Below are 144,179 nucleotides of genomic sequence, written 5' to 3'. Positions count from 1 at the left end.
AAACATATCATTTGTTTAGAAAGGGGTATGTGGGCAGGTTCATGCAGGTGGGGATCCTTTATTGTTAGTAGCTATTAGGCACATTGTTTGGAGAGAGGAATGTGTTAATGTAGTTGTAGTAGGTTCTGTAAGGTTTTTAGGTTGCCAAGTGCATAATTAGAAGAGAGGTATGAATAACCTAAACCAAGCAGAGTCCCAGGGTACTGAACTATTCCCTATGTTTCCCTGTTTCATATCTTGTATTTTATAGTTATAAAACATATTTTAAATAGGATAGATATTATATAGAAACAAAGACAAAGTAAAACAGTATAAAATATTTTCCAGTAAATTATCATTAGGATAGATTATTGCTGTCAGTTCTCATATTAAATAATACAGAATTCAAGAATAGTTAATAATATGAAAAATAACACTTAAAATTAACTGTGCTATGTACTGAAACAACTAAGTATACGCTAGAAGAAATTAAATTGTTTCCTTTTGTCATCTATAAAAATAAAATGTAATGTATTCATAACAAATGTACTGAATATCTAAGAAATAAAGAATATATTGAAAATATATGTATTCTAAAACACTGGGAAATTTTTTTAAAAATGACAAATTCCTAGGTACATATGCTCTACCAAAACTAAACCAGAAACTTATGTTAGAGAAGATCCACAAAGACCAGTAAGATTGAATCATTATTCTATCAAACTATTAAAGAAGAACCAATACAAGTTACACATGATAGAAAAAGAAAGAACACTACAAAACTCATTCTATGAAGCTAATTTCTGCTCTCAAAAAAAAAAAAAACCCAAAAACAAAGTAACAAAAAAAAACCAAAAACAGGACAAGGACACAACAACAATGAACTATAGACCAATTTCCCTGATGCACACAGCTATAAAAACTCTCAACAAAGTATTTGCAAAGTGAATTCTAGAACACACAGAGAAGATCATACATCAGGATCAAGTTGGTTTATTTTAGAAATCAAAAGATAGATCAATATACAAAGATCAATAAATGCATTATAATATTCCACTGTCTTAGTTAGAGTTTCTATTGAAACTCAGATGCCACGAACACAGCAACTCTTATAAAGTAAATTTAATTGAGGTGGCAGCTTACAGTTTCAGAGGTTACATCCATTATCATTATGGTGGGACATGGCAGCATGCAGGCAAACATGGCGCTGGAGAGGTAGCTGAGAGTCATGCAGCATGCAGGCAACAAGAAGTGGACTGCATGTCACACTGAGTGAAACTTTGGCAAAAGAGACCTCAAAGCCCACTCCCACAGTGACACACTTCGTCTAACAAGGCCACACCTACTTCAACAAGGCCATACCTCCTAATAGTGCCACTCCCTTTGAGGGCCATTTTATTTCAAACCACCACACATACATATAGGCTTAAGAACATAAAACCATGTAATCATTTCAATAGGGAAAATGGCATTTGACAAAGTTGAAGTAATCATAAAAGTACTGAAAAAACTAAGACTAGAAGAAACACCAACAGAGTAAAGGCTAGATACAACAAGCTTATAACCAAGATTATACTTTGAGAAAAACTCAAAGCATTTCCTCAAAAATGTGGAAGGAGAAAACAGTGCACATCTTATGGTGATATTTTATTTGTGCTGAAATGTGATTTTATTTGTATGTTAATAAATAAAGTTGCCTAGGGGGTCAGAACTAATAGCAAGCCATTTAGCAGAAGTCTGGCAGTGGTAGCACACGCCCTTAAATGACAGGCAGAATCTCTGTGAGTTCAAAGCCACACTGGAAACAGCCAGGCATGGTGACTCACGCCTTTAATTCCAGGAAGTGATGGCAGAAAGGTATATAAGGCATGAGGACCAGGAACTAGAGTGGTTAAGCTTTTAGGCTTTTAGCAGTAGTCAGCTGAGATCCATTTGGATGAGAACTCAGAGGCTTCCAGTCTGAGGAAATAGGATCAGCTGAGGAATTGGCAGGCGAGGAAGCTGTGGCTTGTTCTGCTTCTCTGATCTTCCAGCGTTCACCCCAATACCTGGCTCCAGGTTTGTTTTTATTAATAAGACCTTTTAAGATTCATGCTACACACTCTTTCCACTCATTCATTTCAGTGACTCGGTTTAGATTCCTTTCATAAACATACACAAACACACAGAAGTGGGGAAGGGAGAGAGAGGGAGGAAGAGGAAGAGAGGGGAGGGAGGGGAGAGAGAGAGAGAGAGAGAGAGAGAGAGAGAGAGAGAGAGAGAGAGAGAGAGAGAGAGAGAGAGAGAGAGAGAGAGAAGAGAGGTTTTTCAGTTTCTACAATAGTAGGTTTCCATATATTTTCTCAAATGTCCTTTGGTATTAATTGTCCCTCCCATATTCCTTCCTTTATCAGTTTTTCCTATCTCTTCTCCATTTAATTCTCCTATTCTAGTTTTTCTTTCATTTCTCAATTACTATATTCTATTTTTCCATCTTTGGGACACCCTCTCTTTCCCCCAGTCTCTTACTAGATACCTAACCTCTGTGGTTATTCAGATTGTATCACATATGATGAAAGCTCAAAAGCCACCATCCACATATAAGACAAAACATGCAATATTTTTTCTCTTGGGTCTGGGTTAATTTACTCAGGATGTTTTTCAGAGCTCCATCCATGTACCTGCAAACTTCATAATTACATTTTTCTTAATAGCTATACAATATTTTATGGTATAAATATGATACATTTTCATTATCCATTCATCATTTAATGGACATCTAGGCTGTTTTTTGATTTCTGGCTATTCTGATTAAAGAAGCAATGAATATGGATAAGTAAATATCTCTGCTGTATGATGTAGAGTTCTTTGAGTATATGCCCAAGAGTGGTATAGCTGGATCTTATGGTAGATTGATTTTCAGCTTCCAGAGGAGCCACAGCATTGATTTCCATCGTGGCTGTACAAGGTTTCATACCCATGAACAATGAATAAGTGTTCCCCTTTCCATTTTAGTCAACATGTACTATCATTTGTTGTATTCAGTTGATCACAGAAATTTTGAATAGAGTAAGATGAAATTTCAAAGCAGTTTTAATTCGCACTTCCATGATGGCAAAGGATTTTGAATATTTCTTTAAAAAGCTTTCAGTCATTTGTGTTTCATCTTCTGAGGATTTTGATTAGTCTGTATGTATTCTTTTTTTTTTTTTTTTTTTTTTTTTGGTTTTTCGAGACAGGGTTTCTCTGTGTAGCTTTGCGCCTTTCCTGGAGCTCACTTGGTAGCCCAGGCTGGCCTCGAACTCACAGAGATCCGCCTGACTCTGCCTCCCAAGTGCTGGGATTAAAGGCGTGCGCCACCAACGCCCGGCTATGTATTCTTTTTTAATTGGACTATTGTTTTTCTACATGGTCAATTTTTTTTAGTTATGTATTCCAGATTTTAATCCTCTATCAATAAAATGTGCAATTGGTAAATATCTTTTCTCATTCTGTAATCTGCCTCTTTATCCAAATGATGGTGTCATTTTCCATGCAGAAGCTTTGATAAGGTTAGTTTGATAAGGTCCTATTAATAAAGTGTTGATCTTAGTGTCTATGCTTTGGTGTCCTGTTTAGAAAGACCTTTCCTAGACTAGTGAGTTCAAGGCTATTCTCCATTTTTTTTCTTCTATAAGATTCCAGATAGCAAGTCTTATGTTGAGGTACTAGACATAGCTGAGGATGACTGTCGTGCTATGGATGTATTTTCATTATTCTACATGCAGTAAATAATCCATTCTGACCAACACCAAATGTTAAAGATTCTATCATTACCTCAGTTTGTATTTTTGGTTTCTTTGTCAAAAATCAGGTGTCCATAGGTGTGAGGAATATCTTGCAGATCTTCATTTTGATTCCATTGGTCAATGTGTTTATTTTTTATGTTAGTATCTTAAATTCTTAATACATGGAAGTTTTTAAAATCAGTGAGCAAAACCCAAAGCACTTGCAAAGAAAGTGTGGTTAAAGTATTACTAAAATAAAATATCTATAATATTCTAAACTGAAAAATTTTATTTTCCATCTGGAAATATACACAATAGGCAATATGCATTGATTTTCAGCTTCCTGAGGACATCCATTATTTATAACACTTAAAAGTTCATAAAATCAAGTGTATATTTTACAGTTCCTTTATTCAGTGACTTATTAATGTTTTATTAATAAGTCAATTAAAAAGAATGAAGTTGGTATGTCAACACTCAGAGATCTCTTATAATATTAGAAAACTGAAATTATACATTGAGATAAACATTTACATAATAAAATTTTAAATCATTTAGATTCATTTATTTTATGTGTATGAGTGCTTTTCCTGCGTGTGTGTGTGTGTGTGTGTGTGTGTGTGTGTTCACTGCAAACATGCTTAGTGTTCAAAGAGGTCAGAAGGCATCAGATTCCATGGAACTTGAGTTATGGATGATTGTGAGCACCATGCAAGTGCTGGGAACCAAACCTGGGTCCACTACAAAAGCATCTTTTATCTGGTGAGCCACCTCTCCAGCCCCAATACAATATTTTTAAATACAAATTCATACTTTTTTATGCCCTTACCCCTTCCCTAAAAATGTAATACAAACGCCATTAAGTGAGATGGAACAAGAATGGGATTTGTTTATCACTAGGAAAGAAATTTATAACAAAGATGATTTAGCCTATACATTCTGCTTTCTCCTGTTCAGGCATCACTATTTTCCCATGAATCCTTATATCACTTTCTTTTTCTAATGTGGGTCCCTTTCTTATTCTATACCACTTAATGGGGAGGGGTAAGGGCATAAAAGTATAAATTGGTATTTAAAAATATTTTATTGGGGCTGGAGAGGTGGCTCAGCAATTAAAAGATGCTCTTATAGTGGACACACGTTTGTTTCCTAGCATGCACATGGCAACTCATGTGTTATTATTCCTTAAATAATGCTTATCAATTACAAACAGATAAAAATGTAACATCACATTGCAGTTACAAGACGTAGAAAATATCACCATAATGAAACAGTTAGGGTGAATATGATGTCATGGTAAGTATGCCAACCAGATAGGATGCAGCAGCCACACACTCATTTGTCTCATGTTCTCGCCAGTCAATCCAGTGTATAGGTTAATCATGGGGTCAAGGCAGGAGGGTTGGATCTAAGTATTTGGTGAGGACTCTTCAAAAGTGCTAAGGTTATAAAAGAAAGAAAAAGAAATCAAGTAAACTTTAGAACCAAACTAGTTCTTTTTCCATAAAGAACAGTGAAGCAACTGTTGAACTGTGGATGGTGTCCCAGATTACATAGCGTGATAGTTAGCTTTATGCGTCAACTTGACTGGGCTATGGAATGCCCACAATTTGGTTAAACATTTTTATGCTTTGATTTTGATAGTTTGCCTCCAGCAAATTTATGTGTTGGGAGCTCAGTGCCTAGGACTGTGCCAGTGGGAAGTGGTGATAGAAACTTTAATAGAGAAGGCCTGGTGGGAGGCTGTCAGGCAATAGGGACATATACTTAAAAGGAATTTAGTTATTTCTTATGGGATCCTGGTTATTTCTCCAGTGGGTTGTTATAGAAACCTCAATATACCTTTACCCAGTCTGTCTGGTGATGTGATCATATGCTGTCCCAAGTGTTCCTGCCAGTGCCCTGTGGCATAAGTGCATGGTACAGTGAGCCCTCACCAGACAGGAGATGTCTGGCTCAGGTGCCTTGAATACCTCAAACCATAAGCTAGCTGGACCTTACTTCAGGTATTTTGTTAAGACAATGAAACCCCACTTGATGCATTTTGTGTGTCTAGGAGGGTGCTTTCAGAACTGGAGGACTGAAGGAAGCAGATGGCCTCCCCCAAGTAGGTAGGATTCACCAATCTGTTAAGGACCTAAATGGAACAGAAAGAATGCAGAATTTATTTTATAGCTGACTGCTTGCACTAGAGTATTGATCTTCTGTTCTTTGTTCTGTTGATTCTAGGCCTTCCAACTCAAATTAAAATAGAGGAGAGCACATCAACAGCTCTCCAGTTCCAACAATCAGGTATCCGAATTATGCTACTTGCTTTCCTCAGTTTCCAGCTTGTAGACAACAATTGGCCACAATAATCTTAGATGATATTGTATAAAAACTTTATGTACATGTATAAAATATTGATCCTATATCTATGACTTAATACAGATAACCTTAGTAATTGGTTTTGATTACCTGATTTAGATGATTCTGTTGGATGACATGTCTGAATGTAGGAAAATCACAATGTCTTAGCTAGAGTTCTATTGCTGAGAACAAACACCAAGACTATGGCAATTCTGATAAAAGAAAGCCTTTAATTGGAGCTAATTTACAGTTCAGAGGTTTAGAGCATCATCATCATGGCAGGGAGCATGGCAGCATACAGACATACATGTTGCTGAAGAGTAGCTGAGAACTCTACCTCCAGATCTGCAGGCAGCATGTAGAGAGGCACCCTGGGCCTAGCTTGAGCGTTTGTAACTCTGAAGTCCACCCCCAGTGACACACTTTCTCCAGTATGGCCATACCTACTCCAGCAAGCCCATACCTCCTAATCTCTGTCAAGTAGCACCATTCCCTAATGACCAAGCATTCAAATCTATGAGCCTATGGGAGCCATCCCTATTGAAAGCACCATATTCACTAAAGTATTCAGGGTTATAGAGTATTAGGCTAGTAACTTACTCTTAAACAGTTCAGGAAATAAAGTGCTTTGTGTTGCAAACTCCTCAGAGGTTGAGGATTTCAAAAAGTATTCTAATGACAACTATGTAAAAATATATATATAGTGTATTTCAATTATAAATTTAGAAAACATAATTTTGCATGTTCATATGTGTATATGAAAACATATTTTTTTTTGAGACTGGGTTTCTCTGTGTAGTTTTGGTACCTGTCCTGGATCTTGCTCTGTAGACTAGGCTGGCCCCGAACTCACAGAGATCCACCTGGATCTGCTTCCTGAGTGCTGGGATTAAAGGTGTGTACCACCACTGCTCGGCTGAAAACATGAAATTTAAACTTTAAAAATACTTCTTTTTTTTCAGATAAGAAGTTATTTATTAATGAGTATGTTTCTGCTTACAAGTATATGCTATATCCAGTGGAGATTCTGAGGGCGGTGACGAGTGCCTCTGAATTGTTCACTAAGCCATTTTCTTTTTCTCTTTTTTGTGTATGCATGTGCACACAAATGTTCACATTTATGTGGGGGTATCTGTGCATGTGTTTGTGTATGTGTGTGGAGGCCAGGAGTTAATGTCAGATGTCTTCCTCAGTTACCTCCATTTTTTGAGATAGGGTCTCTCCTTGAACCTGTAGCTCATCATTGGGGCTGCACTTGTTGGCCAGCAAGCTCCCATGATCCTCCTTCTTTCTCTGCCTCAGCAGAGCTGGGATTACAGATGTGCACCATTGGGCCTGCTTTCCAGTTGATCACTCTCAGGTCCTCATGCTTATGTGGCAAGCCCATTCCCCAGGAACATGACACTGGTAATTTGTGATTCTGTTTATCATTTACACGTAACCATACTCAATTGTTTTGTATTTTGTCATTAATGTTAAGCATTTCTTTTAGTATTTGTTATTATGTATCATGTCTTATATAGATTAGCATTTAGAGAATAGCTTCAAAATTGTTTTTCTCCCATGGCCCCTTTTTAGTTCTCTCTCTCTCTCTCTCTCTCTCTCTCTCTCTCTCTCTCTCTCTCTCTCTCTCTCTCTCTCTCTCTTACACACACACACACACACACACACACACACACACACACACACACACAGTTTTTTTCATATGAGAGAAAACAGGTAGCATTTGTTTTGCTGAGTGTACATTTTAAGAAAGTTATGTCTTTAAAAATTTAGGCTTGCTAATTTTATGAGCCCTAGGAAAAGCTCCCCTCTGGGGCAAGGGTGAGCTAAGAAAAAAAGAGGAGACCCCTATTCTCCAGTCTTTTTCTTTCTGCTCATTTAGTAAGTAACACAACTGTTAAGAGATTTCTGAAGCTTGTATACTGAGCTACTTGGGAGACAGTTGACATGGAGAGTTCTTATAGGAAGCTTAGGAAGCCCAGAGTAAACCAATCCAGAATGAGTGAGCATTTTGGCATGGGCATGACCTTGTTGAGGATTCCCAAAGCCTCTGACCTATTGGGATAATTGGCAAAGCCATTACCTATATGTCCACAAGGATTCCCCTAACCTCCGACCTATTTGGACAACTGGCAAAGCCATTTCCTGTATGGCCACATTCAAGAGAAATGGCAAAGCTTTTTTTGGAAGTCTGAGTATGAGTGTTTATACACAGTTGATCGGTGTATACATGTATTAGCAAAGTCCACCTTTTGTATGTCTATAGCCTGAGACTGCTTGCCTACAGAGCCTTCCTACTGAGACCAGCTAACCCCTCTCCTTAAATTGACAAATATGTAAAATTACATATGTTAATGTCTACCACATAATAGCATAAAACACACACACACACAGACACACACACACAGACACACACATACACCATGTTTAAATTGAGCACAACGTATTTTACATACATATAAAGTTTTTCAGAAAGGCAATGCCATGTGTCCTCTCTTGTATGTAGGCCATAACTCTGAATTTTTAAATTTGTATGTTTAAAAATTTCAATAGACTCCAGGAACCTAGAAAAGGGCTATGGGGGTTAAGGCATTACCATGGGTTGAGAGGATAGTAGAAACCACATGTGACATGAAAGTACAGGCAGAGGATCCTGGTAAAGGCTTAATTTAAGTGGGAAGGATGGTCACTGAGTATAAGGTCAACTAAAATTAAGAGACACATAAAACATTGTATGGAAATCTACTCCTGTGAGAGTAAGTTATATAAAATTTAAAAAAGAAATAAGAGCATTCGAATGAAAGTATTATGCATGCTAGATTTTATGTCAACTTGACATCGGCTGGAGTCATTTGGGAAGAGAACCTCAACTGAGCTTATTACATGAAAATCCAGGTGGTAGATGTGGAAAACTTCCCATTGAGTTATTCATCAGGGGGAGCCAAGTCTTCCAAAACAATAGAAGCTGCTGCCTCTGCTCTTGAAAATATAAAGTTTTAGATAATCAGTAGTTGCTTTTTGGAAAGATGAGTAATGAAATTGGGAATCTTGTTTATGATTCAAAACATATATATATGGCATATATAAAAAGGAAATTAGATAAAACTAGTATATTTAACACTAAGAAAAAAACAAATAGTTCTTTTTAAAATGTATTTATTGAGTAAATTTTCAAGAATTTAAATGTAACATATTTCTCTATGAATGCCTACAATATTAATATTTAATATATCTTTATATTTTTATTTTTTGGTTGTGAACCTAGCCGTTAATGGCTGAGCCATTTCTCCAGCCCCCATTTTCATTTTTTAATCTCAGAAATAATTTAGGTAGATTTCTGATTTTTATAACATCAATGAGATATTTTAGGTTTATTTTGCATTTGTAGAGAGGGAAAGAGAGATAGGGTGATATGGAGAAAGAGAGAAAAGGGGAGAGAGAGGGAAAGAAGATAGAGAAATATTAAGGTAAAATAAAGAATAAGAAAAAATATCATTAACTCATACACTTTTCTTTTGGTAACTCAAGATTCTATGTCCTCCATGCCCATATTGCTTGCAGGAAAGAGGAAGGTTTGGGAGATCTTAGGCTCATTTGAAAAAGAACGTTATTAAGCTCAAAGTTTCCCCAAGGCTTTGGCCAACATCTGCTCTAGGATACAACTGATCCATTATGGTAAATTAACTGTCATACTTGGTATCAAATGCAAAAAAGTGAATTTCAGAGCTGTCCCATCTGAGCAATGACTCATTCATATTTTGGCAATTGGTAGTATGCTCACAGCTTTGCTAGGAAGGAGTTCATGTCCTTTCCCTAAAAACTATTCTACCTTACTTCACTGCCAGGGACTGCCTACAGGTTTAACTAGACTTATCAGGAAAAAAGCAACTAAATGAAAAGCAAACACTTGAATAAGAAAATAAATTAGAACACATTATTTCTTGATTATAATGCAAGTTCTCTCAAATTTAGAAGATTTTGTGTTTGCAGCTTTTCTGATGGCAGTGTTGGCTGACTGAGAGCAAATTTTCCTATATGCAATGTATTCTTGTATGGATGCTAGCTAGGGTAGCAATCCTCAGATCTATTTGTTCATTCAAAATTCACATCCTCATGAAGTTATGAGGTTATCGACATTTGTAAAGATGAGCCAGTTAGCTAAGAGTATAAGTGATCTGCCCCATTACATGGGTGGTGAGCAGTGAAGGGGCCAGAGACAGCGACACTGGCTTCACACAGCTATAATTCAATCTCTGGTGAAAGCAGAAAAATACAGCTGCTCGAGCCCACCCACGACCTACTCAAAAGGCTTCGAGTACCATTTAGTACTCATTTAGTATCTACCAGATTCCTCTAGTCACTGCTGAGTAATTCCTCTACCGAACTCAAAGCTGGCATTTTACAGAGTGTTATGCTCAAGACTTTGCTCTGTGGTCCCATTATATTCTAAGCTTGTTTAGATTACTAACATATTGTCAAGAACACTAGAGTTAAGAAAGCAGAGGAATGATGCTGACATTCAGGATTTTCTATAGATACTGTCAAAGCTGTTTTAGGCTTTTCAGAGAACAGAAAGAGAGCACATCTTTGAAAGTCTACAAATATCTTTTTAGGGGTTAAATCTTCCTTCAGGGGAAAAATGAAAGGAATTTCAGATAAAATAAACTAAAATACAAAATATCAGGATGAAAGTATGAATATGAAAACAAAAATAACTAAAAGAGAATTGATAAACATTTTAAAACAGCAGCTACACTCGTTTTCACCGCTGCTGGTTTGGGTGAATTGTCTGATTGTTTCCATTTTACTCACATGCTGACTCCTGCCTTGGCTTCCTGCCAGCAAACACAACCCATTATGTACTCTAATTAATTCTCTCTTGTTAAAATTCACCACAGTACCCATCTCTCCCACCTAAGACAATCATCTAACTTACTGACTACCGTCCAGACATGTGTACTGAGGACTCTTACACCAACTATTAGCCTGGCTTATCTGTACTCTGATTTTCTTCTAATGGGAATATTGTCGCTAACTTTTGTTTGTTTGTTTCTCAGAATAATATGTGTACATAAAATGAAAAGGTAGAAGTAAAATTAGCAAGAGTTGTCTCTACTTTATTGACACCTTCTACTTGTCACATGCAAGCCCTACAGAGCTTCGTATCTTTTCTCCACCAAGAATTCATCTCTCTCTTTTTAAACTCCAAACATCTGACACGGCTAGTTCATGGTTTTTATTAAAGACTTTTAGTTATTTATTTAGTGTTTGAAACTTTCTAATTTTCCATTAAAAAAGGTTAAAATATGAAAACATGATTTTTGGTTATGATGCTATCTATTCACTGTCTATATTAATATGTTCTGACTACATTTTCTTTGAGTTTAACCTTTGTGGGTCCCTGGGGTTAGAAAAAGTTTTGCTAAATATTTGCTCAATTTTCCACTTATCAATCATTAATTCATTCACAAACTCTCTGCCGGAGCACCCTCAATTTCCAATAGCCCCTCAGCTGGGGGTAGGATTTTATGCCTACCTTCCTTCACTACACTGAGATTTTTGTCTCATTTGAGCTAGACTAGTTCTTGTGGATGCTTTCACAATTACTCTGATGTCATATGTGCAATTTCCCTGCTGTGTCTGTAAAACACTGTTTCCTTGTAGGTGTGGCCCTTGGTAGATCAACAAAGCTCCAGTGTATGGCCATACACTAAAGAGTACATGGGCGGCACATATTGGACTTGGCTTTTTCATAAATGAAGACACAAAATTGAGCTGGTTGAGGGTGGATCTAGGAGGAGTTGGGGGAAGGGTAAATTTTACCAAAATGCACAGAGGACAGGGGAATCTGTGGCTGATATGTAAAATTAAATCAAATTATAAAATTAAAAAAAATAGTATGAACAAATTAAAACACATTGATAATTACATAATGCAGTATATGTAAGACATTCACAGTGTAAACACATAATTAAAATTTGAACTTGGCAGAATTTTAAAAAGTTTTATATATATATGCACAATTTAGAAAAGAGTCAGTTTACATATAATAACACTAATCACTTGAAAGTGAATGGTGGGAAAATGTGCACTGTATTACTATAAGATTGTGAAAGTTAATATAGGGCCTGATGTGGTGGTGCATGCCTGTAATATCATCACTTGGGAAGTAGAGGCAGGAGGATGGAGAGTTTCAGGATTGCTGGGGCTACATGGAGAGTTCAGGGCCAAATGAATTACATAGTGAGACTCTGACTTAAAGAAACAAAATAAATAAAATTTAAAAATAGCACAGCATAATTTTTTTTTTTTTTTTTTTTTTTTGGTTTTTCGAGGCAGGGTTTCTCTGTGTAGCTTTGCGCCTTTTCCTGGAACTCACTTGGTAGCCCAGGCTGGCCTCAAACTCACAGAGATCCACCTGGCTCTGCCTCCCGAGTGCTGGGATTAAAGGCGTGCGCCACCACCGCCCGGCTAGCACAGCATAATTTTTAAAGGCTGTTGTCATTTTATTAATATACTGAGAAAATAAGTCATTCCTATGTTGTTTTCATAATGTTAACAGAAAAACCTGATAGAGTATAAAGCAAAAACAAAACCTTACAGACAAAACTTACTACTGATTATCAATGGAATGGTTTAAAATAGCACTCAGTACCCAGAAATGGACCACAACAACATATCATCTCATAGGCTTTATTCCATGTTGGAAAGATTAATTTAAACATGAGACTCTATCAATACCATTTATTTACTTCATTGAAAAATATATAAACATGTTAATAGATGTTAAGAAGGTATCTGACAACATTGAGCTGTCAAAAAATATAAGCACAACAGCTATATGGTAAGATTATTTAAATATGATAAGGTCTGTTTTCTGAAAGTGAATATCAAACATAATTCAAAATCTGCTGACATTTTCAATTTAAATAAGAAACTATACAGGTCACTAGTATTCAACTTTGTTTAGTAATACCTGTGTACGAGCAAACAAACAACACAAGAAAACTGGACATAAATGTGGTAAGATGAGAAGCTTTCCTCAACAGCTCAGCAAGTATTTAAAAATGATTGCTCCCATCCAAGTGCACAAAACTTAAGTCCAAGTGGATCAAAGACCTCAACATAAATCCAGCTACTCTGAACCTGATAGAAGAGAAAGTAGGAAGTACTCTTGAACGTACTGGCATAGGAGATAACTTCCTAAATATAACACCAGTAGCACAGTCACTGAGAGAAACAATCAATCAGTGGGACCTCTTGAAACTAAGAAGCTTTTGTAGAGCAAAGGATACAGTCAACAAGGCAAAGCAACAGCCTACAGAATGGGAAAAGGTCTTCACCAACCCCACATCTGACAGAGGGCTGATATCCAGAATATATAAAGAACTCAAGAAATTAGACATCAAACTGTCCAACAGTCCAATTAAGAAATGGGCTATAGAACTAAACAGAGAATTCTCAACAGAGGAAACACAGGCTGAAAAACATTTAAGGAATTGCTCATCATCAGGGAAATGCAAATCAGAACGACTCTGAGATACCACCTTACACCTGTCAGAATGGCTAAGATCAAAAACACTGAAGACACCTTATGCTGGAGAGGATGTGGAGCTAGGGGAACTCTCCTCCACTGCTGGTGGGAATGCAAGCTTGTATAACCACTTTGGAAATCAATATGGCGCTTTCTTAGAAAATTGGGAATCAATCTCCCCCAAGATCCAGGTATACCACTCTTGGGCATATACCCAAGGAATGCTCAATCATATCACAAGGCCACTTGCCCAGCTATGTTCATATCATCATTGTTTGTAATAGCCAGAACCTGGAAACAACCTAGATGCCCTTCAACTGAAGAATGGATAAATAAAATGTGGTACATATACACAATGGAATATTACTCAGCAGAGAAAAACAATGACATCATGAGGTTAGCAGGCAAATGGATGGATCTAGAAAAAAATCATCCTGAGTGAGGTAACCCAGACTCAGAAAGACAAACATAGTATGCACTCACTCATAGGAGGATACTAGATATAAAACAAAGATGACTAGACTGCTACTCACAATTTTAGGGAGGCTACCTAGAAAACAGGACCCCAAGAAAGACACAGGGATTGCCCAATGACAGAGAAATGGATGAGATCTAAATGAACAACCTGGTTGTGAGTGGAGGTAATGAAGGGCAAGGGTCGAGGGAAAGAGAGCTTAGGGGATCCCAGCTGGATCAAGAACAGAGAAAGAGAGAACAAGGAATAAGAGACCATGATAAATAAAGACCACATGAGAATAGGGAGAAGCAAAGTGCTAGAGAGGTCCACAGAAATCCACAAAGATACCTCCACATTAGACTACTGGCAATGGTCGAGAGACAGCCCGAACTGACATACTCTGGTGATAGGATGGCCAAACACCCTAATTGTCATGCTAGAAACCTCATCCAATGACTGAGGGAACCGGATGCAGAGATCCATGGCCAGGCCCCAGGTGGAGCTCCAGGAGTCCAATTGGCCAGAAATTGGTTTGTATGAACAAGAATTATTGAGACCAAGGTTGGAAAAAGCACAGGGACAAATAGCCAAACAAATGGAAACACATGAACTATGAACCAATAGCTGAGGAGCCCCCAACTGGATCAGGCCCTCTGGATAAGTGAGACAGTTGATTAGCTTGATCTGTTTGGGAGGCATCCAGGCAGTGGGACTGGGACCTGTCCTCAGCGCATGAGCTGGCTGTTTGGAACCTGGGGCTTATACAGGGACACTTGGCTCAGCCTGGGAGGAGGGGACTGGACCTGCCTGGACTCAATCTACCAAGTTGAACTCAATCCTCAGTGGAGTCTTTGCCCTGGAGGAGATGGGAATGGGGGGTGGGCTGGGGGGAAGATGGGGGGGGCGGTGGGAGGGAGGAGAACAAGGGAATCCATGGCTGATATGTAAAATTAAATTAAATTATAAAATAAAATTTTAAAAAAATGATTCCTCAGCATCAGCAGTGTCATGGGCATGGGAGAGTTGGGATCCCAGCAAAGGGCAGGGCTGACCAACTCAGCTACCTCCCAGGCCCAGATCCAGATCCGGGGCTTTGAGTTGACCCTTCCCAACATCTATCCCATCTATGACCTGCAGGAGCCTGTGAAGGGGCCATTCCAGTGAAACCATAGGTGCAGGATCTCCATGACACTGGGCAACAGCAGGATATCTGAGAGGAGTTTTGGTGAGGGTCCAGTATTTACAGTGTAGCAGAAGCCAGAGGCCTCAAACAAAACCAATGACTCACTGCAATGAACATTTGCAAGTAAAGGTATTTGGGCAAAGGGGTGGGGGGTACTGGGGGACACACTGCAGCCTCCAATGCCACTATGACTAATGGAGAAGTGAGAAAGACAGGAGTCGAGTGGTCCATGCACCATGGAACTGGAGACAAGCCCGCGGTGAGTGGTATTAAGAGAAGGCTGCAGCTGATAGTGAAGCAGGCTGTTGCCCAGAGAGGTTGGTAAGATGTGTTTTCTTTATTGGTTGATTTTAATTTTAATTATTTATTTTCTTTTGTGGGGGAGGTTACAAGTGTTGGGGACAGACATGGAAGGGCAGGGAAATGAGTGAGATTGGGATACAAGATGTTAAATTCCCAAAGATTCAATAAAAAATATTATGTTGAGAAAGAAATCTCAAAATGTGTTAACAGGAATAAAAAGGAATATTCTTATGTAAAATCAACTCAGCTGAAAAACATTGAAGCTCTCAGTGTGTATATGTCTAATAAAAGAGCATAAACACTAGCTGAACTGAAAGTAGAATTAAGCAAATGCATCATTATAAATGGTGAAGTTAATATCCCTCTCTTCTAGCATCTGAGTTTGTAAAAGTCAGTCAAATATGAGCGGCAATACAGAGAACTAAATTGCTTTATTAACCAAGCTGACCAAAGAAATTCATTTACAGAATTGTATGCAAGACAACTGAAGAATATACATTCTATTCAATATATGCAAGAACATACTCAATTCAACTATATTTGATTGATAAAATAAATGTCAGATCAATGGCCAGAGTATATCATCTGGCTACAACAGAATTAATTAAAATTTAAAAATATAAAATTCAAGTGACTTGGAAATCAAGATAAAACATTTCTAAATAACTCACTGGCAAGATAATACACAGAGAAATTAGAAAATGGTTAAAAAAGTAAAATGCAATGTAAAATAATTAAAAAGTTCTAAACACTTTTAGACAAACAAGATAGCTTTAAAAAACTGTATCAGAAAGTACAGAGGTTTAAAATGTCTTACATTAAGAAGCTAGACAAATAATAGTAAAATAAATCCACAGTAACTAAAATATAAAATGGACATGTTGAAAATCAAAAAAATAGAAACTTCATGTAAAGACAAAATTCAAAAGATTTAAAAACTGCAATTGAACTTCTGACATTACAGCTGGTGTTTTTAGTGCAGTAAAGTGATTAATACCAATATCAAGGATAAAAAAGGCCCATCCTTGTGCATCCATACAGCTCTGAAGAGATTCAATGCAATAGCATGAAACTTTGGTCAGTAAATCTGTTAATATACAGGATGTTAACTAGAAACCAGCTTCCTAAAACTCATTCGTTTAGAAATGTGGCAAATTCAAATAATAATTTTTAACGGAGGATTAATTAACATTTCATAAATTGTGCCATGATTCTAGATTATGCATAATACCAAAACCTAATATGGCGATTACTGAACTCATACACTTCCTTCTAATCCATAATCCAGCAATAAAGAGAAAGAGTAATAGCTCATTATCAAGTTGGGTTTACTTCAGAAATGCAAGAATGTAAAGCTATATTAAAATTAATTTAATTCATAGTAAAAGAAAAACTGAAAAATATATGGTAATTTCAATAAATAAAAAAACATTTAACTAAATTCAATGCCTACACATGAGAAAACTCAGGTTAGCAGGAGAAGAAGGGAGCATCCAGGATGTGCTAACATCCCACAGCAGTAACACAGTAATTCTGTCCGTCATTCAGAAGCAGGGAGTGACACCCACTCCACCACTTCTGTTCAACACTGCAGTGAAGGCGCGGAAAACGAAATAAGCACAACCAACACCATCATAAAAATCTTACAGAAACCAATAAAAATCGCTCAATAATAACTCAATATTTTAGTCCCGATTCCTCAGGAAAAAGACATAGACTAAGACTGAATTAGAAAACAGAATCCATCTTTTTGCTACATCCAAAAAAAATCTTCACCACCAAGACCAGACAAAACCTTAGGATAAAAGAATGGAAAAATGGTATTTCAAGCAAATGGAATGAAGAAGCAATCAGGTTAGGATAATTTCATATTTTAATCAAGTTAAATCAGAAAAGATTGGGAAAAGCACTACACGGGTATTAAAAGAAAAATATAAGAGTTTATAAAAATATTAAAAATATATAAACATCTATGTACCAAACACAAGAGCACCCAACTTCATTTAAAACAAATAGTACCACAGTTACAATTACCTATTAAACTTAAAAAACGTGATAGTAGGTGGCTTTAGTACCCTACCACAACTACACAGAGAAACCTTGTATTGAAAAACAATAGTAAATAAATAGAAAAAAATAAACTGTCACAATCCCTAACAAAATAGTTATCCTTATTATCCTTATCCCATTTTAAATAGTTATCTTTATACCCAAAAGTAAGTGTGATCCTTAACACTTGTCAAAAAATTCTGTTTGCAATAGATTGAGGCCATTACAAAATACTACAATTGGTCAAAATGTGGAGCCCAGTGCCAAATGGTATATCTACAACACAGAACTGCTGTACATTAGGCTTTTTAGTGTTTGGGTAAAAAGTCTTTTCTTCTTTCTTTGATTTACTTTATTATTATTATTATTATCATCATCATTATTATTATTTGGTGTCTGGGTCTCCCTCACTCCATATGACTTTTTCCAATTCCATACATCTCTGCAAATTTCATAATTTCATTTTCCTTTATAGTAGACCAGTATTTCAGTGTATATACACTACATTTCATTTTCAATTCATGAGTTTAAGATAGTAAGGGTGTTTCTATTTCCTAAGTATTATGAATAGAAAAGCATGTTTGCTCTATGAATATAGTTGACCTAGTAGGATTTACAGTCCATTGGGCTATGCCAAGGAATGGTATAGATGAGTCATATAGTAGGTGTTTTGTTGTTGTTGGTATTGTTTTAAAAGCATTTGAGGATTCTCCACACTTAATTCCAGAGTGGCTAGAACAGTCTATAACCCTAAGAATGACTGAGGGTCCCTTCTTCCACACATTCTCTCTAGCATTTGTTGTTGGGTGTTTTTGTTGTTTTAATGATCTTTGCAATTCTGACTGGAGTATGACTAAATCTTCAAGTTATTTTGATTGCCACTCCTTCATTGCTAGGGATGATGGACAATTTCCTTTTTTTTTTTTTTTTAACATTTTTAAGCCATTTTTATTTCTTTTTTTTAACTTCTTGTTCAGATAAGAAGTACATTTTAAGGGTTGTTTCTTTGACTCTGAGCTTTGAGTTCTTTATATATTCAAGATATTAATCTTGTGTCAGATGTATAGCTGGAAAAGATTCTCTCCCATTCTGTGGGCTTCTTTTTCACCCAGTTGTTTGTTTAGCTGTATAGAAACACTGAGTTTCTGGAGGTCCTACTTGTCCATTGTAGTCCTCAATTTCTAGGCAAATGGAATCCTATTCAGAAGTCTTTTTCTAAAACTATGTTCTGTATTGTATCAACTCGACTCTTAATTTCTTATATCAGTTTCTGTGTTTTGGATTTCACATTTAGGTCTTTGATCCATTTATACTTAATTTTGTACAAGGTAATAGAGGTCTACTTTCATTCTTCTGCATGTATACATAGTTTTCCCAGAATCATTTGATGAAGATGCTGTTTTTTTCTCCAGCATATATGTTTACACACACACACACACACACACACACACACACACACACACACACACACACACACACACATACACACACACACACATGAATAGTTTAAGGAATAGGTATAGACCTTTGAAAGTCTGGTAATATTCTACTGTGAATTCATCTAACCTTGAATTTTTTTTTTAAGTTGGAAGACCTTTTATTACTATTTCAATCTCCACATTTGTTATGAGTATATTTAAATTGTTTACCTTTTCTTGGATTAATTTTGGTGGCTTAGATAAATCTAGAAACTCAACTTATTTTTCTTTGAGGTTTTCAACTTAATGGAGTATAGGTTTTTAAAGTATTTCCTTATAGTCTCAATTTCTTTTTTGTCCATTGTACTGCTTACCTGTTCATTTCTGATTCTGGTAATTTGGGTCCTCTTTTTCTTTCTTTTGAATAGCTGGGCTAAGGATCTGTCAATTTTGGTTCTTGTCAAAGAACCAGCTCTTTGATTTTTAAAAATTATTTTTGTTTTCCTTGTCTCTGTTTCACTAATTTCTACTTTGATTGTTTTTATTATTTTTTTATGTAGACTGGGTTGAATTATGTTTACTCTTGCCTTTCCAAAGTTTTGAGTTGCATCTATAAGTCATTTATTTTTGCTCTGATTTTTTTTAATGTGTCTCAGAGGTTTGGGGGAATGTATATATTTACTCTCATTTAGAAAATATATTTACTCTCATTCTAGAAAATGTTTGTTTATCCATAATTTCTTCTTTGACCCATTCATCATTCAATAAGAGATTCCTTAATATCCATGAGCTTAAATATTTAGTGGAGATTTTTGTTGTTGTCAATTTTAAGTTTCAATGCGTTATTGCCTGGTAGAAGACAGAGTTGTTTCAATCTGATTTGTAAAGATGTGTTTGTGACCTCAGATTGTGGTCTATTTAAAAGGTATTTGTGAACAGCTGAGCAGAAGATATATTACTTGATGTTTGGGTGGAATATTCTCTACATATCTATTAAGTCCACTTGATGTATGATGTCATTTAATCTTGACGTTTCTCTGCTTATTTGTTGGTACACTCATGTGTAATATAGTAATGCCTTCTTGGTTAACTGATAACTTGCTTAGAAAGAAAGGTCCTACTTTCTCTTTTCTGATTAGTTTTAGTTTGCAGTCAGTTTTGTCAGATATTAGGACAGTGGCACCTGTTCTCTTCCTAGTCCCATTTGATTGGAATAATTTTGTTCATCCTTTTAGTCTAAGGAAGTGCCTATCTTTAAAGGTAAGATGTGCTGCTGGGAAAAGACAGATTTGTTTCTTGATCCATTCAGCCAGTCTGTCTTCTGACTGGAGAGTTGAGGCAATTGATGTTTAAAGTTATTATTGAGAGGTGTATGTTGACTGCAGTCATTGTTAATTTTGAGGGTGTTGTATACTCAGTGGTACTTGGTGCTCTGGTAATTTTAGTTTCATATTTATTTTTAAATTTTGTCTATGCTCATTCCTCTCTTCATCCCAACATAGACAAGGAAAATGGAGTAATAAGAATTCATGGTAAAATAGCGATGCCTAAACAGAAGTTAGAAAGTACAGACTACCCTCAGGAAAACTGATCAACAACTAAACATACTAAGGATAATGGGATTCAAGTTTATCACTAGGAAAGGAAACCATAACAAAGATGAATATGTTTTTAAAATGCTGTTTATATTGTGGAAAGTTTTTTTTCTCCTCCAATTATGGCAGATATTTTTTTCTGGGTATATTTGGATGTTGGTTATTCTGGTCATTTAGTACTTGGAATGCTTTGGTTCAGGCTCTTCTGGTTTTCAAAACTCCCATTGAGAATCATCTATTATTATGAAGGGTTTTCTTCTATATGTGACTTTTGGTTTTTCTTTTGCAGCTTTGAATACTTTTCCTATGATGTGCCATGGGGGTTTTCTTTTCTGGTCTTTTCTATTTGCTGTCCTATGTGCTTCTTGCATGTGGATAGGTATGTCTTTCTTTAGTGTGGTGATTTGAAAAATAATGGGCCCCATAGGGAGTGGCAATATTAGGAGGTGTGGCTTTGTAGGAGTAGGTGTGGCCTTGTTGGAGGACTTGTGTCAATGTGGGGCTGGGCTTTGAGGTTTCCTTTGCTCAAGCTACACTCAGTGTGACACACAATTGTTTCTGTTGCTTGCAGTTCAAGATGTAGAACTCTCAGGCCCTTCTCCAGCATCACATCTGCCTATATGCCACCATGTCCTGCCATGATGATAAGGGACTAAACCTCTGAAACTGTAAGCCACCCCCTGTAGCATGAATCTTAAAAGGTCTTATTAAATAAAAAATCACAGAGCCAGAAACTGGGGTTAAAGCCTTAGAGAGATCAGGGAAATACAGAAAGCCAACAGCTAACCTTACCTTACCAACTGCGAAGCTTCCAAAGAGAATGACTTCCTGTCTACCCACACTTATATGCCTTGCCTTTCTGTCCTCTCATTGGCTCTTAGCCCAGTTACCTCACTTCTTCCTACACAGCTCTGTCACTGTCTGTCTGTCTGTATAGACCTCCAAGTCTCTATGGTTGGTACTGGGATTAGAGGCATGTGTCACCTGGCTCTGTTCCCTGGTGTGGCCTTGAACACACAGAAATCCTGTCTGCTAAGGAATTAAGGGTGTGTGCTGCCTGACTTCTTTGTTTACTTAAAATGGCTGGCCTTTTCCCCCTGTTCTCCAGGCAAGCTTTATTTACTAACGCACAAATAAAATATCACAACCCCCAGTTAAATGTTTTCCTTTATAATAGTTGCCATCGTCATGGTGCCTCTTCACTGCAATAGAAACCCTAAGATACTTAGTTTGGGAACGTTTTATGATTTTGTCGAAGATCTTGTCTATGCTATAGACTTGGGATCCTTCTCACTCATCTATACCTACAAATCTACAGTTTGGTCTTTTCACAATGCCCCACATTCCCTGTATATTCCTGTGCCTCAATTTTCATTCTTCATATTCCTCACTGATGTGTTCTAGATCAGTGGTTCTCAACCTTCCTAATGCTATTGTGACCCTTTAATCGAGTTCCTCATGTTGTGGTGACCCCAACCATAAAATTACTTTTGTTGCTACTTCGTAACTGTAATTTTGCTACTGTTATGAATCATAATGTAAATATTTGGAGACAGAGGTTTGCCAAAGAGGTCACAACCCACAGGTTTAGAACTGTTGGTCTAGATCCTCTATTCTTTGTTTGAATGCTGATATTCTGTCTTCTACTTGATTCATTCTACTAGTAGTAAATTATTCTTCTGAGTTTTCTAGTTGGGTAATTGGATTTTTAAATTCCATTTTCATTTCATCTCGTTATCTTTAATATTCCTCTTTATTGAATTTTATTTACAAGTCCTCAATTATCTTTGTCATTTCCATCAGTCTTATGTTTGTTTTCTTGGGTATCATTTGAGTATTCTCTTTAAGGCCTTTTTCTTTAATTTATTGAGTTGTTTGAAGTTTATGATTGTTCGTTTAAATTCTCTGTTCTGGGGTTCATCTAGGTAATTATCACTGCTAGACATTTCTATAGGGCTAGCAGATTTGGGGCGGTGGTATTTCCTTCCTCTTTTGTATTTTTTTATAGCTAGTGATGAATTCTTGGTATTTTGCTGTTACTGTTGTTACTTCTGTGGCTTATAGAGACAGAGGAAGTCAGGGCAGAAACCAGGATGTGCTGTTCAATTTGGGCTTAAAGGTTGGATATGGCTTATGCAGAATGAAGTCAGGTGGATGCAGGAGACTGGGCTATGTGTCCTGGCCCAAGTCTGTAGATTGGTAATAGATCTTGGTGTTTGCCTGGGTAAGTGAAGAAGAGAATCAGTTACTCACCTGCTAGAAGCTAGAGAAGTATATGTAAGATCTGGCTGGGTGGAGGTGTTGGTTGTTTTGTAGCAGCGGTCAACCTGTAGGTTGAGGGCAGTCAGAGAAGGTTCTGGCAGAAGCCTAGGAGTTGGTATCGGAGTTGGCAGAGCTAGCCAGACTAGTCCATAATAATGGATTTGGAACCCAGATTAGCGATGGCATTTCAGGGAGTGTGTGGATGGGAGGATCAGGCTGACTCACCTGACTAGATCCTCACAATGGTTGTTCATGATCTGACTGGCTATAGAACTTGTATACAATGTGGGAAACATCTGAATGTTGAGAGCAGATGCAGTGAGGCTTGTATTAGCCTAGATATTGGTAGAAGTACAAGTAGGGGTAATTAGACAAGGGTGGTACAAGGGATGTGGGTTCTGGGCTAGAACTAGGGGGATGTCGCAGGAGGGTACATGGAGGGGAGAATTAGGATGACTCACATGGCTAGACTTTGGAGAGGTATTAGTACTTTTGAATGTCCAGAATGTTTCATCAGTCTTAAGGGTATAATGAGAGTTAAGTACCAACTTCAAATCCATACTAACAACTATATAATAATTTCCCCACACTGGGTTATTTATTTGTTGTTCTTGACTTTCACCATTCTGGACACATTTTTCAGACATACTTATGCTTTTTCTTGTTAATAACAAAATACAATTTGCTTATGAACAGTTCCATTATATAATCTGAAGACATGTTTTCCTTATTTTTCTCAAGTATATTTTATTTGATATAGGTACATAGATATGACTTATTTATCTTTCCTTCATGTATCATCCGTCAGTACAATTTAGTTGAAAAACTTTTCCCTTGCAGAATCCACATATCATAATTTTCACACTTTATCTATTTTCTGCAACTGTGATTGGAGTATTCATTTCCATAAATCCTGTTTGCCAGCTCATGTATCTCACTGATCATCTCTAGATATTCTTACTGTTTTATCAAACCAGAATTAAATTTTGTTTTATTTATGTCTATTGGGAAATAATTATATGTAATAAATACTGGTCTTCTTAACCAAAATTCTAGTGCTTCTTCTTTCATATATTCCATAGATTAAACAAAAACAATAGTTTCCTGAGTTTGATACCAGCTATAACAGGGACACAAGCAATGTATCACTAAGGTTTTTTTTGTTTGTTCGTTTCTGGTATTAGACCAGAAGGAGGACATTCGCTTGTATTTTTCAATCTATAAAGAATTTTTTCATACACTTGATTTGTAAAAAGGTTTCTTATGAGAAATGGATATAGAATATTTGTTCAATTAAATTAGATGGTCATGATTTTTAGGTTACCATTTCATGTGGTATAAAACCATTATTGTAATGTGTCAGAGGTCTCTGTTAATCTTTGGTTACTGTGGTAGTTTGAATGAGATGGACCCCCATAGGCTCAAAGATTTGGTCACTATTTCAAATGATTAGGAAGTGTGGCCTTGTTGGAGGAAGAGTGTCACTGAAGTTGGACTTTGAGAGTTCAAAAGCCTATGCCAAGCCCAGAGTCTCTCTCTTCCTACTGCCTGCAATTCTGAATGTAGAACTCCCAGCTACCTCTCCAGCACCATGTCTCCTTGCATCCCACCATGTTTCCCACCATGATGATAATAGACTAGACCTCTGAAATTGTAAGTAAGGCTCAATGAAATGTTTTCTTTTATAAGAGCTGCCATAGTCATGGTGTCTCTTCAAAGCAATAGAACACTGACTAAGATAGTTACTTACTTTTTCTTTTTATTACTAGTTTCTAGCTATTAGCAATAAGACACAGGTCTGTGAATCTCAGTCATGGGGTATTCTTTTAGAAAAGGGGAGAAAGAGACTGGGAGTCAGTATTTTATTAGACAACCTGCCAGTGGCCATGTCAGAGGAGCAGCAGGTGGCCATTGACTTCAGGGTGTCAGCCTACCAGAAGGAAAATTCCTGATGGGTGAATCTCAGGTACACAAGGATCTGAGACCACAGACCACAGAGTGTCTTTTGCTTCTGCTGTGCCTTTACATGCTTGCACCTGTCATCTTCCTCTGGTATCTGGCATGGTGTAAATGGGTGTGGGGAGATCCCTACTGCTTGTAATGTGGTGCGTTCATTTCATGAAAACATCCCATTCTACTGGGCATTTTTACCTGTGGATTATTATGAAGATGATTTCTTCCTAATAATAATAATGTTAGTTTATACAGAGTTTTGATGAATAAAAATAAATACAAAAAAAAGTCACATAGCTAGGGCCTATGAGTTTCACCTAAGGAGCTGTATAGATAATGTTCAAGATAGTGATTAAAGAAAACAATTGAGTCCCCAGGAGCCAGGATGGATTTAATTCTTTTAAGGCTGAACAATGCAGTTACAGGTTTGGATGTGCATCATTAGCTGAAACAAAGCCTTAAAATAACCTCAGGTTAGATCAGATGTTTTGATAGTAGCTTTGAGATGAAAAACTCCAGAAAATAATCTAAAGATCACAAGGACACATAGCTGAAATACAGATTTATCAGGTTTGGGTCAAAAATACAAAGCAGCCCAACTGTTGCTAGCTGATGTACTTTCCTTATTAGGTTTGGTTGGTGATCAAAGGTGACGATTAATTCCCTGTGCCCATTTTTGCTCTTATCTCCTGATACAAGAAACTATGGATGAGTGGGTATACATTCCAAGGAGCTGACCAATTCTTTTTCATATATAAAAGTTTAAGTTTCTCAATCCTTATAAGATTACCTTTCAAGGCAATTAATAAAGTAACTGGCCCTTTCTTTGTAGTTGCAAAACTGCAGCCTGCCAGTAAAAGATCTGACTGAGGAAGATGTCTTGCTTGCCTACATTGTTAAACTATAACAAGTTGCTTGGGTATGAATGTATGGGGGTTCTAGGGATACTTCGTTTTTCACCTGTAATATGTGAAATGTTTAATCATGTAAGGGATATGGATAATATGCTGTTTTTTTTACTGTTCATTTTGTATTCATTGTAATCATTCACTTGAAAAACAGCATAACCACATTGTAATTTTTCTATTGCCTGAAATATTTTGCTGGGGTATATAAGCTATAAGAAAAAGAATAAAAATAAAGTTAAAATGGGTTAGAAAAGAATTAGAAGGAAAACACCAAGAATGAGAGAGTTAAAATGATTTAGAAGGAAAACAACAGGAATGAAGGAGTTTAGAATACCAAGAATGAGAGAAGGAAATCACCAGGAAAATAAAGAATAGAGAATGCAAATGAATAAAGGTCTAAAGGAAAGCATCAAGAGGGTGTGTGTCTTTTTGCCTAACTCCCTCAGATAGAAAAGTCTAGTCTGCGCTAACCCTGTGGATTTCTCTTCTAGCCCTGTGCTGCTGGAGGCTGGCCTCCCAGGCAGTGAAAGTAAGTGCTTTTGCTAGACCATTACAGGAGAGTCTTCCATGGAACATTTCACTTATTGCCTTGCATTTCTCTGTATATTACCTAGTTATGTGATTATTATCTAGTAGTCTGACTCATATTAGTACTTGTTACCACTATTTGTTTTAGTTCATCTATCATGTGAATCAGCAATCCAGAATGTTTTGGATAATCCACACATCAAGTCATCCTACATCTAGGCCTTTAAGAAAGTGTTATTTATTCATTGGAAATTTAATACATGAATAGAATATATTTCCATCACGTCCACTCATTGCTCCCATACTACAATTCCTCCTGTAACCTTTAATCTTAGTCCCACCCCTTCCCAACTTCATTTTTTCTCCTTTCTTTTAAAAAATAACCTACTAAGTCCTATTAGTACTGTCTACATGATGCATGGGTGTAGGGCATCACCTATTGGAGCATGGACAAACCAGCTATGTGCAACAATGCTGAAGAAAACTGGTCTGCTCCCAGTGGCTGAGGACTCCTCAGCTAGGGGTGGGGTCTTATTCCCAGGAGGGTGAGATAAGAACTCCTTCAGACCAAGAGCTTGAAACCAACCTCAGTGACACAGCAATACTCTTAAGACCTCAACTCAAAAGAGAAAAATCTCTCTCACACACACAGAGTTTACTGAAACCACTGTCTTCTCTTACCCCAAAAACTTCACACTGGTCCATTTAGGGATACTTTCTTCTCTGGCTAGCAATTAGAATGGAGATGTATTTCTGATACCCTTTACTTCAACATTCACCTAGCTTGCTTTATTAATTTACATCCATCCATTTCATATCTATTCCACAGACAGCTCAATGGCTTTCTTTTATAGTAGGTTCATTTAACTTGTCATTCTGATTCTGCTAAATATTTATCTATGCCTTCCATTTCAGTATTCATATTTTTCTCTCTCACATTGCTATATATACAACTGTCACTGTCACAAACCAATGTTGCAGCTTTTATGGATATATGGGGCACTTAAGTTCTACAAATTGACACTGAAAATTTATGATTAAAAAATACTTATCAATTACAACTCAGTTTAAAAATTAATAAGAATTTTCATGACTATGCATGAAAAAAGAAATGTGCATTTCTACTTCTTTCCTCTACCTTTTTCTCTTTGTCCTTGCCTAGCTTCTTTATTTTTTTTTCATTTTTCTTTATTAAGAAATTTTCTACTCACTCCACATACTATCCAGAGATACCCCTCCTCCCACCCTCAGCCCTCTTTCCCAAGCCACCCCACATCCTCACAGCCCCCAAATCGAGGTCTCCCATGGGGAGCCAGCAGAACCCAGCACACTGAGACTAGGCAGGTCCAAGCCCCTTCCCACTGCACCAAGGCTGCACAAGGTGTCACACCACAGGCACCAGGCTCCAGAAGCCTGCCCATAGACCAGGTCCCCCTGCCTGGTTGCCCCCCAAACAGTTCGAGCCAAACAACCATCTTCCGTATCCAGAGGGCCTAGCCCAGTCCCATGGGGGCTCCACAGCCACCAGTCCACAGTTCATAGGCTTCCACTAGTGTGGCCGGTCATCTCTGCACATCCTCCCATCATGATCTCAAAGTCCCTCACCTACAGTATCTCTCCTCTCTCTCATCAATTGGATTCCCGGAGCTCAGCCTGGTGCCTGGCTGTGGATCTCTCTATCTGCCTCCATCAGTCACTGGACAAAGGCTCTATGATGACAGCTAGGTTATTTGCTAGACAAGTCACCAGAGTAGACCAGTCCAGGCACCCTCTGGACCACTGTCAGCAGTTCAAGGTGGGTCAACCTTGTGGATTCCTGAAAGCCTCCCCAGCACCCTGCCTCTTCCTATTCCCATGATGTCCTCATCTATCATGGTATCTTCCTCCCTGCCCTCCCACTCTGTCCCGTTCTAGCTTGGCCCTCCCATTTCCCTATATTCTCATCGCCCTCTGCCACCCCACCCCACACAGTCCACTCATGTAGATACCATCCATTCTCCTTCATAGGGTCATCCATGTATCCCTCCTAGGCTCTTTCCCTGTTAGCTAGCCTCTCTGGAGTTGTGGGTTACAGTCTGGTCATCCCTTCCTTCACATTTAGTATCTACTTATGAGTACATACTATGTTTGTCCTTCTGAGTCTGGGTTACCTCACTCAAGTTGATATTATCTAGTTCCATCCATTTGTCTGCAAATTTCATGCTATCATTGTTTTTTCTGCTGAGTAGTACTCCATTGTGTATATGTGCCATATTTTCTTTATCCATTCTTCAGTTGAGGGGCATCTAGGTTGTTTCCAGGTTCTTGCTATTACAAATAATGCTGATATGAACATAGTTGAACATGTGTCCTTGTGGTAAAATTAAGCATTCCTTGGGTATATGCCCAAGAGTGGTATAGCTGGGTCTTGAGGAAGACTTATTCTCAAATTTCTGAGAAACTGCCATACTGATTTCCAAAGTGGCTGTCCAAGTTTGCACTCCCACCAACAGTGGAGGAGTGTTCCTCTTGTTCCACATCCTCTCCAACATAAGCTGTCATCAGTGTTTTTGATCTTAGCCATTCTGACAGGTGTAAGATGGTATCTCCGAGTTGTTTTGATTTGCATTTCCCTGATGACTAAGGATGTTGAGCAATTCCTTAAATGCCTTTCAGCTATTTGAGATTCTTCTTTTGAGAATTCTGTTAAGCTCTGTAGCCCACATTTTAATTGGATTGTTCAGTATTTTGATGCCTAGCTTTTTGAGTTCTTTATATATTTTGGAGATCAGCCCTCTGTCAGATGTGGGGTTGGTGGTGAAGATCTTTTCCCATTCTGTACGCTGTCGTTTGGTCTTATTGACTGTGTCCTTTGCCTTACACAAGCTTTTCAGTTTCAGGATGTCCCATTTATTAATTGCTGCTCTCAGTGTCTATGTTGCTGGTATTATATTTAGGAAGCAGTCTCCTGTGCCAATGCATTCCAGACTACTTCCTACTTTCTCTTCTATCAAGTTCAGTGTAACTGGATTTATGTTGAGGTCTTTGATCCACTTGGACTTGAGTTTTGTGCATGGCAACAGATATGGATCTATTTGCAATCTTCTGCATATTGACATCCAGTTATGCCAGCACCATTTGTTGAAGATGCTTTCTTTTTTCCATTGTACAGTTTTGGCTTCTTTGTCAAAAATCATATGTTCATAGGTGTGTGGATTAATGTCAGGGTCTTCAATTCGATTCCAATGGCCCATGTGTCGGTTTTTATGCCAGTACCAAGCTATTTTTATTACTATAGCTCTATTGTAGAGCTTGAGGTCAGGGATCACGATGCCTCCAGAGGTTGCTTTATTATACAGGATTCTTTTAGCTATCCTAGGTTTTTTGTTTTTCCATATAAAGTTAAGTATTGTTTTTTCTGCCTAGCTTCTTTATAATGTATATTCACGTGTCTTCTAATATCGTAGTAAGTTAGCTTTCCCACCCATAATTTATTACTTACTGCCAGGTTTTTAAAAAGTCTGTTTACTAAACTCAGATTCATTTTGACAAATATAGATAAATTCTCAGTTTGGGGAACTATGATTATTCTTAAAATCCACATCTATGTAAGAGAAGCAAATCATTAAATAAGAATTCTTGGGTCATTTTTTACCACATTGAAATGTTTTATGAGGGACATGGAACTTTAACATATACTGGTGAGATATCAAGAGTATTATTTTTCTAATTCAAAAATCAGTTATATCTAGGTTTAGGTGTTCAAAAATTTCTTTTTTTCACAATGAATATTCTCATTTCTAAAGTTCATTACAGAATTAATATGCCTACCAAATGAGGAATCACTCTGCACACTTAAGAGATTAATAAAGGAAAACACTCTTTAATACACACCAGTACACAACTGGTTCTGGCTAATAAACAAAGGGGAACCAGTCTCAAACAGAAAATTTTACCAGCTTATATAGATCTTAGGGTTACTGTCACTTCATAAACACTGTAATCCATAAAGCTTCTACAGGTTCTGGCCTCAGGTTACACTCTGAACAATTTGAGACAGGAAACTGTCAAGTCTAGCCCCTTGAGCTCATGGTAGGTTTACACAGCAATTATATTGCCAGAATTATTTTTTGTAAGTACAACAGTGTTCTTTTCAAATAGTTGTTACCTATGGTCACCCTGCACGCCTGGCAGAACTATACTTTTCCTGGAAAAGCACAGAGGACTTAATGGCAGGTCAGGATTTAATGACAGCTGGGACTCTGCACAGCCTTCTTGAGCTGCCCTTTATAGGCATGTTCTTTTATATGAGGATGGGCCTAATACAGCAGTTTTCAACCTGTGGGTCACAACCCCTTTGGGGTCACATATCATATATCCTGCATATTAGATATTTATATTAAGATTCATAAAACTAGCAAATTTACAGTTATAAAGTAGCAATGAAATAATTTTATGGTTTGGGGTCACCACAAATGAGGAACTGTAAAAAGGGATCACATCATTAGGAAGATGGAGAACCACTGGCCTAATGGTGGTCTAAAGTCAGGGTTGTCTCCTTTTGTTATGGGAATAGGGGTCAATCTTTATGAACAAACATTAGCAGAAGCTTTTCCTCAGAAACCTTAATCTTCAATTATGGCACAAAATTTTCTCTCCCATAGATTTTAACAAGCTTAGTTAGTATTCTACTTATCTTCCTGCCATGTTGGAGGCAATGCTCCTTTCTGTAAGTTAGTATACCCTAAGCAAGTTTATTAGTAAATCCTTTATAGCAGCAATTTTATTACTTCAGTTTCCTCTACATTACTATCCCAATTACTTCTGTGGAAACACCAATTAAGAAAACAGTAGATCTCATCATCTGTAAATTCTTGGCCTCCAAACTCAATGAGGCCACCCATGCTTTATTCTCTGCTATCAATTACTTCAACATTTACTAACATCTTCCAATTTAGCACAATGTGGCAGAGTCAAATCTTTTCCACTGCCAGCTTTTATTAATATTTGTAATGGAATATAGCCAAGCTCAATGGTCATGTATTGCCTATAGCTGTATTCACACTACCATAACATGGTTAAGCATGAGGGTCATCAAGCTTTAAAATATTTACTGTCTTATCCTTTACAAAGTAAGTTCATTTACTTCTGCTCCAGACTAATCACCCATCTTTTGGCCCTGAACATACAGTATCACAAGATATATATGTGTGTGTGTGTGTGTGTGTGTGTGTGTGTGTGTGTGTGTGTGTGTGTATCACACACATATATATGTATACACACACACACATATATGTATATATGTATATACGTACACACACACATATATATGTGTATATACATATACATACATGACTCACAAAGAGTCTAATATCAACTTTGGGTAAAAAAAAAAAAAGGATCTGATTCTCCATCTATTTGTTTAATGTGCTACAGGGCAACTTTTCTGTCTGGGACCTAACTCCATTCTTCTTTTATGACCACAACCTCAGTGATTCCATCTGCATTTTGTTCTTTGATCCCACTAGACAGTTAATTTTTCTGTCTACAGCTGGTTCTTGCCTTGCCCTCTACAAGAATGAAGTAGGCAGAGAGCAAAGTGTGAACAAATGCCCAGAAATTTATTAACCCATAATTAACAATTAAAATGTGAAAACAGCTCTGAGGGCTGTTTTCTTGGTGAGGGGGTGAGGGGAAGGGGCAGCAGGCTGGTCTCTGGGGCTCCAATGGGAACAGAGTGGGAAAGCAAGGAAAGAGATATGATGATAAATGAAGACACCATGGGAATAGGGAGAAACAGAGTGCTAGAGAGTTTCCCAAGAATCCACAAGGATGACTCCACCACAGACTACTGGCAATAGTCGAGAGGGTGCCTGAGCTGGCCTACTCTGGTGATCAGATGGCTGAATACCCTAACTGTCATCATAGAACCCTCATTCAATGACTGATGGAAGCAGGTGCAGAAATTCACGGCCGGGTCCCAGGCAGAGTTCCAGGAGTCCAATCGATGAGAGAGAGGAGGGATTCTATGAGCAAGAGATATCAAGACCATGATTGGAAAAAGTACAGAGACAACTAGCCAAACTAGTGGATACACATGAACTGTGGACCAATAGTTGAGGAGACCCCATGGTATTGGACTAGACCCTCTAGATAAGTGAGACAGTTGTTCAGCCTGAACTGTTTAAGGGCCCCCAGGCAGTGGGATCAGGACCTGTTCCTAGTGCATGAGTCGGCTTTTTGGAACCAAGTGCCTATGGTGAGACTTTGCTCAGCCTTGGTGCAGGGTAGAGGGGCTTGAACCTGCCCCAACTGATTGTACCAGGCTCTGATGACTCCCCATGGGAGACCTTGCCTTGGAGGAGGTGGGAAAGGGAGGTGGGTTATGGGGGGATGTTGGGGGTGGGAGGAGGGAGGACAGGGGAATCTGTGGTTGGTATGTAAAATGAATAGAAAATTTCTTAATTAAAAAAAATTGGGAAAACAGGTTGCCACAGGTAAGTAACTACTCAAATGAACAGTAGTATCTGCACTCTTGGTAGAAGTGGGATGGTAGCCAAGAGTTTGCCAACAAGTGTGATACAAGAATTGCTACGGCACCTGTGGTCTCTTGGACAAGAAAGTCTGGAAGGCCAACGCTACAGGTCATAGGATTGGTGGATATGGAGAGCAGCAGAAACAAGTGCCCATCTGAAGCCAGGGAATAGAGACTTGTAAGTTGTGGCAGGACCACAGGGGTCAAATCTTGTAAACTAGAATAGTAGGTATCTGTTTGGAGACAGCAGGTAAGAACATTCTGGTGGCATTCTGAAGGCAGTCTTCCTTTCCTCCCATAGCTGATGAGCTATGAAAAGAGTGTGCCTATCTAAAACCCACATACCTTGTTATATGGAGCCAGGAGGGCCCTGATTGGGTCGGTCTATGTGCATTTAACTGTGGTATACAATCCAAACAATCAAGAAAGAGCTGCCAAACCTAAACGGTGAGGGTTTGAGAACAGAAGCTCATCTCATCCAAATAATTTTAAGTGGGTCTGGGTTCCATTTCTTTTCCTGCCATAGTGGTGGCAGAGAAGTAGGGAAACAGGTTGGCAGCTGTCAAGTGGACACACAGGTCTGTAGGCACCCAGGGGTCTGTGCTGGTTATGAGTTGCTAAGGTGATGTTCTTATTACTTCTCAACAGGAGCTATTGCTGTGCTCTTTGATTGGAGCTGTCCTGCTGCTGTCATGGTCCATTCCAATAGACAATCAATTGGCCATCAATAAGGCAGTCCAATCTTTGATCATCACTGTAGGCTGTTACATACAGCTTGTTTCTGCCCCAATTGCACTCAGAATCTGTGTCAATTTCAGTTCAACCTAGAATTTTGTGATTCATTCTCAGTTCTGTCGTGATAACTAGTACCCCTCCTATCCCAATTAATGTCTGTATCTTCCTGACTTTGTGTGTTATCATTCTCAAATCTCATCTAAAATATCCAAGCAGAATGTTCCACAGGAACCTTAAGCTGGGATGAGAATTCTTTCAAAACTACTTTAATGTTTGTGATGCTCTGTCAACAGTGATCTCCATCTATCTGATTAGTCGATGTAAACCCGAGTCACTCTACTCTCTCCCACTTATCACACCCTACTAACCTTGAAGTTTCTTACTATTTCTTCCCAAGTTGTCTTCTCTGCTGCAATGTTCCAAAGGCTTACATCAAGCACTAACATCATTTACCTTTTAAGAGGGACTCTCCATTCTAGGCTCCTCTATGAAGGAGAGATTGCCGATCACAATAACGCTTCTATTCTAATTTTAAATCTCTCAGGACTCATAGGTTAAGTATAACTTTTATAATGAAGTGTACTAAAAACCAAATCCTGGATTTTTACATTATTTTTCCTTCCATACTAGAAAAGTGACATGTCAAGTCCTATGAATGTTCCCACTGGACTTCACATGACATTTAAGATAACACCCCCATTAAGCAGCCTAACATATATAACCAATCTCAATTTAGATGTATGGGTCTTCCACCTCCCTCATTAGTGTTCCTCTTGTACTACTTGTAAGATGAATTGCTAAATGGTCTTATTAATAAAAACAAAACAAAACAAAACAAAACAAAAAAAACCCCGGGAGCCAGATACTGGGGTGAATGCTGAAAGATCAGAAAAACAGAATCACCTCGCCAATTCCTCAGCTGATCCTGTTTCTACAAATCCTCAGACTGAAAGCCTCTGAGTCTTCACCCCTAGGGGTCTCAGTTCAACTCTTAAAAGCCTAAAAGTTTAAAAGCCTCTAGTTCCTGGTCCTCATGCCTTACATACCTTTCTGCTTCCTGACATCAATTCCTGGGATTAAAGGTGTAAGTCGTTCCAAAGCAAGGACATGAGATCTCAAATGCTGGGATCAACAGTGTGTGCCACCATGCCTGGCTGTTTCCAGTGTGGCTTTGAACTCACAGAGATACAAATGGATTTCTGCCTCTGGAATACTAGGATTAAGGGTGTGTGCCACCACTGTCTGGCCGCTATGTCTAATCTAGTGCCTGTTCTCTTCTCTGACCACAGAGAAGTTTTATTAGGGTACACAAAATATTGGGGGACACAATATATCACAACTACTATCACCAATTTTCTCAGAAATAGTTATACTTTCTTTAAGAAAATAAAATTTCAGAAAACTTAAACCATTTCTACTTTATTATCATATACAAACTAACACAGTACTAGACAGTCCACTTAATGTACTAATAAATGAAATCAAAGGGAAATCAGTTTTTTTCACTTCTCTATTCTTGCTCTTGTAGTATGCAATCATATGATTGTGTTCTCTGCTGATTCATAAACCTGTTGTTTAATACCCTTAAGTTTAATACACCCAACTTTATATTCCTTGTTAAGTGCATACCATTTGCATTTTTTCATCTCTGTTTAATTTTCATGGACCTCATATGCTTTTAGCACTTTGAAAAGTATACACTCTCAAAATCCTGCTTAGGGAACTGGCTCTGTGTGTGTGTGTGTGTGTGTGTGTGTGTGTGTGTGTGTGTGTGTGTGTGTACTATAATCACTCTTCTTATATGACACAATTTTTCTCTTTAGTTACATCTATTAAGGCCTGGTTTGAATTTGAGGAAAAGGGTAAGATTGGGTTATATAAAGAATTGTATGGGTGCTCTATCACATACTAGCAGAAGATCACATCTGAGTCCTTGGGAAAGAGGAAAAGAAACGAACAGAAATAGATATCGGAAGCCCCATAGAAACTGCAAATGTGTGAAAGCTTTCCTGGTGTTAAGAAAAAAAGGAACCGCATGCTTTGTGAATGAGTTCTACTAACTGTCTTTCATTGAAAAAGTACAATTGAACCTCTTCACTCAGTCAGATTCTACACATCCTTCCTCAGGTGTAGGAGGCACAGAGGTCTTTGTCCTTATCACAAATAAGTACTAGGAGTAGTAAGTCATGACCCTTTTGGACTTTCACAGGGGTAGCCTAAACCATCACAAAACAGATATTTACATTACAATTCATCACAGTAGCAAAATTACAGTTATGCAGTAGCAATGAAAATAATTTTAGGGTTGGGAATCACCATAACACAAAGAATCATATTAAAGAATCACATTGGTTGAGAACCACTACACTAGGGGAACCTGGAATGTTAAACACATAAGGTTGTTTCTTCAAAGGAAGGATGTATAACCTATTATCAACCTAGAAGGCTGGGAGATGTAGGTAAGACCCTGGTGACCTTTGCACTATCTGTGTGGTAGGAGACCACACCACATCCACCCCCTGTCCCTTACTGTAAGCTTCTTTTTCTCAATCAATATATTTTTAGGGAAGGTGTAATGTACTTTACAAAGGGTTTTGATGTAGTCACATCCGATCTTTATATAGCTTACTTTGAGCCTTATTGTGCACATGGGATTAAGGTAATTATTACCAGAAGAGATTTTGTCAAATTGTGCTGTGCTTAAATAAACTAGTTGGGGTTATGTAGTGACATTTTATTTGTGCTTTAATAAATAAAGCTTGCTTGGAGATCAGAGGAAAAAGCCAGCCATAACACAGAAGTCATGCAATGTTAGCACACGCCTTTAATCTTATCACTTGGCAGGCAGGATCTCTGTGTATTCAAGGCCACACTGGAAACAGAGCCAGGTGTGGTGGCACATGCCTTAAATTCCAAAACTAGTTAACCATGGAGGTCTGTATAGACAGACAGGAAGTGACAGAGCTGTGTAGGAAGAGGAAGTGATGTAGCTGAACAGAGAGAGCAAATCAGATGGCAGAACAGCAAGGCATATAGACATGGGTAGACAGGAGGTAACTTGCATTTGGAAGCTACAGCGTTGGTGAGGTAAGGTGGGCTGATGGCTTTCCCTATTTTCCTAATCTCTCTAAGGCTTTCACCCCTATATTTGGTTCCATGATTTTTATTTAATAAGGCCATTTAGAATTCATCTACAGGGGTGAGAAACTCACAGAGTTTGAATCAAAACCAGCCACTGAGTCATGTTGAACAAACTGCTTTCCTGCTTCTCGCATATCATTATTCTGCTGGCTGTAATAGTTGCAGAGATGGCCTGCACCCAGGATCTCTCTCTGGGGGTCATCCTGACTCTCCACCACACATACTCCCTAACCTGTCAGATCTAGCCAGAATCCTACATCCAGTACACCAGCATTGTCTGGCCACCCGTGCCTGTACCGCAAACAAGCTCTAGGCTTCTACCAGGATCTGCTTGCTCTGTTTGCTTCCCAAGCCAAAGGGCTTATCCACCTCCACACTCAACATCTGGAACAGGAGGAAAATCTTGCATACCAGCCTAGTCTCTTTTACCTGACTTTACCTAAGCCATTAACAACTAGGCCAAACCAGCAACACATCCTCTCTTCTGCTCCAGCATGTTCTGTGCACAACTAACAAAAGAAGTCCAAATGCCAGATCTAAAAATATAAACATGATCGAGCCAGTAGCTCCCCTACAAAAGCTATCAGGCCATAGAAATGTTTGCTAATAGACTTACTTAGGTGAATTCCAGTACACGGAATTTAAAAGAACAACCACTAAATTCATCAGACAATTTAAGGAATTGAAAGAAACAGTTCAGGGGAAAAAAAACTGAGGAGAAAGAAATTAAGGAAAATTTAATGCCTGAGTGATAAACAAGAAAACATCAACAAAAGACTGATCAAAATGAAGTCCAACCAGGACTTGGGAAATTAATTCAGTAAAGAGAAACACTTTAGAGGACTCAAGCTGAAATGAAAATGGAATTGAAAAATACAATAACCCAGCTAAAAAATTCAAGGGAAAGCTTTACAGCAGAAAGAAGTAGAAGACAGAATAATGGGACTCTAAGAAAAGTAGAGGATCTAGACCAAAGAAGCAAGGAATATGAAAAAAATATACAATAAAACCCAGGAAAGAAACATACAGGAAATATGGGATACCATAAAAAGATCAAACCATTGAATTATAAGCATAGATGAGGGAGAAAAATCCCACCAATGGCACAGACAAGATCTTCAACAAGATCATAAAAGAAAACCCCAAACTAAAAAAGGCATTATACATACATATGCAAGAAGCACATAAAACACCAAATAGACAAGACCTAAAAAGAAAATCTCCATGGCATATAATTATTAAAACATGAAGTATACAAAACAAGGAAATGGTATACTGAAAGTTTCAAAAACAAAACAAAACTCATGTATAAAGGAAAATGCATTAGAATAACAGCTGATTTCTCAATGGAAAATTTGAAAGCCAGAAGAGCCTGCAGCAAAGCATTTCAAGTCCTAAAAGACCATGACAGGCAAGCTAGACTAATACACCCAAAAATATTGGTCATAGCTAAAGGAGAAGGAAGGACTCTGTCTGATATACAAAGCCTAAAAATATTAATATCCAATAAAACAAACCTAATGAAAATTCAAGAAGCATTATTTTGTGCTGAAGAGAGGAATGAGACTGCACAAAGAAATATAATGCTTTAATTATTAAAGCACAAAGTACCACTGAGAACACAAAAAATACCACCCAATAGCAAGAGCACAATGACAACAACTAATACACATTTCAATAGCAACTTTAAATATCAATTGTCTCAATTTTCCAATCAAAAAACAAAGGCTGAATGGATCAAAAACCAAATCACATCTGTCGGCTGTTTACAAACAACACATCTTACCTTTAAAGATAGGCATCATTTTAGAGTAAGAGGATGGGGAAAAGTACAACAATTAAATGGGATCAGGAAGTAAGAAAACACCACTATACTAACTCAAAATCACACTTCAAATTACAACTGATCATAAGAAACAAAGAGGGCCGTTTCATTTTAATCAAAAGAATAGTTAACCAAGAAGACAAAACTATCCTAAACACATTACAGACAGGTCATCTGAACAAAACAAAAATCTAACAACAACAAAATATCAGGATGAAATCACAGCATACAACAAATAGATTTAACTGCTATCTACAGAACATTCTCACAAACACCAAAGACTATACATGGAAGCTTCTCTAAATACACAAAAAGCACACAGAAACCTCTCTAAACTAGACCATATCCCAGACACAAAACAAATGTGTACTAATTCAAAAAGACTGAAACAACTCCATATATTCTGACTACAATAGAAGAAAACTTAAAACAGACAGCATATGAATCTCTAGTAAATACACAAACTTATTAATATTAAACAATTCATTACAAATAGGCAGATAAGTCGAAGTCAAGGAAGAAACAAAAAAAAAGGTAGAATTAGTGAACAAACTATAACAAAAACTCTGGGACACACTGAAAGCAGTCCTACAAGAAAAGGTATATCTCTAACTGCCTACATTTAAAAAAAAATCAGAAAAAGCACAAATAAAAGACTTAATTATACAACTTAAAACTCAGAAAAAGAAAATAAGCCAAGTCTAAACTCAGTCAATAACAAGAAATAAGAAAAATCAGAGAAATTAATGCTATAAATACAAAGAATATACTACAAATAATTAACAAATGAAAAGCTGGTTCTTTAAAAAGATAAATTAAATTAGAATGACAGACTCTTGGCCCAACTGTAGTGGTTTGAAAGAAAATGGCTCCTAAAGGGAGTAGCACTATTAGGATGTGTGACCTTGTTGGAGAAAGCGTGTCATTGTAGAGAAAGGCTTTCAGGTCTCATATATGCTCAAAATACCACCTGGCCAGTGAGACAGATCACTTCCTGTGGCCTTCAAGATGAAGGACTCTCAGTTACTTCTCCAGCACCACTTCTGCCTGCATATTACTACCATGATGATAATGGACTGAATCACTGAACTATATGTAAGTGAACCACCTCAATTAAATGTTTTCCTTTATAAGACTTTCCATGGTCATGGTGTCTCTTCATAGCAATAGAAACCCCAACTAAGACAGAAGTTGGCACTAGGGACTGGGGTATTACTATGATAGGCTTAACAATGTTTTCATTTGGAGGAATTAGGTCTTTGGTACTTTAGGTTAGGGAAGCAGTAAAATGCTTTATGAACTGCTTAATGGGCCAAACCAGTAGGAGCATGGAAGACAGTGGTGCTAAGAGTAATTTGAATTTTGGGTGGCTGCATCAAGAGGTTTCAGAGAAGTTTAGTATGTTGCAAAGAAATCAGTCTTGTGATATTTTGGTGAAAATTATGATTGCTTTTGCCCATACTCCAGAAGAGTTTGCCTGAGGCTAAAGTAAAGAGTGTGGGATTAATTCCATTGGCAGAAGAAATCTCAAAACAGCCTAGTATTGACTCTGTTGTTTTTGGTGATTAGTGGTAACTCTAACGAAGATAAATAATGATAAGGAGAAAACTGAGCAAGGGGGAAAAAAACATTTTGAGGAGAAGGAGCATTAGGAAGTGGAATGTGTTCAAGGAGATAAACAAATTAAGAAATGGAATAAAGGGAGTGGTGACCCCAGGGCAAGATCTCACCCAGCTAAATTTCCAAGTTGTGAAAAGGAATTAAAGTGGTGGTACATGACTTCAATCCCAGTACTTGGAAGGCAGAGGCTGGAGGATCTCTGAGTTTGAAACCAGCCTGTCCTACAGATCCAGTTTCAAGACAGTCAAGCTCAGGCAGTGAAGAACAGAAAGCTGGTTAAGATGTAACTGAATGAGGGGACCATGTTCCAGCCTCAGTAAGCAGCGGAACTTGGCAGATTCGGTCACATGGTTGTGGAGTTAAGGATATAAGAAAGGGGTTGTGCAATGTGCCCCCACAACTAAGGAAAGCCGCTAAGGCCAAGCATGTGTCAGGAGTGTCCCTGTATGGAGGCCTAGATAGGTCATTGTGTGAAGCTGTGAAGGAAAAGCCTAAATTTCAAAAATCTAAGGCAAACCTTAAAAAATATATATATATAATAAAAAAGAAAAGAAACAAAAGGAGTATTCCCAAAGTCTTTCAATGAAGCCCCTATAACTCTAATACGAAATCCATGTAAAGACACAATAAAAAGGAAAACTACTGGTTAATATCCCCAATGGACATAGATTTAAAAATGTTCAACATAATGCTTGCAAATGTATTACAGATACACACCAAAAAGGTTCTCTACCATGACCAAGTTGGCTTTATCCCTGAAATTCAGGGACGGTTCATCAAATGCAAGTCAATAAATGTAATAAACCATATTAACATCCTTAAGGACAAAAAGCACTTGATCATCTCAACAGATGCAGAAAGTATTTTACAAAACCCAACATATATTCATGATAAAAGTCCTAGAAAATGTAGGTACAGAAGAAACATACCTCAACACAGTAAAAACTATATATGAGAAACCCACAGTCAACATCTTCCTAAATGGAGAAAAACTTGAATCAATCCCATTGAAGTCAGGAACCTTGAAGAACTAGTTTGGAGCATAAGGCAAGAGAAAGAAATTAATGATTTACAAAATAAAGAAAAGTCAAACAATCCCTATTTGCAGATGACATGATATTAAGCATTAGAAATTTCAAAAATTCTACCAGAAAATTTCTATAAATGATACATTCAGCAATGTGGCAGGATATAAAACAAGTTACACAAATCAATAGCTTTTCTATTCATCAACAAGCATACTAAAAAAGAGATCATGGATACATACTCCCATTTGCAGCAGCCACAAAACTAATAACCTATCTAGGAAAAAAAAAAACAAAAACAAGGAGGTGAAAGATGTTTACAATAAAACTTTATAACACTATAGAAAGAGATAGAGAAAGGCACTAGAAAATGGAAAGCTATCCTATGGTCATGGATTAGTAGAATTAATATTGTGAAAATGATCATTTTACCTTATGCTATTTACAGATTTGTTGCAATTTCAATCAAAATCCATATCTCATTATTTAAAAGTAGAAAAAACTATTCTAAAATTCATAGGAATCCCAAAAGACCCTGGATAGCCAAAACAATTCTGAACAAAAAGAATAATGCTGGAGTTACCATTTCAGTTCTCAAGATATATAAGAGATTTACAGTAATACAACCAATATGGTATTAATAGAAAAACAGACATGTAGGCCAATGGGACAAAACTGAAGACCCAAACATGAGTACATATAACTTCAGCCATTGATCATTTGACAAAGACGCCAAAAATATACACTGATAAAAAACAGTACCTTCCACAAATAGTGCTGGGAAAACTGGATATCCACATGCAGAAGTATGAAATTAGACCTGTACCTAACAACTTGCACAGAAACTCGACTCCATATGGATCAAAGATCTAACAGCTTGCACAAAAACTCAACTCCAAATGGATCAAAGATGGAAATGTGAAACCTGCAACAGTAAAGCTGATAGGTAAAGACAGAGGCAGTACTATACATGATCTAGGTGTAGGACTTTCTGAGTCAGACTCCATTATTGGCCTCAATATTAAGGCCAACTATCAACAGGAAGGCCTTCTAAAAACTTAAAAGCTTCTTGACAGCTTAGGAAATGATCAACCAAGTGAAGAGTAAGCCCACAGAATGGGAAAGGATCTTTGTTAGCTATGCATCTGTCAGAGGATTAATATCCAAACCATAAAAAGAACTCAAAAAACAGTCAAAACTACACCAGAAAAAAAAATCCACCCACTTAAAAAATGGGCTTGGGATCTGAACAGGGAGTGCTCAAAAGAAGAAATGAAAATGGCTAAGAAATACCTCAAATAATGTTTATGACCCCTAGCAATTAGAGAAATACAAGTGAAAATAACTTCGAGATTTCATCTTACCTCAGTCAGAATGACAAAGATCAACATAACAACAGAAAAGGAATGGGGAGGATGGAGGTGGAGGGGCAGTCACTGTTGGTGGGATTGTCAACAGGTCTAGACACTCTGGAAATCAGTGTGAAAAACTCTCAAAAAATTAAACATAAATCTACCATATGATCCAGCTATTCCATTCCTTGGCATAAGCCCAAAGATTCTATAAATACTAGCTCAGCCATCTTCAATGCTGGTGTAGTCACAATACCTAGGAAATGGAAACAACCTAAATGATTTCACCCAAAATGGATAATGAAAATATGGCACATATATATTCTGTAATATTACTCAGCTATAAGGAAAAACTAATTCATGTAACTTGCATGTAAATAGATGGTTCTAGAATAGACCATATTGAATGAGGTAAGGGAGACCCAGAAAGAAGAAAGATACGTTCTCTCATTTGAGTGTGAGCACACTTAGAGTAACTTCAGGAACCAAGAAAGCCAAAAGGGACAAGTGCTGTGGTAGGGAAGCAAAGAAACAGGAATAGCACAGAACAAGTTATCTGACAGAGATATGGGGCAGAGTGGGGAGGGGAAGAGATAAATACAGAAGGAATGAAAAGGGCAAAACAACAGCAAGGCTATCTGAATAAATCATAAGGAATTATACTACTACCTAAAAAATATATAACTATATATAAATATACATATATGGTTTCAATGAAATTTTCTCATCTGGGTAATAATTCTCTCACCAAGATCCAAAGACCCTCTAATGAAAACCTTAACACCAGGCATGAGAAGTCCTCTTTTGAGTTGTTCTTCTGGGTTTTCTAAGAGACTCCCAAAATAGTATAATACAGTGGTTCTCAACCCTCCTAATGCTTCAACCCTTTAATACAGTTCCATATGTTGTGGTGACTCCCAACATAAATTTATTTTCATTGCTACTTCATAATATAACAATGTGCTACTTTTATGAATTGTAATGTAAATATCTGTGTTTTTTGGTGATCTTAGGTGACCCCTGGAAAGCGTCATTCAATCCCCAGAAGGTTTGTGATCCACAGATTGAGAACTACTGCTGTATTACACACATTGTAATAGCCACTGCTATTATAACCCAGAGTTGGAAGGTAAGTCTCTATTGTTGATAACACCATGTACTTCAGACAAAGGGCCCAGAGGAACCTGATCTGGATCTGACCTAAATGAATGCCTTCTTCCTGAAGACTACATTTCATGCTGTCAGAAGGAGCCATACAAATTTTGAAAAGAAGGAAGTAAAAGTCCTACCCAGCTATGATGCCTATGAAACATAATAATGACCAGCATGTCATTATAACCATAAGGGTGCAGTAATACATACATAATTCGTCAGTCATCAACAGCTCTCTAATTGGACTTAAGACCCACTCAGCAAGAGAGAAATAATCCTTGGTATTGGAAAATTAGACAACTGCTCTGGGTTACTGAGATGGATCTTGGAGAACCTATAGCCATCACTTTACAAGACCAGCATAATCCCTAACACCCACAAATAAGTGTAATCTTCACCCCTCATCAAGGAAAGTTCTCTTTGAAACAGACTTGGAGACTGTTAAAGCAGACCACAACTAATAGGTTTTCTGCCCCCCTTAATAAGTTTCTCTGCCAACACAGTAAGAAAGATCAAACTCAATTGAAAAAGTATAACAACATGTATATTAAGCAAAGTAACTCTCAGGTGGATTCACTGGCCTCTGAGAGTCAGACCAGAGAAGATGTGCATCCAAGCTAAGGCAGGAAGATTTTATAGACTGTAGGTGGGGGTGATGACATGTTTGCCACAAGCTGGGTTTGTGCCCAAGTATGGTCAAAAGCTAAGTGCTTAGGCAGGGACCTGGGTAGCTGGCCACAACAGGGGATGAAGCTGCAATAGCAATCAAAAATGAGGAAAACTAGGATTTTAGTACCTTTCCTTTGTCTGGAGACTCTCCATGCAGGTCAGGTTTGGGAAGAGACAGAAATGGGGCTTCCAGGATAGTGCAAGGGTGAGCCAGAGACTACAACTGAACAAACACCAATCAAAATCAATTGTAGATCCCAGTCCCAAGAGATACATCTACAATACAACTAGAACACTAAGGCTCAGGGATCATGGCTCAAGAGGGGGATGGAAAGTTTTTAAAAGTCAGAGGATCATGGGGTTTGCTGTGAGATTGTGTCTTCTAGAAATATCAGAAGCTAGACCCATCAAATCTCACCAACAAGAATGCTTAGGCAAGAGCTGAATAAGAACAACAATAGACATGTTAGTGTGGCTGATGGTAGATGGGTTAGAGGTAGGGGTAGAGCCCTGAAGGCCTCAACCCTAACACAAAAAAACCCTACTGGAACTAAATAATGCTGAAAGCAGGAGAAATGTCTTCCACCAGGAAGAGCACCCAAATTGGTTATTCAATACCAAATGATCAGTCCTGAAAACATATATAGTACATGGAAGTAACATCATACAGACTGAGTAGGCTGTATTTATGTATTCATGAAACACCCCCACTCCAATCACCCATACACATATGTATCAACAATTCATGGAAAAGGAGTTCATGGATTTGAAAAACAGCCAGGAGAGTTCTGAGTGATGAAAAGGAAGGGATAAATGTAATAATAGTATAATCTCAAAAAATAAAAGAAACAGGTTTTTTTGTTTTGTTTTTTTTAAAAAAAAAAAAAACTGTGAACAAAGCAAATACTATTCTTGGTCCTTTAGGACTCCTCTGTGGTAGTAGATAACACAACATTCATCTCAACATTCCCAAACAGGCTGACTGCAGCATTGTATGAGTAAAAGACTCTTTTGAATTCATTTTTGAGTCTGAATTCCAACCTCTCTATCTTATTTGATTACACTTGCTTGGAAAATGTTCTATTTTATAATCCTAAGAAAAACTCAGTGTATGTACATATACCTACATATGTGTTAGCTGACACCATGGCCACAACTATTAAGCACTTTGTTACTCTCAATGAGCTGGTTTAGGAATATGCTGCCTAGGCCTGCCCTTTAATAGCAGTAACTATATTTAAAACTGTCAAAAATATAAACTTCCCTATGTAGAAGACAATAGTATGTCAAATTTAAATTCTCATGTTAAAGTAGTACACTAAAGCAGACTTTTTTGAGAAGACTCAAATAAACTCAAACAAGCAAATTAATTCTGAATAAGTAGTAACAATTTTATTTTAACTCAACGTGCTGAAACACAAAATCTATTTCCAACATCAAGACACAAATAGTATGTATCTCATCATAAAACACCAACTGATTATTAAATAAAGGCCGAAAAGTTAAATGTTTATATATCTGAATCTTGAAGTCAACTTCCTTCAGAACTAATAATTAAATAATTTTAGCAGAACTTTATTTCCATAAATGGGCTCAATTCACTTTTAAGCAATGCAAAATTAACTAGATTATAGTATACAATAAGCTTTACTAACAGGAAAATATTTAAATATAAGTATTCCTTCTCAGACATAAAGTTCACATACAACAACAGAAGATACAGTGTGATTTCATTCCTAGTGAAGAAGTCTTGCATTTGAGGCACTCAGTATTTGTTCAGCGAGACCTAACATTGACATCATTCCATGAACACTTAAACTGGAGCTCACAATCTATATATAAAAAGGTTTGCAAAATATTCTCACGTGTGCTGAAAGTGCTGTATTTATACTCTGAGAACACTGAAACAACTCACTCATCCACTCACTTAAGACCAGGCATGTCCAAGTCAGGTTAGTCTACCTCTTCATGAATGTGGCTTTTAGTAAAACTTACTGGGTTGGATTTTCATATAACTTACACGAGTCTTTGTTGCATTTCTCTAACAAGGAATATTATCTCTGATTCCTCATTTTTTGTGTGTTTTGGTGGTGCTATGGATCCAACCCAGGGATCACAAATGTTGATATGCACTCTATCACTGAACCACTCTCAAAGTCCTTATCTATAATTTCATATAAAAAAATTCTTAGAATTTATATACAAAATTTTAAACGGGCAAATTAATATCTTTGACAATTTAAACTTTCAATTAGATCTAGTTAAAAATAAAACAGTAATGCTCATGACACTTTTAAGATATGTAAAGCAATTATTTTAAATTTTAATTATACTTGATATCCTAAACCAGCACTGTTTTCCTATTTTATCATGCAGAATGCTGGTCACATTTTTGAGGATTACACTGTCTTCTGGCAATCCACTGTCTTCTCAAATAAAGCACACTAAAATGAGATACATCAATTAATCTGAACTTTCAGCATATTTTAACTAAGTCCTATTTTCATAAATTCAGTCTTAAACGTATTACACACAGCCCAAGGGAATACAGATACAAACACATACATACCTCACACAAATGACCACATTTGATTCAAGGTTCTCCAATAGCTATCTGAAGACAGTGACACAGAAGTATTTAAGGAGGTAACATCAGCAAGCCATATTATGGCACCTTCATATTTGTGCTCCAAATATCAAACACATTAAAAGTAAAAAAATGAAAAAGGCACAAATAACAGTGTTTCTAAATCTTAGTCCAAAGAACAGTTTTCCAATGGCTACATTTCTTAATTGTAATATTTAAAACCACTCCTTGTGTTGTGAGGAAAGCTTTGTTTGGGTGACTAGAGGGTAATAGGAGCAAACTGGTAACTTAAAAGACAAAGACTGCATTAGACAGAATTCGTACCTATTTTGGCCAAGTTTTATATAGTTTAAAAATGGGGGAGGTAAGTGGGGGAAATGCTATTATGACATTTAATAAGAATACATTAACAGCCTCTTATCACTGACTCAAGAACCTAAAATATGCTACTAAAATACACATAAAAAAATAAAATATTGAATGATTCTGTGGGTATAATGGTAGGTACTGTATTATCAGAAAAGTGGACATTTCAGATAACACTGACATTTGTAGAGCACACTGTTTGACATTTTTGGTAGAAAATATTTTAGCAAACTAAAAACAAAAATCTTTATAACAAAATCCTTAAGATCAATAAACATTTCTAATGACCACTACATGGTCATTATATTTCATTGTATTTAGAAATGTAGACCAAATTAATGAGAATCAATTTACAATACGTGGTATATAGATTTCAGTGTTTTTATGATATGTGACAATGTATTTCACAGCTGACTGATATCTTTGTTTTTTAGTAAGACCACAGGAAAATCTTGTAATAAAGTATATGTATGTGTGTATGTATGTGTGTGTGTGTATTTTAAAATTGTACAATGTTAAGGTAATAGGCTTCATATTATGATGAAATTAAGGGAGTAAATTTTTGCTTGTCATGATTCTCCTATACAGGGTGAAGCCCATTGTCAGATGAAAAACTTTTCTTCTATCACAGATAATTCGTTCCATTTTAATGTAACACAAGAAAGACTTAAACTAAAATATCTAAAAATAGATTTTTGCTCGTTTGCTCTTTTGAACTGTGCTAATTTGACAATATTTTCTCAAAGTAAGTATTTTAGAATTACTTCAGTTAACATCCAATAAAGCTATAGTAAAAATAAAGTCTATTTTAAAACCATATGCTTAATTATTTTGTCCTGAATTTTAAGACTAAATAAACAAATTACACAAATTTTAATATGGGAAATAAAGCTTTAAATGCAAACATACAGGCATATGTACCTGTTTTTCCAGCAACATGCTCTGTCTTTATGTAGGAAGCATACTACCATGCTTCCATCATATATGATCTGACACTGACCACTTCTGCTTCTCTAGGACAAGGCATCAGAACACATCTCACAATTACCAACCTTCAAACATTTTTATGTGTAAAGCTAAATTCATAATAAAGAACTGGCTCATGAAAAACAGTTGATATCGTTTATCCTGTTCACATTATGTAAAACTTCAGCAATCTACAGTTAATCAGTAAGTGAGTCACCAAGGAGAAAACAAGGGGAAATAAAGTTTCCTAATGAGGCTGCACATACTTTCAGAGGGTTCTCTACTTTCCCACACATCTCCCACACGCAAATATTATTCATTCATTGTTTAAAAGGAAGTAGATTGTACAGGACTCATTTATTGTTAGGTGCCTTTTTCAAAGCGTGATAAAATAGTAATAAATTCAATAATGACTATTTGAAATCCAAATCAATTAATCTATAATCAAGCAAATGTTTATCTATTATCACAAACATCCAAGTTGGCTCCATGTGTCATATAAACTTCTTTTAAATGTTTAAACGTAATTATACCTTATTAATCCCCTCAAAAGGAAAAAAATATATATGTACCATTCATCATAGAAAAATTACACATTAAAAGTGCATATATATATATTTCTTAATTGGCCCACTCATGTAATGTACATTTGGTCATCCTGACTTTAACATCTACTAAATTATTCTTTCAAATGTAAGTCAGTATAAATTTAACACATTAGCAAAAACCATGCTTTCTTTTCACTGAAATCTCAACTTCAAATCATTTCTCAATCATTGAAATGCACATAAACCCAGTTTCTTGAGCAGTTAATATACAGATAAACACCAAAAATTTTACTAAAAGTTTAGGCCAACTCATTACTTATCTGCCCCATGAAATGAAAAATAAATTAACCAGAGCAGTGTGTGGCCACCACTTACCTCAACAGTAATAGGCTCTTTAGTGTCAACAGAACTGAGACTGGAGGCGCCTCTGGCAATCTCCAAATCCAGGAGAACCTAGTTTTAAACTTGGAGATTGCATAGAACAAAACCTATAAAATTCTTTTGTTTCCAAAACAATGGAAGATCCTTTTCAAACTCAGTATCTTCAGTTGTCAATATTACTGCATTGTGGAGCTAGTGCAATCCTGCATAGCCTTGGCAAACTGACAAGGCACAATAAAAAAATTAAACTATTATGAACAAGAGAAGTCACTGAAGATAATTTAAGGCCTTGAAGTGAATTAATCAGTCTGATTTAAAGCTGAAGTATAAACCATAAATTATCCACCTGAAAGCAAGCAATATGCTTTTCTAGCTTTTGTTCTGTGGACAAGAGACAGAAACAACTGTTGCTTATGGTTTGTATTGGAATCCTTCTGGACCTGGGGGAGTAAAGGCAATCAATTTTCCTACTGTCCATGGAAGACTCAAGACTGCTTTAGCCGTTTGCGTGGAATACCAAACTGTGGACACTGTGCAGATGCTAGTGCTCGGAAGGCTTCTGCCACTAAATGAGGATGAGACTGAATCATAGACTTCCACCCTGCTGTTTCCATGATGTCAGTTGCTTGGCTGAAAAAGAAGATTAAGTGATGTTTACTAAAAGAACACTTCTCAAATACATTGCTGAGTTATCAGTTTTGCTTTTTCTAATTTGTGGATTTTGAGATTTTAAATAGTGCTCTACCTCTTTCCATACATTCACTTGAATTTTTAAAAATATTATCTTTATCTTAGCATTTTTGTCAAAATTGAAAAGATTTTTCTGCATGTTTGAACCCGAGGACATGTGTGGTTGTTTTCATAGCTCTCTGTTCTCTGTTAGCAAATTCTATTCCAAGTACTAGATGATCTATTTTTCCTTCGAGTACCTCCTACAGGTTTTCTCTAGAGTTCCAATCTTTTACTTACACTCTCTTTTAGTACACTATGCCTTTTATCTCATCTGTTTGTCACATTTCTAATACATGCCCAATAGTTAACTACTGATAAGTTAAGTCCTAGTGCTTCCCCGCAAGATACATCATCAATCATTGGCTCTTTTCATTTGAATGAGCCTCAAGTATCAGTCACATAAGAACTCATCATCTTTTTCCTTAAGCCTCAAATTGTTTGTCTTTCATTTTGGCTTGAAGTTTTCACCATTGTTTGGCATTTAATTTAAAAATCCAGGAGGTATCCTAGAACCAGTCCTCTAATTAAGCATAAAACTCCCATTTTACTTTCCAAAGGCATCAGGTATTCATAATTAATCCTTATAATCTCACAACTGATTCATTATCACATTTTCTTCTTTGTCTTTAATCTTATAAGTTGTTTCTCTTACTGTAGCTTCCATAAGGCTGCTGTAGCAACAGGAGTATGACTATATTATGCAGTACTCCACTTTTCCCTTTCCCTATATTTGTTTTTTAAAAATGAGAAATGTGGTTCCATCCTCTTTATTGCTTTTCATTCCCACTTCTATGCTCCAGCTGCTCTGTTACTATTTTATTTACTGTGTCTTATATGTGTAACATTCTCTCAATGAGCAATCAGAGTAACTGGAAAAGCAACACATTAGTTCTTTATACTTTCCTTCTCTCCTCTGCCCCTTCTATTTACCTGAATTTAACCTTGTTTCTCAAATACCAACATTACTCCAACTTTCCTCTGCCCATCTATCAACGTGCAGAAACACTGCTAAGAATGGAAGCCTTATTGTGTTCAATCATAGGCATTAACCATTACTGGAGATTAATTATTCTTCACTTCATTGTCAAAAGTCCTAATTTTGCATTGTTTTCAGGATCTGATCTTTGCTTGCTTTCTCTAGCTTTTATTCATTATATAACTACTTTACACACCCCTTATTCTGCTTTTCTGTAATACAAATGAAAGTAGATTCCATAATTCATTGCAATTGCTTGTTTAATCAATCTGCTATACACCATAAACTACTTGTATGAGGGGAAACATCTATTATGCTTGCCACTATATTCTCTGTACTGAGCAATAGTGTTCTGGAAACTCAGTAAACAAATAATCACGCAAATCTGTACAGTGCTCTGCTTTGTTTCATGTAACCCCTTTCAGTCTGTCATATCTGCTATTTCCTTTTTATTCCTTTTTCTACCTCTTATTCATGTTTTGAAATGAACAGCCTGCTCTGTGAAGCCATTCCTAACTCCCAGGGCTTAGTCAAGTATCTGTACATATCCTCTTCTATCATCACCATTTTAAAATAAAAGCGGACATATGTATGTATCTATCTCTGTTAGATCAATTTCTTAAAAGCAAAGACATTTCATCAAATGTCATTTTATATGCAGTACCTTAGAGAAGTGCTTGAAATATAATAAAAGTTAAGTATATTGAACAAAATAGTAGCTGATATCAACAAAATAATATTTTTTGTCCAGTATTACTACTATACCATCATGGTCTTAAAATTTAAGTAATTGTTTAGGAGAACATTGCTATTTATTAATTTACATTAACCTTTTCTTTTACCAAGTCAATAAGTATTTATTGAAAGTTTGCACATGTAACACCAAAGTGTATAATTAATTACCTCATTTTAATAGAAGAAAAGTTGCATGATGTATTTTCTTAATAGAGTAAATAAATCTTGAAAAACTAAAACTAAAGCTACGTAATAAGGGTCAAAGAGAGCCATTGCTGCTAATGTACAATGTTAAATTCATATTTTTATTTTGATAATCCTCTGGCATCTTATACTTGTCATTAAACACGACTCCCACAGATTTAAAAGCAGTAAAATGCTTTACATTCAGAAAACAAAATTTAAAACTAATATGAAACCAACAAATAAATGCAATGGAAAAAAATTAAGTGAACAATTATCTTTAATACTGCTCCCTTTTAAATGTTCTTTTATCAACTACCCCCATGCAATAATGTGGTTTGTTATAGATATCCCAGAGTGGCCTATAACTCAGTATGTCAACTTTTCATAATTTTCAAAAGTAATAAAATTTAGGGGTTTCTAAGTAAAAATAATCAAAACATTACAAAACCCTTTAATTTATCATTTCTTCCTTTTGTTATCTCAAATATTTAAAAAGAATACTCTTAAATAAGAGAAAGAAAAAGGTAAAAATTACTTCTAACACTGTGTATATAAAGATCTAGAATCATCCAATCTCTTAGCAATTAACCTGCTACTGATTTAAAATATTAGGCAGCTTAATGTATAATGCAAGGTGTTTGGCTAATCTAAAGAGTAGCAAGTTAGCTCTTAAGGTAGAACAGGAAGTCTCTGAGTTGGATGAAAGTCTAGAATACACAGCAAGACCTTGACTCGAAATCAAGCAAACAAATAAGCTCAATAAACAAACAAAAATAAAAGAGTTTCATGGACCTATGAAGTCCTTCTAATATGCAATCCTCACTATTTGAGAGGCTAGGGCAGGAAGAGTGAAATCTGAAACTATTGTAGAAAACTTAACAAAATCTTGCCTCAAAATTAAATTTCAAAAAGGGTTAAGATTCAGGTAGCTCTATAGTAGAGTGCCCGTGTAGCATGTGAAATCCAGAGTTCAATCAATAAGCATTATCAAATCAACAAAAAAAAAAATTAAAGACTTCCAAGGCAAATCTTGAGGATGTAGTCTTCCTTAACACTTTCTAAAAGGGCAGAAGCCAGATACCCAGCAATGCCTATAATGCCTATACTCAGCTATATACTATGTGATATGTATGCATGTACTCAAAAAATTAAGAGCACCCATCCCAGTTTGTGTGAAAAGCCAAACTACAAGGAATTCACTAAAAGCAGTCAAATTATTTTTTTTAATAACTGGCAGTTAGCTTCATCAGGATCACACTTATTGTTCATGAGCAAAAGGCTATACAAACACTTCACTGAATGTATCGTATGCAGACTGAAACTGACGCCATCTTACTTGTTATTCCAGTTTTTCCCATCCTTACATCCAAGTTGTCGAAGTACGCTGCACCTGCATGGAAGATTTAAACAAGGTTTAAGGAAAGCCCAGTGAAAGAATGTTAAATGTGTCATATACAATGAAACCCAAGTACAGCTTACCTATTAATAAAGTCTATTGCCTGGGCTTTCAACTGTTCTGCACTGTGCAAATCTGCAAGGACAAGGGTATCAGCAACATTTTCTACTGAGAGGCTACTACACAAAGCTTCTTCACACATGACCTTCAGCCGTTCCAGTGCATACTACCCAAAAGAAAGATAGAATCATTAAACATTAATTCCAGTTATTTAGAGTGTAAGTACTTGATATCTGTAACTTAACAGATAAAGCACAAGAAAAAATGATTTGAACTGTTATATTAAATCAATAAACTGTTGCTTTAGCTTATGAAGAAATTATAAATGAATGCTTTTAGGAGAAATACTAATTTGTTTTAGAAATCATAAATTCAAAATATGGTGGATTTTAAAGTAGGAGTTACAGGGCAGTCATCTTAGTATTCAGTTATCCTAAAAAGTACATTGTCAAATAAACATTTATCTCAGTTCTTGTCTTCTCAAAGAAAAGAATTCACCTGAGAGAAAAATTAAGCTGTATTTTATTTAGTAATAGAAAGTGAAGTAATGAGCATATTTTAAAGAAAGACCTGAGTGGGCTTGTCCTAAAGTAGGAGAAGCATACATAGGAGCAGTTGGCTGGATTTTGTATTATGGATTTTTAAGGTTTTTATAGTCCCTATCTCTTATGATCTCATTTTTAACTTCCTTCTTCTAAGTAGCACTTTCATTTCATCTCACTCTGTGGTGATACTGTGTTCCCCAAAATACTGTACACCCTAATAAAATTATCTTGGGTCAGAGAACAGAACAGCTACCAGATACAGAAAATCGTGGCACTCACACCTTTAATCCTAGCATTCTGAAGGCATAGATCCATCTGGATCTCCGTGAGTTTAAAGCCACACTGGAAACAGCCACACATAGTGACTCACGCCTTTAATCCCAAGAAGTGAACCTTTAATCCGAGGAAGTGATTGCAGAAAGCAGAAAGGTATATAAGGCGTGAGGACCAGGAACTATGCTGGTTAAGCTTTTAGGCTTTTGAGCAACAGTTCAGCTGAGATTCATTCTGGATGAGGATTCAGAGGCGTCCAGTCTGAGGAAACAGGATCAGCTGAGGAATTGGTGAGGTGAGGTGGCTGTGGCCTCTTGTGTCTTTCTGATCTTCCAGTGTTGACCCCAATACCTAGCTCAGGTTTGTTCTTATTAATAAGACCTGTTAAATTTCATGCTACATCACTCTACTGTGCATGGTCTGGGGCCAAGATGCCCTCGTTTTAAATTCCCTGTTTATTAGATCTTCACTGGTGAGTATATGTGCCATTGTAAAAAGTACCCTAAAATCTCAAGTTCTCATTTAAGGGGAAGAAACCAAGCTCAGCTTCAAGGATGTCAGACTACAGAAGGGCATCCTGACTACCAGGAGATAAGTTACCAAGTAGCTTAGCTAGCTCTCTGCCTCCTCATTGTGACTGTGCCTAACTGTAGAAGTAGTGGTTGTCCAGAATACTCTCCACGCTCCTGCTCATATGTGCCACTAGTTACCTACTTTAACAATTCATTTTCTTTTCTACTACTTCATACTTAGCATGTAGCCACACTATATTTTGTCACTAATCTTGAGTGATTAAATTGAAAGCCAAGTAAATATTAATAACAACTAATTTTTGCAGTTATTGATGTAAAGCTGCAATATTAGTACCTGTATTGAGGTTTAATGACATACAATAAACAGCGGCCATTTAAAGTTTGTACTTTGATGATTTAATACCCATGGTAAACCCATCATCCACCCACAAGAGTAAAGATACTCTTTAAAGTCCTTCTTCCCCATACCATTCCAAGCAATATTTGTGATATGCTACTAAGAAATTAGCTTGCATTCTCTGAAGTTATTTTTACAAATGTAATCACACAGTATATACTCATCCTCTAGCACTGCTACTCAGTGTGACTACTTTCAGATTCATGCACATCATTGCTTATATAGTTCAGACCTTCTTAATGTTAGGTTATAGGCCATTAAATATGAGTATCAGTCTCTTCCCACCTCTCCTCACTCTACACATATTTGTGCATATGTGCTTGCACACACATGTGCACGCCAGTGACCTACTGTAACAAGTCATTTTCTTTTCTAGTACTTCACACTTGGCATTATTGACTATATTTATTTTGCCTATATGCAGTCTTAAAGAATCACCACTGAAAGCTAAGTAAATGTTAACAACCACCAATATTTTGGTAGCTAAATATATACATATACATACATACATTCACTAATTGAAAAATATTGTATTTGTTGCCAGTTCTTAGCTATTACAGTTATAGATACTCATATAAATCTTAAATTAGCATACATATATGTTGTTGTTGTTGGGGGGGAGGGAGAACTACAGGGGATACAAGCCTCAAAGTAAACTCAATGGAGTACAGGGTAAGTTTACATTTAACTTCAAAAGAAACTGTTAATTTTCCAAAGTGGTTGTACCATTCTATACTCCTATCAGCAGTGTCTGAGAATGCTAATTCTTCCAATTTTTGACAAGTCTTATACAGACTTTGTAATTTTAGCTATTATGATTGATGTGCAGTGGTTTAATCTCCATCTCCATTTCTTTAAGGACACTGGGCATCTTTATTTAATAAGCTTCATTGGTTTTATTTGGGAAGTATCTATTTAAACATTGTCTACTCTTAGCAATAACATTTCTTTTTAGCTGAAGATTAAATATTCTTTACACAGTCTGAATACAAAAGTCCTAAATATATGTACAATGAATATGTTTTTAGGATTGAGAAGCACGAGATTCAAAAATTTTCTGACATTTCTGCATTTTCTCTGTGTTCAAAAAGACACAACATATTTATAACAGAACAAAATTATTAATAATTTTCCTTTCTATACTATCATATTATATTATCATATAAGAAATCTACAAAGAAAATAATATAAATATATTGCTTTTAAGGAAAAAAAACAAAGGTTATACAGTGTATCTTAAGACTAAAAACATCTGCAAGTTCCAATACATTAGAAATGCAGCTGTATTTTGTATTTACCCCAGAAATTATTAAGCTTATGATTTAATCTTCCATGAGAAGATCTAGACCCCTCATACTTTCCTATCATATAGATCTTTTAGACAATTTTATTTCCATAGTATTCTATTTTGTGCTATTTCACAAAACTCTTTAAGCTGTCTAAAAATAGCACAAATTATGTAAAAAGTTATTTGTAGTTTTTTATGTATGATACTTTCTATAATGTCAATTTGAGGGGTTGCTTTTGGTTTTGTTTTTCTTTTTGGTCCTTTAAAACCACATTACTTACTTTGTCTGCAGCTGCCAACAAGTTGTCGGCCATTTTATCAAGATTTGGTGCTTTTCCTGTGTAAACGAATCTCATCATTTCTTTAAAAACCTCAGGGTCTAAATCATTTATTTCCACTCGATTCTATTATTGAAAACAACACACACAAATATTAGGAACAGGTACATATATGTGAATTCACATGGTTTATTTATTTCCACCCAATTCTATTATTGAAAACACACACACACACACACACACAAATAGTAATGGATACATATATGAATCCACATGAATCTTTGATAGTAATTAAAAACATATTAATATTTTCAAACTCTATTTTTATATCAAAGTAAATCTGTAGTAACTTAACCATCCAAAGCACAGTATAGGTAATTCTAAGAATGAAAACATACACCTTTTTTTTTGTAAGAGCTTTGATCAGCCAGAAAGTAAATACATGGATAGTGTGACCATGTTAAGTATTATCATGTGGTAAGCTTATGAATTTTCATAATTAAAACAGACAAAATACTGCAGCCCAAATAAAATTCATCCATGTTCAGTTTCTGATCACAGTTTCAGAGGACGATTACTGACATTTCCCTGGCTGAATTTTAGGACCTAATATAACACCTAAACCCTATAACCACATACACTATTCACAGTTATTAAGCAAAAGAAGAGTCTGTATGTAATTTTGATGAAAGCTCACTAGCTAAGAACACTTGCTTTTGCAAAATGCCATGTAATATTACTTCTGTTCCTTCTGTGCTTATTTGAGACATACTCCAGTTCAAGTAAGACCAGTTGCTTTTATACTTTGAAGCCTTATATCCAATTCTCTTATAAGATAAAGGAAGCAAGAAGTGTAAACACTTCAGAAACCATCCTGGATCATTTTGTTAAGTCAAGGTGTTAGGAATATAAGTGAAATCATTTTGTGTAACTTAAAAACAATTTAGTGTGACTTGTTATATGTGCTGCCTAAGCTTGCCACCAGAGAGTGTTGATAAAGCTAGGCATCAGAGGAAAGCCCAGATTAGTACATAGCCCAAGACAGGCCTTGATATGCTAATGAACTAACCCCAAGGTGGTACTGATATGCCCTAATAGAGCAAAGCCATCATCCAATGAAATGATACAAAAAATTGGAATTTTGGAAACGGTCCCTAGGATCACACTACTGTGCTCCAAAGAAAAGTTTCTCTAGCCTCAGTTGAGACTCAGTTGCAAGAAGATGAGAGACTGTGTCCCCCTGGCTTCAGTGAACACTGAACTTCCAGAGCTGTGCAACACCAGGGGCAGTTGCTGGGCTCATATATGCCTGCCTGTCAGTTATATAGCCACTTGCCTATGCTCTAAAGGATCTCCTGGGACCTCTACCAGTGCCATCCTCCCAGCCTTTTCACTATGGATATGAGTTCAGCCTGCACGCTTCTGACACATCCCACTGGAGAAGATTCCCCAGTGGAATCTCACAACAGCATTTTCTTCCCAGTCAACTGTTCCCCACTTGGAGATTTATCTATTTGATTTTTAAATTAGTACGCTATTATAAGGGATGTTTGTGTGAATAAACCAGGCATATTTGAAAGACAAATCTTGTGTGAATATCCTAATTGCTGAGCACCACACAGCCCATTGGCCACTGCTCTGCACACAAGTCATGGGCTGACACTTCAGACCCCATCCTGTCACTCTGTGAAGTCTGGGAGTGTGTAGGAGACTTTGGACTCCATCACTGGCCACCCTCTGAGGTCAGGGAGCACACTAATACTTTAGACTCTACCCTAGGATATGATGGGAAGTAAGGAAACATAAGACATCAGACCCTACCCTGGGTCAACATTTCAGGTCAGGAAGTATCAAATCTGACCAAATGGAATAAAGTTTAAGACCAATAGCAAATTAATCTTGAATAATTATAAAACTCATGAAGATGAAATAACACAATCGTTAATGATAAAAAGCAAAGAAATCAAGGAAGAAATATAAAAATACATGGAATTCACTGAAAATGTAAACAATACAACAAAACCTCTGAGACTCATTGTAAACTGTTTGAAGAGGAAAATTTTATAGCTCTACATTCCTACATTAAATATTCAGAAAGGGCAGAAATCAACTGTTTCAGCAAAGTGACAGGATACAAAACCAACTTAGAAAGTCTAAAGCCTTTCTTCCTGTATACTAATAACAGACACATTAAAAAGATCATGGGCATGCTTCCACTCACATGGCCTCAAAGAAAAGAAAGTCCCTAGCAATAATCTAACCAAGCAGGAGAAAAACTGCTATGATGAAAACTTTAATTACCTATAGAAACTGACTGAAGACACTAGATAACAGAAAGACCTCTCAGGCTCATGGGTTGGTAGAATTCATACTGTGAAAATGACCACTCTGCCAATAATTTACAGATTCAATGTAATCCCTATCAAAATCTACACAACATTCCTCACAGAAATACTTTTAAAAATCCTAATACACATATAGAACCACAAAAGACAGAGGACAGCCAAAGCAATCCTGACAAAAGTGAACACTACTGATGGGGTTACCATTTCACATTTCAATATAAAACACAGTGCCATAGTAATAAAAACAATTTGATACCAGGACAAAAACATATATTCAGACCAGTGGGACAAAACTGAAAACCCAAACACAAGTACATGTAACTACAGCCATCTGATATTTGATAAAGATGGCAAAAATATAAACTGGAGCAAAGACAGCTTCTTCAAGAAATCGTGTCAGAAAAGCTGGATATTTACAAACACCAAATGATTCAAAGACTTCAATGTGAAATGTTAAAATCTGAGACTACTAGAAGAAAACAAAGGATATAGGACATAGGAGTAGGAATGCCTTCCTGACTAGGACTCCAAGTGCTCAGAAATTAAGACCAAGAGAAATGGGAACTCATAAAACTAAAACACTTCTACACACACACACACACACACACACACACACACACACACACACACACACACACACACACACACACCAATCCAGTGAACATCCAGACCCAAAAAGACTGGGTTGGTGTAAGTTGTCTCTTGTCTCTAGTTCCTAGCGACAAATCTTAAGATGGGAGTACATTAGCTGGATTATCCTCATAAAACAGAAATGCAAAAAGCAACCATGGTGTCTGGGGCTCTAGAGAAGGAACCAGCAGGATAGAAATGCTATGAAGGACATGGGAAAATGGAGAGGGCTTTAAACTGGAGAGAGGTTGGGAGGGCAAGAGGAAAAGGGGGGGGGCATAAGTAGTGTACGTATAGATGTTTGAAAAAGCCACAGAAAAAACATTTCCTAGTTACTAAAAAATGCTTTTATAATATATATGCATGCATACTTGTGTGTGTGTGTGTGTGTGTGTGTGTGTGTGTGGCGCACGGGCACACGCATTTTTATTTTTAGAAATGTTACACCACTTAAGGTGATAGTGTTCCTCCAAGAGCCAAAGACTTTCTAACAAAAATCCAAATAGCAGGCATGACAAACCTCCCTTCTAGTTGCTGGACAGAGCAACATTCAAAGCAATGTAGGCTATCACTGTTGCCCTTGGATGCCTTCATGAATATAAACATTAAGTCCCTATTGCTGAAGCCACCATGCTCTTTGGCTAGGACTCAGAAGAACTGAGCTGCTTCAAACCTTGAAGCTTCCTCCCTGAAGACTAGAAGCTGCAAAGGAAGAAAAACAAAGAATAGCCCTACCAAGCTGTGACACCTACAAACCACAGCAATGACCAGGAGGGCAAGATATCTCTAAATGTGGAATGGTGGTACTTACATCCTGGGAGTAGCTATCAGCCATCTAGCTGGACTCAAGCCCTGCTCAATAGGAGGGAATTCATGCCTGGTACCGAAAACTAGCTGAACACTCCTATCTGGTGAGGCTGTGGAACCTAAGAGACCCTACTAGTGCTATTTGCCCAAGCCAGTAGAATCTCACTATATTCTCATCAAAGTACAGCTCTCATTCCCCCATGAAAGGGCCTTCTTTCTACAGTAGAGGAGAACATTACAGAAAACCACAACTGGTAAAAATGCAGAGAACTTGCCACAGTGTGCCCAGCCCTAATGGATATATCTGTAACACAATCCTTACACCTGCAAAAACATTACAGAAGTGGAGGTATACAAAGATTATAAGAGCCAGAGGCCCAGGAAGTCTGCTGGAAGACTCCATCTTCCACATGTGACAGGGAAGCTCTGCCAATGAAATTTCAAAGCTATAGTGGCCTCAAGAAGAAAATCTTAAAAAATAATAATAATAACGTAATGATGCACCTTTATGCTTCGGGGAAAAACTTAAAGAATATGACTAATATTTCTGAGAAGCTTGGGATATATTCAGCAGATCAAAATCAGAATTTAGGAATAGAAGGAGCTAAGGTAAAAGTACAAGGAATTGATATCTAAACTGTAACAGAAAATCCTCACACCTACAGAAAAAAATTGACTTCCAAACACCAACTTCATTTAGAACCCCAAGTAGACATGACCAGAAAAGAACTTCTCCATGACACATCATAGTAAAGAAGTCAAAAATACAAAGTAAGGGGGCTATAGAGATCACTGAGAATTTAAACGCACTGGCTGTTCTCCCAGAACACCTGGGTCCAGGTTTCACACTGTGCCTCACAGCTATAATATAATGCTAGGGCCATTCTTAACAGACACAGAAAACAAAACAAAACAAACAAATATAAATCCCACAGACAAACATCCCCCCCCAAAAAAAACTGTCTTAAAACTCATACAGAAGTGCAAAATACTCTGGATAACCAAAACCATCTTGAATAAAAGAATACTTATGGAAGTATTACAATACCTGATTGCAAGTTATACTACAGAGCCACAGTAATAAAAATAGCATGCTGCTGGCACATAAACAAGACACACAGATCAATGAAATAGGAAAAAAAACAGTGTAAATATAAGTCTATGTTCTACAGATATCTGATAAAGACGCCAAAAAATTAGAAAAAAACTTTAATAAGTGATGTTGGGAAAATTAGTATCTACATGCAGAAGACTACAATGAAAACCAGCTTTCTAACCTTGCTTGAAGGAGGGAGTAAGAGAGGGAGGGAGGGGGGGAGGGAGGGAGGGAGGGAGGGAGGGAGGGAGGGAGGGAGGGAGGGAGGGAAAGTGCATGCAGGAAGCACAGGGGAGAACACACACTTCAGTGGATCAAGGAACTCAACGTAAGATGTGAACTTCTGAAATGCCTAGATGAAGAAATAGAAAAGATACTACAATATGTAGATGCAACAAAGGACTCTAAAGATGACTCTGCTTACTCAGGAAATAATGCCAACAATTAACAAATAATTAATTAAACCTCAAATAATTAAATGTTTCTATACATCAAAAGAAACTATTGAGCAAAGAGACAGGCTACAGAATGGGAGAAAATCTTTACCAACTACGCATCTGATTAATAATTAGATAATAATTAAAATATACAATGAACTAAAAACAAACTAAAAATCAAGAAAACAAACATCCCAGTTAAAATGGACCATGCTTTAGAGCAGAGATCTCTTAAAAGAAGAAATACAAATGAGTAATAGAAGCAGTGGTCAATATCCTTAGCCAGTGGGAAGAAGCAAATTAAAATTCCTTTGAGATACCATCTTTTTTTTTTTTTTTTTTTTGAGACAGGGTTTCTCTGTGTAGCTTTGCGCCTTTCCTGGATCTCACTCTGTAGACCAGGCTGGCCTCGAACTCACAGAGATCCACCTGCCTCTACCTCCCGAGTGCTGGGATTAAAGGCGTGCGCCACCAACGCCCAGCTGAGATACCATCTTAACCCTTTCAGAATGGCTATTATGAAAACAGAAAATATGCTGAAGATGTGAAGAAAAAGGAACCCTTTATTCACTTTTGATGGGAGTCCAAACTGATAAAACCACTATGAAAATCTGTGTGGATATGGTCTGCCACATGACCCAGCTATACCACTCCTGGGAATATATACAAAAGAATGTATGCCTGGCTATAGAGAAACTTATACATCCATGTTCATTGCTACTCTATTAAAAATAGCCAGGCAATGTAAGCAACCTGGAGGTCTCATCAACTGATGAGTGGATAGTGAGAATGTAGTAAACATCTACTTTGAAATTTTAATTAGGTGCAAAAAAATGAATTATGAATTTTTTAGGTAAACAGGTGGATTTGTAAAAGACTATATATTATATAAAGTAATCAGGCCTTGGACAGAAAAAATCCCCATGGTCTCCCTCAGGATCCTAGCTTTGAATTCTCAGACTGTGATGTTTAACTTGGAGAGACTATAGCAAGGGTCTATTAGTAGAAGTGGAACAAAATATAGGCCTAAAAGGAAGAGGACGATAGCAGAAAGCATGTGCTATGAAAGTAGAGGGAAGAAATACTAAGGATAAAAAAATTTACTTACATGGGGAACAAGTTGGGGGACACAAGAGAAGTAGGTGAAGAGATAATCAAAAGCAATGACAAAAAAAAAAAGCTCTACAAAGGTTAGTATTGATTATTTTGTAAGTTGATTTATTAAAAATATAATTTAAAAAAATGTGTGAACATAGGTATTCCAAATGGGTGGGTAATGTATGCCGCAGAAGCCAGAAGTTACTCAACAACATTCCCAGTGTGGGTCCTCCTCCTGCCTCTCTCTCACTATGGATGAAACCCAAGGCTTTCTGCACGGAGGCAAGCGCTCTAGCAATGAGACCATCAAAATATCTGTTACTTAGGATGTTCACTGAGCATTCACATTGAGAGGCACCTACTGTTTATTTCAGAACACATTTCCCCCAATTCTGTGGTTTCTAAAGTTCTTCTCTGTTAGAACTTTAGAACAAGAACACGCACAGACATTTTTTATATGTGCATTCTATCATTATACATGTACACAAATTAAATAGTATTAAGCCTTTTAACAACATTTACCTTTTTGCATTCTTCCATTTCATGTTCAAACATTGCATTAAAAACTGGGGATCGAGCTATAACAAGAATAAGCACCATTACTTATTGCACAAATTTATTTAAAAAATATTATATTATCCAAAGGAGAAGATACCTGCAAGCACAGACTTATGAGCTTTGAATTCTTTTCCTCTCACAAAAAAGCAGCAATCTGTAAATCTTGTGTTTTCCCAGAGATTACCTAAGTCTTCTGCTAGTCGACATTCCGGCACCTTCAAAGTGTTTGTATTTGTATGTCCTGAGACATTGACTGAATCTTGAACCACACTCACCTGATAAAGAAGACAACAGGAAAACATATTCATACAGTATTATAAATAATCAGTTACTATGTGTACATTTAGTTTTTTAACTTACAATACCCTGGTTAATTCAATATACTGCTAATTAAAAATCCTAGTACCCTCCTAAACAAATTTAATATAGGTGAAAGAAATAGCACAGAAACATAGAAATAACCTAAATCGTTTTTAGTAGTGACACTGTATTTAAATAAATGACTTATCAATTGATTAAAAAGCTCAGTTATTACAATCACAAAATTATTTCCTAATAGAAACTCCACAATATCATCAAACTTGACAAGTTGACATTTTTGCGGAGGAATTTTTATTGTTTTTCACTTACAGTTCATGCCTATTAACATTTCACTTTTATTACAAATACAACTTGTATAGTTAACATGGTCCTTTAAGGTCCAGTCTCAAAGTCCCTTTTAGGGTTCAGAAAGACCCTACAACAAGCAAAGGAAACCTAATGATCTGAGGGCAAAAGAATTGGTTCACACCGTTCTCCTTCTATGTATGTCTATTTCTTGTTCTCTATTGTTCTCCTCTTGCTACCAAGTTTCCAGTTTACATTCATTCACAATCAGCAATTCTTGGCAACCAAGGTACAGGGCTAGAATGTCTCAGGGTCATAAAAAGCAGGTAAGAGTTACTAACAAGGCAGTAAGTGTCAGCTTCTTTTATGGCACAAGGTGGGAGTGGTAAGTACAAATTTCCCAGTGAGGTCAGCTAGAGATTAAATCAACATGGGAATCTAAGAGGGGATCTCGTGTACATCACTACATTCCTGGATGTGGGTAGGTACTAAGCTAAAGGTCTACAATCAGTAAAATCACAAGCAAGGTAAAAACTGTCTTTATCTTCCATGTGCTGCCTTCTTCCCCAGCAGGCAGAGGAAGGTTCAGGTATCTGGGTAACCAATGTAAACAACAGGGGGAAACATGCAATGTTTGGTCCACGTTAGCATTTTCACCAAATGCTAGCTAGCTATAAAGAAGCTTTCAGATCTAAGGATCAAACCTTTACCCTGAGCAGTTAGAACAAAGAAAGAATCCAAGCCTATTTGGTATAGGATCCCCAGTCTGGCACCTCCCAGCCACCCTGGTCATTTGCAGCGTAAATCTCGGCAGTGTCTGTGGTAAGATTATCTTTCTCCAGGAATGAGTAAATGTTTAATTGCTTTTTCTGTTATCTTCTTAGGGTAAAACTCAAGCAGTAAATCTTTTAAGCTAAAATCTTGTATTAATAAACAGAGGTGAAAATAAGTATAAGGAGTTAAGAATTTGTTTAAGGTTGGTGCAAGGTTAGCTTAGGGCATAATTTCTCTTATCTGTTGTCAAAGTGAAACCAGGGCATGCTTGTTCCCTAGCTATCTGAGGGCTGTGTGTGATTCAACAAATTCAGACATGTCATAATTCCAAGTCCTTGGGCATCTGTGAATGTCTCAAATGAGATCCTTTTGCCTGGACACTAACACTGACCAACTGTCTGCTAACAAAAATAACTGCAGGAGGGCAGACTTCTAAGTTTATATGGGGAAATGGAACAAAGATCTGGTTGTGAGAACAAAGGTTTTGACTGTGTGACTTCTTCCACACATTGCTGGGGGAAGTTATCCAATATACCAATGCATAGGGGAAATTGTGCTCAATAAATGATCAACACACTGCTAAATCAGTGGGATAAATCCCAGAGCTGTAATAGACGGGAAGAGCTAAGGCTTCACGTAAGAAATCTACATGAAGAACAGCCAATTCATTCAAAGGCAGTAATTCCAAATGCATTACAATGCATCAGAATATCCATGTTTCTGGTGGGTTGACTCTACACCCCATGAACATAAATTTCTTTATCACAAATAACTGAGATGATACACATGGGGGTGAATCGCAGAAACAGTGCTTAGAAAACGACAGGGGCTCTCCTACTATTTCTTTCACATAGTTCATAGTCCTACAAGTCATCACCTCCAGGAACCATGATGTTTTCCTGAGTGTATTGTTGTATACAGAGAGCAAGTCTGTACATTGACTGATAAGGATTGCCTGGGACAGGTTATCAGAATAGTTGTTAGAGAGCAGGGGCTGCTAAGACAGAACCAAGGCTGCCCCCACTCCAGTCCCCAGTCTTCACTCCACTTTGCTCAAATTACATGGGTGGTGGGACACCTAAGATTAAATGATTTCACGGCAGTAGAATTTGTACATCAGAGTAGAAAAAAAGCTCACAACTAAAGCCAATTGATTTAAAATTTTAAGTACAAGAAGTCCCACAAAAGTGACTATAAATATCAAAGTTTACAAAACTTTAGGGAAAGTCCAAAGTGAGTGCAATATAAATGTACTTTAGTTTGTCACTTTACAGACACTTCATATATCTGTGAAATCATAAGTAAGAGTTGGGATAACTTTGACACTGCTTTTATGTAGACTCCACTAAATATCATTGTTTACTGAATCAAAATAACTTTCACATCACCTTTAAAAGAAAGCACTCCATTACATTATGTTGGAAATTTCATATTACAATAAACAACAACAAAAAAGAAGTACTTCAACTAACAAAGCAAATAATTCAGAGCAAATGAACAATTTTTAAACATTAAATTTCACATGCTATATTAGTTATGTTTTAAGTGTTAAATATTGGGAGCATTTGTGATAAAGCAATAGATAATTGAATTCATTTCTTGAAAGTATAATTTAAGGATACACACTGAGCTTGGGAGATGGCTTAGTTGGTAAACTGCCTGCTGTACAAACATGAGGACCAGAACTTGCTCTCTAGCACCCACGAGAAAAAAAAAATTACAGCTCCAAATGTAATCATAACACTGGGCATGCAGAGAGGAGAAACCCTGGAACTTCTATTTCCTTGTAACAGTTATGATCAAAAGTATTTATGACAATAATCTTAAACCGGGCAGTAGAGGCGCACACCTTTAATCCCAGCACTCGGGAGGCAGAGCCAGGTGGATCTCTGTGAGTTAGCGGCCAACCTGGTATAGAGCGAGATCCAGGACAGGCTCCAAAACTTTGCAGAGAAATCGTGTCTCAAAAAAACCAATCCCCCCCCCCAAAAAAAAGAAAAAGAAAAACACAACAAAACAAAAAATGTAAAAATAAAAAGTATTTATTACAATAATCTTATAAGATGGTATTATAAATATGAGGGCCAAGATATTATGCACACAAAGCCATCCATAAAAGTTCTATCTTAAGATTTCCATCATTCAAATTTTCTAAAATTTCAGTAACTTCAAAGAGAAAAAAACACTTGCCTGATCTTTGCTTGATTGTCCTATTTTACTATATATCAGAAGTCAATGATACACAAATAAAATGTGCTGATGTAAATAAATACTCAGGGTTTATCTAGAAATAATTTTTAGTATGTAATATATTTAATTGATTATATTAAGCATTATTCTTGAAATTTTGGGGTAGAAATAACTGGATCTGTTTGTTAACTTGCATAAATTATATAGTAGTTATAAAAAAGTATGGTAGAATTTGATTTAAAAAAGATTTCTTAAATTCTATGTGTTATCTCTAATTCAAGATAATATATTTATGTGTATGTGTGTGTATGCATGCATGTGTGTGTGCTGCAAGTACACAAACGTCATACTACCAATGGGAAGGTCAGAGGAAAACTTTGAGGAGTCAGTTCTCTCACTGCACCTTGTTTCTGAGGTTGGGTCTTTCTTGTTGTCATGTTATTTCTAGCTAGACCACCATTTCTCTGATTCTCCTGTCTCAGACTCTCTTTGCCATAGGAGTCCTGGGATTGCAGGTACATGTCAAAACATTTATCTTTTTATGTGGGTTCTGGTCATCAGGCATGTGTGTGGCAAGTGACTTTATCCACTAAATTATCTCCTTGGGCCTCAAGATAATATATTTAATGAGAGAGAGAGAGAGAGAGAGAGAGAGAGAGAGAGAGAGAGAGAGAGAGAGAGAGAGAGAGAAAGAAAAGAAAAGAAAGAAGAGGGAGGGAGGGAAGGGGAGGGAAGGGAAGGGGGAAGTAAATTATTGAATGAACGAATCAATAAGAATGAAAGAAAACAGGCATTATCATCATAGTTGTGAAGCACAGCTGCATTCTGTATAAATAATCATAATTTAAAGGACTTGTATTCCTCTCATATCACACATTTCAATTCAGATGGAAATTAATGACCTAATTAGAATTGAGATGTGATGGGTTCATTGCTTTGATATCATTGCTTTGAATGATAAAAATTTTGAGGACTGGTAATGAACAACTTTATTTATGGAACCTAGAGAGAAAAATTCAGGAAGAAGGCTGAGATTTTCTGCTGACTTAACACATAGTTCTCTTATTAAACTTGCTACTGATTGACCCTAAAGATACTGCTTAAAACGAAGACGAACATTTGAGGGGTGTAACTGAATGTGTATCTAGCTAACAAATCTGGTTCTTCTCTTCTGTGGGACTAAAGACAATACTGGTTCTAGCTTTTAAAAACCTGAATCCTCCAAAACCATCCTATAAGGGAGCTGCTACTAAATCCACAAAGTATTACAATATTGTCTCTCTAATCAACTACTTGCTTAACCTATATACTCACTCCAAAGGCAGAAACTTTTAAAAGTCTAGCTTTATGTATCTCCTAGAAAAGATAGCTAATAAGAGTTTGGGGCTTTCAGTTTACCATTTTTAAAGTTCTGGTGACAGCAACAGGGTAGTCAAGTTTTTACTTTTCACAGCTAAGAGTTCAGAAAATAAAACCCATCTTCCACTCATTACTGAAGTGTTTTTACAGTCAAGTCAATCTGAAACCTCATCAAAAGGAAAATGTTTTGTTGGTTTACTTTAATATGCCCTTAAGAATGAATAAATTTAGCTTTATGAAAAGCTTCTCATGTATTTTAGCTATACATTTTTTTCTGTTTATCAAAGAATGCCATAGATCTGTAGACTATCAAGAATTTAAAAATTTTTAAGGTTTCAAAAGATGAGTGACTCTGGCCAGTGTTTTCTTTCTCTAACTTATTCTGAATTCTTGTTTGTTGCATCACTTTGGAAAAAGGAAGCAGAGCTATTTACACTGTTAGAAATTTTCATCTAACTCTTGCCACATGTGCCACTACATAGACAGCAAGACTAAGCTATGTCTTGCTTAAAAAGGGTAGCACCCAGCTGCCTTACCTGTCTACAGCACCACTTGCAGTGGAGGGGGAGGCGCCAGTTCTTTAGGGAGGGCAGTGCAATGCTTCCTCCTCTTCTGCAAGCAGTGTTGAAGATGCTGTAGAAGGAAGGGCATCCATGAGAGGAGTGGAAGGAATGATGGAGGGCACAGAGAATGTTGTTTAAAGGTGATTTTTGGCCACCTATGCTAAAGGTAGTGTCCAAGAGACAATGTTTGGGCTAGTGAAAAGCACATTTCAAGATCTAAAAATGGGATCTGATTATCACCACCTTAAAAACATGTGTCATAATATATTCTATGGGTCACCAGATGTATTTAGCATATAGATACCAAACAGACTTTAAAACTGCATACTTGAATAATCCTAAAATTAATTTCAGCCTTAATTCTGAATTTATTGATTGTCTAGGTTCCAGTACACACACCCAGGAAAATACCTATTAACAAACACTATTTCAGTTCTATAATGTAGATTATTTAGATTATTTTCTAAAAAAGGTTCATTCACTTGTTGTTGCTTGGGTTTTCTTTTTTAATACATTACTCAAATAATCTTTAAGGACCATTAAATTCTAAAATGACAGTTAAAAAACTAACATTTTCAAATAAGGGTAAATTCTAAAATTCTGGAAGAGTCCATGCAAAAGGCAAGAACTTAAACAGTATAACCTCTATCTATTTAAAATACTGCTTAAATACCTGCTTATTACAAACAAATGCTTCACTTTTTTCCCTTGGAATCATGAGAAACTCATCAAATAATTGTATTTATAACAAACAGATTATATAGTTCATTTACCCAAGTATTTTTCTGTGGTCCTATTTCAATTCCAAAACATGTATCAATATGATATAATACAATGACACACAGTTGTAATCTTGAAAATAAAATCCTTCGGTTTACTTAAAAAAAAATGAATCTCATGGTTTTATATAAATAAATCTACCCAACGATAAAAATGACAGAAGCAAGCCCAAACCTAAAATCAACACAAATCATAAGAGTAAATTCCTGGTAGAAGAAATACTTACAATTTTCAAAATAGGATGCTTTATGAATATAAATTAAGCACATATGCTTGCCAAATTATATGATCATGTCATTAAAATCTCAGATTTGTTTCTTAGAATATTAACATATATTTGACTATATTAAAAGTCCAATAACTTGAAGGACTAGAAAGTTTTCCAATAGTTTCCACATGCTTTTTTTATCCAAACTAACAAACTGTGAGTAATAAAGTAGAATCAGATTAACCTAAAAAACTGGCTCTCTATATCAGAATTACTTGGAATGAAAAAGATATTCAATAAACTCAACAAAGATATACATAAGAAGCTTCTTCGTGCCGGGCGGTGGTGGCGCACGCCTTTAATCCCAGCACTCGGGAGGCAGAGCCAGGCGGATCTCTGTGAGTTCGAGGCCAGCCTGGGCTACCAAGTGAGTTCCAGGAAAGGCGCAAAGCTACACAGAGAAACCCTGTCTCGAAAAACCAAAAAAAAAAAAAGAAGCTTCTTCAATAAGAAGGATTTAGTATGTGGTAGGTATAACTATTCAAACAACTAGAAATATAAAAATATAGACCACCACATCGATTTGTAAGATAATTTTTGTCAGCTTTTTCTGTTGAATTTACAAAAGAACTTACGAAATATACCAATTACTTTAATTTTAAAAAGTATACTCAGTATTAATCTAGCTTGTATTTTTGCCATGTGGTGATATATTGGGTACCCTACTAAACTTGCCTGAGGATCAGAGGACAGAGCCAGCCACTAGATTAGACATAGAGATCAGGCAGTGGTGGAACACACATTTAATCCCAGCACTCGAGACCTCATGCCTTTGCTTGAGAAGCATGCACGCCTTTAATCACAGGAAGCAATATTGCCAGACAGAGAAAGGTATATAAGGCATGAAGAAACAGGAATTCTCTCTCTCTCTCTCTTGAGGCTGAGGATTTCATAGAGGTAAGAACTAATGGCTGGCTGTTCTGCTTCTCTGATCTTTCAGCTTTCAATGTTATATCTGGCTCTGGGTTTTTAGTTGAAAGAACATCTAAGATTTGAACAACATTACCACATTACTAAATAAACCATGGAAGTCTTTATTAATAAAAACATACCCACCTCACAGAATAATGTAAGCTTGTCATCTGGTAAGAGACCATTGGCTTCATCAAGCAAAAAATCTCTTCTAATGAATTTTTTAAATCCCCAGTCCTTCCCCTGTACAAATCGATAAGCTCTTTGGCTTTCTGGTAGAAAACAGAAGTTAAAATAAAACAAGTATCAAAGATACATTTTTTCTTAATGGAGAAGAAATATACATTTACAGGACATAAATAATCACTATGATATATCAGCCATGTGTTTAAATAAGGTATCTGAAGAAATATGTCAAGAAGACAAACTATGAGGCCATTCCACCTCCTTTTTATTTTTGCCCAGCAAGAAGGCAAGGGAGGATTTTGTTGCTCAAAAGTCTGGCCACAGTCAATGAACTTAAATTAAGACTTATGACTCTTTTAAGCGAAGTCATCAAATCTGCTAGAAGGGAAAGATGCATAAAGACACATAAAGACATACAGAAACACATTCTCATTCTCTCATATTCTCTCTCTCTCTCTCTCTCTCTCTCTCTCTCTCTCTCTCTCTCTCTCTCTCTCTCTCTCTCTCTCTCTCTCTCTCATGTGCACACACACAACTGCCCCTAAAATAAAACAAATTCAAAACATACTGACATAGGCATAAGTAGTCATCTAATTGCAACATAACTTATTAGCTGTTTCTCCCTTAAAACTAGGTGTTTAATCCATTACAAAACTTTTTAAGCTCTGCTGGCAAACCCATCCTATTTATTTAAGTTTGCTGAATTATAGAAAACTTCAAATCTGTAAGAACACTAATCAGCCTCCTACCATTCCCAAGATTTTAGATATAATCTCATAGAATACACTTTCATACATAAAAGGCCAAAAGATGCTTTCAGTATAATTTGTAAAAGATTTTGATAAATACCTAAGATGTTTCAAACATCTCAGATACTGCTCAATTGTATACTGTAAAATACACAAGATTCTCAACAGAAAGTATTCATTATATATTTATTTATTATAAATAAAAAAGATATTTATAATAAATAAAGTATTTATTATATATTTATTCATTATATATTTACATTCATTATTATTCATTATTATCTACACAATCAGGATGTAACTTTAACTAAAATATTCTATTTTAAATGTCATATAATATGGAAACATAAACATTAAAAAGTGTGTATGTAGTAAGTTTCTTGGTTCTTTGATTCACTTCTAGAAAGTATTTACAATTCAGTGTGACAGGTAACAGTCTATTATCCATTAAAAACATTGTAAATATTCTCTAACATTTTTCTATTACGAAGCTCCAAAGTAAAGCATTTCCACTAAGGTTAATAGGCTCTGAATAACAGAAAAATTGATTTTCTTTCATTTAGTGTTAGTTAACTGGTAAAAATAAATCCCAGGGACAAACTATGAGGCCATTCCACCTCCTTTTTATTTTTGCCCAGCAAGAAGGCAAGGGAGGAGAAATTCCCTAGTGACATGTACCAGGCATCCTGTTTTAGCAGCAACTGTTTTTCCAAGTGACAAGTGAAAAGTCATTTTAGGGGCATGAAGGAGTTAAACTTTATTATTATTTGAAGTACTTCTATATGTCTATGGAAGCTAAAACTTATGAAGAAACTCTAGCTAGAATGTGAAATGCAAAATTAAGTAGTAATGGTTACAGGTAAATTTTTGGGCTGAAGAAATGTAAGGGAGGAAAATAATCCAAAACTTTTCCAGATAAAATCACTGTATGTAGATAAAGAGACTTCTTCATCCAGTCTACCAATCACTTACCCATTGCTTTTGTTTCTTCCCTTTTAGCATTCAGAAGGGAAAATTTGAATTTTGCTCGAACCTCACTTTTTGGGCAGCTGACTAAAAGCAAATATAAGGACAAATAGTCTTTACTTTCATCATCTAATCCCTTTGGGTTTACCCTCAGGCACCTAAAATAAAACAATAGGTCACTTAGAGGAATTTAGTATTTGACATTAACAAAAAGACAGGCGATACTGAAATCACTTGCAAATTATATCACAACAGCACTCCTGTAATAACTCCATGTTTTTTCCCTTTCTCCATTTTAGTAGGAATTAATTACTAATTTAATGTAAAATTATATTAATACAACAACAATAAACCCAAAGAAAGAAAAAATATAGTTAAAAAATATAGTAATAATGCTTACCATTTCATTTTATCATTTGGGCCAGAAGAAAATGTTGAACTCTTTAACACTTCACCCATTTCTTCTCGACAAAAACTGAAGTTATTAATAGTCCACATGTAGGAAAATTTCACCACTTTAACCTATGAGATCAGAAAGCCACTTTTTAAACTCAGGACTTAATCTCTTAACTTGTCACGAGTCAAATATTCATTCTAATCCTTTTAGCAATGATGTCACACTGTTTTACAATTTTATAATAATACTTGTCATGACTAGAAAATTTATGTGACATGCATCAAATGCATTTTAAATGGCTGTACCTGTGTGTAACACCAGCTTTCTGCAACAGGGCTAGGAGACATATCTCCAAGCAGCGGTGGAGTAGGTTCCCGAGACATTGCCACCTTATAACAGGCTTAAGATTCATATAGTATCCCACAATCTTGAGTAATTTAGCTACAAGAAAAAAAATTAAATTTATTAATCAACCTTTGAGAAAATCAGGAGAGAGAATATAAAGTTGAGGAAATTACTATTAAAATTAGATTTGAAACAACACATTAAGAGTTCAAATTTTAGAAATTTTTAATAAATGAAACCATAAACATCTGTCAAATACACATTTGAAGTCTAAACAAACTCAATACTTATATATGACACTATTTTTCAAAGTATCACAAATCAAAAATATTCATGTAGCATATTATAGAAACCTAATGACATCAATGTCTTGATTCATCCTCTGCCATCACTTCCTGAAATCCAAAGGGCCATGAGCAAGTTATCACTAACTACTTGTCATCATCTGCCAGTTCCCAGTTCTTACCAAAGAACCCCAGACTTCAAAAAGAGCCTACAGAGAATGCAGACAACTTGGATGTGTCATAATACTGTATCTCTGTCAGAGTGTTTCCTTCACAGATGGACTGAATCATGTATTTCCCTTTTAGTTATCTGTTCCTGTACCAAATCAACTGGATGCACAATCAACAGTCTATCTGGGTGTTGTTGAACAGCATTTGTTTGAGATATTCTCCTTTCTCCAATTTGTACTTTTGCAAACTTTGTCAAAAATCAGTTAGTTGTACTCGCATGGGAAAATTTTGATATACTAAAGCAATATATTTCATTATTGTTGAACTATATTCTTTTCTTCAGTGTTCACGTATTCCACTCTCCTCCCATCCACTGACTGTTGTTGTTGATATTGCTGAATATACTGTACTGTGTAAGAGCAATGAGAATCTACGTTTGATTTAAGAACTGATAAAGAAACCACATTAATTCTATGGAGGGATATACTTTCGAGAAGACAACAAATCCTTCAATAAATAAATAGAGATAACTGTCTCTAAACTAGAGGACAGTAGTTTAAGATGAGAAAATGAAGATTGAAGTAAGCCACTTGAAAGACTGAGAAAAAATGAAGCTATAAAAGATAAAACAACAAATAAAATTGTTAATGAAGAAGCACTTTAAAACTCTGCAATATAGACATGAAGCAGGAGCCAGGAAACACTGTGCAGACCTGGATCCCTAGGCAGAGAGCAAAAGGATCATGGAAACACAACCTGGTCTGCATGGAAAATTCCAGGAGGATCTACTGGAAAGGGAGAGAACTTAAGAGCCCCACAATGGAGAGGAGGGCTATGAAATTCTGTATTTGAAGGGAATGACATTTGTACTTAAACTCACAGCTACAGTTGCCTGAAAAGGGCCTGAACAAGGTTTGACCCATCCATTCATGAATGGAGGGCTTTCCACATGGGGCCCAGACTATTGATAGCTGATGGGTGTTCAGGGAAAGAGAATCACTATCTTCAATGGTGTAACACTACTGAGATATTTAGACTTGACTGAGATAACTAACAAATGTGGACTACATGAGTAAGGTTAACAATAGCCAACCAAAATAAGAATTCAAAATTGGGCCAGTGAGATGGCTCAGATGGCAACAGCTCTTATCATCAAGCCTGACAACATGATTTCTATTCCTTAAATAAGGAAAAATTGATAAAGAAAGAGAACTGGCCACATGGTAAAAAAAGAGAATTGACTCCTGGGGTTGTCCTCTAAGCTCTACATGCGGGGCATGCTATACAAGTACCCCCTCCACAAACCAAAAATAGTAAAACAAACAAACAAACCAAACACAGACAAAAATTACCAATGAAATATATTACTATGAACTTCAAAATGAGGGGAAAAAAAAACAAAACAAATGAATGTGGCCTCATTTTTCTACTTGCTGATTAAAACCTAAAAAAAACAGAATGATTACTAGTCTCACAGACATTTTTCATGCTTAAAAGACAAAATAACATTTCTAGATATGTAAAACATGTATACCACACTCACCTACTTCTTGAATGAGATAAATTCCCTCAAATTACTTCCCAGTCAGACAGAGGAAAACAACACAACAATCTCCATAAAGAAGCAGCTCTGATTTTTATCCCACTTGAATATGAACAAGAAATTCATGTTTTAAAAGAGATAGTGGCCAAGCATGGTGGCACACACCCATAACCCTTATAACCCCAACACTCAGAAGCAGGAGAACAATGACTGTCATTGTGAGACCAGCCTGGGCTACATAGCAAGACCTTTTCTCAAAAATAATAATAAAAACAAACTCTTAAAAGACTATGATGAAATAAAATAAGTTAAAACAGTAATTAAAACTATAAAATAAGTTATTTTTAAATACATAAAGGGAATATATTCATCTTATTTTTTAAAAAGGTTAGTGGAAACTATAAGAGAAATTTGATAAGGTTTGGTATACAATAAGAAACAAATTATAGTTCATTTATCTATAATTATTTTAAGTAGCTGACACTGATATATGCTCCTCAAGCTTGGGAGACATTAATTTTAATATGAAATATGTAAAATTAAAAGCAAATAAAAGAAATAAGATTAAGAAATTGGTATGCAATAGATGAGAAATCTTCAGTTAGACGGGAAGGAGGCTACTGAAGAATAGGGTAATCTCTAAGGCTTCTCTAAAAATATATTTGAATGGAAGACCAGAAGATTAAATAACATCAGACACAAGTCAAAGCCAGTAATTTGGAGAAGAGAAGGGCAGCAAATGTAAATGCCTTGGGCACAAAAGCCTATGAGAGTCCTGACAATACCAATAGTAATCAAATGTGTCTGATGTCATTTCAAGATTTCAAGGAAAAAATATATATAATTGAGGTAATAGTGCAATTGAAAAGGCAACTTTCAGAGAACAGACTGGTTTAGTAAAAACCAGGGAAGAATACATGCTGGAAAACAAATTATGAGTCTATTAAGAATAGTTTGACGAGATAATGCTACCTCAGTAAAATTACAGAAAAGGGCCCTCTTATTTGAAGAAATATTTGACAATCAACAAAATTTTTGATGGGCTGAAATTAAAGTGAGGAGCAATCAAGGATAAGTTCTTGTTTAGGACTTGAGAAATGGGAGAATGTTGATACCATACACTAAGACAGGGAAAACAGGATAAAATTGGGGGCTGGAGAACAGGTTCCAATATAGTGAGTGTGCAACATCACAGTATATCTCAAGTGGAACAACTTTCAAATTAATCTTTCCATTAGATTGTGCTGCTTCCTTTTCATTATTAACATCAGTTCTAATGTAGTGGCCCAGATGTGTTCACAGGTTGCATAAAATAAGTAAATAATTAAATAGAACCTGTCATAACATGCTTGTAGCACAATGATAAACTGAGGGTTCAACAAGCAGCTAAGTAAAATTGAAAATCAGGATACTGGAGGCATCCTTGAAAGCACTCAAATGTTTGTTTCCTCATAGTTCACAATGGCTGAGCCACAGCATTAACCCATTCAAGAAAAAACTAAAGAAAAGGTTTGCATGGTTAGAAAGGATGGGTTTTTTTAGTCTGGATTCTTTTCAAATGAAGTATCTATGACATGGGGTTACAGAGAATACTGCTCAACTGCATCTTGAGCACTTGCACTTTATAAGGTATTATGACTGTTTATGTTGCAGTAATGCTGTTAGTAGCGATAACCTCACCTTAACTAGGAAAAATATTTCAAATGTTTTAAAAACTTCTGCTTCAGAATGTATGTAATTGACAAGGGATTGAACACACATTTGCCTGTCTCCAAACTGCTGTGGGATGTTCTATATGTTAAATGTGTTGCTCTGATTGGTTAATAAATAAAACACTGATTGGCCAGTAGCCAGGCAGGAAGTATAGGCGGGACAAGCAGAGAAGAGAATTCTGGGAACAGGAAGGCTGAGTCAGAGAGACGCTGACAGCCACCGCCGTAAGTACCAACATGTGAGATACTGGTAAGCCATGAGTCACATGGCAACTTATGGAAGCCTGAGCCATTAGTCCAAACAGTTTAAATAATTTAAGTGTCTGTGTGTTTATTTTACAAGTGGGCTGTCAGACTGCCAGGGCTTGGCGGACCACTCTCCAGCTATACCAAACCTATGCTCCTCCCCTAGACTACTGCTGCCCATAAAAAAAAGTATAGAGATTCAACAGATCCACCGTTTCAACACTTAATATTACAGATGATAATCAAAAGACATAGATTAAAATAGAATAATAAATCATTAGTTTTACAGTGATAGGCAAATACTGGAGTAAGGGACAAAGATGAGGCCCCAATGTCAACTTTACTGTTTCCAGTATTCTTTTCCAATCTCTTTATTTTAAAAGAAAAAAAAATAATATATTCTATTATCTAATGCCATTTAGGCTTTCTTATCTTTGTTCTTTCAAAAAAAGCTTGCATAAAAAGATGCTAGAGTAGCCGGGCGGTGGTGGCGCACGCCTTTAATCCCAGCACTCGGGAGGCAGAGCCAGGCGGATCTCTGTGAGTTCGAGGCCAGCCTGGACTACCAAGTGAGTTCCAGGAAAAGGCGCAAAGCTACACAGAGAAACCCTGTCTCGAAAAACCAAAAAAAAAAAAAAAAAAAAAAAAAAAAAAGATGCTAGAGTACACTGCATCTAAGTTTGCAGTCCACCATGTCCAGACAGCTCTGAGCTTGGAGTAAAACTGAGGACTCCCTTTCCAGCAGGGTTCCCTCCCCGCCTGGATAGTGTCTCCAGGAGTCCTGACCTTAACTGGAAGCTGTCTCTAAGCCTGGATGCCTGATCTATCTCAAACGTGACCTTTGACACAGCTCCCTGCAGATGTTCTCCCCCTGCTGCACATATGATAATTAGGTTTTGTGCTCCTATCTTATGATATAAGTGTGTTGCCAAATATAAATTAGGAGATGCCCCAACTGCTGTCTCCATCCTATATTTCCCTTCACTCTGAAATAAAGCTGAGCTGTTACACTGAAACTATCTCCCAGAAAGCTGTTCCATCATAGTCACAGGCCTTACAGAGCCCTGCAGGCTGCCTCTGCTCCCTTTGTCCTAGTAGCCTGGTGGGCAATGGACCACGCACGAGGAAAAGGGATAACCCCAAAAAACTAAAACATAAATAAAATAATATCTAGTGTAACAAACAATGTATGAGAACCAATAAACAAAAGATTTCTTCCTTATTCTATGGATATATGACAGAGCCATGGCATGATAAATCCATCCTAAGTTTAAAAACACACTGAACATCACAGCATAATTATATAATACACCACTGTATTTACTTGCATGGCTGAATGGCAAGTGTATCTTGCTGTAGTCTAATACCGTGAGAATGTAACAGTGCTAGCCTAAGAAAATACCAAAGTTTAAAGTTGAAAGTACAGTGTCTACTGAATGTAGACTACTTTCATAAAGTAGTAAAAGTCAAATGTTAAATCAATGTACGTGAAGGACTGTCTGGGCACACTTTAGAAATTTCAAGTGTGATATTTCCCACTTTACTTACTAAAAGAAAATGAGTCTTACTAGAATGAACATGTACAAGACTATTTTATGAAAGCATCAGAATTAATGTTTTAAACAGATGTATATTAACATAACTATCTATGCTCACTACAAAAATTTCCCAGTATTTAGGAGAAAATAAAGATCAGGTCAAATAACTATGTACCTACACATTTCTTCTCTCTACGAGAAGTAACCTGTAGCCTGAGATGTTGATAATGTTAAAAGAATATGGAGAGATTTATCAGTGAATCCCTAAGCTTTACAGGCAGAAGGTTACAGATGTAATAAATATATGGACAGATATGACTAAGAAATACTAGAGTAATGACACTAAATGTAATAAATAATCTAGCAAAGACTGTCAAAATAATTTTTTGCGATACTGGAATAATAATAGTAATAAAACCCTTATAGTTAGTGGACTGTTAATGAAGAAAGAACTTACTAAGTTCAGTTATAAATGACCTGACATTTTAATAAATGTATCTGTCAGGGTCTCCTTCATCAGTAGCCATACCATTATTAGCCCATGATCTAAAACATGGTACCAGGGTACCAGTACCAAAGAGAGCATGTGAACTTTATTCTAAAACAACTGCTGTTCTATCTTTAACTGGCTTGGCAACTCTCTGAATGCCTGGCTCAAGGGTTTGCCTGTTTCACCTGTGTCCACACTTTGGGAATGCAGAAGTGGCATTCTGGTCTCTAACATTCATTAAAACATTTAAGAGTAAGTCTATTAGCTGAAGTCACCTAGAACAACAAATGGGAATGAGTGCAAGCAGCAGAGGACAGCAGAGGAAAGAAAAGTCTAAAAAGAAAAATAATGTAGTTTGAAGGTAAAATGTCTCCCACAGCCTCGTATATTTGAACTCTTGGTCCCTACATGGTGGCCCATATGGATAGATTATGGAACTTTTAGGAGGTTGTACTTTGCTGACAAAATACATCACCAGAGGAGGGCTCTGAGGTCTCGCCCCCAACCCCTTTTCTTTTGTCTGAGGATGAAATGTGATCACTCTGCTTCCTAGCTGACAGGCCAGCCCAGCTCCTGCTGCCATGCCTTCCCTGTCATGATGGATGGACTGTATCTCCTCTGGAACTGAGACAAAAGAAACTGTTTTTTCACTAACCTGCTTTATGTCAAGATATTTTATTACAGGAACAGAAGAGTTACTAATACAGATAACTAGTGGACTAAAGCTTTGAAAAAGACCTCCCACATTATACTGGAAATCGTGAACGCCACATGCATGCCAAGGGCTAACTATATTAGTAGAAAGAATAATATTAGATATTAATCTTTCAGTTCTTAATACAGGTGCTGAACAAAGTGAAAGTGAAAACTAAGTCAAAGATGTAAATGACTGGGCTAACCATTTAAATAAGTGTCCCAAAAATACAATTAGCACAGGCACTAAATCAACAATTAATAATGGGACTTCATGAAACTGAGAACCTTCTGCACCACAAAGGACACCATACTTTAGACAAAGCGGCAGCCTACAGAATGGGAAAAGATTTTTAGCAACTATACATGCAAGAGAAGACTAATATCCAAAATATATGTAAAGAACTCAAAATACAAGATAGCAAGAAAGCAAATGATTCAATTAAAAAAATGGGGTACAGAGCAGGTCTTCTGTGTATATGTTATGGCTGTTAGCTTGATGTTTTTGTGAGATTCCTAACAGTGGGAGCTGGTGTATCTCTGACTCTTTTGCCTGCTCTTGAGACTCTTTTCCTTCTATTGGGCTCCTTGTCCAGCCTCTATATGAGGGCTTTCACCTCGTCTTAGTGTATCTTGTTTTATCCTATTTAGCTGTCACCTCTTGGAGGCCTGCTCTTTTCTAAAGAGGAAACAGGGCGGTAGGGGGAGTGAAAGAGGGGGAGAGTACAGGTGTGGCGTAGCTCAGAGAAGTGAATGGAGGGGAAACTCTGGTTAGGATGTATTGTATGAGAGAAGAATTTAAAAAAGAAAAAATAGGGTATATATCTAAACAGAATTCTCAAAAGAGGAAACTCAAATGGCAGAGAAACACTTAAAGAAATGTTCAAAATCCTTAGCCATCATGAAAATACAAACCAAAACTACTTTGAGATTTCATCTTATACCTGTCAGAATGGTTAAGATTAATAAAACAAGTGACAGCTCATGATGGTGAGGATGTGGAATAAGGAACATTCATCCATTGCTGATAGGAGTGCAAACCTGTACAGTCACTATGGATATCAGTGCAGGGGTTTCTCAAGAAGATAGAAATTGAATTTATTCAAGATACAGATATACTATTCTTGGCATATACCCAAAAGATGGTTCGTCCTAGCACAAACACATCTACTCAAGTATGTTCATTGCTGTTTTATTCACAATGGCCAAAAACTGAACAACCTAGATGTCTCTTAACAGAAGAATGGATGAAGAAAATGTAGTTCATTTTCACAATGAAGTATGATTAGGCCATTAAAAAAATACATCCTGAAATTTGCAAACAAATGGATGAATGTAGTGATATATTCTGTATCAAATAAAGCTTGCCTAAGGATCAGAGGACAGAGCCAGCCACTAGATTAAACATAGAGGCCAGGCAGTGGTGGCACACACCTTTAATCCTAGTACTCAGGAAGCAGAGATCCAGCTGGATCTCTGTGAGTTCAAAGCCACCCTGGATTATATGAGATTGATTCAGTCTAGGAAAGAAACAGAGCCAGGCAGTGGTAGCACACACCTTTAATCCCAGGGGGAGTCACACACCTTTAATCTCAGCACTTGAGATCTCATGACTTTGTTACCAGTATATGGAAAGCATATACACCATTAATCCCAGCACTAGGAAGGAAGTGAAATGGCTGGGCGAAGAAAGGCATATAAGGTGTGAGGACACAGGAATTAGAGCCTTTTGGCTGAGGATTCAGAGGCTTTTGGTCAGAGGATTTGTGGAGATAGGATCTCATCTTCCTTTTGGCCTGAGGTAGTTATGAGAAGTTTCTCTAGTGGCTTGTTCCTTTGTCTCTCTGATCTTTCAGCATTTACTCCAATATCTGGCTCCAGGTTTTTACTATAGCATAATTTAGGAATTGGTGCAACAAAACTAGAAAAAAAAAATCATCCTGAGTGAGGTATCCCAGACCCAGAAGGACAAATAAGGTATGTAACTGCTTATAGGTGGATATTAGCTCTTACATCAGTGATAACCAAATAACAATCCCTAGAACAACAGAGGTTAGGTACAGAATAAGGGACTAGAGGATATAGATAGTTTTTGTTAGGAATGGAAAAATCAAATAGATAATTATAGATGGATGGAGGATGGCTGGATCAGGAGGATTAACTTGGGAGGGGAAAAGGGAGGAGGAACAGGAGAGGGAGTGGGTTGAGGAAGGGACTATGGGGAGAAACAGCTAAAATTAAGGACCATTTGAGGGGTAGTATAAAAACCAAATAAAGCAGAATCTTCCTAAAATATATACATATATAAAAGCAATCTAAATGAAATCATGAAATAATGGGAAGAGTCCCAACAGGTAATCTCATTACCAAACAAATCTCCCAGCACTGGAACTGAGTCACATCTAATTGAGTTGGTGATCAAAGGGGTGACACAGGAATCCCCAACTCAGGTAGTTGCCAAGACTACAGGTTTCTCTCTACAAACTGACAGCAGGGCCCCATTGCTGACGACAACATCTATAGAATGCACTGAACAGAGAAAAGTTGAGCTGGTGCCTTCACCCATATGTCCTATGTTGCTGGTACAGAAAGGCACTCTGCATACCACCAAAAGAGAAATATAAACACCAAACCAGCCACAAACCTTTTGCTCTACAATGCTGTACTGCCTGCAAGATATGCTAGGGCAACAGTGGCACAAAGCTTGTGGGAAGAGCCAACCAGTATCTGATTTTACTTAAGGCCCACTCCACAAGATGGAGCCCATACCTGATACTGCTTGGGTCGAAAAAAAGCCAGAGATTAGATAAGCTAGGTATCTCGGGTAAAACAAAATACTACTGGTCTTTTTAAAAAAGTGATAAAATGACTCCTAATGATATTCTGTTATACTCATAGATCAGTGACTTCTTCAGTCATCACTAGAAAAGTGTCTTCCTGCAGCAGATGGAAACAAGCATAGAAACCCCAGCTACACATTTCAAAGAGGGTGAAAGTTCTTGGAACACTCAGCCCAAAATGGGATGTCTCCTTCAAATCCTTCCCCTCAGAGCTCAGGGGACCCCTCAGAAGAGGAAGCAGAAAGAGTGTAAGAGCCAGGGGTATGACAGACACTAAGAAAATAAGGCCCTCTAAAACAACATCAGCAAAGCTCAGAAGAACTCACAGAGACCGAAACAGTATGCACAGCGCCTGCACAGGTCTGCACCAGATCCGCTGCACACACTTTATTGCTTCCAGTTTAGTGTTCCCATGGGACTCCTGAGTGTGCAAACAAGTAGGTCTCTTGACTCTTGTGCTCTTTTCTTTCTGTTGATTTGTCTTGTCTAATTCAAATATGATATTTTTGTTTTATTTTTGTTATTGTGCTGTCTGGGTTTATGTCACCTTGACACAAGCTAGAGTCACTAGAGTGGAGGGAGCCTCAATTGAGAAAATGCTTCAAAAAGATCGGGTTATAGTCAGGCCTGTAGCATATTTTCTTAGTTAGTGATCAAATAACAGAGGGCCCAGTCTGTCATGGCTGGTATTTCCTTGGATAGGTGGTCCTGTGTTGTATGAAAAACCAAGCTAAGTAATCCAGTGGAAGCAAGCCAGTAAGCAACACCCCTCCATGGCCTCTGCATCAGCTCCTGTCCTGACTTCCTTCAATGATGAACAGGAATATGGAAGTATAAGCTAAAGAAAACCTGTTCACCCCAACTCGCTTTTTGGTCATGGTGTTTCATCACAGCAATAGAAACAGAAACTAATTTCTCTTAGAAGCCTGTTCTTTTTTGAGGAATGACAGAAACAGAGGTAAATCTGGATAGGAGGGGAGGTGGGAAGTAACTGGGAGGAATAGAGGCAAGGTAAATTGTAAACAACATATATTGTGTAAAAAAAAAAAAAAAAAGAATCTATTTTCAATAAAAGGAAAAAAGTGGAGGAATTTTTTTTTAGAAAAAGAAGTATCCCCAAAGTAGCAGCCAATATGCAGAGACTACAGTTTTAATTTGTCTTGAGAACTTACTATGTAGGCACTGCATCTGTATCATTCTTGCCCTTCCAGCTCTATACTCACAGAAACCAAAGTTTAAGTTCACACACACACACAAAAAAAAAAAAAAAAAAAAAAAAAAAAAAAAAAAAAAAAAAAAAAAAAAAACCTCAAGCAAATAATATCTAATCAAGAACTGAGTGGCTAGTCAAAAATTGTTATAAGTGATCAGTAACATACTACCTTGAAAAAGAGTCAATTCATAAAAAAGTTTTAATATGTAATTAACACACAGAGAGAGAGAGAGAGAGAGAGAGAGAGAGAGAAAGAGAGAACCCTCTAATCATATCATGCAAAAATTAACAAAAAAGAACAGAGCTTCCTCTATTAATGGATAAATACATCTTTCTTCAACCTTCTATAATACACAGAAGAACCAAGTCGTAACAAGATGACTTTAACAGTAGTATAAATGAATCAGACCTAGCAGTCATTTCATCCTTTAAGCTTAAGTCCATAAAACAATGCAACAGATTTGAAGATTTAGCTCATATAAAGTGTTTCCTCTGATTTTAAGAGAGTCAAACTAGAAATTTATAACAAGTAAAATTCATAAGTATGTGAAATTAAACAATAAATGGAAAAAACCCACAAGACTATAAAATACAATGAGATAAGGAAACAAACAAACAGAAAAAGAACAACACACCACAGCTTAAGACATGGGGTGACAGCAGTGCTCAGAGTTAAGACAAGTAGCTAAGCTAAACGCATGCATTCAAAGGTTTTAAGACCACTCCACACCAAGGCCACTCTGTCTTAACCATAAAGATACACAGAGGTTATCTGCATTCCCCTTGCCAGCCCTCTTCCATTCAGGTCACTCTTATGCCCCATAGTGGCTTGCCAGGACCATGACTGCCTCCTAATCTCCCTTCCTTGGGGACTTGCCAGTTCTCAGTCTGCTCCCCACAAAGCACTCTCCAGACATGGCTAGAGAACTTTCTCCCTTCACAACTTAACAGAGCCCAGGCAGCTGCCTGACTGAGATCCTCAACTGTCTTATCCAGCCTTGATATCCAGTACATACTGCCAAGGGACACTTGTTCCAAGTGACTTGATCATTTCATAGAAGATCCCAGACTATAGCTGACAAACAGATGAGCCACAGCCCCATTAGCAGACCAATAGGGAACATAGACATCCCAACCGAGATGATTTTCTCCTGAACACTATAAACACCCATGCTGAAAGTGATCTGAACAAAAAAGAAAAATTTAAGTAACTACAAATGTGCAAATCCAAACACAGAAATAAAAACATTAAAAATATATATAATATCTCATCCAAAAAGTAAAATCCCATAATGGTCTCTATTGAAAATAACCTGGAAAAACTCCCAGATACAGAATTCAAAAGAATGACTGTAAATATGGTTAAACCACTCAAAGAATACAAAGACAAAGCAATGAATGAAATAAGGAGGTCAATCCCAAACAGGAAAATAGATTTTGAATCTATGAAGAAAACCCAAGCTTTAAGAATGCTTGAAATGAAAAATTCAGTAAGCCAATTAAAAATTTCAGTGGAAAGCCTCACCAACACAATTGAACACTTCAAAAACAGAAAGTCAGAGGTGTTAGATGAATCAGAGGAACTGAACACCTAGTAAACATCAAGGAAAAGTTTGAAACCTAACCCTGAATGAGAACAACACCTTAGGGAAAACATACAGAATATCTTCAGCAAAACATGGAAGAAAATTCTCCAAATTAAGAGAAAAGGATGCCCAAACAAAGAGACCTACAGAACAGCAAACAGACGAGACAAGAAAAGTAATTCTCCACCATAAATTACAGTTAAAATATTACAAACACATAATACACAAAGGGTACTGAAAGCTGCAAATGAAAAATATCAAGTCACATACAAAGGCAGGCCAATTGGAATAATACGGTATTTGACAGAAATCTTCAAAGCCAAAAGGGCCTAGAAAAAAGTATTCCAAGTTCCAAAAGACTACAATTGTCAAACACATTATTATATCAAGAAAAACTCAATTAAAATTGAAGGAGAAATTAAAACCTTCCATAATAAAAAGAGATTACAGGTAGTTATCTGCTAAAAATGTTCCACAGTAGATACTGATGGGAATAGTTCAACTTGAGGAAAAAATTAACACACCCAAGAAGTCAGAGAGATCAAACAAAAAGCAAACAAACAAACAAACAAAAAACAATACCAGCACAGGTGGTTATCAAAAGAAACCAGAAAACAAAACGAAACAAAAACCACCACAAAATCAACCAACTGACATGAATTACCTTGTGTTGTTCAAATAACTCTGAATACTAATGGTCTCAATTCCTTGATGAAAAGATAAAGATTCACAGATTGGATTATAAATCCATCTTTTTGCTACCTCCAAGAAACATACCTCACCATCAATGATAGCTACCACCTGAGGGTAAAGGATAAGAAAAGGCATTCCAAGCAAATAGAACTAAGAACCAAAGAGAGATAGCTATTCCAGTATCTGACAAAATAGACTTCAAACAAAGATTAGTTAGAAAAGATAAGGACATGTTACATTCATTAAAGGGAAAATGCACCAACATGATGGTATAATCCTAAGCATGTAAGTACTGAACATGGAGGCACCAAATTCAATATAAGAAATATTGTTAGATATAAAATCACAGACTGAACCCAATACAGTGATAGTGGGTAATTCCAATACCCCACTTTCACAGATAGAAAGGTCATCTAGAAAAACAATAACAACAAAAAGCCTAGATTTAATGACATCATGAGTCAAATGGACCTAACATATCTACAGAACATTCTTCCCACACAAAAGGATACACATTCTTCTCAGCAGCCCACTGTACTTTCTCCAAAATCAACCACATGAGGGCACAAAGCAAGTCTTAACACTCATAGGAAAATTGAAATAACATTTTGCATTCTATCTGACCACAGTGGAATAACAGTGGATATCAACAGCAATAGAAAGAACAGAAATAACACAAATTCATGGAAATAATACATTACTAAATGAGAATTCAACAAAGGCAAAAATGAAGAAGGAAAATTTTAAATCCCTAGAATTGATTAAAAATGAAAACACAACATACCACAATCTATGGGACAAAGTGAAGGTAGTTCTAAAAAGAGACTTTACAGAATTAAATGCCTACACCAGTGGTTCTCAACCTGTAGGTCACTACCCTTTCACAGGGGTCACCTAAGACCACTGGAAAACACAGATATTTGCATTACGATTCCTAACAGTAGCAAAATTACAGTTATGAAGTAGCAACAAAAATAATTTTATGGTTGGGTGTCACGAAAACATGAGGAACTGTATTAAAGGGTAGTAGCATTAGGAAGGCTGAGAACTACTGAACTAGAAGTAGTTAGGTAAGGGAGTGTGCTAGCTAGTTTTATGTCAACTTGACAGAAGCTAGAATTATCTGAGAAAAGGAAACAATAACTGAAAAAATGCCTCATTAAGACTGACCTGTAGGTAAGACTATGGCATCCTGTCCTGACTAATGATAGACGTTGGTGGACCCAGCTCACAATGGGTGGTACCATCCTTGGGCAAGTGATCTCATGTATTGTAAGAAACCAAGCTGAGCAAACCAAGAGGATAAGCAGTGTTCCTCCAAGGCCTCTATTTTAGTTTCTGCTTTGAGTTCCTGCCCTGACTTGCTCCAGTGATTAAAGTGTGGCCTGAGAATTGAAAGATGAAATAAACCCTTACCTCCCCAAGGTGCTTTGGTTGTGGTATTTTATCACAGTAATGGAAACCCTAATTAAGACAGGTGAGCATGATCAAAGCACATTGTACAAAATTCTCAATGAACTAATAAAAGGTAAATAATTATCATTAAAAGTGATTATTGCAATTTATCACATTAATCATAAAAATGAAGTAAAAAACTTACTTTGATAGTGGCAGAAAAGCATTTGACAGTGACTAGCAGTGGTGGTGCACACCTGTAACCCAAGACACTCAAAAGTCTGAGGCAGAAGTTTTCCAAGTATAAGGTATTCCTTAGCTACACATTGAGTTCAAGGTTGGCCTAGGCAACTGAGATCCTGTCACAGAATAATTTGGTAGCACTTGCCTGTTTTGAGCAAAGGCTTACACTAGATGCTTGAAGATGAATTCTTTCAAACATGTTAGTAGCACAAAATAATGTTTGGTTAAAGCCACAAAGCAGTGGAAATGGAGTTTGTAATCTCAGACATAAGGCCTTCTATACAATTGTCCAATTTCAAGATAGTTACTTATGATGGAACTTTTAAACAGTACAGTTTAAGACAGTAACATGCATAGTGTTTATCTGCCATGTTTATTCCCTAATATACCAATGAGATAAAAATATTCATGAGGAAAATAATAAACAAGCTCTAACAGGGCTGAAAAATTAAAAGAGGGGATGGATACTGGTAGAAAAGATAAATTTTGAGATATTCAATGTCAAGAAATATTAAGTTATCCAAGAAATAGGAGAAATATTAGAATCCAAGGTACTAGAAATAATTCCTCTGGGGAAGTAAAAAAAAAAAAAAAAAAAAAAAAAAAAAAAAGGTCTTTTTGTAAATACAAAGAGCCAGCAAAAAGGATAATGCAATCATTAGGATCATTACTTCATAAGCAAGACTGGACTGGCAGACACAGTTGGCTTTTCACAAGGATGAGCCATGATTTTACCATCTTGCTAAACTCTAAGAACTGTCCTCCAAAGGACATGGAACATTTAAATACATATACTTTTTTCTAAGCATGTCATTTCATGAGAAGCAAAGAGGACACGCAGGACTCACTCTGAATATCCTAAGAGATATTAGGGATGTAAGAGAAGATAATAGACAATAAAATTAAAGGTCTTTTCTATAAAAAATAGATCCTCTCTTATTTTGACATGTGTAAAAGTTCCCAACACACAAGGAAGTCATCACACTGAGACACCCTTACCTCTTTCATTGAAAGTGCACACAGCATTTCTACTCAGAAAAGCATTGCTGAGGAAACAAACCTGCACAACTTGAGAAAAAAGCATACCAGCCAGATACCATTACTTTGCAAAATTGCCCTATACCTTAAAATACAAGCACATCATGAAAGAGAAACTACAGCTAGCAATTAACTAAACCAGCATAATCCCTAAGTATTTATCCTTATACTTATATATAGTAGAAGTATAAATGTACTTCTCACCCCTCATCAAAGAAACTTCTCTTTGAAACATATCTAGAGACTAGTATTACTGAAAACTACAACCAATCAAAATGAAGAGTTATGGAGGCCAGATGTTATCCCAGAAGATAACATCTACAACACAACTCCTGCACCTAAAGCTTGGGGATTATTTTATTTTAAGATTTTAAGAGCCAAATAAACAGGAAGTTTGCTGTGAGATTGTGTCTCTTAGAAATGTCAAAAAAGCCATACCCATGAAGTCTCACTAACATGGCTGCCTAAACAAGACCTGAACAAGGGCAACACCAATGGACATGCTAACAGGGAAGGGCGAGAGTTCCTGAGGCCTCAGTCCTGATCAAACAAGGAATGCTGAGAACAAGAGAAATAGTCTTTCCTAAGGAATACATCAATTGGTTATTCAATACCAAATGGTCAGCCCTGAAAGACATATACACACAATATATACAAGTAGTATATATGGAATGAGCAGGTTTTCTGTGTGTGTGTATGAATATATGTATTATATACATAAACACATGTATCTAACAACAATTAAAGAAAAGGGGCCTTGAGTTTGAAAGAGAACAAGGAGAGTACATGGGAGGACTGGAAGGAAAGAAAGAGAAAGAGGAAATGATATAATACATATGATCTAAAAAAAATTAAAGTAAACATATTTAAACAAAAAATATGAGCAGAAGCACTAGGGCTAACATTCATTTGGGAAGAACAAATGACATTCAAAAGAAAAACCAAAATAAGAGAAAAACAAAAACAAGTAACTTAAATAATCAATTCAAGAAACAGAAAGATAGACTTAAATTTTCTTAGAAAAATAGACAGAGACAGGAGGATCTACGTGAGTTTGAGGTCGGCCTGGTCTACACAGCGGGTTCTAGGCCATCCAGGGCTACAAGGAGACTGTTCAAAAATGTGAGAAAAAGTAAAAGTCTTCTGATAAAGTTAATTTGAATAAAACAAGAATAAGCTGTTTTGAAAAGGTGTTCATAAATGGGAATTATTAGAGAAAGACTAATTCAATCTGCAACATAAGTAAAAAGGCTACAACTCACTCATAATTGGAAAATAAAAGATAAAGATCATTTTTGAAGACCAAATAGAGGAAATAATGAGCCACTGGGAGCCAGATTTAGCAACAAGTACTCATAAACAAGACTAAAAGAAGAATAACAGTGATGTATACATTTTTAAAAAAGATAATAGTCATGAGATGAAGGAGGCACAAGGTTATAATAGTCAGGTCTCATTATATGTCGAGAATGATTACTGAGAGGAGAGCAACACACAGACACTTCTAGTAAAACTTCAGGATTCTATTTTTTAAAAATGTAAAGAAAATCCTAAAATTCACCCTGTTATCTAAGACCAAGCCACACTGAAATCTAAATGTTGCTAACACAAATAGTAAGTATTCTTAAGATTTTATGAGAAAAAAATGAGCTTGGAATTCCATAATCAAATTTACTTACATTTGAGTATCAAAAAAAAAGAACAGTTTCAAACTACAAACACTTAAACAGTTCACTCGCCTCTACTAACAATTACTCAATATTGTATTCTGAACCCAACCAACCCTACATTTTTTCTGTATCACACAGATGATTTGTTTTATAACCTTACTCCTTCACAGTATACTTTATATCCCTTATAATGTGGATGTTTCATTTTGAGGACTACAGCTCTAACCAAGTGAAAAAGAAATCTGAGAAAGAGAAAACACAAAAGTTGAAGAAACAAGAAAACTAGCAAGAATTAAAAGAGAATCTACAAGAATTTGTTCTTTGTAATTTTTTCAGTGGGAAATACCATTCAGCTTTGTTACAGAGTGTGCATATAATAACATATTTCTAGAATAAAATATTTTAGCACGGACTCAGAAAATAGTGACGAAAATATCATGCATTATATAAATACTTTGATGATATAAATCAGCAGGAGGACTGGGAGTTTGAGGGGTAGGGAAAGAAACAAGGCTATTATTCACAAAGATGGGTAACACTGTCGAGAGCTAAGGAAGAGAACTTTCATAGAAACCTACTAACATAGCAACAGGCAGACACAGCTCAAGAACAGAGCTAGGTGTTGGACAGCAATTTGGTCTTTTTACTCTGTAACTGAAAGATTCATATGACTAGAACATCTATTTTTAAAAGTGTATTTTAAGCAGGGGAAAAGGAAGTACACAATCCAATATGCCAATTTTGAAAACTGAAACTACATTTGATTGCCAGGCAGCTCAAATTAAACAGTCCTTTCACCCCATAGGCCCTGGAGTGTGCAGGGTGTGTGTGTGTGTGTGTGTTTGAGTGTGTGTGTGTGTGTGTGTGTGTGTGTGTGTGTGTGTGTGTTGTGAAGGTCCACTGTTGTTTTGCTAAATGGTTACATAGTCAAACAGCCTTCCCAGTATTTATATTTATACATATTAACTTGTGCTAATCTCAACTTTGGTCAGAAAAGTTTCTTTCTGTAGTAAGAAGTGTTTAATATGAGATTTATAACTGGTCAAAGTTCTGAGAATAAGTGATCATGTGTGCTCAATACTAGCAGGACACCTCTATCAACCTTGTACTCCCTGTCCCCCAAAGGCTCAAGGAATAGTTCAAAAGAAGGGGCAGGAAAAATTTAAGAGTCAAGAATATGGAGCAGTGATATAAAACGTTGTCTTTTAGACATAATGTGGTCCTTACACAAGCACCTCATAGCAGCTGTGAATAGCTAAACCATATCAAACTAGTCAAAATTCCAGTCTCCCAGTGAGAGAAGACGGTCCTGAGGCCTTATCTCTAGCTGAGGAATTATACTGGCAACTAAGGGATGCTGTGGATATCATTCTATATAAATAAAACACTGATGGCCAGTGACCAGGCAAGAAATAGGTTGCCAGGCAGGAAGTAGGTGGGACAAGGAGAGAGGAGAATTCTGGGAAGCGGAAGGCTGAGGGGAGAGACACTGCAGCCACCGCCAGGACAAGCAGCATGTGAAGACGCTGGGAAGCCACCAGCCACGTGGCAAGGTATAGATTTATAAAAATGGGTTAATTTAAGATAAAAGAACAGTTAGCAAGAAGCCTGCCACGGCCATACAGTTTATAAGTGATATAAGCGTCTGAGTGATTATTTTATAAGTGGATTGTGGGACTGCGGGGTTTGGTGGAACCCGGAGAGAAGCTCTCCAGCAACAAAGGGATACTATGAAGGGAGAGTAATTATTCACTGGGGTATGACAATGAACAGTTTGCTCATGGCCTCACACCCACATGCACATGGGCAAAACTAACTGGACTCACTGGGTTACTGAAGGAGTAGGGAGGATTTCACAGGTAAGCTATCAAGCATGATGACCTGAGTTTAATCCCTAGAACCAAGATGGTGGAAGGAGAAAAGTGATTTCCTAAATATGTCCTCTCACCTCCATTCATGCACCACAGTACACATGTACACATATACAAATAACTGAAATTTAAAACTAAAAGTTTAAAGAGGACATGAAGTTGGGTGGGGCTTGTTAGGTGGAGTCATCTGAGAAGAGTGAGAGAAGTGGGTATGATCAGAATATATTTTACACATTTATGAAAATTTCAAAGAATAAAAGTACTTTAAGAAGCACTAAGTTCTATTCAGTTCTACCATAAATTAACAGAAAGATCCCCAACCTGTACACTATATACTATAGTTTCACCATGTAATATTCTCACAACCCTATATTCTTTCCAAAAATCAGCTATAGGCCATGCAGAACATGACTGTATACCTGACAGCATAATAAAATCATGTCACTAGATCTTTGGGTACCATTTTTAAAATCAGCATTTGTAATGTAATAATATTCGTGTCAAGCTTGTAACAAAGCCCAATTATTGTCTTATTACTTGTTTAACAACACACATACAGGCTCTTGGCATCTATGTTAATAGTTATGTACTCTGTAAAATAAATAAAGAAAAATGTTTCACCTTTAAAAATCATTTCCAAAAGACAGTTAATAGCAATTTTTAAAATCAGCTTTGTTTAGCATGGTCTATGTGGTGGCTAGTTTTGATTCAACTTGACACAGGGTAGAGTTATCTGAAAAAGGGACCTTCAATTGAGAAAATGCCCCATAAGCTCCATCTATAAGGTATTTTCTTAATTAGTGATTGGACCACCCCACTGTGGGTGGTTCCCTCCCTGGGCTGATAGTCCTGGGTTCTATGGGAAAACATGTTGGGGAATATTATTTTAAGGTGTATTACTTTTGTTTATGTTGTATTTGTTTAACTCTGTGAAGCTGTCTTCCTGTGCCTAAAACACCTGAGGGTCTAATAAAGAAATGAATGGCCAATACCACGGCAGGAGAAAGGATAGGCAGGGCTGGCAGGCAGAGAGAATAAATAGATGAAGAAATCTGGGGAAAGAAATGAGAGAAAGGGAGTAGCCAGAGAAGCAGGAGGACTCCAGGGGCCAGCAACCCAGTTACACAGCAAGCCATGGAGAAAGAGTGAGATTTACAGAAGTAAGAGAATGGGAAAAGCCCAGAGGCAAAAGATAGATGTGACTAATTTAAAGTTAAGGAAATGCCAAGGTATGGTCAGGCATTTATAAGTAATAATAAGCTTCTGTGTGTGATTTATTTGGGAGCTGAGTGGCATGTCCCCCAAAAATAGCAAAAACAAACAACAACAGAAACAGGCTGAGCAAGCCACAGGGAAGAAACTAGCACTCTGTCATTGGCCTCTCCATCAGCTCCTTTCTCCAGGTTCCTCCCCTGTCTGAATTCCTGTCCTGACTTCCTTCAATGATGAACAGCGACATGGAAAAATAAGTCAAATAAACCCTTTTCTCCCCAACTTACTTTTTGGTCATGGTGTTTCATCATAGCAACAGAAACCCTAGGAGAGAGTTTGTAAGTAACATTATTTTAAACAAGTGTAGTACGTAAACAGCATATTGAACAGAGCAGTAGACAGACTACTTATCATGCCAACCTCATAATCTCTTTGAATTATTTTTAAATCATTCATTTATTCGTACACTCTCTCTTAATCATTAACCCATGTGAGTATTTGTGGTGAGCCAACACTGATTTGGGCCCTGTAGAAACAGGAAAGGACAGAGGAGGCAGTCCTTAGTTTCAATTTAATATAGCACTCAGGTATTTTGGATATAATTTTCTATACTTCAATACTGTTTAAGAGAATAAGGAAGGTAGCAGCAATCTGACCTCTTTTTGAGGAAGTTTAAAATTACTAAAATGTATTTTTACTCAAATGTATGTACATGTGTGTGTGAAGATGTAAGTAGCACAAGCATAATAAAAAGGACAGGGTCATTGGAGGATGCCCTTAACTCTAAGCATCATCTTCAAGTTCATAGTCAATAAGAATACACTTACTTTGGTATCTGCTTACAATGTTTCAAAAATTTTACCAATGGTTTAAAGCTCTGACAAAACAAAAATTACCCAAACTATAGCTAGCTTAGCCAACCAGGTAAGAGGTAGATACAAGTTAGCAAAATGAGCAGTACATTTATACCATTTTAAGTTGTAAAAGTCACTTCAATTGAAGAAACAATTTACAAATTCTAATTTAGCCTTATATCTTCAAGTAGCAACAAACTGTGTGTGTGAGAGATTTTTTTTAACCTATTGTCACAAGATATTAGTTCCAATACAGAGGTTGGCAAGGAATGACTGTTCCAGAAGGCCAGAACTTAGTCCAACATAATTAACCCTCCAGAACTAAACATTGCACTATCTCCACAGTACTGAAATTGTAATCAGACAGTCTCTGCAGACAGACTCCTTCCGAAGTTTTTGTTCACAGCCAGATGCAACTTCTTTTCGAAAGTTTTCATTCAGAGTTCACCTTGTTGGCCAAACATCACATTTTGTGCATTCGGGAGCCATGCATTGTTTATTAACTATTATAAGGTCCCTCTAGCTAGGAATCTTATTCCTATGATCAAATGCAGATAAGCCTGAGTAGTATGCAGCAAAGCAGTCTTCAGGAGAGAGATACAGCTGGTAAAGGCCATTAAGAGGAAAACTACTGGATCATATCAAACTTACTAGCCATTATGATCCAGGTCTGAATTTTTTCACCTTCTCTATTTGACATAATATTTACATGTAACATAGGTTATTGTGTCTAAAATTAAATAAGAGTGAACACAGTTTGGCCTGATGAAGTGAAGATTACAGATGAAACAAATGTCTACAATAAACAAAATTTACTGTATTGACTATATAGTCCCCTCTATTTACAGTTATTTGCATTTGATGAACTGTCTTACTTAAATAGTTAGAAATGATACTTTAAAAAGTAGTTACTGTAGTATTCTCTCCTTTATATAACTAAAATATTATTTAATTAATTTTTAATCTCAGCAAACTGTACTATGGAACATTTTAGATAATTAAATCAAGAAACATCAATCTTAAAGCAAAAACATTAATATTATTATTAGTCATTTATGTCTTTTGTATAATTTGGATAGGAAGAGTTTGTGAAGTTGTAGTTTAATTTATAGACTAGACTCTTATCTTTTCTTGTGACTTTGCCAGCCCTTTGGCCTGATACCTTTATCAGCAGGCCCTCATAAAATTCCAAAGCTAAAGGCCTGACAAGGTCATGGGAGAAGCAGCAGGAAAATGCAGAATTGTCATTTAAGAAGAAATGTCAGGAGACAAAGGACAAGTGATAAGAAATCAAAATATTTCAAAGACAAGAAAAAGCAGGACAAAACAAAAACGCTTTCAAAATTCCAAAGTTGAACAAAATACTGAAAACAAGCCAAAAAGCCAGAATCCAAAATGTCTTTAGAGATCCAAAAGCAAGCAAGCAAATGAAACCAAGTATCTAGATTAAAATGCTTACTTATAAAGCAACCAAACTAGATACTGTAAACCAAATACTTTGAAAGCAGACAATAATGATACCAGATGAAGTAGGATCCTTCTAAACCAGCTCAGAATACAGAAAATGGATCCTCAACCAAACTAAGAGAGATCCAGAGCCCTGGAAAGCACTAACAATGCACCTGAGGACAGAACATCAGATGTACTGTATTCAATGGGTCCATGCAGGTACTTGGCTTCCATTCATGGGATTCATCCCATAAAAGGTGGATCATTCTCAGGGCCTGAGGCTGGGCACCATGACTGTCAATGTAAAAACCACAGTTCTCATTCTTAAAGGGAATAAGAAATAGTTCACAGTAGCCAGCCTCCTCCTGGCAGTGGTGGGGATGCTCCAGGATCTAGCCTGGGCAACTGCCCCTATATGAAGTTCTGCAGGCAATACAGAGGGTCCTGCATCTGCCTCTCCAGACATGGCCATTCCAGTCAGTACCCTGCATATAGCCCTTCTTTAGGAAAAGAGTTGTCATACTTGTGTGTGCTGCAATTATGTCTCTGGATCCCTGAGCTGTCATACCGTATACCTGGCTAGAGTACTTGCTGGTCCCCATCTAAAGGATGGTGGCGCAGTCAATCCACAGCAGTGAAGTGGTTCTTGTGGCTGTAGAAATATCACTTGGTACTACAGGCCACCATACTTGGTTGGTTGGCACATTTGTTGGTGAACATCTGCAGCCCAAGGAGGCACCAGCATATCTTCTTAGCTACCATTATGCAAGTTCAGCTGTTGCTTCTCCATTTGATGACGTGTCCAGCCACTCCAAGACATGTCCTTCCCTGTCAGCTGCATCATGTTTCCACTCTCCAACAGGTTTACACCATAGCTGACCATGGCCTTGAAGTTGGAGAGGGCTTCTAGCTGGTGTCAGTTATGCATGGAGCCTCTGATCTAGGAATCATGGCCTGCATGCAGTTGCTCATGAGCATACATAGGCTAGCCACATCTTTCAGACCATCAATCTACCTGTAACAAGGCTTCACTCTGGAGGTCGTATGTTAACAGGAGCTGGTTCATGACCTCAACTCCCCCTTGGTCAATTGCCTGAAGCTCACTGTGTGAGGGACACTGGTACCAGATAAAACTGGACATGACTGGAAAGGAATGTGCATAGAGGCAGAGCTAATTTGTTTTTCTTCAACATCACCTTTATGATAAAACTTAACCACCTTTTCCTTCACAAAATAATTTGCTCACAAGCTATCTGACCATTTTTGTAATGCTTCTTCAAGAATTAATCAAATACACTATAATTAATTATACAATGATCAGTAAGGGTTTGCTTCATACCTTAAATTTTATGTCTATACATATTATTTATTTCATTTGATCTTCTAAAAAGTCCTGTGAAGAGGGAGGCTAGAGAGATGGCTCAGTGGTTAAGAACACTTGTTGCTCAGCCAGAGAAAGTGGATAGATTTCCAACACCCACAACTCTCTTTAACACCTCCTAGAGCATCAGGCTGCACATAGTATCAAGAGATTCATATACACAAAACACGCAAACATATAAAATAAAATAATAAAATATTAAAATTGTATTAATGTAATCAACAAACACTTGATTAAAGAGATTTAGCAGTGATGTGAAAAGTCTATTATGCAAAAACGTTAAATGCAGAAAAATGATATAATCTAGGGTATAGATTTTTTTCTAAAAGGTCAGGAAATCAGAAATTAAACTCATAATTTTTAGTTGAAAATATTACTTCTTTTTCAATTCTAAAGTCCTTTTGATTACTACATTTTCCTCTACATGCAACCACTGCTTACTTGGTATAGTAAGCCAAATTTATTATTAACTGGATTTGAAATTATCCACTGCCAAAGAATGATATATTTAGAAAAAGCAATACATAATTTATTGCCTTCAAAAACAAAGCACAAAGTTAGCCTACTCTTAATACAATTCAGAGAATATTATCGAAGTTGATAATTTGGTCACAGATATTAGATTTGGGTTTAAAAGCAGTGTGAACTTTCTGAGCCTTAATTTTCCTATCCACAAAATGGGAGTAATAATTACAAAATACTAGAAGATATTTAGTGAGGTGCCTGGTACAGAGAAAGACTTATAGTCTTACTTGTGTGTTAATATAAACCTCAAAGACAGAATTAACCTAGAAACCAGTGTTATAGGGAACAATGAAAGAAAGAGGGAATTTTACCAAATAAGGCTTCTGAGGTCTTACCCTTGCTTTTTTTACTTTTTATCACTGGGCTCCCCATCAGTTTTTCTATCAGCTATTTACTTAGAGCCTCTGATGGTACTTATCTCTAACAGTTTCATCTACTTTTAAATCCAAGTTAGGTGACAGTAGTTGATACCCAAGCATTCTCCCAGGAATCACATTCTGGACTGAGGAAACTTCGTGAAACAATGAGATCAGCTGATATCTTCACTGAGCTGTTGAACACCTCTATCAAAGCTCACTGAAGTTACCATTAAAAATTTATGTATAAAACTTGTTAACTTAAAAAAGAAAGGGCTGGAGATTCTGGGGGGAGATGCAGCAGAGGATGAGTCTGCAGAGCATGTATTATCTTTGGAACAACTAGATAAGGCAAGTCTTATTGGAAGATGCTTTTATAAAGTGATCTCGTGACACTTTATAGACAAGATGGTGGAGCAGAGCACTTGGGGAGAGAAGCAAGGCCAGAGACTCGATGGCAATGCCTGTGGGTGTGCAGCTGCAGCAGACAAAGGAAGATGTCATTGCTAAGTCTGGCTGGTCCTTGGTCTGCCAGCAGGATCAGGCCAGCACACCAGGCCTGCAGCATGGAGCCACCTCTGCTGAATGCAGCTCGAGGGGCTGAAAGCACAATGGCTGTACCCAGTGAGCAGGTGGGGCAGACAGAAGTAAAATTTTTTCTTAAAAAAAAAAAATCAAGAAACCGCAATCTACCAGTTTATGTAAATACTTACACTATCATTTCTGTATTAACCCTCTGAAACAAATGTCTCATTACAACTGGTTAACTACATATTTTAAAATACATATTAAAATAACACTTATTTTATCTGTTGTGTAATCCTTCTTGTTCTAGAGCTCTAAGATACTGAGTTTTTGCTTTGTTTTTGATTTTTTTTGTTTTACTTTGTTTTGTTTTTCATTTCTTTAGCATATACTGAACAAGTTTCTAAATAGACCAAGAACTGAAACAAAGACTATAAAAGATAAGATCAGAGAGGTGTAGTAGATAAGCAGAGAGTCCCAAACTAACTGGCCTCTCTGACACCTGTGAAGACCTAGAAGCACTGTCCCCAAGTTCCTCCAACTCCTCATCGTTCTTTCCAGACCACTGTTCCAGCCTTCTGTCAAAACTGACAACTTCAGGGCCTAAACTTGGACTCTTCTCCATCGCTATCATCTAATCACTCTTACTCTTTGGTTTACTGAGGATTTCATGACTGCCTCCCTCACTTCTAATCTCTACTATTCCTAACATCAGTTAAGAGTACTCCTTACACCTCTGGACTTTCAACCTACTCAGGACAAAATCCCTTGGCCTTTCTGAATAATCTCATCTACTTAACATGTTATCAATCTTTCTCAAGTAAGCTTTACTAACTCTGAAAATAAATCTTGCTTTACCTTTTTATAACACAGATTTAATCCTTTAAGACCCTACTACCAATACATCCTTGCTCTGTCACCAGCTTTTCTTACAATGATCCTCCTTATCAGACCTCAAATCTATGTGGTATCACTTTCACTTCAAACACTTTCTAGATGGCATGCTTAAAACTTCACTCCTGTTCATTACCATGACTTCCAGGTAATCCTCTAGGCCACACCAAGCTCACCACCTTTATTTGAGCTGATGAGGAAAGCACAGAAAGGCTTCAAAGAAAGCAGAAGAGAAGCTTTGAAAGAGCATAGATTTCATTAATCAGTACTTCTTTTTTAAACTCACAGCTGTCAAATGATTTGCTTCAAAATAAAAGCCTTACTAAATGAGGAAATAATGAGTTCAAGACTACATCTAAATATAATATCGTAAGAGCTTTCTGACTATTCATAATGCTAGGCCCTAGCCAAACATTCCTATTTCAATTTAAATTATAAAATTATTAATCCATTTCTAAATCTATTCTAGATTCACTTTGGCTGTTCACAGACCTACAAAAGTAATAACTCCTATGTTATAAAGCAAAGATTGCAGAATATTTGTATTATGATACACAGATTTATTAAACAGAGTCACTAAGCATGCTCTAAGATGAATGAGCCAATATTTCAATTCATATACCCTTCCCCACTTGTGATGGCTAATCTTAGCTGTCAACTTGACAGTATCTGGAATCAACTAAAACCCAGGCAGCTTGACACATCTGTGAGATCTTCTTCACTGGATCATTTGAGGAAGACCCTACCCTGAGTCTGATCACTTGAGGTCAGAAGACCCATTTTGGCAGCACACATAAAAAAACAACTGAGAAGGAAGCTTTGCTTCTAGCCTGCTCGACCTCATTCTCACAGGTAAGTTCATTCCTTCGCTGGCATTAGAGTCTTCTTTGAGATTCCAATGTAGTCTAGAGACCAGCTGAGACAGGCAGCCTGTGGACTAAATAGCTATTCCTGACATTTTTGTCAGGAGATGACCATTCTTGGGCTAGCCAGATCACAACCTGTAAACCATTCAATTAAGTCCCCTTTTACTATATATAGATTTATCCTATCAGTTCTGTTCCTCTAGAGACGCCTGGATAATAACCAGTTTCCACCTATTCCCACCCTGGCAGTTCAAGAATATCAAGCTACAGAAATATAGTCTTGTCTAAACTCAAAAGTAGCTAATAAATGGAGCAGTATCAAATAGCTCTGTTATCACTCATGGCAGGAAAGAATTTACTGCTCTTAACCCTCAGTGTCCTGATTAGGTTTTTGTTTTGTTTTGTTTTGTTTTTTGTTTGTTTGTTTATTTGTTTTGGTTAAGTTGACACAAGCTACAGTCATCTGAGAAGAGGACCCTCAACTGAAAAAAATGCCTCCTTTGGATTGCCTGTAGCCAAGTCTGTAAAACATTTTCTTGATTACTGGTTGATGTGGGAGGATTCTAACATAACCTACATTCATTAAGAGTTTAGACACCCCCAATATCCAAAAAAAACCATCCAAAAAATAATACAAATAATACAGGATATTACCATTGCTCTTGGCTGCCCACCAGCCCCTACTGTGAAGATACTGCACATTGTGATCTCAGAACATGAAAAATGCCAGTGACTACTGACTAGGAAGCCTCTTTCCTGATGGCTAGCTTTTGTAATACAACAGGGTGCTAGCATGCTGCTCAATGAGAAATACCATCAACAATCTTACCTATCTGTGAATCCCAGAAGCTACAATAACCACCTGCCTGGCATGATATGTCTGTCCACAGTGCAATAGTGACATGAAAATTAAAGGGTAAGCAACTACTTTTGATTCAATTTAAGAACAGAAACAGAGGAGAAAATGCATACCTGGTACTGTAAATCTGGTCAAGAACTCATGGCAGGAGAGCTCATGGGTCCTGGAATCAACCTATGTGCTGGCTAGTTTTATGTCAACTTGACACAAGCTATAGTCATCTGAAAGGAGAGAACCTCACTTAAGAAAATTCCTCCAGAAGATCAGGATCTAAACAGACAATCCTGTAGGGCATTGTGGGTGGAGACACCCCTGGACTCTGTAAGAAAGCCAAGTTGAGCAAGCCATGAAGAGGAAGCCATTAAGAGGAAGCCATTAAGCAGCACTGACTCATGACCCTTAGGACAGCTCCTGCCTCCTTGTTTCTGCCCTCCCAGTCTGAGTTCCTGCCTTGGCTTCCCTCAATGGACTGCGATGTGATATATAAGCCAAATAAACACTTTCCTCCCCAGGTTGCTTTGATTATGGTGTTTTAGCACAGCAATGATAACCCTAATTGAGAAAACTTTGTACTACTACTTTCTAAATGGGCATAGTATCAAATTGCTGTCTCAATAGGTAACTTTATAGCCATGGATTAATGCAGCTCCCAGACCTCCTCAGTGACACTTTTTTTAAGCGGTGGACTGCTGCTGAGAGGAAAGTGGGGTGAATGTGAGCAAAATACACTGTATGAATGTATAAAATTCTCAAAGTATAAAATATTATATTATTAAGAGTTGAACTATAATATTCACTATCAAAAGATACACAGTAAGAAATATTTTGTGACTTTAATTCCATAACTTAATAATGAAAAATAAAACTTAGCAACACCTCCTTCAGTGAAACTTAAGTTTTAAACACAGAAGTAACAAAACACACAAAGAACAAAAAATTAAATATTAAAATAAGCATGCTGTGAGCCCATAGTAAAGCTGAATTTCTCCATATTCATTTCAAGTTCTGGGAACTGAGTAAACTTGTGTAGACAATGTTTCTTTTCTTAAAATGCAGCAAAATCTTACAGAAAAACAAAGGAGACAATCACAACCTTGATAGTAGGTCAAGAGCAAGTATATTACAATATTGTGTTATTAAAGCTGTAGGCAATATCGCAGATTAACTCTTTAAGTGCCTAAAAAAACTTGACTAGCTTGCAAAGTTTGAAAAGCTTTTCCATGTGTATCAAGTTACACAGGAATGTATTATTTGCCAAAAGCTAATAAACTATACTGGGAAGCTACAATTTTCATGAGAATCTTATTTTCCTCAAACAATATTTAAATGCGTTTTATATTCTGCATCTGGTCAACTGGGATCATCTTAAAGATTTTGTGAAAATATGCAGGTCTGTGTTCCATTTCCCCTGAGTGTGTCAGATCATGTTTACTTGAGAAAACAACACACTTACAGTGCAATACCATTTTATAGCGACCAGGATAACTAGAAAATAAGATGTGACATACAGCTACTGTGGCAGAATATGTGAGAACCAGAATCCCTGTTCACTGTTATATGATTATAGATGCATAAATCAGATAATGCTGCTAGCAAACCACAGTGGAATTAAACTAGAAATCAAAGCTAGATGGTAGAGAAAACCCAAAATACGTGGATATTGAACAACACACTGCTAAATACACTAAACTAAATGAAAACTAAACAACAACTTATTAAAGTTTGTGAGATATACCAAAACAACCCCTAAAAGAAAGTTAGGAACAATGACTGAATATATAGTTGACCTCTGTTATGCATTTGTGGAGTCAATAAACAAAGTGCAGACTAAAATTATTTTTAAAGAAACAAACTGCATATATACTAAAAATTACATTTGTTTTTACTTGTCTTTCTTCTGTAAACAAGACAATATACTGTAATAATAACAAATTATTTACATTACAGGTAATATAATACTCTCTGTATATACAATATACAATATAGGTAATATGGGTCATATTGAGTTCATCTAAACCATATGAGAAGTTATGTCCTGGTTATATGAAAATACTGCCCCCTTTTATAAAGTCCTTGAGCAACTTTCCATCTAGGCATTCATAGGAATCTTAGAACCAATGCCCCATAAATAGCAAAAGACAACTAACTATCAAAACAGCAGGAAGGATTTAGAATCTCACCTGAATGTCTACCTTAGTAAACTTAAAAAAAAAAAAAAGGCAAGTAAATTAAACCCAAAGTTAATAAAAAGAAGTCAATAAAATTGAAAGTAAGAAAGCAATAAAAAAAAAAAATGACATTGCTTGGAAAGACCTGTGAAACTGATAAGCATCCAGCACAGCTGGTAACCAGAAAAAAAAAAGGACACCAACTGTTGACAGAAAGGACACAAGATCGTAAAGGACTCCATGGATGTGAAATGGATAAATAAATAATAGAATAAAGTAAATAAAGAAATACACAATCAACTCTATACCCACTATTTGATAGTCAAAATGTAATGCACCAATTTCCTGAGATAGGATCTTCAAAATTCACACAGGAAATAGACCATGAGAAAAGGCTGATTTGTGAAAAAAACTAAATCAATAATAAAATAAACTTCCAAAACAGAAGGTACCATGCCTAGATAGCTGAACAGATAATTCTACCGAATATTTAAGGAAGAAATTATAGCAATTTGGGGAATGGTTAAGAGTGCTTACTATATTTGCAGAAGCCAAGATTCTGTTTCCAGAACCGACATGGAAGTTCACAATCATCTATAACTCCAGTTCTAGGGGCCCTACAGCCCTCTTGTGGCTTTCACAGGTGCTTGTGCACATGTAGTGCATATAAACTCACTAAGGCACAAGCATATACATACACATAAAAATAATGAATCATTAATGGAATGGAGAGATGGTTCAGTGGTTTATAAATAGTGCATACTGCCCTTCCAGAGTACCTGAGTTTGGTTCCTAGCACCTATGTAGAACAGCTCACAACTGCCTGTAATTGCAATGCCACAGGATCCAGCACCTTTTTCTACCCTTTGTGAGCATCCTAATACACCTGGCATATACCAAAAAGATACACATATGCATAAATAAAAATAAATCTTAAAAGGAAAAGAAACTTGGAGCAATGTAAATGCAATCCTCACCTCTCATCAAGGATGCTTTTCTTTGTGACAAAGAGAGACCACTATACAATACCAGAACCAACAAAAGGCCCAAGAGATATATCTATGAAAGAACTCCCACACCCAAGGCTCATGAACATAGTAAAAGATGGAGCAGAAAGATTATAAAAGCTAGCAAACTCAGGGAGTTTGCAGTGAGATTCTGTCTCCCATAAAGTCAGAAGTAGGCTATGCTCATAAAGTCTCACCAACATGACTGCCTAAACATGAGCTGTGCAAGGATAATAACAGACATGATAAAGTATACAGGGGAAAGACCACAAGGCCTCAACTTGTACACAGAACTATAGATTACTAAAGAATGCTGATAATAGGAGAAAAAGCCTTCCACACCAATTGGCTATTCAGTATCAAATGCTCAGCCCTGAAAACATACATATAAGTAACATTATACAGACTGATATTGAAGAATGTGTATGAGTGTGTGTGAAGGGCTAGTCACCGCCTGCCAGAAGAGAGCACTGGATGCTGCAGTGGTGGAAGATCACGAGCCATGGTTACCTTTTTAAAGCTTTATTAGGAGGAAGGAGAGACAGAGACAGAGACAGAGAGAAAGAGAAACAAAGAGACTGAGAGACCACAGGGAGGGGAAGTACAGAGGGGATACAGAAAGAGAGCCCATGGGAGGGCACACCCGCGTTTTAGGCTGGGACACCATAAAAGGACATAATCCTTACAGTGTGTGTGTGTGTGTGTGTGTGTGTGTGTGTGTGTGTGTGTGTCTGTGTCTGTGTGTCTGTGTGTGTGTCTGTGTGTGTGTCTGTGTGTGTGTGTCTGTGTGTGTGTGTATGTAACAACAAAGAAAAAGGGGAGGGGTATATAAGAGGGTTTAGAGGGGGGATGAAAGGGAAGGAAGAAATGGTATAATGATATTATAATCTCTACAAACCATTGGAAGATCAAACCTACTATAACCTAAACACTAAACTAGACCAGAACACTTCAAGAAATGTACAAATAAGTATTTGTCATAAACAGAAAACTCCTCAGAACAATGTAGGTAAATCAAAACCAACAATAAATTGTCAGGTCCAAAGGAAACTCCATTTCCTGGTGGTGAGACAAAAGCCAGCATTCCTCAGGAACTTGTGAAGCAAGTTCCCTGCTACCTAAGGAGACATTTGACTAACCAATGGACTAACCAACCAACCGACAAATGGCTATCCATGATGCGATTAGCATACCAAAGCACGCTGCCCTCCAGGCTACCTATCACAAGTACCTGTTACACATTTCAAAGTCCATGCTAGCTAGCATAGCAGCTCTTCCCATCTCCTCCCCTACCTCACAGCTCCTCCCCCAGCTCACAGGCTTCTCTCCCCGCAGCTACTCATTCCCCTCATAACTCTACTACTTCAGCTACTGCTAGCCCTCTTAGTCTTCCTCTCTTAGTCTCTCTTCTCCCCCTTCTCCAATCCCCCCACACACCTCTTCTCCAGTTCCACAGATCTGACAGTTCTTCCCTGATTGCTCCCATTTTTTCACTTTATTTACATGCTTATATTGTCAATCTGGGATCACATGCACCTGACACGTTATAAATTCTGACTTCAGGACACAGGCAGGTGTAAACAGAGGAAGAAGAGAAAGCCCTGCTCCTGACTATGGCCATGCATCTGTCCCCAGATCTTCCTCCCCAACCCCACCCCCAAGAGGAAAAGAAGCCTGTCTCTCAGGCAGCTTACTCTTTGCAGAAGGAAGATTAACTCAAAACTCTGAGGACAGGACCACTGAAGTCTGAGGCTTCTGCCCTTGTCAAAAAGCATGGTTAGGCCAACATCCAGGACAGAGCAAGAGGCACAGGGCAGGCTGATTCTTGCCTTAAATTCTGACACCACAAATTTCAGCTATAGATGGGAATTCATTTCTGCAGCCTCCAAAACTTTCTATGCCCTTACTTGTAAACTTGCTCTGCAAGCAACTGCTCTTCATTGGCAACCCCAAACCCTGAGAATTTCTGAGCTATCACATTTCTCAGAACTGGAACAGCTCTCTGCTGGTGTATTAGTTACTTTTCTATTGCTGTGATAAAATACCATGACCAAGGCAATTTAGAGAAGGAAGGGTTTATTTAGGATTACCCTTGTGGAAGGTTAAGAGTCTATTGGGGTAGGAAAGCAGCAGGCAGGAGGGCAGGAACAGCTATGCACTTATACCCCAAAGGCAAGCAGGAAACATACAGAGAAAATTAGCAATTGAGTCTTTAAACTATCAAAGCCCATTCCCCAGTGATATACTTCCTCTGGGGAGGCCACATCTCCTAAACTGCCCAAATAGCTCCACTAGGGACCAAGTATTCAAATGCTCCAGGCTACAGGAAACATCTCATTCAAACCACCAGATTTCAAACCTAGTTCACTTAAATCCTACATGGCAGTTGGTTCTAGGTTTGTTTGTTTGCTTGCTTGCTTGCTTGCTTGTTTGTTTGTTTTTATCCCATTTAAGGTACTTAAGCCCAAATCAACAATAAAGTACTTCTCACTGTACTCTTCACTGTCTCCCTAATCCATTCTTGGGAAAGGATGGGAAACTGCCTCAATATAGCCAAAGGATAACACAGGAAAATCCCTAGATGGCCTTGGATTTAATGATTACTTTAAAGATGAAACCGAAAGTATAATCCATTAAAGAACTAATGCAAGTCATAAGAAATAAAATAATAATTGTTCTGACTTGTTAAAGTCACTGTTGAGAGAACAAAAACATAAGCCAGACTGGTAGAAAATACTTCCAAATTGTGCAGCTGAAAAGAAAACAAACAAAACAAAACTGTAACAGAAAATAAGGAGATCTTGAAACAACAAGAAAACAAACACGTTAGGACAGAGACTACACAAATACCAAAAATGTACAGGAAGAGGTACTTCTCCATCACTTACACTTACTAAAATGGTCAAAGTCCTAAATACTGACAACCCCAAATGCAAAGAAAAACATGAAACAAAACTGTCTTATTCGCTGCTGGAGGAAATGCAGTGAGACAACTACTTTAGAAGACAGCTGATCAGTGTGTCATAAAATTAAACATAATCCTACACATAGCAATTACAATACTTGTTATTTGCCCAAAGGAGTTGAAATTTTGTATCTTTACAAATTGGTCGTTCATAACAGCTAGATTCATAATTGCCCAAACTTTGAAGATATGTCTTTTAATAGGACAAATAAATAAATGGTGGGACATCCATGCAATGGAATACTACTCAGAATTAAAAGCAATATTTTATTCAAGCCATGAAAGCCTAAGGAAGCTTAAGTGCCTAGTAAGTAAAAGAAGTCAGAATGAAAAAAATATATATTGTATACCTCATTTATATCACATTTTGGAAAGTCAAAATCATTTCTTAAAATTTAGTGGTTTTTCCCAGGATTGAGGACAGGTGGATGAGGCACACAGAATTTCTGTAACAGCAAACATACTCCGTATGACACTATCATGACAGGTAAATATAAATTGGATGAAATTCATAGGCTATATAATAGGAGTGGTTCTTAGTGTAGGGAGTGGAGTAATCATGATCTGTTAAGTCAGATTAATCATCTGTAAAAAAATGAACCACTCTGGTAGATGAGAGTGATAATGGTGGAAACTATGTGGGTACAGGCACAGGAGAAATTTGAGAAATCTTTGTACCTTCTGTTCAACTTGCTGTCAACTGAAAACAGACAGCTTCAAAAAGTTTCTTCTTCTCCTCTATAAATTATTTAATTACTTGAGGTAGGGCAACTGAGAAGTTTACAAATACACTTTATATAAAACGTTTTAAAATTAGTTTGCTTCAGAAAACATACCCATGCGGGAAGCAACAAGATGTTCTTTCTTTTTTCATTTTATGTGTGGGTGTTTTTTTACCTGCCTGTGTGTCTATGCACTACATGCATACAATGCCCATGGATACCATAAGTGGGTAATGGGTCCCCTGGGACTGGAGGTACAGACAGTTCTGAATAAACCCATGTCCCCTGAAGAACAGCCAGTGATCTTAACTACTGAGCCATTTCCTAAGCCTCTATATATTCTTTTTAATAAATACCAGAAATATTTTAATAAATACCATGCATTAGTTATATAAGATTATATATCTGTATTAGCTACTAAGAGAATAAAACTGCTCCTTTAGTTAAAATTTTCACTTCTGATTTATGCATTGTAAGCAAACAGTAGTCCCAAAGGTGGGGGGAGCATGTTTTCTAAATATGTTCCTGTTCTACAGGTGTTATTAAAGGTGCTATTAACAGCACACTTTCAAGTCTGCAGTGCATGCAACCTACTACAACCACAATTTGAGACTTGATGCATTTAGAGAAACTGTTTTACTACCTAGTCCCTGAATCCCTGGAACTGACAATCTTCCTATTTCAACCTCTTAGATGATGGAATTAAAAGTGTGTGCTATCACACCTAGCCCCTTAAGTTTTTGTTGTTGTTGTTGTTTTGTTTTTGTTTGTTTGTTTTTTGTAGGTTTTTTTGTTTTTTTGTTTGTTTGTTTGTTTTTTGAGACAAGGTTTCTCTGTGTAGCTTTGGCATCTTTCCTGGAACTCACTCTGTAACCCAGGCTGGGCCTCCCTTAAGTTTTAAATTTGGTAGATTTTAGCTATGGAAAGTTCAGTTGTATATAACTATGTTGCACAATTCAGATATTATTCCAATTAAGAAATAATAATGACAACAACTCAAGGACATATGAAAAGCACAATTGCTACTTACTGCAGCCTACAAAACTAAAAAACAGGGAGAACACAGGAGCTGCAGCTATTAAGGACAACAAGAAAGTGTAAAAAAAAATTTCAAAGTCACAACTTTTTTAATCTAAAATGTAAGGAGACTACCTTAGATTAGAATAACACAGTGTTTCAGCAGCATATCTTAGAGAGCCTCTCTCTCCTTTTAAAACCAATGCTTCCTAGGCCTTTTGTTTTAAAATATGTTTGTGTGAGAGGCTTCAGCAGTTAAGTGCACCTACAGCCAAGCCTAATGACCTGAGTTCAATCACTGGAACACATGGTAGAAGGAAGTCACTCCCTCACATTGTCCTCTGACCCCTACACATGCACCATGGCATGTTCATACACACACACACACACACACACACACACACACACACACACACACACACACACACACACACACACACACACATACACCGGGGGTAGAAAATTGTAAAAGCAATTTAAAACCCGTTTTTACTGGGTATGCTATGCATGAACATATTCATTCCCTACACTAGAGGACTAAAATTCAAGGACAGCCTGACCTACCAAAAGAGATTACCTCAAAACAATGTAAGATACATCTAAAGTTCCTTTTCCTTCACCAGTGTTTTGACTGGGACTCTGCTCAATCAAGGCTTTGCCAGCTACAGCATTAACAACCTCTGTCTATACATGCTGTCAAAACACCTTAAGTATTTCTTTACACTTCTCAGCTACTATACTACCCACTCCACCCAAGTTCAACTTTCTGTTTAACACTCTGGTCCAGTGTCACTCTTTTCCAAGTCAACTTTAACAAACTGCTTTGACAGCACTATTCACACCAGAGTAATGAACATGCATCTACCTGTCCACTGTTATCTACACTCCAAATTCTTAACTACATACCTAAATCTAGAACTCAGTATCTTATGGTGAGTCTTCTAAAAATGACTTTAAATTACTAAGGGGTGCGGGGTGCAGATATACATAGCATCCAAATGTCATTAAAAAACATGGGCCTGAGCTCAGGAAGGAAAAAAAATGGCTCACACTATAGATGTTTCCCCCTCTATGTTTACTGTGGTAGTTTTGGCAATTAAACCAGAATTTAATCATCAAATATTTATGGGTGGACTGACTGAGAAATTCAAAACTGTCTTTATGTTACTAAACCCAAAGTGTATTCTGTAGTTTTTCTCAGCTGCATTCAAAATTGTTTCCTGGGATCTGCAGAGATGGCTCAATGGTTAGATGTGTTTGATGCTCTTGCAGAGGACCTGTGTTCAGTTTCTAGCACATGGTGGCTCACAACCATCTGTAACTCCATTTCCGGAAGTGTCCTCCGCAGGCACTGCATACCTGTGGTACACATGCATACATATTACTAGTCATGGATACTTGCCTCTCTACATACTTCAGGTGCCAGCCTCTTCCTGAGATCCCAAATCTAATCCATCACCAAGTCCTATCAATTTTGCCTTTCAAGTATTTGTAAAATAAAAGCTACTTCAACTCTACTCTTCCTACCTAAAGTTTCGTCATTTCTTGTCCAAATTACTTGGAACAGAAAGCAGCACCTTAGATATGCACCACTCTAGCACTGAGCTACATGCTCAATCCAAATTACTCTTACAGCTATATTCAAAGCCATTCCAAGTATGTTCTTGAAACTAACAATACTATTACTCCACAAACTTTTAAAAACTTTAATAGCCATCTGACATACCAAAGTATTCATTCTATTGTGTGTTGCTGAAAAAAGACAATGAGCAAGACAATCAAACACAAATGCCTTCCATATCTGGTCACACCTAGGGCCTCAGATAAACTGTCCCCACTGCTCTACAAAAGCACTACTTTATTTCCCTAAACAACCCAGAAGAAACCTCAGCATGTAGACCCAATTTAAAAAAATAAGTAAGATATTCAAAAAGGTGAGCAGCTTATCTAAGGTAGTAGGCCAAGAAGTGGCAGATTTGAGAGGTGGTAGCAAAGGATAACAGACTCTAAGTCACTCTTTGTCACTGCATAGCTTACTCAACTGTGGAAGTGATATTGCTTCAAGACCCTCATTTGCAAACAGGGAATGGCAACAAAGCCTTCTTTAAAGGATTCCCAGTCTAAGTAAGTTAATATGTGAGTATGTCTTTGGCACAATGTTCTATAAACATTAGCCACTATCATTATCTTTGATATTAGCAGTCCTCATTTCAATGGATCTGCTTACTTGCGGCCATCTGTCAGTGCCACACTAGACTATAATTGGGGTGGTACTGAGGAGGTCATCATCATAATTATTCTCTAACAGGGCATTCCTGATCCAATTCTCGGCAGAAATTAATCCTAAAAATCTGATAGCAGTGACTATTTTGTTCTCTGAAATAAACTTTCTCTCAAGAATGGTATAGAGCTAGTATCATGAAAGGTGCTTAGGAGATGAATTCATTATATACTCTGAAAGACATTGGAGTATTAAAATTTTGATTTTTTTCTGGGACCATGGATAAGGACTTCAGTGTTTTCCAATGTGTGGCACACAAAAAATACTCATTAAATATTTTTAAAAGTAATGAACCTTTATAAAATAAAGGCAGTTCTAAGCAAGTGATAGACACTACATGCCAATTTTCTCCCCTCCCCCTTCAAAGTTTCTATAAGCTTTAAGTCAGATTCTACACCAAAATAACAAACAAAAAAGTCAGATTCTATGTGAGTTGTTTTTCTTCTAATTGTGCTTCCTATATTATTTCAAAGCCAAAAAAAAACAAAACAAATGCAAATATGAGCAAACCAAGAAACTAATATTAACAACTAGTTTAAAGGTAGGACATAGAATCTGGATATGCAAAACTTCAGACTATTCTATGCCAAGGTATAGCTTCAGCAAAGGCAATGTCACCCAAAGTGTAATGCACATTCAATAGGTAATACAAAAACCATCTCAGGTTCTACAGGGAAAAATGTCTTTATTTCAAAAGTTATGTACTATGGTGATTAGAATGAAAACTGTCCCCCATGGGTTCATGTGCTTGAAGACTTGGTCCTGCTGGCAGTGCTGTTTGGGGGCTATGGACTATTTAGGTATTTCCATCTTGCTGGAAGAAGCACATCACTGGGAGATGGCTTTGGGAGTTTCTAGCCTAACCCCATTTACTTACTTACTTGTTGTAAGATATTTTATTACACTGTGTAAAGATGTGTCACTGTGATTGGTTGAATAAAAAGCTAAACAGCCAATAGCTAGGCAGGGAAAATAGGTGGGACTTCTGAGCAAAAGTAGAACGGGGGATGAATCTAGTCACACAGAGGAGATGCCAGGAGACTCAGAACAAGTCAGAGATACAGAATGAAAGAAAAGTATAAAGTCATATAGTAGAACATAGATTACAAAATAGGGATTACTCTAAGATGTTACAAGGCTTAGTAAAGGCCAAGCTTTCATAATTAACAAAGAGTCTCCATGTCATTATTTGGGAGCTGGCTGGAGCGACCGACAAAGACTCATTACACCAACTCTTGATCTCTCTGTTTTCTGTGTGTGGTAGATGTGCACTCTCTTGGTTTCTTGCTAAGACTGCCTGCTGTGACACCTTCTGCACCATTACGGACTCCCCCTCGAGGACTGTAGCCTAAAATAAATTCCTTATGTTGCTTTTGGTAGTGGTATTTTTTCACAGCAACAGTAAAGTGTGGTGATATATTGTGTCCCCCAATATATTGTGCATCCTAATAAACTTATGTGGGGTCAGAGGACAGAACAGCCACTAGACAGACATAGAGACCAGAAAATGGTGGCACACACACCTTTAATCTTATCACTTGGGAGGCAGAGATCCATCCAGATCTCTGTGAGTTCAAAGTCACACTGGAAACCACAAGGCATGGTGGATCACGCCTTTAATCCCAGGAAGTGACGGCAGAAAGCAGAAAGAAAGGTATATAAGTCGTGAAAACCAGGAACTAGAGCTGGTTAAGCTTTTAGGCTTTTGAGCAGCAGTTCAGCTGAGAGCCATACGGATGAGGATGCAGAGGCTTCCAGTTTGAGTAAACAGGATCAGCTGAGGAATTGGTGAGGTGAGGTTGGATGTGGCTTGTTCTGCTTCTCTGATCTTCCAGCGTTCACCCCAATAATTGGCTCTGGGTTTGTTTTTAGTAACAAGAACTTTTAAGAGTAAAGTAACTAATACATGTACATATATATTTTTGTGTAATTAGGAGAGCAAATAGTTCAAATTTTTATTATTTAGAATAATGAAGTGAATCAAAAATATCTTAAATTACAGTTCATAGAAGATATAAAAAAAAAAAAAGAAAGAAAAGAAAAGAAAAAAAGAAGTCACCACTTAGAGATGAGTAAATTTTAGTAATCAGGCAAAAGCCTGGGAAGATGAATGACCATAACAGGTGTAATGAAAAGAGCTACCAGTCTTCCAGATGAAGGCAGAGCTTTGCCTCATGTAACAATTCTATATAAGTCATGCACAAGGACTACCATCTCAGCTTTGAGTATTTAACTTGTAGTACTAAAATCAGCATGTAATTTTTCCACTGTGAAAAATCTGCTACATATTTCACTTCATTTGTTCTCAAAACAATGATAAAACCTGACATGTTCCACACAGATATTTGAAATAGGAACTCACCAATTTTCCTATGCCAATATAAAAAGCTAAAACCTTGTATTTTTAAAGAAGAAATATTAATTCAAATAATAATGCAGTACAAATCATATATACATTAAAAAAGGATGTTAAGTAAAAAACAAGCAATTTTTTTTTTTTTTTTTTTTGGTTTTGTTTTGTTTTTCGAGACAGGGTTTCTCTGTGTAGCTGTGGATGTCCTGGAACTCACAGAAATCCACCTGCCTCTGCCTCCCTCAGTGCTGGAATTAAAGCCGTGCCACACCACTACCCTGCACAAGCCTCAATTCTTACCTCCCTTTCCTATCATCAACTTACCAACAATCACATCATGTCAGGCTAAGCAGTGATGATAAAAGTAACATTTCTGAAGCATTTACCATATCCCAGGCTCTTTCAAGTACTTTAACTGCATTAACTTGTACAAGCACTACTACTAGAATTTTATCACCATCCCCTTTATACTACAAGCTGTAGAAGCTAAATGACTTTCTCACAACCAGAACAGAGGTAGGGAGTTTGGCAATTCAATTACAGTCTCTGAGCACCTGACCACAGAAGCCTTTTACCACTTCAGTTTCCAGCCCAAATAAACAGTGGATTTCAACTGTAGAAGAAAATAAGAAAAGTTTCCTAATTGGGCAAACTAAGCTCGGAATTATTCAGATATAGATGAAGTGTCAGAAACGTGGGAAGAATGGACAGACAGCTTAACCATAGTATTCTGTCGTAGAAATAGAGGGGTGGCTTTTATTGCTAAAGGGACCTTCATTTCTTCGAGGGAGAAAATTCTATCACCCATTTCCCTTGAGTCAGCACACAAATACACATACTTAAGAGGAGGAAGAATTATGGAGAAGACAGCAGCAAAAGATAAAAGGGGGTAGCAAATTGTCGATATCCAAAAACTAGACCCTGAATCACGGGGTTAGCCTGTCACATCCTGGTAAATAAGAGCAGTGAGGGGCAAGTGTGTGGTCTGGAGAGCTGAAATGTCGCCCTGAAATGAGCTAACAAGAACGACAGTGTTCAGTACCCAAGCTTGAGATGAGGGGGACGGGTGAAGACGCTAGAGGGGTGCAGCTGCTTGCTCTGGGGAGAAAGGGAAAAGGCACAAAGGTACAGGCGTGGATGCAGGTGAGGAGGGAGTTAGACACGAGAAAAAGGGGACCTAGGGCCAAAGCAGCGGGCTCCCGGAGGGCCGGGGACGTCCTGAGGAAGCAGGATCGCCAGAGGGAGGGCCCCGGGGACAGGGCCGGAGGGCGCGGGCCGGAGCAGCGGCGACAGGCGCGGCGAGCGGAGCCGGCCCAGGGTCGGGCGGCCGCAGGAGCACCTACCCGGACACGCGGGGCGGCGGGTGGACCCTCGGCGGCCCCGGGGGCCGAGGCTGAGGCGGCGGCGAGCTCCTGCAGCGGGCGCCCCGGCCAAGCCGCATCCTCCTCCCGGCCTCCCTCCTTGCTCTCACAGGCGGCTAAACTTCTTCCCCCACCGTCAACACACCCGGCCGCCAGAGGCTGCGCTTAGCCCGAGCCCCCGCCCGGCCTTGGGGCTCGGGCGTCCAGTTTCCGCCCCGCTAGTCACCAGGGCGCGTGCGCCGGAGAGCTCTTCCTGCTCTGAAGCGGGGAACTTCCGGCGGCCGATGTGCCCGCCGGGCTGCAGCCCCTGAAAGTCTTCAGCTACGCTCCCCCTCGCAACTCCCAATAGAAAATTTCCCTGGGATGTCTCCCAACTCAGAAAATTCCACACAGTGAGAAAACCGGAGGGCCAAGGGCCCTTTAGGATGCACCAGGGTGTAACATTTGCTCACCTCCCATTCTGAGCCCTTAACTGGACTAATTTCTGAAAACCAACTCAGTGTGGGTAAATAGTTGAAGACACTTTAGGTTGGAGGGAATGAAGGGGACTTTTCATACAAGAGAGAAGTCTGTAGAGCCTCTTTCGACAAGACCAGACAACAATTGGAGATTGAACTGTTATGCCCAGATAAGGACCCCCAAAGAGATCACCAGGAGACCAGATATATCCAGAATGCAATAGCAAGGTTTACTTCTTGGCGCAATGCCAGCTAGCAAGGAACCCTCGTCCGCAGTGCCCGGCGCAGCGAGGCAGGGAGGAGAGTTCCTCTTTCTTGGGGAGATTAGCTTTTGAAGGCAAAAACCACAGAATTCTTCAGAGAGGACGGGGTTAGTACAGGTCCACCCATGATTGGTCCAGTTTTCCTGAGTTTGGACTTTTATCTTATTTTTTGCTCTGTCAGGAGTTTTACAGCCCATCTCCAAAATTTGGTCATATTATCTCAGGGGAGGGGGGCGTCTCGTGGTTAGCTACCACCAGACAGTCTGATTTTGTACTTTTAAAACTTCTGATTTCACCCTGTCTGGGAATGGGGAACTGACTTGGTTCGGGCTATTTTAAGATGTCCCTTTTCTCAGCTCTCCGGGCCTTAGGGGGAACTGGGGTGGGGGTCTCTCAGAACCAAAGTAAATTAAAGTGACTCAGAGGAAGATCTGTCTAAGGGGCCACAATAAAATTTAACTGATGGAAATGAACCAGAGCATAGGATAGCCATTTGGTGATGATGTGTATATTTGAAACTTGTCGTACGAGTGGGATACCATCTGTAACATATAAAAAGGGAGACTTGGTAGTGCTGTAATTCCTTCTGAGAGCACAATTAGAAAAACAGCTGGGGCAGTTTTGCCTTTATGAGGGGAAGAGGACAGGAAAGAAAATCATCCCAAGAAATCTTGGCAGAATTTGTCATAGGTAACAATGACAATGATGATTTCTCTGCCACCATTGCCTACTCTAAGATGTGTATACCTTGGAGGAGCCATTTGTCTAGTTCAGGACTTCAAGAAGCCTTTCATCAGCCAATTTAAATTCAGAAGTCAGCTATTGAGTTTCCTCTATTATAAACCTCGGGGCAACATTAGGAGACAAGGTTAGAGAGGAAAGTTCCTTGACATCATGATTAACATAAATTTTCTTTAGTAAGGTAAACTGTGACTGCATGACCAGCAAAGTAGTGTATAAGAGCCCTGCAGGACAGAAGGACTGTTTGGAAACCTCACGTGAGAAATTGATGAGAGGAACTGCATTATTAATTAGTCCTTCCCAACAATATATACCATACATAATTTTTGATGGAAGTGGACAGTAGAAGACAAATTTAGGTGAAGTCTTGGTCCCATTCCATTGCCCATTGAGGGCAAAGGCAAATGCCATTTTCTTTTTTTTTTTTTATTTCCTTTTTTTTTATTAAATTTATACATTTATTTTACATCCCAACTGCAGTTTCCCCTCCCTACTCTCCTCCCATTCCCTTCCCCCACCTCCCCTCCACACCCTCAAATCCAGTCCTCCTCTGTGTCTGTCCAGAAAGGTGCAGATCTCCCATGGGTGTCAACAAAGCATGGTATATCAAGTTGAAGTAGTCAAGGCAACCCAGTATGAGGAGTAGTTTCCTAAAAGCCAGCCAAAGTGTTAGGGTCAGGCCCTGCTTCCACTGCTAGGAGTCCCACAAGTAGACCAAGCTACACAACTGTCACACACATATATAGACTGCCTATGTCGGTCCCAATTGACATTCTGAAAGGGAAATATAGTGTCATTGTGTTTTGTTTAATAGAATTGTCTATGAATGTCCAATGGCTAAAACACTGGTATTTTGAATAATTTCCCCTAATGCTGTGATTTTGACAATAGAATATTTAATTGCCTCATTAAATCAAAGAACATGGGTGGTTAGGACACAACATGTCACATTACAGTTGTGGGAGGTTATCTTCCAGAGGATCAGTACCATAAGTAGTGAAAATATGGTTGGATTTAGGTCAGATCTCATTTGAACTTGAATGACCAGCAGATCTGCTGGGCTTATGCACAAGCTCCCTCTCAGGAAGTAGTATAAATGTACCGCTAGGAGATCTGTTTTGTGGCCTTTATCCATTCTTTTAACCCTAAATTTTACTTTATTAATATACTCCACCTTTTCCTTCTTCTTGTAATAATATTGCAATTCTGTGTCCTACTTTAGATAGAGACCTTTTCTAATGAGTGTCTCTCTTCTGAAGTGGCTCATTGTCCTGCAATCCCTAAAACTGTACCAATTTCCCCCAAGTAAGTCTGTCCTTTTAGGAAGGGGGGCTGTAGCCATAGGGCACTCTCAGTCTGTCATTTCTTTCGGCCAAGTTTGAGATAGCCACCAAAGGAACTGAGTCTGTTGGAGGGCTGTGGTTTGGGTACAATTGGTATAAAATCAATGGATTCAAAATCTACAAATAGCCCATTGAAGGATGAGAGTAGTTGGTACCAAACGCAGGTAGGCAAAGGTTTAGGTATGCCAGAGAGGCTTTCAGATCCATCCAACCCACAGAGTGTCAGAAGGCCTTAGGATCATTTAAGTCATGTCAGACTCAGCCTGGAAAATGAGATTAGCACTGGAAGGCCTGTGTGCCCACTGGGTAATTTTTATCAGTTGGGGTTGTAACTCCACAAGTATCCCACAGGTACAAGGCAGGGAGCTTTGGGGACAGCTTTATAAGTTACAGGGAAACAACCTTATCTGGTCAGGTTCATAAACTCTGCAAAAAATGTTCCAGATTGGAAGTGGGCCTTGCAGTTGGCTAGTCATTCTTGCCCAGGGGCATTTATCATACTGATTGTAACAACAGATTTGTCCCTGGCAGTTTTTGTTTTTCCAAACAGGTGTCAACTAGGAAAGAATTGAAGGGGGAACTGGACCCAAATATGAGAGTACTTTCGAAAATGATCCCCTTTTATATAGGTCTCAGGTGGTCTTGTTCCATCTTAGAGCTAGAGGCCCTGCTGAAGAATGACAAGTGGCAGTTCTGTATGAGCCCTTTACCAGATGTTGATACTGGAATACATCTTTAAACGTCACCAGAATCAGTGGTGATGCAACAGACTTCGTTTATATCTGTCCATTTCTTGGAATCTGGTTCAAAGAACCTTGAAGTCCAGCAGGGGCACTAGGCCAAAGAAGGCTCCACCAAGACTGTTGAAAGGAATGGCCACAGACACATGCTAATCATCAGAGAGTGGTACCCCAACAGGGTGCTTCCCTTATGGGGACTTATCCTAGAGTGTGGACACTTTAAGAACAACCTGAGGTCCTCTCGTGGCTTGCAGGTGTACCTGAAACACACAGCTTCAGGGGAATGTGCTGTAGTCTCAGGGATTTCAGTAGCTGTCTAGAGCTCAACACAAATGTGATGGATCCAGGCATCTAATTCTGCAACTCAAACTGCCATGGGAGTGGACAGAAAAACAAAACATGGACCCTCCCATAAAGGGTGAACATGGCCTTTATTGGGATCTGGTGTTTTGAATAGTATCAAATTTCCAGAGCAAAAGAAGTAGGGGTCCTGTTTGTTCTTCCCTATAAAGTCCTGTTTGTAGCTCTGATGGGATCTGTTGAAATTTTGCCAGGTGGGTGACATGGGTGACATGTTTGGTGGTTTCATGGTCTAGTACAAGATCATTAGTGAGGAAGGGCCTACCATATAGAGCCTCAGATGATGTGAAGACCTGGCAACTAGGCATATTCCAAGATCTAGGAGCAATAGTTTGGCCCAGGGAGATCAAGTCTCCTGAATTAGCTTTTTTTTTTTTTGGTTGTTTTTTTTGTTTGTTTGTTTGTTTGTTTGTTTTTCTGAGACAGGGTTTCCCTGTGTAGCTTTGTGCCTTTCCTAGAACTCACTTGGTAGTCCAGGCTGGCCTTGAACTCACAGAGATCCAACTGGCTCTGCCTCCCGAGTGCTGGGATTAAAGGCATGCCCCACCAGTGCCCCACCTGAATTAGCTTTTTTAGGTTTCACTCTAGGAGATCATTATCCTTTTCTACCTTTCCAGTGGACTGGGGTTACCACACTATGTATAATGTTATCTGATTAATATAGTTTCCAGTTACCATAGTAATAATAGTAGGTTTCCTCCGAAAATCTGACATATCTAGCCATGGGTTCTTGTCCCCAGTAACGGTGCTAGATATGGGTTTCAATTTTCAGAGAATGCTTAAATCAAATCAGAAAGTGGTTGATTACTCTTGTAACATTTTGTGGCATGGTTGCACAAATGGACATGTCTACAAACCAGTTATTGGTGTATCTCATAGGGTTCACAGTTGGGTGAGACGGGTAATCGGTTTTCTCCTCTGATAGAAAGCATAACATTTTCCAGTGCTATGAAAGCCAGCAACTAGAGATGAATCTTCAAGGTAAGTACCAGCTCGACTTTTCTATGATTTTATTTCTCTATGACTCAAGTGTGTGGTATCTTCAGCAATAGGGTCTTATTGTCAAGTTGGGGGGGAAGGGCAGTGCAGGTAGTAACCAAGAACATCGGTAATAATTGTTTGATGGTCTGTGGGACATCACTTGCCAACAACTCCAAAAGAAATGCCATTCTCCTGTTATTGAGCTTTGTATTTGCTAGGTTCTAGTGTGTAAACGTGTTAGGAGGCCCTGTTGGTCAAAGGTTGCAGTCTATGATGACTTGGCATCTCTCTCCAAGTTCGACAACATAGAGAACACCTTCCCCCTTGTGGAGGGCCTCCTGCTTTCTATCTAATCTTATTTGGAGAATGTCTCTAGGCCCAGATACCTGACTTATCTCAAGGATAACCCTTGACCCAGTTCTCTGCAAACGCTCTTCCGTTGCTGTCCATATGGTAATTAGGTGACATGCTCTAGCTACATTGATAGGGCCATGCTGCTACTAATCCAACTATATGATAGGAACATGCCACCTAATGCGAATTAGATGACATCCCAGCTCCCATCCCTAATCCTGTGTATCCCCGATACTCTGGAATAACGCTGAGCTGCCTCACTGAAGATGTCTCCTGGCTGTACAAAGTACACTTCTGCCCCTTTGTCCTCATGAACTGGCAGCCAATGGACCACAAAGAAAAAGGATGCTACACAGAAGGATATAACTGTGGTGATATTTTATTTGTACTGAAATGTTATTTTAATTTTATGTTAATAAATAAAGTTGCCCTGGGGTCAGAGCTATTAGAGCCATAGTAAGAGCGTGGTGGTTAGAAGAGCTAGGTAGATTTCTGTGTGTTCAGGGATACAGCCAGTATTGGAGACATACGCCTTTAAGACCTGGAGGGCGGTACTTACAGGCAGTGATGAGGCAGTCATGTGGTTGTGTTTACAACCAATGAGAAGGCAGAACAGAAAGATTATTTAAACAGGGACACAGGAAGTACCTCCCTCTCTCGGGGAAGCTAGGAGCACTGCAGGAGGTAAGATTTTATCTCTGAGCTCTGACCTCTCGGCTTTCTCTTTTACATTGGCTCTGTGTTTCTTATTTTAATAAGACGATTGGTTACATCTACATCTGGCGCCCAACGTGACAAGAATCCATTAAAAAACTGCTTGGGGCCGGCTCCCTAGCCGGAGCAGCCGGCTCCCTAGCCCCGGCCCAGGTCTGCTTGGGCTCAGGCTGGACTGTGAGCTGCTTGCTTAAAGCCAGTGCTACAAACAGCTCAGGCCTGCCCTGCCAAACAGGGCCCCTGCCTGTAAAGCCAAGCCTTGACTCGGCTCAAGAGGGAACAAGTGGCTGGCTTTAAGCATTAGCCGGCTACCCCTTCGCTTTCACTTTCACTTTCACTTTCGCTTTTGCTTTCTCTCTTGCTTTCTCTCTGTCTCTCTGTTTCTGTCTCTCTCTCTCTCTCTCTCTCTCTCTCTCTCTCTCTCTCTCTCTCTGGATTCACACCTAGGACACTAGGTGGCTCTTTTGAAATTCGCTCGGATTTCTACTGTTCTACGCAGATTTGGTAAGTCATAAAGGAAACTATTTAAACGACAAATTTTTTCCACATTTAAAAAAAAATGGGTTTTCTGTGTACATTGGAAAAAAATTGGGTTTTTAAAATTTTAGGCAGTCTGACAATGAAACAACTATATGAAAAGATTAATGTTGATCGAATTATGCAGTTTATCACCATGCTTATTCTCATTTTACTATTTAAAAAGATAGTCGATTTAAGTGCCAGGATAACAGCTTTAGAAAAAACTGTTAATTTTAACAGTGAAGTTGGTTCAAGTTTGGATCATAAGGTTACAGAAAGAAAGCCTGTTTTCACACCGTCATCCTTAATTTATCCTGTAACCGTACAGCAGATGCCTGATCAAATGGCTACACAAAATAATTGGGCTCCAATTGAAATGTTGGATTTACAAAGGTTTAAGGAGGCAATAGTATCTTATGGCATGCATTCCCCATATGTAAAGCAAATGTTAAACTCTTGGTCAACATATAATAGGATTATACCACAGGACTGGCGGGACCTTGCACAAGCTGTTCTGGAACCCAGCCAGAGAATTCAATTTCTAACGTGGTTTAAGGAGGAAGCTAAAAACGTAGAAACACAATGGAGGGATAAAAGAATACAAGTTTGTCAGGATCAGCTTATTGGAGAAGGCCAATATGCTTCAATACAAACACAATGTTTATATGATGTTCAAACCGTAATTTTATGTCAAATGGCAGCCTTGAATGCATGGGACAGAGTTGATGAACCAGGAAAAAAACCTGAGTCATTCACAAAGGTTATACAAGGCCCAAAAAAATCTTTCACAGATTTTTTAGAAAGACTGGCTTCAGCAGTAAACAGAATGGTCTCAGGATCAGAAGCTAGTAAGACAATAATTGAAGCTTTGGCATTTGAGAATGCGAATGCAGCATGCAAAAGAATAATCAGGCCGTTAAGGACAAGATCTGCACCTTTGAAAGATTGGATTAGAAAAACAATTAATGTTGAGGCTGATGAGCATAATGATACGTGGGTAGGAGGAGTAATTTCAAAAGGTTTAAGGAGTGTTAGATGTTTTGGGTGTAGAAAGCAAGGACATTTTAAAAGGGACTGTAAACAGGTCATTCCTAGAAGCAATGTTTCTTCAAGGAACAATGGCAACAGAATGTCCCTTCCTTCTGGAGTATGCAGAAGGTGTGGTAAGGGAAAACACTGGACCAACGAATGTAGATCAACAAAGGACAGACAGGGTAATCCTTTGCCTCAGTTTTCGGGAAACTCCCAGAGGGGCCTCATGCAGGCCCCCATAACAAAACCAGTTCAAACCTTTCCTGCAGCTGTAGAGGAAATCCCTGCTCTGAGCGATTAAATAACCAAATGACTATTGGAATAAATCATGCTGGTCAGGATGATGAAACAGAGAGAATAGAAAATTCAGGAGAAAACATAAAGAAAATTTTTTGGCAAACTTCTATTAATGAACAGAGACCAAAATTAACGATAAAAATAAATGGTGTTTTGTTGTCTGGTCTGGTAGACACAGGTGCGGACATTACCATAATTGCACCAGAATTTTGGCATCCAGCTTGGCCTCTTCAGGAGGTAAACGTTCAACTGTTAGGAATTGGGACATTATCTAGAGTGAAACAGAGTGCAAAATGGCTGGAATGTATAGGTCCAGAAGGACAGAGAAAAAAATTAAAACCATATGTCGCTAACATAGCTATGAACCTGTGGGGTCGAGACTTGTTGCAACAATGGAATACTCAGATTAAAATCCCTCCAATCTCAGAAACAAATCATAAACTAGCACATGTTTCTGAGAGAAATATTAAAAGACATTATTTTGAGTGGTCACCAGGCATCCATATTATACAAGAACAGGGCACAACAACTAATAATCTTCCAAAAATACCAACAGCTCTACCTTTAAAATGGTTAACAGACAAGCCTGTATGGGTTCAACAATGGCCTTTAACAACAGAGAAACTCCAGGCTTTAGAAGAGCTGGTAGAAGAACAGTTAAATGCTCAGCATATTAAACAGTCAACCAGCCCTTGGAATTCTCCTGTATTTGTTATTAAAAAGAAATCTGGTAAATGGAGAATGGTAACAGACCTTAGAACAATTAACAAAGTAATTCAGCCGATGGGCTCTCTACAATCTGGAATTCCTTTGCCTACTCTGTTACCAAAAGGATGGCCTCTCATAGTTATTGATTTAAAAGACTGTTTCTTTTCAATACCCTTACAAGAAAAAGACAGAAAAAGATTTGCTTTCACAGTGCCTACTTATAATAATTCTCAACCGGTTAAAAGATTTCAATGGAGGGTCCTCCCACAGGGAATGTTAAATAGCCCAACTCTGTGCCAATATTTTGTACAACAGCCATTGGAAGTGATACGTAAAAAATTTCCTAAATCTATAATTTATCATTATATGGATGATATTTTACTAGCTGACTCAAATACAGATACTTTAAAGAGAATGTTTAAAGAAGTAAAGAAAATTTTGCCTTGCTGGGGATTACAAATTGCTCCTGAAAAAATACAAAGAGGAGATTCTATTAATTATTTAGGATATAAAATAGAGCTACAAAAAATTAGACCCCAAAAGGTGCAAATTCGGAGAGATAGACTACAGACTCTTAATGACTTTCAAAGATTATTTGGAGATATTTCTCATCTACGAACTATTGTTGGGGTAAAAAATGATGAACTGACTAATTTGTTCAAAACCTTAAAAGGTGACAAGGACTTAAATAGTCCAAGAGAATTATCACCTGAAGCTGAAAAAGAATTGGCCTTGGTAGAAAAGAAAGTACATGAAGGGCACGTGGATCGTATTGATCCAAAGCTGGATTACATTTTGGTTATTTTACCTTCTAGGCATTCCCCTACTGAAATATTAATACAGAGGGAAGATATTATATTAGAATGGATATTTTTACCAAATAAACCAAATAAAAAATTAAAAACTTATGGGGAAAAAATCTCTGACTTGATTTAAAAAGAAAAATTGAGACTTCGTCAGTTAACAGAAATAGACCCAACAGAAATTGTCGTACCTTTAACTAAGGAGGACATTAAAAAATTATGGACAAAAAGTAAACCTTGACAAAGAGCTTGCAGTAATTTTTTGGGAAAAATTAACAACAAATATCCCAAAAACAACAAAATTGATTTTATAAAGAGAGCTGATTGGATTCTGCCTCGAATTGTACGACAAAAACCCATATCTGGAGTTCGTACATTTTATACAGATGCCAACAAACAAGGAAAGGCAGGTTACAAATCAAAAAATTTAAATAAAGTGGTACAAAGTCCTTATAATTCAGTACAAAAATCAGAATTGTATGCTATTCTGTTGGTATTAATGGATTTTTCAGAACCTCTCAACATAGTAACTGACTCTCAGTATGCTGAAAGAGTGGTGTTACATATTGAGACTACAAAATTTATCCCTGATGCTTCAGAATTAACTTCACTATTTATTCAATTACAAGATACAATCAAAAAAAGGAGTCATCCTTTATATATAACTCACATCCGATCCCATACTGGTCTGCCAGGCCCTCTAGCACAAGACAATGATAAGATTGATAAATTATTGATAAAAAATGTGCTGGAGGCCTCAGAATTTCATAAAAAACATCATGTCAATAATAAAGGTTTAAAAAAAGATTTTCCCATAACCTGGCAACAAGCCAAAAAAATAATAAAGAAATGTCCTACTTGTTCCTTCTATAATCAAACACCATTACCAGCAGGATGTAACCCAAAGGGTACTCAAAAAAATAAAATCTGACAGATGGACGTGTTTCACTTTACAGAATTTAAAAAATTAAAATATGTACACCACACCATTGATACTTATTCAGGATTTCAATGGGCAACTGCTTTGAGTTCTAAAAAAGCTGATTCTGTAATCACTCATTTGCTAAAAGTTATGGCCATCATGGGTATACCTACACAAATTAAAACTGACAATGCTCCATCATATGTCTCTGTTAAAATGAAACAGTTTTTTGCTTATTACAATATAAAACATATTACAGGTATACCACATAATCCTACAGGTCAAACAGTTATAGAAAGGTCAAACAAAACTCTAAAGGATATGCTAAATAAACAAAAAGGAGTAACAAAAACCCCCAGAAATAGACTACATAATGCTCTATTAACTTTAAATTTTCTGAATGCCAATGAGAAAGGAACAACAGCTGCAGAGAGACATTGGGTAATAAAAAAAACTACAAAATTAAATCAGCCTATATACTTTAAGGATGTGCTGACCTCAAAATACAAACCAGGGTATGTATTACGTTGGGGACGAGGTTTTGCTTTTGTTTCTACAAGAAAAGATAAGCTGTGGATACCATCAAAATTGATAAAAGTTCGATTTAAACAAAAAAAACCTCTTAATTAGAAGAGGTGATAGTTCATCAATCAGCATGAACATCCAATTTAAACTAACTTGTACCTGTAACACATGTCTTTTCATTTAATCAGATAATAACTTGCCAAAAAGGAACATCCCCAAAATTAGTCTTGGGGGAAGGTTTTTGTTTTTGTCTTTTAGGAGAATAAAGGTTAAGGAATCTAAAGGACACAAGACAAATGAGACAACTAAAAAAAAGGGACAAATCATCTATCCCAGGAAACAGAGTATATGGGAGTATATGGCATATGGGTATATATTATCTAAAAAATTTTATGTCTTCTTAAATGTTTGTTTCTGCTTTTCTCTAAAGATTTAACACTATTGGTTTTCTAATAGTCCCAGTTCAATTAAAATTTAAAGCTGACTTTGGAGTTAGAGAATGGCTCTCTCCTTCTTTAAACTCAAACATGTTGTTAAAAGGAAAATGCAAACTCCCTGTATCATGCCAGAAAGAGCCATTTTCTGCTATGGGACAGGACAAAAGCCAAATTAATTAAGGGACTATTCTATTACTAATCTCAACTCTTTGATTCTATTCTGATTCTTTAAACTTTTCTTAAAGTATAAATTTTATATCAAAATTTACAAGATTAATATATATATACATTTTAAACTTTGTTAAGATATGAATGGTCATATAGAGTACTAACTAATTCTAAAAAAAAGGCTTCAGTTAGCTACATATATATGTCTTTGTGTTCGAGTCTCTTATCAGTTTTCTACAGGAAATCATGGCCAGGCCTAACATCAACTGAAATCTCCAGGAAGAAGATGGGGCCCCACAACAACAAACACAACAACAACAATTCCACGAGGACAATAATAATATCACTGAACTGACAAACATCATCTATAGATCAGCTTTAAACTACAAGGTGCTCAGAGCAATTTTGAGATGACTAGCTGAGATGATCCAGTCTCAAAGACTACTTGAATAAGGACTTGAGATAAACCCTGAACTTTGGCTTTATACACAGACTAGATAATAAGGAAGGATATAGTTATCTTTCCTAGAATTTGACAATTAACCTAAAAAAATTTTCTTTCAAGATAAAGATAACTTCGCCCATACCCAGCAGGAAGCAATTTTAAGAATATAACACCCACATTGCCAAAGAAGTGGTGTGGGGCGGGTGGTTTTTTGGTTCTTTTAATGGGTTTTGGGTCTGGGATAATTTTCATTATTTAGGGGGGTAGGTTACAAGTTGTCAAGGGTTAAAAAAAAGGCTAAACAAAGGAGATTAGATTTAAAGTTTTTGTTTAAAAAAAAAAAAAGACAATTACTAGTTTTAAATACTTTACATTATTACCAACTATTAGGATATAAAAAAATAAAAGTTAGTAGTTAGACATTACAATAAAAATTGTAGTCATATTAGATATGTTTTAAAAATTGAACAGATGTATTTTAGACAGGTCATCTTCAAACCCTTCAGAGATCTACAGAATATGGCATTTAAAATGTTTTAATAACTTAAAAATTTTTCTTTTTTGAGACATGTCGGCTCCTGGCAGTACCAATCTACTTCAGAGGAAATATGGGCATTAAAAAAATACATATGGAGTTAATTTTCACTGTGGCAAAAGTTAGCCACTGGACAACAAAGTATCCTCAAATCAACAAAAAAAATGGACAGACAGAACACAAAACAAAGGACTACCAATTCCTGCCAAAACAAGTGTGGTTATGGCTTTATCAAAAGGCATCTTCTGAGGCCAGGACAATATGGCACCATCCCTGAGGTCGCCTTCACAATCTAGAAAAGGTACAGTGTCCTTTTCTTCAAAGGCAACTGAACAGGCAGTGGGCCGATGGCTTCTGTTGTACAATGAAACAACAACTGAAAGCTCACGCCTCTCAATAGTAGACTGACATTTAATAGAGAGATGTAAAAAAGGGGATGCTTAGATAAAGCCATATATACACAGCCAAGAAAAATGGACAGCTAAATTCAAAAACCATCAACAATTTCCAGAATTTAAAATCCTGAATCATGACATGACACTAGTGGAATTCAGGTGTTTCTGGTACATGGACTGCTCTCACCCAGTGTGAGGTTGAACTGTTGACCTTGTGTACAACCTACTTCACAAATGAGTCTGTCAGATACACTAAGCCTATAGACTAAAGATGATGCCCCAACACTACAGAGAAACCTCAGGTGACTGTCCAGGCAGCTGGCTGTTTCTGTCGACTCACAAAATTTTTAAAAGTTGCTTTTGTGCACTTCCTGTTTTTATTTTTGTTAGCTAATATTATTTCCTTCTTGGGTCTCTGAGGGAGTTGAAGATTAGTTAGTTATAGTTAAAGATTAATTAAAATAAAAAGTAAATTAGATACATTTTAAACTTACTAAAATAGGATAGATAAAAAAATTATTTTCTCTGATTTGTCAAATACAAATGGACTAGACATCGTTTAGGTATTTGTTACTTGTATATATTGTATATAGTTATTGTACTTTTGTATATAGTTTTTCTTTTGTTAGTTATAACCTTTTGCCTTTTTTCTTTTTATTAAAATAAAAAAGGGAAAATGTGGTGATATTTTATTTGTACTAAAATGTTATTTTAATTTTATGTTAATAAATAAAGTTGCCCTGGGGTCAGAGCTATTAGAGCCATAGTAAGAGCGTGGTGGTTAGAAGAGCTAGATAGATTTCTGTGTGTTCAGGGATACAGCCAGTATTGGAGACATACGCCTTTAGGACCTGGAGGGCGGTACTTACAGACAGTGATGAGGCAGTCATGTGGTTGGGTTTACAACCAATGAGAAGGCAAAACAAAAAGATTATTTAAACAGGGACACAGGAAGTACCTCCCTCTCTCGGGGAAGCTAGAAGCACTGCAGGAGGTAAGATTTTATCTCTGAGCTCTGACCTCTCGGCTTTCTCTTTTACATTGGCTCTGTGTTTCTTATTTTAATAAGACGATTGGTTACATCTACAATGTTGTTGCCCTATTATAGGATGAGTTCATTTAAACTCTTTTTATATGTATATTTGTATAATCTTGGGAAACTTCTACAGTAGGTTTCCACATGACTTTTTCAAATTATCTTTGGTGTTAGTTCTGCCTGCCTGTAGTCCCTCATCCATCCTTCCCTCCCATCCTCTTTTCACATTTGAAGACGTTAGCCTTCAGTCTACTGTGTGTTCCATTTGCAATACCCACAAAGGCCAGGGAGTTACTAAGGGGCCACTGGGGAAGAGATTCTAAGAAGGAGATGTAGAATGAAATGGTGTGAAGGTTTAAAGGGGAATGGTGGTATACAACAGTATTTTTAAAATTCTTTTATGATGTAGTCTACAATTCTGACTGGAAAGGGGGTAAATTGATTTATTTTCATGTTGTGATGACTTCAAAACAATTTCCTCAATTTTGACTTTGGAGTTTACTGTGTGCAAAGAGATGCAACAAAAATATCGTTATTTCTGAACAGCTATTTTATCTGTATCATTGCATTCTCTCTTTCCCCCTTTTTTGAGACAATATCACTCAATAGTCCATTCTGGTCTCAAAATGAAGTAATCATCCTATCTCATCACTCCCAACTTCTTAAAAAGTATATATAAGTGGATATATAATATATTATATATATATATGTACATATACTATTTCTTTTCATTCTAACAACTTAACACTAATAGAGCTGCATGTTTAAATAAAGTCTTATTTGCTTCATTTTCAAATGCCTTTATTTTCTGAGTTTGATTTTTATTTCATTTATTTATTTGTTTGGTCTAGGATAGACTGAAGACATCTTACCTTGAAAGAAAACATGACTATACTTCTGAGTATTTACTTGGTGCTTTAAGCCAATTTGTGCCTTATTCCTTCCACTGGCACCCATGTGTAGGACAGGCTCTTGTTTGCCTCCCTGTCTTCACCTCCTTTTTTCCTTACTGCCACTCTGATGTGGAAACCTGTGTCAGTTAGATGCCTGCTGTGTTGGGTCAAGAGAGGACATGTCGGGTGACAGGAGAGTGGGAAAAAACACTGTATTTTCCTTCTCTCTTGTATTTTCCTCCTCTCTTCCTGCTTTTGGCACAGTTCCCTGCAGCAAATATGTGTCTCATGGAACAGGCCGCTAGGGACTTAGCCATTGGATCCGGAAATACCACCTCCTCGGCCATGAATTCTGGAAATACCAGCTTCTCCCTCCTCTCTGTTTAGAAGTTTAAAGGCTTCCTCTGGTGGCTAATTCTTGGGTTCTTTAGTTTTTCCATCACTCATGCAGTAGATTCCTTGTATCAAATACTATGAACTAATTGTTACAGTTTCTGTTTTGAGTTTTGCACATGTTTCAACTTTATGTTTCAATAGGGCTCTCTTTACAAGAAGAGTGATTCCCCCCACACACACACACAGGAAATTAATCACATTAAATTTAAATATTCCTGCTCCTCTAGTTGGCTTAACTAAAGTAGTTATTTTTCTACTCTATATTCAACATACTTGTTCCCCACCACAATCTTTCCAGCTTCAGAACAGTTTGTTATCTGTCTTCTGGAGTCACATATTTAAAGGTATGCAATGATTTGTTTTTATTTCTACTTATTTACTTGGATTTTTGAGATAAAGTTTTCCACATAGCTCAGAGTAGCTTTAAACTTGTGATCCTCAATCCTCCACCCTCTTTGCTTCTTGAGTGCTGGGCTTATATAGGGTTACAAATATGTGCTATCATACCCAGGCTGTTCAGCCAGCTATTTGTTGTTTATTTCAAAATCCATTTTCATATAGTTTTTTGTGTTTCTTTTATTTGTTATCTGTAATATTACATTTTTCTAAAAGTTTTCATTTACATTGGTATTTCCATTTGATCTATCTTTTAAAAATTGTATTAATATGTTTGTTCTTTGACAACTTCATAGATGTAATCAATGTTAACTACTATCTTATCCAACCTTCTTTTATCTCCCTCTCAACCCTATCAATTGTCCGTCTTCCTTACAGTCCCTTTTCCAGACTCATAACCTAGGGTTTTGTTTTGTGACCAGTTTAATTTAGACAGCACCATTTGTGGGACCATTGGATCAGACATTCATTGGTGCCTTGGGAGGTCTCCACTGGGTACACAACTAAAGACAATAATGAATGCTCACTCTGAATATATCAGAAGAAAGGGGTTCAGTAGTGAGGGATTTGGCACCCTGAAACCCTTCTTCTGTACATGACTGACTATATATGGGCCCATTTTTTCTTGAAGAACCAGTGCAGACATCTGAGGAAAGAGAGGCTACTCTGATTAAAACTGATAACAGTGTTTATTCTGACTTATGGTTCCAGGGGAGAGTCCACCAGGTAGAGGAAGCATGGCAGCAGCAGTCAGAGTATGAAGCTAAGAGATCACATCTTCAACTACAAATACAAAGCAGGTAGAGAGAACTAGAAGTCTCAAAGTCTGTCTAACTCCAGCAAGGTTCATCTCCTAAAGCTTCCATATGCTTCCCAAATCGTGCCACTCGATAGGGAACAAGTGTTCAAATATATGAGTCTAATGGGAAATATTTTTTTTCAAACCACTTGGCCACTTCAGTGGTGTGATTTTGGAGTCAGGAAGGATACGGGAGTAAAGGAGTTGTGAAATCTTCCTCTGCAGTTAAGGAAATCCTCTGAGACCAGGTGTTCATCAGGGAAGTCTGTACACCAAGAGACCATTGTGTGAAGCTATAGAAGTAAAGCCTGTATTGTGTTGGAGACCTCAAGATGTTGAAAGTGCCAGAGTTGTGGAATGTCTGCTAAGGAGAGCTGAAAACAGGGAGTGGAACCAGCCCAAGACAGAGAAGTATGTTGCAGTCAACAAAGCTGAAGGGAGTTGGAGATCTGAAGAGTGCCTTGACCTCAGACATGGAGATGGAGAGTTTAGAGTTTTCCCAGCTGGTTTTCAGTCTTGTTTTGGTCCAGTATTTCCTCACTATGCTCCCTTTCTTCTCTTTTGAAACAATAATGTATATCCTGTGCCATTGAGTGTTGGGAGTATGTGATCTGCTTTTTCATTTTGATTTTACACAGGATTATATTTAAGAGATTTCATGAGTCTCAAAAGAGACTTTGGAATTCAGACTTTTAGATAGTGCTGAGATGGTTTTAGATTTTGGGGACTTTTGAAGTCGTACTGAATGCATCTTACATTTTGATATGGTTACAAGCCTTTGGGGTCAGGGAGTGTAATGTGGTGATCTGAAATTAAAATAGCCCCCATAGACTCAGAGGGAGTAGCATTATTGGAGGTGTGGCCCTGTTAGAGGCATTATACCACTGGGGGTGTGCTTTAAAGTTTCAGAAGTTCAAACTAGTCTTAGTGGCTCACTCTCTCTTCCTGCTGTCTGTTGATCTGAGTGTAAAATTCTCAGCTACCTCTCCAGCTCTGTATCTGCATGCTTCCATGCTTCCCACCATGATGACAATGGACTAAACCCCTGAAATGTAAACTGGCCCCAGTTAAATGCTTTCTTTTATAAGAGTTTCCATGGTCATGGTGTCTTCCCAGTAATGAAACTTTAATGAAGACACACAGTTGAAAGACAAAAGAAAAATTTCACATGTTAATAACAGGCTAGAAAAAAATTGTGTCCACCAAACCAGCCCTACAGAGAATATTGCAAAGAGTTCTCTGGACTGAAGAGAAAATGAGCAAAGTCAGAAGGAAGCTTATCTCACTTTTGCTCACTTGACTTCCCTCTGACCAGCTAGCTGCTTTGCCCCATTGTTTCTGCCGCTGATAATTGCTTTGTGATGGCAGCACCATCTTTTCCAAGCTTTCATGCTGCAATAGGAACCAGCAACTCTCCAGGAACCCGCTGGACTTCTGGCATCACATTGGGACTACTGAGGTACCCTACCATGGGGACTAAAGAACAACCGGTTGTTACCCTCAAGAAAGAGACAGCTATCATGGGACTATTCTGACTGTTGAGTCATTCAGCCCCAAGGATGAGTAACTAATGGGTGCACAGCTTCTCTGGTGTGATTTGGCTGTTACTATTTTAAGATGCAATAAATTGGTTCTGTTCCTCTAGAGAACCCTGACTAAAAGAGTATCTGTAAAATGCTTGTTTGTTTAGTGTCTATATAATGCCAGTGTGGTTCGCATCTATGTAATGGTAATGTGTTTATAGTAGTAATATGCTTAAACTTAATGTGGCAGCAATCATTTATTGTGAATGTATTTGTGCATCATGCTGTCTGAAAATAGAAACAAATATATATTAAAAAACAATCTAAATAACATGCAGATAGAACTTGTGGTTTAAAATAAAAATCACTAACTCATATTCATCAGGGAACCAGGTAGATAGACTGAAGCTCTTCATTTCTCCCTCCATTTCTCCAGACCCAATCCCTTAGTCTCATGCAACAGAACACATGCTGCAGCCTTCCCTGTCCCCCACCCCACCCTCATCTACTACTGTGGATTCCACAGACCTCTCTCTCCTAACCTCCTTCCTCTGTCCACACAAAGGCCTCTCCTACCAGGGAAACAGAAAGGCTGACTGCAAATCTTCGCCTTTCCTTCTGCTCCTCCAGTTCCAATCCCCCAAAGCTCATCCCCAACTTTGTAGCAGAACACCTGCATTGGTATCCCTTTCCTCTCTGACGCCATGCCCAACTGTGTGGTGGTATTCTAATTGTACTGAAATGTGATTTTGATTTTATGTTAATAAATAAAGTTGCCCAGGGGTCAGAGCTATTAGAGCCATAGCAAGAGTGTGGCGGTGGTGACACACACCTTTAATCCCAGCACTTGGTAGAAGAGCTAGGTAGATCTCGGTGTGTTCAGGGATACAGCCAGCATTGGAGACATACGCCTTTAAGACCTGGGGGGCTGTACATACAGACAGTGACTAGGCAGTCACATGTTTGGGTTTACAACCAATGAGAGGGCAGAACAAAAGACTATGAAAAGACATACACACAGGAAATAGGTCTCTTTCAGGAAGCTAGGAGCATGCAGGAGGAAGGGTAAGATTTTAGTTCTGAGCTCTGACCTCTCGGCTTTCTCTTTTACATTGGTTCTGTGTTTCTTATTTAATAAGACGGTTGGTTACATCTACACAACTGATCACAAATTATCTTCTCCTCCACCCTTCCTTCCCACAATTCATCCCAGTATCCCAGCAACCAACACCAACACCCATTGCCTGTAAACACAGTGGCTAAGCAAGCCAGGGAAACAGGTAAGCTAACTGAAGATGTTCACAGTTCCCTCCTCTCCTCCAAAGCCAATCCCTGAGTCTCATCCCTGCTTCTGCAGCATGACTGAGTCTTCCTTCATCCTCTGCTGTATCTCCTGTGGATCCCACAGACCTCCCCTGGTTGCTTCCCTCTCCCCACTGTTGCTTTATCCCAGGCACTACTCCAGCAAGCAGTTGCTGCTGACCCGAAGGCCACTCCTGCCAGGGAAGCAGGGAAGCTGTCTGTGGATCTTCCTTTCTTCTTCTGTTCCTTTAGATGCAACCCTAGCCTCATCCCCAGTGCTGTGGCAGAGGTGAACTCTGTTCACTATCTCCCTCCATTCCAAGGACCTGAAATAAACAGATCCTGGTTGAACACTCTGGTCTCCTTCCTCCTATGAACCCTTTTAAACCTCTAGCCTATCCCCAATCCTAAGTGTTAGTTCCCAATATGCAAAAAACACATTTTTACCTGCAACTCCCAATGACCACTAGCATCAAGGACAAAGAGAATTTCCTACCTGGCAACACACAGGCATCACACTCTTCAAAAATACACAGAGGAAACAGAAACTAAGGGAAACACACACACACACACACACACACACACACACACACACACACACACACACACGCTCAGCAAAGACAAATCAAGAAATCATCACTTAGACCTATAATCATCACAATCCCAGATGCCTATATGCCAGCATAAAAACATAATCAATAACAGCCATGGCAATATATGTCCACTAGAGACAAAGCCCAGTTTACCTATCACGGCAGACCCTGAATATTCCAACATAACTGAAGTACAAGTAAAGGACCTTAGAACCATGAAGATGATAGAAGTCTTTAAAGAGGAAGTTAAAATCACTTAAAGAAATCAAGAAAACACATGTAGTGTGAGGAAATAAAGAAACCCAGGAAAGCACAAACAAATAGTGGAAGGAAAATTGAACAGAAAACTGTTAAAACCTGAAAATGAAACTGGAATCAATAAAGAAAACCAAACTGAGGGAATTCTGGAAATGAAAATTTAGAAATTGGAAGAGGAACTACAGATGGAAGCTCCATCAACAGAATATATAAGATGGAAGAGAGAATCTCAGTTGTTGAAGATATTATAGAAGAAATGGATACATGTATCAAAAAAATGTTAAACCTAAAATCCTCCTGACACAAAACATCCAGAAAATATGGGACACTATGAAAAGAACAAACCTAAGAATAATAGGAATAGAGAAAAAGAAGAAGAAAACCAGCTCAAACCCCCAGAAAATATTTTCAATGAAAGCATAGAAGAAAATTGTACTAGCCTAAAGAAGTGATGCCTATCAAGGTACAAGAAGCATACAAAACACCAAATAGAATGAAACAGAATAGAAAGGTAGATTGACATTATAATCAAAACACTAAACATACAGAACAAAGCAAAATGTAAAAGCTGCATGAGAAAAAGAACAAATAGCATATAAAGGCACACCTATTAGAATTACACCTGACATGTCAGTGGAGACTCTAAAGGCCAGAAATGCTTTTTGCCATTGTATGTGACCTCTTAAAAGGAAAGGGAGAGGAGTCACAAGGCCCCTTCTCCCTGCTTCCTGCTTCCTGGTATGATCAAACTGCCAAGTGGATTCGCTCCCAGTCAGGGCAGAGGATGACTTCAGCTGTCTACTTGGTTCTATATCCATGAGCATATTTCCTCAATTTATATCCTAATAAATTCCCTAATATTCCTTAAGCAGACTCCCATGGATTTCTCACATTACAAACAAAAAAAATCCCACAACCAAATTGCTTTAGCACAGAATTCTATCAGATTTTCAAAGAGTTGATACCAATACGCCTCAAATTATTTCACAAAATAGAAACAGAAGGAACAATGCTCAGTGCAATTTTGAGGCCACAGTTGCACTGACACCCAAACCATGTAAAGACCCAGCAAAGAAAGAGAATTAGACTAATTTCCCTATGAACATAGATGCGAAAATAGTCAATAAAATACTTGCAAATAGAATTCAAGAATATATTAAAAAGATCATATACCATCATCAAGTGGGCTTCATCCTAGAGATGTAGGGATGGTTCAATATATGAAAATCAATAAATGTCATCCACTCTGTAAACAAACTGAAAGACAAAAGAAATGATCATCTCATTAGAAGCAGAAAAGGCCTTTGACAAAATCCAACACTCCTTCATGATAAAAGTCCTGTGGAGATTAGGTATATAACTGGCTTACCTAAACATAATAAAAAGCAGTTTGCAGCAAGCCCATAGCCAACATCAACTTAAATGGAGAGAAACTTGAAACAGTTCCTCTAAAATCATGAACGTCAAGGATGTCCACTGTCTCCATACCTATTCAATATAGTACTTGAAGCCTTAGTTAGAGCAATAAGACAACTAAAGGAGAACAACTAGATACAAGATGGAAAGGAAGAAGTTTTATTTGCAGATGATATGATAGTATACATGAGTAAAGCCCCCCCTCCCCAAATTCTACTAGCAAATTCCTAGAGCTGATAAACACTTTCAGAAAAGTACCTGGATACAAAATTAATTCACAACATCATTAGTTATCACATATATGAATGACAAATGGATTGAGAAAGAAATCATGGAAGCAACCCCTTTCACAATAGCCTCAAATAATATAAAGTATCTTGATGTAACTCTAACCAAGCAAGTAAAAGACCTATATGATAAAAAGTTCAAGTCTTTGAAGAAAGAAATTGAAGAAGATGTAAGATGGAAAGGAAAGATATCCCATGCTCATAGATCAGTAAGATTAACATAGTAAAAATAGCCCTCCTACCAAAAGTAAGCTACAGATTCAACCCAATCCCCATCAAAATTCCAGCACAAGTATCTACAGACTCCTAAAGGAAAATTCCCAACTTCATATGGAAAAACAAAAAACCCAGGATAGCCAAAACAATCCTGAGGAACTGTTGGAGGCCTCATCATTCCAAATTGCAAGTTGTACCACAGAGCTATAATCATAAAACAGCATGGTATTTTTAGCTGGTGCCTACATGGAGCTTTCACCCCTATGTTCCAGTGAATTTAGTAAGGGAAGATACTCTGCAGGCTATCAAAGAAGAAATACAAACACCAACCCAGCCATAAAACCTTTAATCTACAATCTGTCCTTCCAGCTAGAAATGCTAAGGTAATGGTGGCATTCGACTTTCAGGAGTAGCCATCCAATGTCTGATTGACTTAAGGCCAACTCCTTGAGATGGAACTCACATCTGATACTGTTTGGTTGGCCAAGAACCAGAGGCTAGATATCCCAGATACATAGGGTATAACCAAAAACTACTGATCTAAAAAAAATTCTGCTATACTCGTAGATCAGTGTCTTGTTCAGGCATCATCAGAGAAGCTTCATCTTGCAGCAGACAGGAATAGATGCAGAGATCCATAGCCAGACATCACACAGAGGAAGACTTTTTGGAACACACAGCTCTAAATGGGATGTCTCCATCAAATCCCTCCTTCAGAGCTCAGGGAACCCTGCAGAAGAGGAGGCAGAAACAGTGTACGAACCAGAGGGAATGGAGGACACCAGGAGAACAAGGCCCTCTGAATCATCTGAGGAAGGCTCATTTGAATTCACAGAGACTTAAGCAGCAAACACCTGGCTGACACAGGTTTATGCCAGTTCCTCTGTGTATATATTACAGGTCTTAGCATAATATTTTTATGGGACTCCTGAGTGTGTGAATGAGTGGGTCTCTGTTTCTTATGCCTGCCCTTGGGGTCTTTTCCTTCTGTTTGATTTCCTTGTCCTGCCTTGATGTTATAGTTGTTTTATCTTATTATATTTCATTTTATAAAAAAGGAAAGATATGATTATTTAAATACTTGTATCTGACCATAAAAAATAAAAATTACAATCAATAGTGTTGTATCTATTTCTATAGTATCTTCTTAATCAGTATTTTTTGAGAAAGTAATAAATTTATGTTCTATAAACTGTTAGAAAATGATACCAACAGGCAGGCTTGATTTCTTGACTCTCTAAATGAATAATATTTGCCTGAAGACTGACTTTAACCTATAACAGGCCCAGAGTAAGCAAACATCTAAATTTTGTTTATTAAACTAGTATGGTTTTGTTTTGTTTTTTACACATAGCCTGTATCAACAAATCTATAACTTATGTTTTAACTGACCCAGGAATATAAAGATGAATTACTAAGCAGGATGTTCTGGTATATACCTATAACTTCCATATTCAAGATTGAGAATCATGAATATCTCAAGTTCAAGACTTATCTGGGCTATACAACAAGGCAATTAAATAGAAAATAAAAAATTAATAAAATAAAGTGAATTCTTATTGTTTTATCTTGGTAATACTCTGTACTTTCTTATAGGAACAAAGCAAAATAATAAATTATTTTTCTTGTTACTGTTACTAAATGTCTGATAAGCATTTTTTGACGTGCGTGTATATGTATGTGTGTACATATGTGAGTGTACAAAGCTCAGCATCTTTATATGCTACCCACCTTTTGTGGGGGACTGTGGGTTCTGGGCATCAATCTCATGTCCTTGTCACTACAAGGTAAACTATCTCCTCAGCCTACAAGAAACAGTTGAAAGATAAAAAGTTTATTTGGGTTTGTTTTTCACAGACACTATCCACTGTGTTTAGGGAAGCACAGTTCATTCTGTCCAGAAAGGTAGCAGGAGCAACTCAAGGTTGGGGATGGAGGAATTTGCTCACATCTAGGCAGATCAAGAAGCAGAGAGTAGAAATGTCAGCACTCAGCTGGCTTTTCCTTTTTTCTTTTTATTCAGCCTAATACTCTACAGCATATAGGCTAGTGCCATCCACATATGGGGTAGCTTTTTCCTTCTCATTTGCATCTCTCATAGACACACCCAAGATATACATCATCAAGTAATTCTTTAATCAAGTTTTTGATGGAAATAAGCCTTAATAAGTGATTTGCATAAATAAAGAAATATGGATATCAACTCCAAGAATATTTAATCTAGAAATGTTTTAATTCTTATTTTTTTAAAAATAAAAATAAGTTAGTGGTTTTCTTTTGTTGTTTTTGTGATAGTGGGGATTGAAACCAGGTCATAATTATGCTAGCCAAATATTTGCTATGCTTTTGAGCTATTCACCAGCCAAATGAGTTTTTAGTGTCACAAATCATATAGAAACTGTAGGAATTTGTTAAAATATCATTATCATCATTTTTGAAATTTTTATTGCAAGACATTGATTTAAAGATATCTACATTTTCTAAAAAAAACTTTAAAGACTAAATTATGTTGTCATAAAATAAGAATGATACACAAAGCTACAAATGGAGTTAGGAATTTAACTAGTGTCTTTGCCCATGCTGTTAATGTCAAGAGTCAAATGTTTAGTATCATGAAATATTATTAAATCGTATCCTAGTGTTGTGGGAATCTTTCTGTAATAAACACTCTGACAACAGTGGGCGGGTAAGAGAGGAGATGTTACTGGTGGACTGAAGCCAGGATAGCTCTTGAAACACTTCAATCCCTGGTCCAGTTTGTATTCTCATACTCTAAAACCACAAGGTGAGGCAGGAAAGCTAGCAAGATTCTAGAGAAGCGTGAGTGGCCATTAGCAGGTTGTTAAGGGCAATGACCCATTGCTTCAGTTATTTCTTCAAGTTCTGTTTCAGTTAGCAAGTTGTGGTAGTTGAATATGAATGTCCCCTGGAGGCTTTATATTTGAGTGCTTAGTCACCAGGGAGTGGAACTGTTTGATGAGATAAGAAAGATTAGGATGTGTGGCCTTGTTGGAGGAAGTGTGTCACTTGGGGGTGGACTTTGAAGTTTCAAAAGCCCAAGCCCTGCCCAGGTCCTTGCTCTACCTGTAGATCTGGATATAGCTCTCAGCTGTGTCTCCAGCACCATGAGTGCCACTGTGCTCCCACATGATGGTAATGAACAAAGCCTATGAAACTGTAAGCAAGCCCCCAATCAAATGATTCCTTTTATAAGAGCTGCCAACGTCAATGTGTCTCTTCACAGCAACAGAACAGTGACTGAGACACAAGTAAAGTTGTGACTAGCAAATAATTACTACAAGCAATGCTTTAAGTAAATCACAAAATAAACCAATAAATCAGTACCCAATAATTACTCTTTTATACCTAATTCTACTTCATTCCCTCCCCTTCTAACACCTATGAATCTATTTTGAAGAAATGGTTCGATTTCTTCAAAATAGCATATGTCCTGGCATGTTATCTACACTGCACTTGATTGGCACTTATTTGTACCTCTAACTTCAATCCTTTAAATTACTTTTTTTCCCGAATTTTCTCACACTATTCCTGACTGATTAGAATAAAACAACATTCCTTATTGAAAACAACATATATTCCTTTTTTTCAGTGTTAATCAAGTTTAATACTCAAGAATTTTGGAGGAACTTTGCTGCCAGTGAATCTGTTTCATTCTGAAGAGCCCCTATGTTGTCCTGAACAATCTGAGAAGAAAGTTGACTATGTCGAAATTATTGGATGGGATGCATGGTGATTGAGTTAGGGTTTCTATTGCTGTGAAGGGACATCATGACCACAGCAACTCTTATAAAGGAAAACATTTACTTGGGGTTGGCTTACTGGTTCAGAGGTTTAGACCATTACCATTCATGACAGGAAGCACGGCAGCACGCAGGCAAACTTGGTGCCTGAGAGGCAGCTGAGAATTCTACAACTGGATCAGCAGGCAGCAAGATGAGAGAGTGACCCTGGGCCTGGCTTGAGCTTCTGAAAACTCAAAGCTCACCACTAGTGACACACTTGCTCAAAAAGGCCCATCTACTCCAACAAGGCCACACCTCCAATAATGCCACTGCCTATGAGTCTTGGGGGGGGAGGGGGCATTTTCATTCAGACCACCACATTCCACTCCCTGGCCCCCATAGGCTTATAGCATCCAGTCAGCCCAACTTTAAAATGCATTCAATCCAACTTCAAAAGTCCCCATAGTCTATAAAAGTCTCAACCTTGTATAAAAATCCAAAGTCTCTTCTGAGACACAAGGCAATCTCTTAACTGTAATCTCCTATTGCTGGTGGTCCTGTCAGTGGAGCAGCAGATGTCAATTGACTTTAGGGGATTGACCCACCAGGAAACAAAACCCTGATGGGTGAACCTTGGATAGGCAAGGCTCCGAAAGCCTTGGCCACAGAACGTTTTCTGTTACTGCTGTGTCTGCATGCTTGCTGCCGCCATTTTTCTCTGGTATCTGGCCTGCTATGAATGGGTGTGGGGAGATCCCCACTGCCCATAGTGCAGTATAATCATCTCTTGGAAATATCCCATTCTACTGGGCATTTTTACCTGTGTATTATTATGGAGATGATTTCCTCCTAAGCGGTACTGTTTAACTGAAGCAATGATTGTATACAATAATAGTGTTAGTTTAAATAGGAATTTTATGATGGAGGGCTTTTTAAAAGTATAGTAAGGGGTTAAGATAGAGGTTAGTTTAATGAAAAAATTAACATAGATAAATGAGGGATAAAATGTTGTCCCTGCTCCTAATAAAACAGAGGCTGCAGAGGATAAAAATAAAACAAGGAAGTGTCACACAGCTAGAACACATGAGTTTCTATTGAGGAGCTATATAGACTGTGGCTTTGATTAATGATTAAGAGAAACAATTGAGTCCCAGTAGCCCAGCTAGTTCAAATTCTTCTACCGTTAATGTTGGGAGATGTGTTCACGGGTTTTGGATTATATCATAGCTGAAACAAAGCCTTAAAATAACTTAAGGTCAGATGAAGATGTTTTTGTCAAATAGCTTTGAGGTGAAAAACCCAAAAAGATAATCTGACGTTTTAGAAAGGCACATAGCTGTGTGAGGGACTCGTTAAGGTTTGGGATCAAACACAAAACAGTCCAATTATTATTAGCTGATGTACCTTTTTTGCTAGAATGGGTTGATGACCAAAGATGATGATTAATTCCTTGTACCCATTCCTGCCCTCAACTTCCCAATATAAAAAATTATTGATGAGTATATATGCAGCCTGAGAATTTAAAATATAGCTGACTGATTCTTCTTTATATATAAAAGTTTAGATTTGTGATCCTTCTAAGATTTCTTATAAGGTTACCTTTTGAGATAAATAATAGAATGATTGGTCCTTTCTTTGTAACTGCAATATGCAGCCTGTTAGTAAAAGACCTGGCTAAGAAGAATACCTTGCTTGCTCACACTCTGTTAATCTATAACAAGTGGCTTGGACATGAATGTATATGGGTTCTTGGGACAACTTGTTTTTCATTTGTAACATGTAAAATGTTTAATATAAGGGATATGGAAAACATGCTGTTTTTTACTTGTATTCATTGTAATCATTCACTTGAAAAATAAAATGTAACTACATTGTAATTTTTACATTGCTTGAAAGACTTTGTTGGGGTGTATAAGCAGTAAGGGAAAAAATTGAGTTAGAAGGAAAACATCAAGAATGAGAGAAGGAATACACCAGGAAATATGTAGAGGAAGAATACAGAAAAAGACTAAAGAAAAGGTCAGAAGAAAACCATCGAGACAATGTATGTGTGTTTTCTCTTACTTCCTCAGATAAAAAGTCTTAGTACACTGACTCCGTGGATTCCCTTTGAGCCATGAGCTGCTGGAGGCTGGTACTCACGGGGGCAATACCCTATAAAATCAAAATGAAAAATCAGATCACATACTTCCAACATATAATGGCCCAGGCTATACATTACCATTCCAGAAGGGAAGAAAGGGAGCATAGTGAGGATATACTGGACCAACACAAGACCAAAACCAGCAGGGCAAACTCCAAATTCTGCACTCCACATATGATGTCAAAATGCTCTTCCGATCTCCAACTCCTTTCATCTTTGTTAACTGCAACACACTTCTCTCTCTTGGACTGGTTCCACTTCCTGTTATTAGCTTTCTGTGGTAGAAATCCCACAACTCTGGCATCTTCAACATCTTGGTGGCTTGAAGGCAATCCAGGCTTCAGCTTCACAGCATCACATAATGGCCTTTCTAGGCCTCCATATAGAACCCCTCCCCCAACATATACCTGGCCCCAGTGGCTTTTATTAATTGCAGAGGGTTATTCCATAACCTCCTTCTTATGTCCCTGATTCTAATGCCAGAACTACATGGATGAAGCTGCCAAGTTCTGCTGTTGGCTGGGGCTGGAACATGATCACCTCATTAAAATACATTTTCACTAACTTTCTGTTTTTGATGATTTCCTTCACTATCTAAGCTTGGCTGTCCAGGAACTTGCTCTGTAAACAAGACAGGCCTTGAACTCAGAGATCCACCTCAGTCTGCCTCTCAAATGCTGGGATAAAAGGTTTGTGCCACCACATCTCAGACCCTAAGCTTTTCTTTAATTAATTATCACATGTTAAAAGTTTACTTGGGTGGAGTTGTGCCCTAAGGGCACCACTCTCTTTATTCCATCTGGT

The 144,179-nt window shown here is 37.4% G+C and overlaps 1 protein-coding gene across 6 annotated transcripts; it reads right to left on the bottom strand.

Moving 5' to 3' along the window:
- Nucleotides 1–45,670: 45,670 nt before the first annotated feature.
- Nucleotides 45,671–115,899, bottom strand: Spopl (speckle type BTB/POZ protein like). 6 transcript variants are annotated; one of them, XM_076569340.1, is made up of 12 exons: nucleotides 115,617–115,899; nucleotides 73,574–73,709; nucleotides 73,272–73,393; nucleotides 72,878–73,029; nucleotides 71,115–71,242; nucleotides 68,984–69,080; nucleotides 63,616–63,793; nucleotides 63,483–63,538; nucleotides 56,551–56,673; nucleotides 53,257–53,399; nucleotides 53,114–53,167; nucleotides 45,671–49,778 (listed from the first exon to the last, which is right to left on the bottom strand). In XM_076569340.1, the coding sequence occupies exons 4-12, from the start codon at nucleotides 72,905–72,907 to the stop codon at nucleotides 49,634–49,636; spliced, it is 954 nt and encodes a 317-aa protein (XP_076425455.1). In that variant the 5' UTR covers nucleotides 72,908–73,029; nucleotides 73,272–73,393; nucleotides 73,574–73,709; nucleotides 115,617–115,899; the 3' UTR covers nucleotides 45,671–49,633. The 6 variants fall into 6 exon arrangements, with proteins under 6 accessions (XP_076425455.1, XP_076425456.1, XP_076425452.1 ...); XM_076569341.1 differs by having other exon boundaries at nucleotides 72,878–72,958; nucleotides 115,617–115,870; XM_076569337.1 differs by lacking the exon at nucleotides 68,984–69,080 and adding an exon at nucleotides 94,339–94,375 and having other exon boundaries at nucleotides 115,617–115,861.
- Between the last annotated feature and the right edge of the window lie 28,280 nt (nucleotides 115,900–144,179).

Source organism: Peromyscus maniculatus, chromosome 4 (genome assembly GCF_049852395.1).
Source record: "Peromyscus maniculatus bairdii isolate BWxNUB_F1_BW_parent chromosome 4, HU_Pman_BW_mat_3.1, whole genome shotgun sequence".
Taxonomy (NCBI): domain Eukaryota; kingdom Metazoa; phylum Chordata; class Mammalia; order Rodentia; family Cricetidae; genus Peromyscus; species Peromyscus maniculatus.
This window is presented reverse-complemented; position numbering and strand designations above follow the sequence as displayed.

Coding starts and splice junctions, on each gene's coding strand:
- Spopl (XM_076569336.1), bottom strand. CDS start 73,651: ATGTCTCGGGAACCTACTCCACCGCTGCTTGGAGATATGTCTCCTAGC. Junction 53,168..53,256: donor GCAATAGACTTTATTAATAG/GTAAGCTGTACT, acceptor TCTTCCATGCAG/GTGCAGCGTACTTCGACAAC. Junction 49,779..53,113: donor GGGAAAAACTGGAATAACAA/GTAAGATGGCGT, acceptor CTTCTTTTTCAG/CCAAGCAACTGACATCATGG.